Raw genomic sequence first — 144,179 nt, forward strand, 5'->3', positions numbered from 1 at the left:
TAGACATGTTGTGCTCTGCATGTTAGGAAGATAAATTAAATTTGCTTCTCTTTTTCTGAAAGCTCTTTTTCTTGTTGTATGATCTAATATTAGGAAGCAGAAGGAACAACAGGTAACTTTTCTCAAAGCGTTTTGTGGAGATCCATACACCTGCTATGTCATTTTTATACATAGACATTTTCTCAGCTCAAATGTCAGGGGCAGAGGTGTGATAGGGGCCCTGGCTACAATGCAAAACCAGTGGAGCAGAATTTTTAAAACGAAACTGTCCTACTGGTTATGTAAAATGTACTGTATTTTTTAAATTTTAATTATTTTTGCAATGTCAGGATTTGAAATTCTAGTGTTTCTGAAATTTCTCTCTCTCTCTACATGGCTACTGTGTCCTCCTAAATTGCAGTACTGCATTTCAAGGGGCACCATCATGTCTTTAAAAGATTTTCTGAATTGAGAGCACAGCTTTATTCATGACAAGTCGAGATAATGTTTCCTCTGTATGTCCTGGCTAACAAGGTATTTTGAAAAAATATTCTCCTCATGCATAACATCAGAGCCCCTAATGTCCCTAACCTCTGAAACAATTTCTAGAGCAGATAATGAAATTTGGTGCCTGCATGTCATTTGTGCCTTTGAAAACGCCCCCTGAAGCCCAGTGACACAGTGGAGTGCTGTTCTAACACTGAGTGCTTAGAAGAACAGTCAGTTAATGGTTTGACATTTTCTAATCTGGATGCATGAGATAAATCATAAAAGAAAACCCAGCGAGCTCACTATACTGGAAAAAATCAAATAATTTTGTCTTTTATCTAACCAGGTGTTGTACAGAGTTGGATTTGGCACTGCATTGCTTGGGTAGCTTTGGGAAGTGCTGTCTGTTTTCCTGAATTTGTATATGTATATATGAGGTTCTAACTGGGGAATGTCTCTGCTGACTGCACTGTGCTAACTCAATCCCAGTGTTTGAGCATCTGAATTTCCTAATGGTCAGAAAAGCAGGGTACAGCCATTGCCTTGAAAAAACCCTGATGAAATTAGCCTGACCACTTCTGGCTTGCATAAAAAATATATTCTAATTGATAAAAAACACATATCTATCTTTCTGCATGAATTCTTTTCAGGTCTCCTTGGACTTAAGAGTACTAGGGAGAATCTATGATTTGTTCTTGATGTAAAGAATAAAGTGCTGCAGCCCTTCCCCATTCAGCCTGTGGCTGCACAAGTGTGGCAGAGGAAGTTGGAACAAATCCTAACCTGGGAAGTGACAGACAGCTGTGATTGTGTACAAAATTTCATCTTAGCCTCCTCAGTCACTGGCAGGATTCTTGATGACTTTTAATGTGTCAGGCAGAAGCAAGAGCAATCCTGAGCCCAGTTCAGTGGCAAATTTCTCACTGACCACAGTGAGGACAGATTTTCTATCTGGGACCTCCCTCTCAGATATCACCACACAAATCTGCTCTATCTGCTTCCCTTTCAGAAAGGAGGCCAATCATCTCCTCGGGGATCAGCAGCAGCAGAGAAGACCTCTAAGGTTAACTCAGTAATTTTATGGAATTTTATGGAATTTTATGGAACAGTTACTAATTTACCTCTTTCTGTTGGACTCCTGGTATGAGGGCAAACAAGATCCATGCCACTTGTTGGGTGGAAGGCAAGAACTTTTTTGTGCTGTGGCTGTTATTACAGGTAGTTTTTAACTGATATAAACAAGAATGTAATGTATAACAGATAGAAAAGTAACAAACAATACAGCCCTCTAATGGTAAAAGTGAATGTTAACATTTCAAAGAATAAATAACAATTGCAAGAAAGAATTTTTTTTATAAATCATAAAACCAGTACTGCCCATAATCCTTTCTCTGGTACTATGGAGACCAACTGGACTAAAGTAAAGGAGATGCTAAATGCAAAGAGCAGGTGATGGTGAATCCCAAAGCGCAGCAAAAACATGTATCCCTGACCTTGAAAGGCAGCAGAACTGAAAGGGACAGGAGAAACAGGAAGGATGCAATGCTTGCTCTGTGGCTGTTTCCATAACCACAGAGCTCACAAACTTGCGCTGTGCTTTGGGGGTTCCTTTGCCTGGTTTCAAAAATCAGTCACTCCATTGGGGACATTCATCTTTCCTCAGCTAAACCAGGGTGTGACTTCGGCCTGAATCCTACTTTTGAGTGCCTAAAGCTGCTTTTGCTACTGTGACTGTACTTATGGTAATGCCCTACAGTTTCCAAGGCAGTGATCCTGTGGTGCAATTAAAGCAGCAACTGAAACAAATGGATTTTATTCTCTTCATAAATTCGAGAAAACACAGCTGGGTTCGATTAATTAAAACAGGAGATAGTTGGTCACAGGTGCTGCACTGGGAGAGGTTCCTGGCTCTGTTCTTCATCCAGATCTCTGAGCTGTTTGTTCCTAATGCATGCTCAATTTTCCCATTGTGAGTAGTCCAAGGGTGGACAGAAGATGTGTGAGGAACTGGCTGAAGATATTTACTAATAAAGTTGTTTGTGTTGAATTATTTCTGTTGGTATGTGGGGGGAAACCCTCAGGTTTAGGGATATATTTCTCCCTGCAAAGTTTTCTGCTTGTTTTCTATTTTATGCCTTTTGCAAGGGACTATCCCTAAATGAAGGACTGCAGTAACTAGTGAAGCCCTGGCTTGCTGACAATCAAGGTTGAGAGACTCATCACTATCCCAAAAACATTGTTCTGTTGTCATGCCCCTATAGCAGTCTCTACAAGTCTGGAAACACAGAACATTTCCCCTCTTTCCTCACATTAATGAATGAGAAATTAAATGTAATTTCTGTTTAAATCCAGACCTTCTACCAGAAAGCTTACTGCTGTGTTGGAGCTGGCCAACACAGACTCAGTGTATCATATAAAGATTTCTTAAAAACACCTTTTCACCTGGCTGCTATGGCATTCACATCTTACATCATAAAAATAAGGCCTTCTTCTCCCTTGTCTTTGTAGAAGAGAGCACTGACCCCTCACTGATATAATTGGGTGCTACTAAAAAGAAGAATAATATATGAATGATAAATCCATTAATAAAAGGCTAAACTCTGCTCTTACAGCAACCAGTAAGTAGAGACTCGTCCAATTTGGATCCTCTTTTAATACATTCCTACTTTCAGCTGAAGGTATAATTTACTTTCTCAATGATATCAAGTGTTCAAGGCTGATGTATCTTTCAGAATGTTTGTTTAGGCTGCTCTTTGCATGGAGGAATTTAGATAGATATAACCCTGATTACTTTGGATGCTGTTACAATTTGAACTGCACATAGAATCTCTTAAGCATTACAGAAGGTGTATATTTAAAACATGACTTAGCAAGACCTATAGTTTTCCATAAAAGACAATAGGTTTTGACTGGTTTGCACCTTTTCTAAAATGGGAAGAGACAGCAAATACTAGTATCAAAGTTTAATTAGAAGTAACTCCAGGAATAAATCCATTAAAATCGCATCAATGGCAATTCAGTGCATTTTTCTGCTACTCTGAGTTTGAAATAGAAGACAGTCAGGTTTCTACAAACCATTTACTATTATTATAAAATAAAATATTAAAATATATATAATAAATATTATATAATTATAATTATAATATTATAATAAGATAATTACATAATATATACTTATATAATATTTATACAATAATATATAAATATATAAATATCTAGTAACGTATATAAATATATAATTTTATAATCTATAATTATATAAATAAATATATATAATAAGATATTCTTTTTTTCATGTTGTAACTCAAAAGAAATCCAGGCCAAACATATCATATTTATTCAAGTGAGTGATATAGTGACACAGTAGACATGGAATTTGTCAGCTTTCCCACAGTATGTCCCATACCATACATGCATATGGTGACAGGACAAGGGGGAATGCCTTCAAACCTACAGAGAGTAGTTATTTGTGAGAATTTCTTTACTGTGAGGGTGCTGAGGCACTGTAACAGGTTGTCCAGAGCAGCTGTGGCTGCCCCATCCCTGGAAGTGTCCAAGGCCAGGTTGGATGGGGCTCTGAGCAACCTGGTCTGGTGAAAGGTGTCCCTGCCCATGGCAGAGGGTTGATCTTTTAGGTTCCTTCCAGCCAAAACAATTCTATGGTTCTGTGACTCCATATCTTACACTCCTGCTGTTTCCTTTGCTGCAGAGCAAGATGTTGGAAAGTATGAGAGTTTACATGAAATGAAAATAATTTTTCATTTTTCATTCATCATTTTAATGAAAATAATTCCTCAGCTGTTTACCTTTGAACTGCCATATGAGATGAGACAAAATAAAATACCTAAGGAAATAGTAATGCAAGAGATTTAAATTATATGTCCAAGTCCTACCATTGCCAGTCTGAATAAACGTCTTTCTTAGCTTAGTAGGATAAAACTGATTAGTCCTAATTGAGTTTCCAGCAGATACAGTCTCTTTATTTGATCTCCTGTGAAACAAGGTATTTTTCTGAATGAAATTATCTCCCGTGTGTGCAAACATATTTAATAGGAGCAACTGTGCTCACTGAAACTCTTAATGGCTTGAAATTCAGATGGTTTGAAATTTTTAAAGGTTTGAAATTCAGATGGAATTCAGACGCCAATGGAACTTTGAGGGAGTCCTTTTACAAGCATGTGAGGACAGGTGGGTACTACTAGATCTGAACAAAAGATTTCTCATATCCAGCAAAATAATGGATGCTACAAGAGAAAAAAACCTCTATCTAAGGAAGACAACCAAGACCCTAAAATAGTACCTGCAAAAGGGTTCACTAGAATTAATACACAAAAGCAGAGGCCAAATCCCAAACCAGCCCTCTGCTATTTATCACTTTATGCTTCCCTGTCATCAGGATGTCCAAGACTCACTGCTATGAACCCAGGTCCATGGGAATGAGCATTTTTCTCACCATCAGTTCAGGTCTATTGAATGGAGAGTGAGTCTATCCAAACCTAAGAGGGTGGAAAAGAAAAGGAAAGGTGTTTAATTGAGCCTGAGGCATCTATCCTCACTCTGGGAGACAAAACATGCCAGAGGAAAAGCAATAAGGAGAGCCTGGGGAACTAAAGGCTGGTGAATCTAACCTCAGGTTTTGGTAAGATTTTGGAGTAAATTCTTGTGTAAACTATAGACAAGAAGTGTTTGGGAGCAGCAAGGATGGATTTAGCAATAGAAAGCACAGCTGATCAACTTGATTTGTTTTCCATGAGGAGATGGCTTGATCCATGCACAAGCAGACACAGCAACAGATGTTGTTTACCCTGACTCCAGGAAGAGTGTCAGCATGGTATTCCATTATGATAAACTGAAGAACTATATTTTGGATAGATGGAGTATAAAGTGGAAAACTGCTGGAATTTTTTTCTTTTCTGGCCTAAAAGGCTGATAGTCAGAGGTTTAAAGTGGCAGCTGGGTGGCACTTCATTAATGCTGGCAGTATAAAATACTCACCCAATGGGCTGCCAAACAGGAGTATATTGGGGGGGTGGTTGATTTGCTGGATTGTAGGGCTCCATTCTGAGGGCCCTTCATAGCCTGGAGATGTGGGTCAACAGGACTCTGGATAATTTCAGCAAGGACAAATGAAAGTCCTGCAATAACCACACAGACTAGAGTAAACTGGACAGCTAAACAGAAATCATGAAGGAAAGGACTTGGGAGTTCTGGTGAACAACAAACTGAATATTAATCACCAGCATGCTCCTGTGGTGCCAGAAACTACAAACTGGGTTTTAGCACTGGGATCAGAGACAGCAGGTGGAGGAAGAGATTATCCCGTTCCTATAGCACAATTTTGTGCAACATCTTATGCTGGTTAAAAACTGCAAGAGTATTAAAAAAATGTGACTGAGATGAAAAAAAAAAAAAAAAAGAAAAAGAAAAAAGAGTGTTTTTACATTCTGATGACCCATAGAAAAAAGTACTTTTAATTTGAAGTACTTTTCTCATTCATGAGATCTCTTTATTTTGGGGGATCTTGATGTTATAAAGGGAGGAGACTAGTTATGAGAGAGTCTAACAAACAAGGAAAAATGGGATATTGTCACAGAACCTCAGAAAATAGATCATAAGGCTTGTGTGTTCAGGAATTCATGAAATTCAGGAAATTTTGCAAAAGCTTTGGTGCATCTGCTGTTTTGATGGATGTCTGAGCAAGGAAACAAAAGCCTCCTCTGATAGAAAACGTTCTCAGCATGGACATGAAAGGAGACATAAAAGCTACCAAGAAAAAGTCCAGTTTTATATTCTTCATATCTTCCAATGCTATGAGGAAATGGATCATTTCAAAGTTTGAATCTCTCTAAGAAAAGCAGTTGATCTGCACCATGATCAGCTGCTGGATCTCTGGATTGCATTTACTGTTTAGGAAAATGAGTGGCAATGTTCATCAGTACTTCTGCCATGGTGAGATTTCCTCTTACAGTGGGTAACAATAGAATTTTTTCCAATACTATTTTCCCAGAATAGTGTATCAATGGCTGATTTCAGATATGCTTGCTCCCAAGGAAATTCTGCAGCTTTCTTTTATCTGTCTGATTTTTCACTCCCTGACTGGACTGGAAGTCTACATTGGGTGCATGTTGAAATGATTTTTGTTTTTCTACCATAATGTGGACCTTCAGTTCTGAAGCAAAAAAAAAAAATTTACTCTCAACTCTCTCTACTCTGACTGTGCTGCATTTGCCAGAAATGTTTTGGTATTAGACAAGGTACTCAATAGGACAAACAAATGTTGGCCTAGCCTCATGTTATTTTAGAGTTTCAAGCAAAGATTCTGCTCATTAATAGTTCCCTTCAAAGCTGTGCAGAGCTTTATGGTCTTGGTGCACTAAGTCAATGTTTTCAGGTACCTCTCTCTTTGCATTGACTCTAGAGGAGGAATTAAAACTCATGTCTGATGAATTCCAATTTTACCAGAAGAAATATGGGATAGATTATCAGAAAGAAAGAAAGCTGTAAAAACAATTCTAGCATAATAGATGGGCTGAACAGAAATTATTTTTATTAAGCCAGTAGCCTCCAAACAGTTCCACAGATTATTCCTGCCCCCAATGTGTTATTAAGATGATTCTTCTGAAATGAAAATCATTGAAATGGGTATTAGAAAAAACAGCAGCTCAGAATAATAACCAGCAGCTAAGCTACTGGGTTCTGAGTAAGAATTTCTAATTCTCCTTAAGCTCTTCTCAAATTCCTCTTGATATGGCCAAAGACATCCACAAATTGGAAAAGCTTCAGCCTGCAGAATATGGCTTATGTGCTTTGTGTGAGGAAGAGCCAGCACAGCTTCACAGCTCCTCACAGCTCTCCCAGCAGCGTCTGAAGTGACCAAAACCTCAAAACCAAGTGGCTTCTCAGACAATCTTATCTTTAATAGGTAAATCCAATATTATTCATCACCGTGCTCAGAGTGTTTATGGATTTCCTGGCAGCTGTATTGCTCAAAAAGCCCAGGGTTTTTGTTCTAAAGTGAACTTCTAGTGGAACCACATATAAGAAGAGCTGTAACATTTAAAATGAGAAAAGTTATTTTTCTTACATGCACAAAGAACAAACAGTGGTTTCTACAGCCCACTGGGTTTGTGGGTGTCATGGTTGAGCAGAGCAGCACAGGATATGTTGCATTTTGGAGGTTTCTAGCCAAGGACCTTGCAGAGAGTTGTTTCAGTTCAACAACTGTGCAGCTCTATTGCCAAGAGAGCTATTGTGCTGCTATTGTTATACAATTTAATTTTTCTGCCCAGATAAGGAATTATCTAGTAATGAACCCTGTTACACAGATGTGGTCATTTATATTATAAATGGTGACAATAATTTCTGTCTGTGAGGCACTTGTACATCATGCAAGGTATTGCAGTCTCACAGGATTAAACATGCTCTCTGTTCCAAATCACTGGCCAACATAATTTATGACATGGGGCTCCTTTTTGCTCTATTCAGCTCCTTCAAACCCCTTCGTCTCTTCAGAAGACTTTGGCATGTTTCCTTCTGTGCTCTTCCCTCCTAGTTTTTCTAATTTTTACTTTCACTTTGCATCAATTATTTCAATATCATGAAAAAGAGATGATGAAAACCAACTGGTGTGAATAAAACACCTAATGATTTTCATGGAACAGAGCAATTGTTGTTCAGGTTCTTTCTCTGCGGAAATGTTCTGTCATCAGACACCACCCTGAACTGCCACCTACTGCCTGGTGTGTTTGTGCTTTGTTTTAAAGCATTCATTGTGGAAAATGTAATTTTTCACTCAAGGCCTTGATCCTGCTGAGGGTTGTCTTGACAATGAGTTATCCAAAATTCTCCACAGGGCAGGAAGCTAAACCCCTGCGCCAACAAAAGGAAAATGAGGAGAGGTATCATTTGTACTCCCACTGTTTAAAAGGAAAACTCATGTGCTTCAAAGGTAAAGGCAAAATTGAATCAGAGGGGGAAGCACAACTCACTCAGGTCAGCAATTTTAACCACATGTAACCAGTGTGAGATCTTGCACCTGCAGAGGCCCTGAAACAATAGCTCAGGGTGGGATTAACCACGGCACTTATCTCTGCTAAAAGTACATAAACAGAGTACAGACGTGGATTTAGCTGCAACCCTCTCCCCTGAATTCCTCTGACAAGGGATGCAGGTGCCTGTAGCACAAGGCTTAGCTCCAGTGCAGCCCAGGTACAAACTCTGGGGATAAATTTCAGAGCAAGGTTTCATTGTGAGAAAGGGATCTAGGGAAGCCCACAGGGTCACACAAAGTAAAGAAGCTGAAACTATGAACTCACAGCAGCTTGAGGGTCCGAGAGGATAAACACCACCATGGAGACCTGGTGTGTAAACCCATGAAAGAAACACCAGGGAGCCATAGGACACTAAAATAACAATATCAAGGCTTGACCTGCCCACTGCCTGACCTGCACACTCTCAGGGGCTTCTTACTGGGAACTGAGGGCACATGAATTGTTTAGAATAAAACTTTGGTAAGTGTAGCTGTTCCTTGCATGTATTAGCTGGCAAATTACTTTGGTTTTCCAAGTAATCTGTGAAGCACTTGAACAAATGCTAAAGGCTGCCTGAGTAAAATGATCCATGGAGAGTTAAAACAGCAATATTGAAAAGAGCTTTGTCAATTTTACTTTGTTTTTCCATTTGGAAAATCGCTATCAGCTTCTGTTTTCTATACTAAGCTCTGACTGATCAGATGGGAGTATAAACCAACAGAGGAAAAAATATAAATCAACTCTATCAACTAAAATACTTCACTAAAGTAATTTGTTTAGTTTTACTTCCCACACTATGTAAAAGAAACCCCTTAAATTGGCAACTCCTCTTCCACCACATTTGCAGCCTTTTATATTTCTGACATATTCTTTGTTGTTTTTATCTGAACCTAAAACTCTTAAACTTGATATAGAGTTCATGGATAGAAATAAAACGTCTAGCATGGACATTTATATTTGATAGAGAAATAGGAGAAATATAAATGAGATGATACCTACAAAGGTGTTCATCCAACCAGTGGAGAAAAACATGTGAATTGATCTGTCTTTGAAACTAATTGATCTTTGAAAATCTGATGAAATTGTGCAAAAAATAAAATTATTTTCTGATCAATTTCTATCTTTCTTTAACTAAAGGAATTGTGAGTTGAACAAAGCCAAATCTTATTTAATCATTAGAAGCCCTTTAGAAAGATGGCAGCTAAGTTCTGTAGAACTTATTTAACATTCAGACTATTTTTATTACAAAAGTATTTATTTTATTTATCTTTTTGCTTAGATAGAAGAAATATGACAGAGGTAGACAGAGGTGGGAGACAAGACATCTTATTTCAATGAATATTTAGAAAGTTCTTAGGCTGTATTGTGGAAGGCAAGTGAAAATGCTACCCCATAAAATGAATGTGGAGTGTGTAAAATGTAGAATATCAAGTGTCTTCAGCTTACTGTAGTAGAATATAAGATGGAGTGGATGTGTTTTAGGGTAAAATTATGTGCTGCCTGCTCTGAGAGCAAGCAAAGGGAATGGAAATATTGAAATGTAATAATGCCCTCTATTGAAAATCAGATGAGAGGAAAACTGTCCACAGCTGTTCTGTTCTCAGGTCTTTATGTGGCCTGACATTTCTAGCCAGACTAGCAGGCAGCAGCTGCACCACGTTGGGAGCTACACTAACAAAGATTGCTCTCCTGTAGAGCTGAGCCATCAGGACAGACTTCTGAACATTTCTGGCATGAAACTGAGACCTTTGCTAGGATCCTTTTGCAGCCTGGATGGAGAAAAAAGAAGCTGACACCTTGCAGGCTCCTTTCAAACAGGTTTGAAATACTCTGTGCCCTCCTCTGCTGGCCCTCACACTGTAAACAATGCACCTACATCTTTGATTTTTACACCTCTGATACCCCAGGCACTGTTGGAACACACCTAGCTCTGTTCCACACCTCACCTCAACACCTCTTCTTTCCTCTTTCATGCTCTCCCCATGTCTAGGAGTGTCACAGACATTTTTTCATAAAATCTTTTCTTTTAGGATTTGTCCTTTCTGGGAAGCTGAGGCCCCAGAAGAAGAATGTAAACAATAATTATCTGCTGATGTGGAATGTAACAGGTGCATCTGTGATTGGTCTTTGTGAGTGTTTGGATTTGTTGACCACTCACGGGAGAGTTTGTCCTTGCTTCCTGTTGGACACAGAACTTTGTTATTCATTCTTTCCTATTCTATTCTTAGCTTAGCAAGCTTCTGCAACATCTCGCTCTATTCCTTTGAGTATGGTCATAATCTATTATATATCATATATCAATAAATCCAGCCTTCTGATCATGAACCAAGATTCTCGTCCATCTCTCTCACCCTGGGAACCCTCATCCAGTCACTGCAATACAGGAGCCTTTACAATTCTGCCTTAGAACTGTGGTGAAGCCTCTGCAGGTGTGAGAGCTGGGCAGGAGGGCAAATGCATCTTTGTGCCCTCTGTGCTGAAAAGGTACCTAGCAATTCAACTCTCCTGCGATTTCATTCAGCTCCCAGCAAAAGGCACACAAGGGGTGGATGTGGGGTCTGACAAATCCACTTTGACCATGCAATGGATAAAATACAGGCACAGAAACAGGCAGAGACTTCATGGGAGACTCACCTTGCTCAGAAGGCCATGACAGCATGGCTTTGACTGCCTCACCTGTCTGTGTAGGGTCTGACAAGATTTACAGGAGTGTCTTTATCTTTGGCTGATGCCCAGCAGTAATTTCAGTGCATTCCCTCTGTTTCCAGTTAATGTAACTCAACCTTACAGACAGAAGCCAAGAAAACCCTTCAATGATGTTTGTGAATATCCTCTGACTGCTACAACGTGCTTTTCAGTGCCAAAAATCCCACTCTGGTCTTACAAAGACTGCCCTTTGACAGGACTCCAGTGCTTTGTTTTTAAACCAAACATTTCTGAATTAGGAGCCTTCTAGAAGTGCATTTTACTTCTGTTCCTAGGTTTGAGTCTTTCTATTCCTCCACAAAAATAACTGGTGAATTACATGAGCAAACTGTCCCTTGCATCCCAAGAAATCCAGTTCAGGCTGTCTCACAAAGATAAAGGTATCAACACAACAGCTTTCACATATCACTTGCAAATAAGACACAATTATGTAATTTTGAGATTTAAAGTAAACCTGGAATAAGATAATAAGCTTGCTTCCCTTAGAAATGATTTTAGGGATTCTGTAGCAAGAACTGAATATGAAATTATAGCAGTTTTTTCACTAGTATAATATTCTGCATCACTGCTTATTGTCAGATGAATATTTTAAACAAATTTCCTGTCCAGACAGTGTGATATCCTGAGACTGTTTCAAGATTCTTTGTGGTCATATTTTTAAATATATATGTGCAGAGAAAACACTTTTTGAAAACAATATGCTCCAAGTACAAAATCAATGTTTTCCTTGATTGCATGTCTACCCAGAAGAAAAGTTCTAGTTCATTTACAGGCTATTAGATTCAAACCAGAAATGACTGGATGAAATTCACTGAGTCAGATGAAGTGGTAAGTCAGAACAGATAATGCTTATGTCTTAAAATATATTAGGTATTTTAGAAAGAAAAAAAAAAAACCTGGTAATGTAGATGGATTTGTAGCACAATTTTTTGTTTTTCTGAAGGGAAAGAGTGACAGCTCAAATCTAGAAATACACCTTTCCCTCAGAGATCTGTTTGGTTTCTCAGACTAGCAGTACAATTCTACATATTTGCAAAGGGTAAGAACTGGAGCTGAAAATTTGGGCACTGATTAATCAAGATACCTAAGAATGAACTCAGTCTTAAAATTGCTCTAATCAAAGACAAAGTTTTTGGTGCTACTGCCTAGTTTTAGAAAGCAAATTCAGCACTAATGAAAAGGTGCCAGAATTAAACATATGAGAGCTGTCATCTCTCTCTGTGGAGCAAAAAAAAAATTACATAAGAAGAAGAAAAGAAAGTTTTATGGGCCTTTCTTGCCCACCCCATCCTCATCACCCCTACCCCCATGTGTTTAAAATTAATTTAATTCCTGATGCAGTGTTTGAGGTTCTCAGTGGCAATTTTAGCTCACACCAGCAATGGTGGTGCTGTATTGAACAAATTCTGACTAATAATGGAAAAGGCAGCTTGTTGTTCTAGCCAGTCCTCTTGACCAGCCTGTTCCCTGAAGAGTTCAGCATCCTTTTTACCCCTTCTTGTCCCAGATTTATTGCTTGGACTTGTTTTCCAAGGTTCCCACATTAGCAACACCTCAGCACAATGTCTGCTGGGTTTTTCTCTCTCTCAGAACAAGTCAGGACACTTGTCTGACTGACAGGTTTAATTAGGAGTAGCTGGAGCATGATGCAATCAAATGAACAAAGGTGACAAAGAGAAATGAGAGCTGGGGTGGATTATTGGTGCCTTTAGCACCCTCATAAGCTTCCAACGGTGCTAGGCTGTGAAAAAAAGGGTATTTTTGGTAGAAAATGTTCAGAAGGGTCATGGTTTCTTAACAAAGGAACAGTTTTAATAAATAGTAATGAGTAGCTTAACTGAGACCCCAAATTTTATTCTGTAACAATTCCCTGCCTTTGGCGTTGATAAGCTTCTCATCAGTACCAAGTATCAACATGTCTCTAATGCAACACTGAAAACCAAAATTCTTCTGTGTGTTATGATCAGGGAAGGAACTTTGGTAGGGGTTGGTTTGGAATGTTTTTGGTTTTTTTCAGGGTGTGTTTTCCACAGTGTCCTACTACACTGAATAAGAATTCTGCAGCTTCTGCAAGCTCTTACCTGAATTTGATGAAGACGCGCACTGTCATGAGTTATCCTGCTCCCACAGGACAGGACAGGCAATCAGCCCACACTTCCCACATGGGACACAGGGAGAATTGCAGACCCTACCCTGAAAACACTGCAGAATTTCTACAGCCTCCTCAGGAGGCAGGATTCAGCTGGAGATAGAAATGGGAGACACATGCAATTTTCCTCTCCCACATTTCCGTCTCTGACTGTGCCTGGAAGATGCACCTGGCATAAAAGCAAGGAGTGGGTAGTTCTTCCTGAATGCTGGCCTTGTTTGGAGATATGAGTAGTTGCAGGATTTAGATGAATTTGTCTAATGTTTGAATGGGCTAATAATTTCTATACTCATGACATTCTGGAGAAAAAATTCCAGAATTGCCAAATCACCATTGAAAAAATACTTCCCTGTGAATAAGTTTTGAGATTTCATTTATATTATTATGACTAATTTTGTGTTGGCAACCAATTTTATTACCTCACTAATTTCCCCTTCTTTCTGATCATTTATGATTATGAGGAAAAGCACAAGCTCTACAAAGACTCTTGAGTGAAAATATCAATGGCAAGCCATTTATTTACATTTGCAATAGCTTTTCAAAACTTCAATAATTGAATTGAAATTCAATAATGCTATATTAACTAAGGCCCTTTTATTGCTTGCTTGTTAGCTGCTACAAAGAATCTGACAGATCTGTGGTTTGTGACAAAAATGTTGATTTTTCCCCAAAGTTTTACACTTGTATATCAGAAACGATTCCTGTTTTATTATTATAAAGTCTGCCAGTTTTCCTGCTGTGGAAATCAGATTTACTGAGATGTATTTTTGTGAAATCACTCTTAAAAACTGGCATAACTTTCTCTGTTTTTTGATCAAAGCCTTACTGAATCCTTTAATAAACAATTCAAAGATTATTATCAATTATATAAGTTTGTTCTGAATATCTCTTCTGCCAATATTTCCTTTTCTAAAAGGCTCTCAAGATTTTACCTCGATGCAGGACTCTCTTTTAAACCTCTCCATAGTGAAAACTGGGGTACAACCTCAAAATTTTTTTTTCACTTTTTCCTTTTCCCTTTTCCACCTGGATGATTTTCTGTTTTGGCTGATTCTCTGTTTTGCTTTCTGCTTTGATGTATTTTGAAAAATTCCTATTAAGTTTTCCTGCCTTCAGCAGGCTTCTTATCAAGGACATTACTGATGTGCCTCCTTGCCATTCTGTGCTGCTTTCTGTTCTTTTTTTTTTTTTACATTTCTTATTCAGACAAAAGAAGGAATGCAAATGCTTATTTTTCATCTCAATTCACCATTGCCTGGCAGTAGGATGAAGGGAATACACTTCACTGGACTCTTGGAAGAAATCCCTTCATAGCAAAATAGGGAGGTTTGGGAGACAGTTCTTTGAAGAAAAAGAAGCTTTTGGGGGCAACTGCTGCCCTGAAATGGTACAACTCCACTCACAGTGCTTCCACACACTGAGAAATAGAATTGTTTTTAAACTGTAGAGATATAACCTTTGAGTACAGATTTTATATACTGCGCGAAATATGAGCTGCTGAGTGGCATTTGCCTAAAATGTCACCTTCTAAACTCCTGAATTAGAACTGAATCCCTAAAGAAAGCACTTAAAACTCTCCATTAAACAGTCACACTGGTTACTAAGTTTCCTAGGCATTTTTTGTGGATGGATTTTTGCAGATTTTTTGGGGGAAAGTATGAATTAGTCAAGCAGTGGTAGTCACTGAAACAACTTCACCTGGGCACAGCAGCAAGAGAAGGAACAGTCCTACAAGTAGGGGGAAAGGTTTGTTTTGACTCTTCAGGCTTATCACAGCAGTCACTGCATGGCTCCTGTCCAACATGCTCATGGTCTTTTCAGTTTATTTTTCATTGTTAAATCTCCCCTTTTTAGTTTAATTTTTACCTTTTACTTGTACTCATGCACAGTGCTGGACCAAGAACTCAGACCCAAGCCAAGTGAGAAATCCTGTCATCCACCTCCAGGGCTTGGTGAAATTCCACTTCGTTCAGCTTCCAACATCATGTAATCTGTATCTAATAAAACAGCAGCATAGCACTTGGTATTGCTAAAACATTTGTAAGCACTTTACTCAATTTATAAAATATATTCAAACTTAGCTGTATGTGGAATTGATAGAAATTGAAGCAGTTGACATTTTAAATCACTTGGTGCCAATTCTTTCGTTGCACTGGGTTTTTTCCCATTTCAAAACCAGAAAATAATTACGTGCACTTTTTTCTCCCAATTATACAAAACTCTTCAAATGGGTGTTCTCAGGAGTTCACCAGCTGCTATAAGGAAAATTAACCCTACCCCAGCCAAAAATACCCTGTAAAATACCCCCCACCCCATCTTATTTTACGGCATTGGACAGCGTGGGAGCTGATGTCAAGTGATCAAGAAGGTGCAGTTAGAGTTTCAGGGAGTTCACAAAAGCCACCAGATGTTCTTCTGACAACACAGCTGGGCTCTGACTCTTCTACAATATCTGACAAATCAATTTTCAAACAGTAAGCCCCACATTTAAGGAAATATCTGAAAAAGTTTTGCAAAGCAATCTGCAGGGGACTACACCTGCTGACAGCTTCAAAGCCTTTGAAGAACAGTCAGACTCAGATCTCCCTCTGGCACATTTTCATTTTGTAGTCACAGAAGGTTCTTCCTACAGTTGAGCCTGCATGGGATGCAGTAAAACTGTTTTTCTGTTCTACATGGGCCAAATAATTTAATTTCAGCATGAAGGTTGTCTGCAGCAGTACCCCTACCTGGTGAAGTTGCAAGGCCTGAATTTTAAGGCAGTCTGGTTTCATCTCTTTTCTTTACTTACTTACTTTTGTATAATATTGGCTCTTTCATTAATATATTCACATAAACTTAGTTCTTGAATCTTCATCCAAGCTCACAGTGGTAAATCCAGAATGAGTAGTAGGGTTCTGAACACAAAACTGCTGCTTTGGTACTGGCATGACAATGACATCATACACTCTTGGCCCCTAGGGAGGGAAAGTATAAAGAAAAGGGGAAAAATAAAACTCTAATAAAGAAAGGTACTTTCAGTAACCTTATGCATAAGAAGAAGGACCAAGCTTGACCCATGTGATACAGCAACTGTAAAATTTTTAAGAAAATGGAAGAGAAATTAGATTTACCTCTTTCTGGAGGAGAATATGAAGAGCATAAACGCAAGTGATGCTGTAAGCTGAGGTGACTGCTAAATAACATGGGAATTTAAATTATTTTCCCAATAGAACAGAAGCAAACATACATTCAAACAGGTTTATTTTTCAGAAAATAACTCCCGCATAAATTACAATGGCATTCCTAAAAAACACCCCATATACACACAAGAGGATGCATGGTATAATTCCTTTTCTTATTTCCTCATATCCAGTGTATTAATTAAATTTGAATACTAGTTTCAGACTCTTTCTAATGGGGAGATCTGAAGAGACATCTTCAAATTGAAGATTTAAATTTGAAGTAAGTACAAATTTTTAGTTCTGCAAAGCAAAAATTTTCAGGACAAGGGTCCTGAATTTCTTCTTCAGAGTGCTTTGAATATATTGGGACTTGTTTATCTTCTCTAGAGGACGTAATTCTTAAACTGCAAAGGAAAAGCAAATTATAAATATTCATCTTCTCCATTATTCATATAAACATTAGCTGAAACTCTGCATAGTTAATTTTTTTTTAAATAAATCTTCCCAGAAAGGCCAAGGATCTCTTATTCCAAGACACAGGTGCAGAGCTTTAAAACTGTGAGATGCAAGTGCTGACAGAAAAAGAAACTGGTTAAAACTGAGTTCATTACTTGTCTACTATAACACAGCATAAGGCAAATTTTGCAAAAAACAAGCAGAAAAGAATGCCTGGAGAAAGAAAACTGTGTTTACAAAATGAAATATGGGCTCTTGGCTTTCCCTCAAAGTGTTATTTGTGACTGTGGTCACAAGGGTTTTCAGGATGAGAGAGAGATGAGAATGTTGATTCCATGATCAGAAGGCTTGATTTATTATTTTATCATACATATATTACATTATGACTATACTAAAAAGAAATAGAAGGAAAAGTTCTCAGAAGGCTAGCTAAGCTAAGAATAGAGAAGAATGATAACAAAGGACCCCTCTCTGACTCTGTCCCAGAGAGAGCTCAGTCCTTGGTTGGCCATTAATTGTAAATATCCAAGATGGGCCAATCACAGATGTACCTGTTGCATTCCACAGCAGCAGATAACCATTGTTTACATTCTTTTTCTGGGGCCTGAGCTTCCCAGAAGGGAAAACCCTGAATAAAGGATTTTTATGAAAAGATGTCTGTGACAGTTACTAACACTTGCTGCTCTCACTCTTGCCACGCACAAATCCGCACTCGACCTCCCGTAATGCGCCTGTAGCCCGGTGGCTGTCCTGGCAGGCAGCTCCCCCAGAGCCCTCTCAGCATTCTGCTCAGCCTCACGCTTCCCAGCACTGCTGGCAGTGGCCAGCACCACACCAGCTGAGCCCCCAAACTCAGATTTACGTGGCACAGGATGAGCTGGGGCTCCCAGACCCACTCGCAGCATCTGCTCTCCTGAGCCAATGGTGCAAGTGCTTGGTGCCTCCCATCACTGAGCTGCATCTAGCCCTGGATATCCAAATGCTTAATTGCTCCTTTCATTTTCCCCAAAAGGAGACCATTTAGCTTGTCCTTTGGCTTTTCTTAAGTCAGTAACTAGCAGCAATGATTAATTTATTCCAGTATAATACAATTGCAGTTAGGTATCATAGACAACTTTTAAAATACCATCTCTTTTTTTCACAGGAAGTTAATTCAGATACACCGTCAAAATGCTTGCTTTACATCCAAGACTCCTAATAGCAACATCTTGGAACAAACTAAGGAATATGTCAGCAATATAGTCAGGAGGAAAAACAGATTCACCACTGCTAATTTGGCATTAACTTGCAGCTCACTTTACTTGACAGCTTAAAGAGCCACCCAAAGCCATTTTCAAGTTTTTCTCTTTATCTTATCTTTATCCATGTTTAATCTATCTATCTATCTATCTATCTATCTATCTATCTATCTATCTATCTATCTATCTATCTATCTATCTTTACATATTTATTTTCCTCTATCTATTTTTTGGTGCTACTGTAAATTAAGACTATCAGTGTTTCATAGAGTGAATCTGGGGATTTAGGCACTTTTGGATGCCTACAGGGTTAATTGCACATCAGCAAAGTAGGAAATAGCCTAGTAATCCTCTGACACTAATTATACTTTGAAATCCCTCTAGTGACTGGTCCTGTCCTGGTGTCTTATGAACAATAAGGCTTGAAAAAAACCCCTGGAAGGTAGATTTCCTTACAACTTTTAAATAGTGATATGAAGTGGGCTGCAAAGAGATCAAGTTCCTTGCTCAGTGCTGTGAGTCAATGATAAACTCTGAAATGTACCCAAAATGACCCACAGAAGGTTCTCTTCCATTAACTGCCAGGCTGTATTTTCTCAGATATTGAATTAAGAGATTCACAAGTCTTCTCTTTTCCACTGTGGAATACAAAGGATCAGTAATTGGAGGTAGGCAGACTTTTTTATTTTTGTTTTATGAAGCTGTATAATGTTTCATAATTAAGAAATTTCTTGATAGGAAACTTCTGGGTCTTATGGTTTTGCAAAGATTTAGAGCACTATGGAGCATGGACCTATTCTACTGTTTTTGCTCTTATTTTTATGAAAAAAAAACCAAAAAAAAAACAACAAAAAAGAAAGGACACACACAAAAAAGAGAAATTTTTAGCTTGAGCTCATTTGTTTTGCCTCTACTTTAAAGATGTGGACTGGAAGATAAAAAACTGAAATCTTCAGACATGTTGTTTTTCAAAGGTAGCAATTATGAACAAATTGGTTTGAGAAAGGCAGAGAGAATGGCCTTTCATTATGAGGATTTCAGAAGGAGAAACTTCTCCCCAGAAAAATATGAAGCAATTGTTTATTTCTTTCAGTCATTGTTAATAAAATGGAAGTACTGCTTTACAAAACTGCAGAAGTACTGTCAGAAATCTCTCTTCAGTTGAGACATCAATATAATGTATTCAATTTTTCATTCACATCTCATTCTTCTTTTCCATTAACATCAGCACTAACTATATTTAGACCCAGACTGCCATGGTGTGGTGTTTGTGTCTGGGACAGAGTTAATTTTCTTCACAGTAGTTAGTATAGGCTATGTTTTTGCTTTGGGCTGGAAATACTGTTTTTGCTGCAGAAGTTGGAAAGCTGCTGCTCTGCTGGGTAAGGGCCTTTTCTGCCTCTCCCCCCACAGGGAGTGGGCTGGGGGTGCAAGAGAAGCTATGAGGAGGCACAGCCAGGAGAGCTGATCCCCATTGACCAAGGCATATCCCATACTGAGCACTGTCATGCCCACCGGGCAAAGCTAGGGAAGGGAGAAGAGGGGGAATGTTGGGAGGGATGGAGTTTTTCTTCCCAAGTCACCTTCCCCTGGGATGGCACCCTGCCTTCCTGGGGATGGCTGAGCTCCTGCCTGCCCATGGGAAATGGGAAATGAATGCCTTGTTTGGCTTTGCTTGTGTGTGTGGCTTTTGCTTTACCTGTCCACGAGATATTTCACTTCTAGTCTTCTGATTCTCTCTCCCATCGCACCAGGGCAAGTGAGTGAGAAGCGGTGTGGGGGGTAATAGCCAGGTGGGGTAAAGCAAAACACTCAGCAAGCACTTGTGAGGGAAAGAGCTGCTACAAAACGAGGGGCAAAGTCTGGAGTGGTCTCAGCAAAGAACAGCACACTCTAGTGCCATAATGGTGATGAATACCTTTCCCCTCACTCTGATGAAGCAAAATAATGGAAAATGACCTTAGCACTGAAGCTCTTCAGCCTCTTAAGTGTTTATTTCATATCCTTTGATGATATTTGTCAACCAATTTCTGTTACACAATGTAACAAAGAGTGGGAACCTGGTTTTGCATAGCAAACTCAATCTGCCTTGCAGCTCCGGTGACTGTGACCTGGAATTCAAAAGCTCTTCATGTGCCTGCCATCTGATATCTCCTGATATTTCCTAGCAGACTGACAGCTTTTCAGACCTCCAGCACACTGGTGACTTCCAAGCACTACTAAAAGCATGTTCAACACATCTAGAAACAGCATTAGGATGATTCCCAAGTACATTGCTCACTATGCAATACCCTTGACCACAAGTGTTGTCTACTGGTGTTTGCCAGCCCTCCACTGGGCAAGAAGTGTGTTGGATCAATTAATAGAATCCTACATATTTCCCACATACACCCATATTTCCCACATATACACATATACTAAGTGTGAAAGACCCTTTAAGGCAAACTTGTGTTGGTACTAAGGAAGTTTAATACATTAAAATAAACAAAACCCCTGAATTTGAACTGAGAGTTTTAGAAGGAAAAACAAGCTTTTGAGAATTGAATCATTGTTTTTCAAAAGGCTTTAGACACTTAGGAGTTCAAGTCTCCCTGTTTTGCAATGAATATTAAGCTTTCACAGGTTGTGGATGATTGTAAAAATTAAGATAAATGTCCCAAATTACTGGAGTGCTTTTATGATGTTTCCACTAAATCACTGTGCAACCCACTGCTCACAAATCAGAGCAGGATTGTGTTTTACATACTTGCTTCTCACTGACAAGAAAAAGATTTCACCTTTCTTTTCACAACAGTAATCATAATGTGTTAGTATAACTTAAAGGGTCACAGGCTTTTATTTTCATAATCAGCCTATGGTTTACGTGAATTACAAAGCAGAAAAGTGCCATTAATAATTCAGTTCACAGAACTCCCATAGTTATCCTACGTGACATTTTAAATCTAGTATTAAAGCAAATAGTCTAGCCATAATAAAAGAAAGATTATGGATGTTGTAGTGCATGAATTATTGAGAAAACTATTCCAGCCAAGATAAAATGGAGAGTAGTGGAAATCATCCCCTTATTCTACTTCTATCTATAAAGTCAGCTTAGATCAAATGAGGTAATTTTAAGCTTTGATCAAAGATTTGTTTAAGACAAAAAATTTTGCTGAAATATTAAGAAAATCTTATCTAGTGTTTCAAGCTGGATAACACAGAAAACATTACAAACAAAGAGGATTTCACACATTACCCCTGTGCAGCTGTGGGGCAAACAGGGCAGCTCTTCTGATGATCAGCATTTAGCACAGCACTTAAACTTCTCAGTCATGCTGGAACCCCTGGCTGAAATCTCAGTGGGCTGAAACAGGAAACATCAGGCTTGCCAGTGTTGTTAAAGTAGCAAAGCAAAACTTCAGCAAACCAGAACTTTCTGATTTCATAGTTAGGTTACTTATTTGCAGCTAAATCCCAGAAATTTAGTGAATCTTTTCCATGTAATATATAAAATTCACAGTCTTCCTGGGAGAAACTCAGCTACCCAGTAAAGGTAGGAAAGTCTGTACATGGTTAGTAGCTGCTTGTGACTCAGTTTACCCACCTGGAAAATTAATACTAGTAACATCTGCTTTCCAGCTCTGATTTTATATAAGATTTTATAAGCGAGGTCTTGACATACAGAGGTTCAAATGAGCAATAGATATTATTACACATTTTCACTTCTGTCATTTATTTATGTTTTCTAATAGCAGATTCCCAACAAGGACAAGTAGGCAGAGCAAAACAGAACATTCAAGATGAGCCACACAAAGCCATGGAAAAGAGGCTGGTCTGAAATAAAAAATCTCTAACATACCTAAGGAAAAGTCTTTGGCATGGAGTTGCTTCTTGTAAGTCGGAATTTTCCAAGCTCAAATTTTTCCCTGCACTGCAATCCCAAAAGTACAGTCCTGCCTCTTGCCTGGCTAACACAGTAGCAACCCTGTGGCCACATTACTTTCAGTGTTGGCATCTTCCCACAACCTTGTGGCACAGGCAGCACCAGCACCTGCCCCACTGGGTGCCTCAGCTCTGCCAAAAAAGTTCAAGTGACACTGGCTTTTCTCCTCTCAAATTGTGTGAATGCTTGCTGGAAACTGCATAACAGGGAAATGGTTTTGCCAGATGGCAGAGGATGGTTTGGATCTTGCGGGCCATTTTCCATCAGTATTTATATATGTTTGCCTTTCACCTGAATGCCATGCTTTGGCACATCTAAATAAACACTGGCAGCCTGTGCCCTGCCTCATGCCCACACCCAGCAAGGAGATGTTCCCAAGTGCAAGGCATCAGGTTCCTGCCAGCTTAAGGATGCAGATCTCTGTCTGACTGAAATGTCAGATACTATATTAAAAGGTAGCAGATTGTGGTGATAATGAAGTGCTGCAGCCTGTCGCTATGTTACCAACTGCTCTGAACTGACATGTCAGAAGGAACAGCAAGGAAAATGCCCAGAATCCCTGTTTGGATCCCCTTCCCACGCCTACCACCAACTGAACTATATTTAAATATTTACAGATATAGGCAGCATGTTTCTTTATAAACAAAGCCTCAAATGATAAATAGATAAATATGTTACCCCAGCAAGCCTGCTGTCTAAAATCATCCTCTTGCCTCTCCAGTTTGGCTGAGATTGCATCCTTCACTCTTCACAGAGGAGCATTGCTTAGGGAATGGGCATTTCTCTGCCCCTTCTCTGTCCCTTAAAGAGACTAACATCACCCTGCCCCAGCACTGTGTTCAAAAGCAGATTGAAAAAAGTAAAAGAGATGTTTTCCTGCTGACTGGAGATGAGGTGAGAGCTGTGGATGCTCTTTTAAAAGGGAGGGGGACACTCTCTATCCCTCAGCCTGCAGATTTTACCTGTTATTGCCTTATTTATACAGAGTTAGCGTCACCATCCTCTGCAATGAGTGTTGCTGGATAATACAACTGGCTGCAGCTGGCCTGTGGGAGTGAGGGCAGAAGGAAGGAGGGTGATGTACAAGGGCAGAGCCAATGCCTTGCTTTCATCCAGTACAGAGCAGCACAGAGCTCCCAGCAAGCCAAATTCCTCCCCTTTCCTCAGCAAACCCACCTACAGTGCCAAGCAGAAAACACTCCCAACCAAACTGCTTCTGCTCCCACGGCAATTTTCATAGATAAAGAGAACAAAGCAGAGTCCTTATCATGATGCCAGGGATTCACTGTGACTTGCCTGGCAATTTTGATATGAGATGAGTCTTCATCACAGGCATGCTTGCTGAGGAGAGATTGTGTTTGGAAGAGCACCACGTCAGGATGGGTCTCTGTGCTCATTGGCCCCAATGCCATTTTTATAACTCTCTCCTCAGTCAAGAAAACAAACTGCTTGGAGTCATGATTTTTTCTTCCTGCCCACTATGCAGAAATTGAATTCTTGATTATTTTACCAGCTGTAGGTAAATTTTCAGTTCTATAAAATGGTAGGTTCTCCCAACACTATGTAAAGTGATCTGTTCTTTTAAAACCCACAACATTTAAATTAGAAACAGGTTCATTTTCTGCTAAAATATCTAACATATCATTATCCTAATTCAGCAGTAAAATATTTTAAACTGGTTTTGGGTGAAAGTAAATTTGTACTAAAAATACACAGCAGATACATTTTCAAGAGCCATTTTCATTATGCAAGTAATTTTGTTGTTTGTGAAAATTGCACCCAAATAGCAGTGGCTGCCAGGCATTAAACTCCAATAAAGATTTTTTTTCTAAATGATATGAATGTAAGCATCATGAGGAGAGTGTCTGGATTTCTGCAGGGTACAACCCCAAAGCTCCAGGTTCCAGATGAAATGAAGGAAACAATGTGATATTATTTGCTGCTACTTGACATGGTACTCCATAGGTAATGAGAAACAGAATTAAAATAAAAAAAGACAAACCAAAATTACCCAAACCCTACAATTCCAGGTACTCCTGACTGTGTTTGGAAACAAATTGCTCAGGGCATAACTGAAGCTGTGTGCACTTAGGAGAGTCCAGCTACTGTCCCCATCCTTCTGGTGGCAAGGGCACACAGTGGCAACAGCTGTACTAAAAAGGAGAGGGAAACAGGCATTTCACAAAATTTCTGATTAGCAGTGTATGAAAGCTTCGTGGTCTATCACACTTTATCAATCCTATTTACCCTCATGACATATGCCATCAGTTGTTGTTGCTCCTCCCATGCAACTCAGAGGAAAATTGGCAGAACTTCTGCATGCAATGCCAGGGCACACCAATATCTTACAGGTGCTGTATTTGCTCCTCTCTCAGCTTCATTTTCTGTTCCTCCTTCTTGCACCTACACCTGTGAATGGGCAGAATCCAGATAAATATTCTTTATTCTTTAGGCTCTGCTTAGCAACAGCTGCCATCAGGTGTATTTGGATAGAGTAATATTGCATAAAAAGGAAATAAAGAGACTGTCATGGCCAACTTCAGTGGTCTACAGCAGCTTCCAGGGGTACTGTAGAAGGCTGGGTTTGCTAGAACAGGGCTTCAGGGGAATGTGTGTGCTTTCTTACAAGAGATAATTACTAAAGACAAGGTATTGTTAGTCCAAAACAGCTGAGGAATGTCCACTGCTCGAGGTTTTCCAAATGTCAGTCAGGTATATTTTAGGCATGAGGTGCCAATATGAGCCTGATGATTAAGTAAGATCCCTTCCAGCCCTATTTTCTATGACTGTATAATTCTCACATATATTTTAATATATTTTCTGCTCCCTAAGACAGAGGAAATGCTGCTGTACAGTTCTTTAACAATATTTCATGGTATATTTTTATTGACAGCAAGATCTCTGGAGTGTAAGATGTCAGGTACTCTCACTCAAATATAAATAATAAAATAGGGTTTTTTCTCCTCTATTAATTCCACTTAGTCCTTTCTTCCCTTCCTGCAGACATGTTCCTGATTTACATAATTGGAGCAGAGAGTTTTGTTTTCCCCTTTCCAGCAGAAAGTTTTGTTGTTTTTTTTTCCCCCACAGGAATTCAGTGCATGAGTTTAACAACATCAGCCTGGTAGATAGAAATGTGCCTTTTAACTTTGTCTTAAGAGAAAACCTAGAGGAAAAACGTGAAAGAAAAACAACTCTAAATGAAAAGTGCAAGGTAACTGCTACTCCACAGTGGATCATTGGCAGAATATTGTTAAGGTCTGTCTGCATCAGCAAGGCTTGTAATGAAACAAATTGTCAGGGCCTTCAGATAGTTTGTTGTAATGAGGAGAAGTCTTCTGTGGTCAAGTCTCTTGACTCTACTTGTTTTTCTCCATTTACTGGCAGGGTGTGTTCTGTAGATGAACCAGTATGTGCACTCAGCTGGACACCCAGGAGCCTCAGCAAATTGTGAGATATCCATAAGACCAAAGGAAGCATTGTCTAGGTAAATTTTGGCCATAGGGAAATCTGGTAAAACAACAGTCTCTGACATCCAAAGGCTTGACAAATGCTGTGTACATGGGAGCTGATACCTTTATGTTCTCTGTTTTTCTGAGCCTGAGATGTCCTTTGCATTGTTAAAATTCCTAGGGGCATTCTGAGTTACCAGCAAAAGAAAAGAAGCTCACGGATGTATCTACATTTCTCTTTATGCTGGGAAAGCAACAGAATTAATTTTCCAGCTTATAATCAATAACTCCAATACTACAGTGGGAGAAGGAGCATTTAAATGATTATAGAAATGTAATTTCATAAATGCAATTTGTCTTAGATATCAACTTACACCGTGTGCTTTAATTTCACAAAGTCAGTGCAGTAGGACAGAGGCATCTGTGAATCTTTCCCACTGTGCCCAGGCTCTGTACAGAGACTTTGTTCTTTTTCAGTTTTCAAAAGTGCAGCTCTTACTCTATGCAAGAAAGAGAAGAATATTCCTTGGTGTTTTCAGCTTCTATAGTGCTTCCTTGACTTGGCTTGATGCTCTTATAGTAAGAGAAAAAAATAAATTATTTGGTTAAAAAGTTGTCCATCTCTTCCCTCTGCTTTTGAAGCATCCAAAACATGTGCCAGGGAGGAATATTACAGGGAGTTACAGAAAGATAAAATGGATATGTAATCAAACAGATCCAAAGATGGCATGGAAGAGTGAGAAAAAGCTGCTCTCTCTCTGCAGCCAGAACTTTTCTCCTGGGTTTTCTCAGTTGAAAACACACTTAGATGCAAATTCTTTTGTGTTGGACAGTGGATGATAATAAGATTGTTGAGATAGATTGCAGACTGAAAGTGAGCATGAAAGTTATTGGTTCAGAATGGAAATGAAGAGGGGTTTTTTTTTTTTTTTGTCTTGAGAGTACAGATGGGCAAAGTGCAATGAATTGATTTGGAATTGAGCAGATCTCTAAGGAAAACAGCCTGCAAAAGAGGGCAAACTGAGTGGCTTCCAGCAGGCTCAGCCCCTTACTGCCAAGCTCGCATCCATATCCAAACCAGAGTCAGCCATCTGCTGCAGAATGAAGATCACCTCCACCACCAGGAACATCCAGACTTAAATGGTTGAAAGACCCCATTTTTCATCTGACAGCACAATGGTGGCTTTAGAAATCAGAGTTTCTGATTGAAACAGATTGGTGATCTAACTTAATAGTATCCCCAGTAGTTATTAGGATCAAATTTACCCTCTGAGCATTTCATTTCAGTGCACTGGAAGGTTGCCCAGAGAAGCTGTGGATGCCCCATCTCTGGAAGTGTTTAAGGACAGGTAGGAAGGAATAGCGGAATAGTGAAAGGTGTCCTTGCCCATGGCAAGGGAGGGTTGGAACTAGATGACCTTTAGGGTCTTTTCCAACCCAAATCATTCCCTGATTTTATGATCTTTTTATAATATTTCATCTAGAAAATTTCTTAAAGATTAACAGTGGTCTCAAGGAAAAAGAAGTTTCTGAGAAGTTACACTAATACCCACAGTAATATGGAACCACTATCCTACCATTCCTTGTAAAAACATAAACAAATATCCCAAAAAAGTGTATAAAAAGGGGATTTCTAGTAGAAGTACTGCAAGCAAATTTCTAATCAGTTCTAATTCCTAAAATAACAGAGGATCAGAACAGCATCACAACAAATTAAGTACATGACAAATATAAAAGGGGAAATAAGACAAATCTGGCTTATTTTTCTTAATGGCTTGCATTCCATACTTGCTAAGTTATTATTTTTTATAATAGCCAATATTACTTTAATTTTCAGGGTCTGTGATAATGCAAATGTACTTTTTAAAAAATAAAAAAGTTGATCCCATTGTTCCCTTGGGACAATTTTAGGCAGGATAACTTCAGCATGCTTAAATGGGTTCACTGAAATGATAAATTGCAGCATTTATAAAAGTAGCCATTGTACCCAAAGGCAGGCGCTGTCCTTTACTACACTGAAGTATTTTGTAAAAACATGATGAACAGTAATCAAACATTATTATAAAAATGATGTAAGTTGCATGTTTGTTTATCAAAAAGAGTCTGTTTCACATTCTGCCAGAATCCTGGCAGAAACACTGCTAGAGCCATTTAGGAGCATATAAACAAATTAGTAATTTGGAAGACAAGCTCAGATCAATACATGTTAGATCAGTTGGGTCTCTCAAAAAAAAAAAAAATGGATGGAAGGCACAACACAGATGGGCCTCTTAATGGATTGAAAAGGTGAAAGTGATTAGAGGTAAGATTATTCTGCACTCTGATAAGATGTGCTCAATTCCTTCCTGACAGGTGATTACTAGTATGGCATAGAAGAGAATTATACTTCCAGTTATTTCTAGAATATCTGCTGGTATAAGAGTTTGTGCAAAGATGTGTGAGTATCTACATGCCAAATATCACCCCAGACACACTTTCAACAAGATAATGTTGCAGAAAATGTTGGATTCAGTCTACAGATTCCTGGATTGTATTCACTGTGGTATTGTCAGAGAGATGGGTGACCTTGCATCAAACGCTGTTACTTCTCTACACCTCAATTTCTTCATTTCCAATATTATGACAATCACACTGACTTTGTCATGGACTGTATTGAGATCTGATGATGAAAAATATTTCATGTTAATGGACTGAAAATCACTTACAGCTATTTCTCACTAGTGTGAGTTGGTTAAAGTAAGAGCCATGGGTTTGATTTGTGTCAGTGCCAGGGTTTTTACGTCCTTCTTAGCACACTGCTTTTCACTGAACTTTTCTTTCCTATGGCATTGTGTTACAATTTAGGAGCCTTATCAGATCACAGCACTTGCACAGAGAACACAGAAAGGTTTCATTACCCCAAAGAACTCAGAGATCCATAATGTCAGTTTTCAGTGCATTTTTGTCAGATATATTTGTACCTTTAGCATTGCTTTCTCCACAACATTTCCAATATTCCAAGCTTTCATGTTTTTCCCTGTGAGTCTCAGAAACACAAGGGGAAGGAAGAAAGAAGAGAAACTCTCTCTCTTGGCTGTTCACTGATTCCTTTTCACACTCCCAGTCTAGCAGGCCCTGAACAGCTACCTGCCTGACTGGCCTCAGGTTCTTCATGCTCATCAAAAGCTTTATTGTTGAATGGTTATTTGGTACCTTTTTAAATTTTTCCATATGCAAAAAAGAATCTGAATAACACCTGACAGCCACCATATGCACAGTCTGTAGACACAAAAACATTTTCAAATTCTGCTACTAACAACACAACATTGATCAATAACTTTTCTTATTAGCAAAATATGAAATAGAAAAAGAGTGAGATGAGAATATATGCATAAAGTGGACCTTCTTTCCAATACTCAAATTTTTACTCTTTCCAATACTCAATTCAGGATGAGATGTGTGAGTTCCTCAAGTTTTTCCTTATCCTCTCTAAGTGCCATGTTGCATGGGTTTAATGGAAGAAAAAAGGGTCACAAAAAGAGCAAATTACATGGCAGCATTACTGTCACCTGTGTAAGGAAAGTATTGCAGTGGCACCTTGCAATGTTGTATCTAGTTTATTGTTTTTCTTTGAAGAACCATATTCAAATACTAGGGAAGAACATGCTTATTTTACCTAGTCTGCAGTCTGGGTTTTGCAGCAAAGGCTCTTCTCAAGAGTTTCTGAGCTTTAGGCTTTAACCTGTACCACAGAGTAAAGGAGGTGAAAACAGAGGTAGAAATGTCAGGACAAACTTTCTGGGACCATTGGGCAGAGGACATGGAGATAATGCTGGGGAAAAGATGCTTAACTGGTATTAAAGTCAAGGATAATTTATGAACAGCACCAAAATTATTTTTTTCCAAATAAAACTTGCAGACGGACAGTGAGCTTGCATAATTCAATTATTTTTCTTCTTTTTCTATAGGCCATTTTATTTGAGGTGGGATGGGATTTTGAAAATAATGTATCTTGTCCTGAGGCAATTACCTCATAAATAATATACTGCATGCAAAATATTTATACAGTACACAAAAAAAAAAAAAAAAAATTAGGGAGTACTAGGACTGAGAAGACCTTTTCAGTTGTGCATCTTCCCTTTGTGCAGTTCTGCTCCTACATAGTCCCTTAAGCTTTCATTTCATGCTTACAACTGTTTTTCTCAGCAGGAACCTTTCCTCAAACAAAGAAGTCTCAAGCCTCTCTGGAGAGTGTGTTTAAGCACTCCTGCCTGAGGTCCAGGCCATCAGCTCAATAGACCATTCCAAATGATCTCGTTTTATGTGTTGCTGCACATCAAGAGCCTTGCCAGGGCCATGTGGCACGACACAGCTGTGCTTTTCCGACTGTTTTAGACAGAAGGAAAATGAAACTTTTGAAACAGCAAAATAAAATATTGAAATGAAGAAAAAACAAAAGACACACATCTGGTAAAATCTAAACAAAAGGAGAGTGTCTAGTGAGGCCTCATTGACTCCAGGGTATACTGATGCAAAGGGCTCTGATTGTTACAGCTCAGAAGATGCATTTCATGTAGTGCACCCTGCTCCACATTGAAGTGTGTTTTTCTTTCTATAACTGCTTCTTACCAAGCTTTCTCAGCCAGCACATTGCTGCTGCTCAGGGATCACACTTCCTCGTGTCCCTGAGCAACGCCAGCACAAATTTTTACTGTAGGAGCTCATCAGATATCAGGCCTTTTAGGGGCCAGTTCAAGAAGACACAAAGGAAGAACAGTTTGATTCCCTTTCTCCTTTTATCTCTTTAAGATATGACAGTACACTGTGCAAAACTCCCTGAGTACAGAACCAGCTCCAACTATAGCTTAACACTTCAGTTCTTTGGCTTTTTTTTTACCTTAAGCTTTGACATAATTCTTTTCATGCCTTAGCAGATGTAACTACAATAATTAGAGGCAGCTCCTGGAATGAGCTTCAAGGATAATTGCCTGGGTACTTGCAAAATAAGGGACAAAAAGGGGAAAAGAATATTATCTTCTTGGCTTTGCTAAACAGAATCAGTAACTTCAACACTATATTTGTTTACCTGTGCACTTCCACATAAAGTCATCCTCAGATGTACAGTGATTTTTTATGAGGCTTTTGACTCTTATGTGCATATTAAACAAAAAGGGTGCAGGAAACTGTCCTGTACTTAGGTTATGTAACAGGTGAACAGGGAACTGAGCCAAAGATTTACTATAAAGTTACAAATTAGCCTCTGTTTCTTCCTGCAATTTCATTCAGCATCTAGGAAATGTTTCCCTTTACTATAACTGGGAAATATCCTGGGTTAAATTTACATTGCATAGAGGGTTAACTTAAATTCTCAGTGGGGAAGGAATGGTTACTAAGGCAACAGGAGCATGCATTTGATACCTGTTATTCAAGTCTGCAACCTCATGCTCATTACCTATCACATTGTTTTTTTCATAGTCACTCTAAAATGGATGTTGCCAGAACCACCTTACTTTGACCTAAGTAGCAAGACATGAACTAATGTGAAAAGAACTTGCACCTACTATCAGTATATTAAAATACTTCTTGAGAAGTAGAGATCTTTTTATCTGAAGAACAACTTTTACTTCCACGGAATAAAAAAATATCCAAAAAGCATTTGTAAACACAGTTCTGAAGGAGTTCTGAGCTAGAAAACAGCAGATCATATTGTGATTTCCTGAAAAAAAACTGTGAAATTAGCAAAACTGAAATACCCACTACCCCTTAGCAGGTACTGAGCACCGACAGGTCAGAACTGCCTGCAGGAGAAGGTTAAGAGCATCTGGCTGTACACATTGTTGAAGACCATGAGCAATATTAAATGTTTGAGATTAAAGTGGAGCACTTATGTCTCTCTATGTTTTTCTCCCATGTTAGATGATAATAATAATACATTTATTATGAGAATATATTATCAGAATGAGAATGTATATGCTAGTTTTGTTTTGTAGCAGTTAATAGAGGTCAGGAATGTTATGACAAGAACTTGCAAGAAGCAGTACACATTGTACAACACAATAGCACTTCACAAAGCTCTTAAGACACCCTTGTGTAGCCTCCCATAAGATCACAGAATCAAATACACATAGCAATTCATCTCTAAGCTTATTCAAAACTCTCTCATTCAGAAATTAAATGTCAACATAAATGGATGCTTTAACTTGAACAAAAAAATATATATACTTTGAAAATGCTTCCTTGAGAGTGAATTTCTTTTCCCTTTATAATCATCAGATTGTGTTATTTAATTTAATTTAGACTTTTAAACTATTCTAATATAAGTATGGAATATTATCCAAAATGTACATGACACACATGAACACAGTGTTTTATTTTAATAGCATATAAATTTGACAGTGCAATTAACAAGGTCTGTTCATGGAAAGTGTGAGCTTGCCTCACTGTTTTTTAACACACTACCAGAAAAAAGTAAGGATCAGCTGGATAATCTCAGTTTTCTACTTCAGTAACCTTTCAGAAGGCAAGACATCAAGTTAGTCCTTTTGTAAATTAGGCCTTAAATGCCCAATGCTTTCCATAATTTGGAGTCAGGCCTCTAAGTCTGTCACATTTCCTCATCCATGGAATTTACACCTTTGCAGTTTCAGTGTTCCCAAGTATAACAGAGACATATCTATCATCCATCTAAAAGAATTGTGCTATTGAAGTAAAGGATCTCATTGTCTGCATCTAAATGAGCCTATGAAAGAAGGAGCACTCAGTTATTGAAACAGAAGGAAATTTCGTGTTCTGAATTACATATTACAGACAAGTACAAAGCACAGATTTGATCTTACATTCATCAATCTGCTTTAAAAAAATCAATACATATTTTGCTTAAGCTAAAATCGCACATCTTATAATATCCTTGACTTTAGATGTATGAAATCACAGTGATTTGAATGCTCCCTGTAACACCACATTGGCCTAAACAGAAGAATCATTCAATCAGTTCAAAAAGTCATTGCAGGAAAAATTAAGGACTTAGCATGGGTTCCAGACTTTTTCTTTTGCTTTTATTAAATTCTTGTAAATATTCCATTCTTTAAAAGCAGCTGTCACATGAAGCATGGGTTTTAGTAGCATTTGAAACTCTAAGTCCTTGTTGAGGTCTTCAAATTATTTAGCCCAAACCCCAAAGCCTGCAAAGGGGGCAAACTGAGTGGGCCTCCTTGACCCTCAAGGAGAAGGCTTGAGATGCTCTGGAGCTGTAATTTCTCAATAGAAATCTCACAGGAGTCAGGGGCAGGGCTAAAAAGAGCATTCATAGAAGTTGTGCTACCCAGATTTACTTTATTGGCTTGTCTTGTATGGCACTGGAAACTTGGGAAGTGGCAGCACAAAATTTCTTGGGAGCTTGGTAACTGGGAGCATTTGAACTCTGGTTGCTTGCCAGTGAGTACGACAGTCGTCAAAGACAAACAGAAAGTGAGTGAATACCAAATAACTGTAATCAAGTAAGTGGGGTTCCTCAATTCTGTGATGTGTGCAGGTTGTTATTTGCACTGAAGACTAAAAAGAAATGTGGACAGGGCTCAGCAGAAAGCAATAAGTGTAGATTTTCCTGTGTCAGAGATTAATTGAATATTTAGAGCCACAGTCCTGCAAAGGCATGACATCTGTGACTTGTCACCTGAACTTCTCACTGCATAACTGGAATTTGCTTCAAAGCAAGAGCTCTGGGCATTTTTTTTTTTTTTTATAATTTCTTTTTGACATTACTACTGTAAGGAGAACAGGTCACTCTTTAGTTGTTCTCTACATTAATTCAGATTATTTTAATTAACTGAAGAAATTATGTCTAAGAAAATACCAACAAGTAGAGTTCAAGGGGCTTGGGATTTTACGGATGACAGGTTGGTTTTGTTTTGTTTTGTTTTCATAAAAAGCAGAGCAAACAATCTCATGGTAGAAAGAGGAGAGCTAACTAAAATCTGGACAGATAATCTTATTCTTTTTGAAGGGTTGCTTTTTAAAGTGTAGCACCACAATTAGATTATTCCACCAAGTTTAATGAAGTGGGTCAGTTAAACCAGTGCCTCTCTGTCTCTTATCTAGTGAAAATCTGGAGTGACTTTTGGAAGGAAAAAAGTGTCTGAAACAACTTTTAATAGATATTACCTAATTCTGGAATAAAAAAATTGAAAGATGTTGATAATGTTTTTGATAATTTGAAAATATTTCTTGCATTCTTGCTTGGCAAAAGAGCACCATCTACTGGTCATGACTCTGAAATTCCTGTATGATGTTTCCTTTGCATGTGTTTTATTTGTGTGCAACATCATGAACTTAACTCCAGAAGTTCTGGATGACTCTTGAACACATGTGAAAGAAAGCACACATGTGTACCTTCAGCCATCAGCTAATGCCACTGTAATGTTTGATTATTTTAGCAGCCAGCAGCACCTTAGCAGCAGGCAGCAAGCTCAGCTTCAGATCCAAGGCACAGAGGGCCCCAGGGAGGATTCTCCCAGCCTTGTCTCACAACTCAGGGGTGGTAGCCAAGGCTGGAGAGCCTGCGTGTGCACTCAGGGCCTTAACTGCAGCAAGAAAGCTTAGCTATAAATAGGTTTTCTTTGCTCGTTTTTCTGTACTTTTGATAGGGTTTGAGTTCTTAAAAAGCTCTAGTGGTGTTCTGAGAAACAATTTCAGAAAACTGGTGTGCTGGTGATTGCTGTCATCCTATGAGTGATGGGACTATTTTCCCAGTGTCTCACACCTGATGTGATTGTGATGATTGTCTCTAAACCAGAATGTGAGGAGCTGAACCAAGAGCTCCCACAGCTGCCTGCACAGCTAGAGCTTGAAATGCCAGCTAGATCTGCATGACTGGCACCCTTGCCCTCTGTGGGTCTGGCACAGAGTGGAATTCATTTCATATCTATTATGTGCTCACGCAATTATGCCTCTCTGTGAGTCACTGGAGAATTATATATTCCTCATACATCATCTATTTCTCATGTATTGTCCTTGTCAGGCCACAGCACAGCAGCTAGAGCTGAAAGGTATCATTACTCAATAATTTCTTGCTTGACTCAGCCTCCAATTTTTGAATTTCTAGACCCAGGGACATGTGTTCATGGGAACATCTCAATTGGCCGGGGGAGGAGTTGTTTAAAGAACATTTCTAGATGTTGTAGCTCCGGGGTAAAAACTTAAAGTCATGACTCATTTGCATTCAAGATACTCCACTACCCTGCCTATAAATAAAATCATCAGTCTTTTGAGTTTGAGGGTTTTTTTAATTATACACTGGAACTTTTATTGAACAGGTTTCCATTTCTTCCGGCAGGGTAGATGATTGTTTCTTTATTCCTGTATGCAAAGACTGAAAAATCTCTTTCCTCCATTAAAAGAAAAACGAAAACCTGAAATATGGATTATGGCACAGCCTCTCTGACCTGCACCATCATCTGACTGACCTCATGATGAAACAGTTGAAAGCTGAGTCCAAGTCAAATATAAGTTGCCTGTATATATAAATATACTGAAGGAGTGGAGAAAAAAGAATAAAGCAGAGCCATTTACATGGGTAAAACCAGAGGCTCTAAGGTGTGTGGTCAGATATTAAGCAGATAAATTACAGCCATATGTAGGCTTATATATATCACTGTGTGAGATAATTCCAATGTATATGATAAATGCATAGACAGGGCTTGCAGATCACCTTTTGTTGAAATGCAGGATAAGGTTGCAATGCTAGGATGGAATGAATGGCTAAATGGGTCAGGAAATGCAGTTTCATGCATCTACAAGTAAAAGAAAGTGTGGTTGAATTATCTTTTTATTTTTTAATTCAAAGTATTTCAAATTTCCATGGTTGGTTTGTTGGAGGAGCATCTCATTGTTATTTTGCACATAAAGAAAATTTTGCTTTTATTTTCTGTTTTCTAGCTAGCCCTCAATGTCTCTGATTCCCTCCCCTTGTGCCAAGGGTCTTGTGGAGTTACTCTAGAGAGGAACAAGCCATAGATGTTTAGATTCATATATTAAATTAGAACATCCATCATCAGACCATGCCATGAAAGTAAGGACCACTTTCTCATTTTATTGGAAATGCAGAAACAATCTTCACTGAGGTGGGGACAGGGTCCTGCATTGTTGTGTCACCCTGGGAGGGTGACAGATCCCTCAACTCCAACCTGTGATTCATTCTGCCCTTCAGCCCTGCTGCTCAGAGGCCTTTTGTAGGTTTATCTCTTCTGGTTCTCCTGGGGCTCGCCTTCCTCATGCTTTAAAGTTTCCCTCATTCTGCTGAGGAGCACTGTTAGGAGAAGGGGGTGCCCTGGAGTGCACTCTGGAGTTCACTCTGAGCCCAGTAGTGCCTGACATCTCCCCGATCCAGCTGCTGTTGCAATATGGGGTCAATATGAACCACTATAAGCCAACCACTTCTTCTAGTCATAGCTACATTTGAAAATTTGGCCTTAAACAATCTGACTTACACGGTGAGTCAGGGATGCTTTCTGTTTTTCTGTCAAAAATGTAGTAGGCTATAGATCTGAGAAGTCCAGAGGGCTTTGGGATACAGCCATTAAGAGGAGACAGAAGACACTGGAAGTTATTATGGAAAAGATGTTTTCAACAACTTTATTTAACAATAAACTGCACCTCCACCAGGAAAGATTTGAGATGAAAGGCTACCTATTTTTTTTTTTTTGAGGTATGCAATTACACTTGAAAGATCATAAGTTTACTAAATTTTTGGCAAGCTTACTGCCCTGCAGTTCTGATTTCTTATTACATATTGTTCAATACATGTCAAGTGCAGAATACATTGTGTATCTATTTTGTGCTATAATAGTGCAGCTCTCCATGGCAAGACAAAAGAGTCCTGGATAATTACAGCTTCTCAGAAACCTTGAAACCACATCACAGATTATAAAAGATATTTTACTAAAATAAAGCAAAGAAAATGGGCAGAACTAAAATCAAAATGTACAGATCAAACACAATAACATTTTAACAGAAGTTTTAGTAGATGGTTTTCTGGCTCCATCTGGTGTTTATTTTACAAAATTTCTACCTCAAGGCAGTAGGATTTCCCTTTCCAGCTGGACACGGGAAATGAAGAGTGGTATTAAAAAGACAGTTAAACATACATATTCTGAGGACTTACATTCAAAGTTGTATATTATTATTGTGGAAGTAAAAAGAGAATAATTTTTAAAATTAGTTTTTTGTTGTGGTGTGCTGTGATGTCCCATTTTGGCCTTCCAGGTCACTTTTCCAGGTGTGCCTGTACGTCTATCCCTTCCCCCTTGCCCCCATGCTGAGTGAGTCCTGTCAATCAGGCTAAACGTTCCAGCAAGGCGTCGTGTGGTTGGTCAAGTTCAAAGGATGCCCCTCAGGCCCAGGGGTCATTGGCCTGTCTGGGTGTCATCTTCCCCTGAGACCCTGCCCCTCTCACCTGGTTGGTGCTCACCTGTACCTCCCCTCCCCCTGTCCCTGAGCTTAAAAAGGTGATCAGACCATGCCGTCTTGATTCTGTTGGAGCAGTTGCTCACGTTCAGACCTTTGTAACCATGGAATAAACCTCTGGACATTAAACCCTCCAGCAGAATCCATCTCCTTTTTCTCTTCACCATCGCCTGAAGCTATCCTCCTGAGGTAACGGGGTTCCTTACAAGCCTGGACTTGTTCAGTGCCCAGCTGCAACCACCAGCAAGCCAAGGTATCTCTGGGGTGACACACCGCAGTTGCCGCCTTTGGCCCGGCAGCGAGGGTCAGACTGGCCCAGGCACAATCTAACTGGTAATATTGGGAGCTTTTTTTCCAATAGTTTTTATATCCTGTGACTTAAATAATTTTCATGTCTGAGAAAGGTCTTCTATAGCAAACTTATGATTTCTCCTTAGGATACCAGTTAGAATGCCAAAATACTATTCCTCCCTACCAACCTTGCTTTGCTTGCATCCTCATGATGGCTAAATCAATACTACTCCTTTACTCAAATAAACTCTCAGATATTTGCAACACAATTATCATAAGTTTTCACATCAAACATTTTATTGGTGCTGCTTTCAGATCTGACAATCACATATTTACTGCCTGTACAGAAAAATCAGCTGCTTCACTTGGTCTGTAATAGTTTCTAGGAGGAGTTGATCCACCCTTGTCCCAGGGGTTGAAGCCACACTAATGAGTCTTTAGTTTCCTGGGCATTCTTTTGGGCTCTTCTTGGAGATGTGTCTGACATTTGCTCTCTTCCAGTCATTAAAGATATCCTCTGATCTCCATAACTTTTAATTATAAATTTTAATATTATAGATACTGGCTCTGCAGCAATGTCAGCCACTTCCTCTCACATGGGGGCAAATTTTGTCCAGGCACATAGACTCATGGGGATATCAGAATATAAACTCTTCTTTGTTAGTAATTTTCACAATATTATGACAGAACATCCTTCTTTTCCACTGAGTCTAACATATAAACATCCTTGTCCTAATATGTTCATAACCCAGCAAACTCATTGTAAAAGTAGGGTAAATGAAATGTTACCCTTCAAAAAAGATATTCTCACTTTCTATAGAGTGGAGTACATATATACTGCACATGTTCTATAAAAACAATATTAAATCAACATGAATGCATCTTCAAATATGATTTAGCAATCGAGAATAATGCTGAGTAGCCAGTACTTCCTGACAAACAAGCTTTCTGCATGCCTCAGGGACTTGATTGTACTTGCAGAATACCAGAGTATAGTAGATAACATTGAGAAAGTCTACCCTAGCAGCAAAAAAAGTAGGTTTAGGTTGGTTTTTTGGGATTTTTGGTTTAGCTTCTCCCCACAAGGCCCCATTTATAAAAGCATAATTGTTGCATTTATAGCTACCAGGCTGAGCTCTTCCTTCCACTAAGTTATGCCATCCGCAGCACCACCCTCTACACTCTCTGACCCAAAATGATTCAGCATTGGCTGATGCAAATGGAATAGTTTTACTTTAAAGGAAAAAAAATAAAATTGGCAGTCCTCTAAATGTCACAGAGGAAATTTATGGCATGTAGGAAAATAACCATGTAGAGTAATGTTGAGCCAAGACTCAACACATGTTGTATTCATTATAGCCCAAGCATAATAACAACATTTTTAATGAACCTTATCTCCCTGTGATGATTCTGTGGAGGCATTCTAATTACTAAAAGCCTTGTTTGCCCCATCTGGTTTCTGACATGTGCTCAGGCTGGTGTCTAATATAATCTCAGTGCTCTGATCCTGCAGGCATGGAGAAGGCTTCAGTATTAGGAAAATAGTTTTTAGCAGCTCATTTGTTCTTCTTTCCAGAACGAAGCTCATTTATGAGACCCCTGGAAGAGTCAGTCATTCCAGAGGACAAGGAAGCCCAGCCCTGGCTCTTGTGCCTCATCCATTCAAATCTTTGTGTCACTTCCAGCTGACAGCTCTCTCTCAGGGAGGGAAGAACACAACAGCTTTGGGACACCCTGAAATTCAGGAGAAAGTGGTCTCAAGTCATACCAGAACAACAACAACAAAAAAAGGGTGTTACTTAGTATCTTTCTGTGCTTTTTTTCCTGAAGTGGGCAGGAGATACTTTACTTCACCACGGTACTTCCGTCAGAAAGGAAGATGCTACATATTTTCTGTTAGATGGAGCATTGGAGCTTTCTGGGAACTGAGATGTGAGTTAACTTGCTTTCAGAGTAGTTTCCCAAGAGCTAAAAAATATATTTCATGAGGGAGTTTTGTTTAGTTTTGTTTTTTTGTTTGTGGTGTTTTTTTTTGTTTTGTTTGAGATGAGGATTAGTGGGATTCCTAAGAGGGATGGGCTTGAAAATTGGTCAAAGAAGCTTCGGGGTTTTGTTTGTTTGTTTTTGGGGGGGGGTGTCTGTTTGTTTTGTTTTTTTCTTGTTTCGTTGGTTTTTTTTTTGTTTTTTTTTTTTTTTTTTTTTTTTTTTGTGTGTGTGGTTTTTTTAGAGTTTTTTATTAGTTTTTTTTTTTTGTTTGGGTGTTTTTATTTTTGGGGTGGGGGTTTTGAAATAAATTGCGATAAAGCCTGCAATCCCTTAATGACTCGCAGCTAGAGAACTCTTCCTAACTGATATTTACTGCCCAAAACTCAATGAATTAAGTGTAGCCATTAAAAGAAGCTGAACCCTAAGTGATTCACAAAGAACAACTACTCATGCAACCTAAAAAAAAGAAACACAACAAATTAAAACCAACCAACAACCACCGCTCGGCACCCCCGCGCAGCCCCTCAGGAGGGGCCGGAATGGCGCGGCCTCGGCTCCCCCTCACGCCGGGGCGCGGCGGGGCCGGGCCGGAGGCTGGGCCGGAGCCTTCCCCCGGCCATGGCGGCGAGGGCGGGCCCGGAAGGGGAGCAGCCGCCGCCCGCCTCACTTCCCCGGCTGTCGGGCGGGGCGGCAGCGCGGGCAGCGGGCGGGCACCATGCTGCAGTTCTTGGTAAGGCTCTGGGCTCCGAGGCGCGGCTCCGCGCCGCCGCCATGGCACGGCACGGCGGGGTCGCTGCCCGGCTGAGGGGAAAGGGCGCGGTGTCCGGCCACCCCGGGGCCCCTTGTTCGGTCACAGCACCCCGGGCCCCTGTCACCGGGGCGGCTGCGCTCGATGTTGGCTCCCCGGCGGCGCCCCATCCTTGGGAGGCTTCCCTTCTCTTCCTCCTTCCCACCCGTCCCCCTTGTTCTCGCAGAACGGTGGCGTAAAGCTGCTCTGAAAATGGAGTTCCACGGGTTGTTTTTCCTCCAAGCCGTGCTCTCAGTTTGCCTTGGAGATTGTGCTTGCTCACGGTGATGCTCCCCCTTGCTGCTCAAATTTCTTTGTGTAAGCAGAAATGCCTCTCTCCTTTAGAGTGAGAGCAGCCCATGCCGTTTTGTACACCCTTGAAAGCGTACCGCCGGAGATGTGGGGTTTTATATATGGAAATTAAAGCAAGGAATCGCGTTTCATTACTGCCCCGAAGAACAGCAGAATTATTAGATTGAATATTAGACTTCATCTTGCTTTGGGGTGAGGTAATGCAGCAGGCCAGTGAGTTTCATAGCAGGTGGAGATACAGAGCAAGAAATGATGGCCTGTTGTAAATTGGGATAGTCTTGCCTGGTTTTATATAATAAATAAATAAAAGAGGCCTATTTCTCATCCCAGCTTCATAATAACAAGTATGAAAGGCTCAGTCATTTCTGTAGCTGTTTATAATCCCCTGTGCACCCAATTTAAACCTTCAGTAAGGCTAAATGTGGTTAGCCTCTCAAAGTTTATGTTTATCAGCTCTACTGCTTTCTGCTAATGGGGATTTTGTTTTGTTTTGTTTTTTTTTTTTTTTTTTTTTTTTTTCTAGATGAAAATACTTTACAATTACAGCTTCTTATTACTGCATAACCATTACACAAAAGTTGTACTAATTCTGGGTTTGTTCCCTGCTTGGGTGTAGATTGGATGTTTGACTCTTGCTCTCCCTGGTTAGGGCTGTAGCAGAGAGATAAAGGAATAATCTCACAAACCTTGTGTTTTTGCAGGCCACAGTTAAGCTTTAAATAAGCCATTTGTTTACAAAGCACCTTGAAATGCTGGGTGGAAACTGGAAGAGCCTGAACTCTCATCAGTCCTGTTGTTTTTAGCTAATGTGCACATTTTCATTGGCTATGTGTTTTGCTTTCCATATAATTGAAGTCTTAAGTAGTGATTTTTTTTTCCTCACTGCTGGAATTGTTAGCTCTAAAAATAAATGTAGCTGGTTGGATGCAGTGCTGGACTTTCCAATAAAGGAGTGCAGTTTAAGGGAGCACTGATCTTAGTATTATCTCAACTGAGTAAGGGTTGTCTCTCAACAGAATATGACATATACTGGAGAGGTTTTAGGGTAAAAGCCTAGAACACTGCTAATAAACAAGGATCTGGTTTGTGCTTCCAAGTGGCTTCCCTGACCCTGCTAAAGATACAGGAAATTCTCCTCTTTTAGAGTGATACTCTGAATTAAAAGGAGTCACAGGTCTGGTTTTCATCAGTGCATTATTTGTTAGTATCTCCCACAGTACCTACTTAGCTGATAAGTGAAAGTATAAGAGCATATGATAACAGGACAGTACACACAGGACTAATTCTTCTTAAATTGTTAAAGCTAAGTTTAAAAAGGTAATTATAGGAATATAAGGATATAATAAATATAAGGAATAAGACCAAAAATGGGTTTAAGAAAATACTGAAGTAATTTGCAGTCAGAGTTCATTTGACAGCTCTCAGCCACTTTTAGTTTTCTATAGATAGATTTTCACCAGTGCTGCTTATGGAATGTGGATCACAGAAAGGATGAGCTGTGCTGCTTTTGGCCTGGAAAAGATGTCTGGTCATTAAGTGCTGGCAAAGTTGTTTTATAGACTATGGTTTTATTTTCCTTAAATAGTCTTATTTTGATAGCAGTGACCATGAACAATAACAGTTTTTTAAGATAGAACTATCCTCAGCTGTTACAAAGAGTGGTTTGTCTGCTGACAATGAAGAAAAGCACAATATTAGCAGTGTCTCCTTTTTGAAATAGTCAAATGAGCTTTCATGGTATAGGGCAGATTTATTTTGAAGTGTAAAAACAAAAATAAAATGTAGGATACTCAGCAGGTGCTGAATGGAAATCTCATCACCTGCCTTTGAAGAGAGGAACTTTATTCACTCTAGAAGTGTTCTTATGCTTGAGGATTTTCCTCAGCTAGCAGACAGGGTCTGGGCCAGAAGCTGTGCTTGTGTTTTACTCTTGCTCTGCTTCCAGAGTGCATTTTTATGGACACTTTTCATCAATTATAAGTTTGCACAATTGTCAGAAGAGGTTGTGCCCAGCTTCCAGCCAACTGTACTGCCTGGGAGGAGCCCCTAGGTCAGAGTGGATTTGGCTGAGAATTAATCTCTTGGGGTCAGAAGGGTTTGTCTGAAGATGCCCAGCTGTTGCTGCAGAAGAGAAGAAGCAGGTTTACATCAGTTTAAGTTCATGTTGTGAAGTTTTGGTTTTCCTTTTACTTCAAACTAAGACAAGTGTGTCCCTTTCCAACACTGAGCACTGTTCTAGTTGGGTGTTGCTTTAGGCTTTCCCATCGTGGACCAAGAGCTCTGGGATGTGTAGGTCCCTGCTGCTGTCTCCCCTATTTTTTTAGGAGTTACTGCCTTTGTGGGTGTACAGAGAACCTTACAAGGATGAACACAGCTTGATCCATATAGTCCTTGGGGATGTGGATTGAAAAACAAAACTGTGTGGTGTTTTGGAAATGATATCAATGTGTTTCTGGTGAGGAAGATGGGGAAAATTGCACCTCTCTGGATGAAAGATGAGAAATTTCGTAGAAGTAGAGTTGCAACTCACTAAATAACTTGCAATATCCCTTTTTTTTATTTTAGCCAATAAGCTTTTGATGCAAGGATGTTAACTCTTCTCCCTTTCTTCCTTTTTAGCTTGGTTTTACTCTTGGCAACGTGGTTGGGATGTATCTGGCTCAGAACTATGATGTGAGTATCTTGCTATTCTCAGAGGTAGACCTGTCCTGAACTGAAAATAAATGACTGTTTACCCTCAATTAGAATTGAATCAGTCTTTATTTTGATGGTTTATCAAACAGAACAGAACGCAGATCATGCTGACTTGAGTTACAGGAGAACTGAGACTTCTTCAGGAAGAATTATCTCACTGAAAGAGTGGTCAGCCATTGGAACAGGCTGCACAGGGAAGTGATGGAGTCACCATCCCTGGAGGTGTTCAAGGAATGACTGGACATGGCACTTAATGCTCTGATCTAGTTAACAAAATGCTGATTGTTCAAAGGTTGGACTCTGTGATCTTGTAGGACTTTTCCAACCTGAATTGCAAAAAACCAAAAAAGTGTAACAAAAAAATCATCTGTGGTAGTGTAGTGCTTAAAACCTAAACTTCTGTTCAGTCCTAGAGCCCAGCCTTCTACAGGCAAAGACAGGAGAAACAGAAAAGGTTGATCAATTGCTCATGGATTTTATCAGCACTAAATACTGGTTTCCTGTCTCAGATACCCTGTCTTCTTAAAGTGTTCTCCACTTAGTATAACTGTTAATAAAAATCCTCAAGGTGTGTGAAATGTCTTTCTTTTGGACTCATAATGAAAATAAGTTTTGCCAGCTTTTTTTTGTAAATGTGATACTTTCTCCTACTTCAAAAGTGTATTGACCTGCAATTTTTATTTCCTTCTTTTCTCACAGTGAGAAAAGAAAGAGAACTTTGTTTTCTCAGTTCTCAGTTAACAGTCTTCAAGGTGAGAGGGCAGAGGAAAAATATTTCAAGCTGAGCCTTCAAAACATGCTTTTACTTTCTGCCAAGTCAGCAGAATCCCTTGTAAGAGCAGTGCCACTTTACTTACTGGCTAGAGGAGTTCATAACATTTAACATATAAATATTTTTAAATTCTTAGGCAATCTGTATTAGCCTTAATAAAAGAAACAAAGTTTTTGAGGCATCATTGGTGTTTATGTTTTGCTTTCTTCTCATCTTCAGTATTGAGGTAATCTTGCTTAAGAAAAAGAATCTCATATTTTGCTTTGTTTATGCACAAACTTTGGTGATTTTTTCTGTCAGTCAGTCCAGCAAAAGGACTAATGAAAGGCTGTTTCTGTTCAATACATGTTTTACAGTGTTTCAAAAATGTAGTCCTAAGAATATATTTGGATGTATCAATATGTATCACAAGCGTTGCTTTTCTGGCAGCACTGATGAAGTATTGCCACAAGAGGGGGACTCAGGCTTTTGATTTGCTAGAAGTAGTTACCTGGAAATGCAACACTGATTTGAAACATGAACTTGGAAATTTTACTGCTGGTGTTGAAGGTGATTGGTTTGAGGTGACATTTAATATAAGCTTGTCATAATGAGGTCCTAATTCTGCAGCTGTACACACAATGTGCTTGGCAATAAGTACATGGAGGGTTCTGCTGGCAGTGGTGTTCTCTTGGTTTAGTTTAAATGTCAGGCATGTTACAGGCTGGGCTCTTAATTTCATTTGCTCAAACAGATTCATTCTGAAAAGGCAGATAGGAGGAACTTGTTACCAATTCTGTGAGCCTCAGACCATTTAATAAGAGAACTGCATTCTGTTTGGATTAACTTCTGCTCTGTGGTCAGGTTACATATGAAGTAAAAACCCAGGATTTTTTTTTTTCACAGCTAAGAGTGGAAAATTTGCTTTAATTTTGTTTTAATCATACTTTATCACTTCCCAGTTTTAGCTAGTCATAATCTTTTCTTTGCTATTAAGAGCTTCAGCTTTTTTTCCCTTTCAAGTGATGAAAATTTACTGTTGGATTATTTTATCAAAATTATTTTATTTGTAAGAGAAAGCTGAAGATTTGGAGCTCACAAACAGTAAACTGAATTTTCCTTCAAGTGTGAAACTGCAAAAAGGTGCCAATTTGCAATGCAGTAGAATTCCCCAGTGAGGAATTTGGTTTCCCACAAGATGAACCAGAAGAAATATTTCTTAATAAATTTCTTGAGAACATATTTGATGCTCTTGAACATCTCTTTTCTCTTGGGATATGACCAGTATAGTACAATCTAATTTCCCCTTTGAAATCCTGTGCATCAGTGTTTAAATCTGCTTATTCTTGGCAGTTTGTCTTCTTTCAGTCAGGAAGCCAAACTGGTCATGCTAAATTTCCTGTAAGGTAATCCTTTTTCCTTCCTCCTGCTCCCATCACTGACTTATAGCCTTAATAATCTAAGTATTTCCTGAAACCTCATTGAGGTGCTCTCGTCTGCTGTTTGCCTGGTACTGCTTAGATTTAATCTCTGTGCAAGGCAAAAGATACTGGAAATATCTCTTAAAAAACAGTTTAAACTTTATGGAGTTTCTTGCTATGTATATGGTATTGTCTTTCCTGATGAAACTCATGTAGCCACAGATTTTTTTATAGTGTGGGGTTTGATTGTTTTGTTTTCTCTTTAAAGATTCCTAACATTGCAAAGAAGCTGGAAGATTTTAAGAAGGATGTGGAAGCCAAGAAGAAACCTCCTAATGACAAGTCCTGAAAGAGAAATGTTCCCCAGGTCAACTCTGTGTGTGCAGCAAGGATGCAATTTTTACCTTTCAGGCAGCAAAGGTCAAGTAGAGGGTTGGCATGGGAGGTTGCTCCACTCTTAGTCTCCTAGAACTGGAATATCCTTTTGAAAGGGTGGCTGTGAACTTTTCCTGGGACTGATTTTCAAGGGTTTCAGAATTTGGATTTGCAACTGATGCGTGACTGGATGGTATCATTTGTATTTTTCAGTATTTCTTTTCCTAATATTTTGTAACCTGTTTTTACCTGATCCAACTGGAGTGCTTTTGGTCCTGTTACAATTGTAACCTCACACTTGATAATACCCTAGCTCTTAGAACAGCACAAAGGAAATTAAATGCATCAAGGAGTAACTTTCAGAGTTTCTTGTCTTTTGTTGTGAGCAGTGGTACTTCACTGTCCTTAAGTCACACACACAAGCAAAGCAACAAAAGCAGCCATTAAAACCCCTGGTGTGTAAGAACTCATCCATTGTAGAGCTCTTGTCTTCTGCTTGAAACCATAATTCTGCAAAAAATCCTGTTGTAAATCCTGAAAGAAAAATTGCAATGATTTGAATAGATGTCAATTTTATTAATTCAAGAATCTATCAAATAATTTTTTTCCCTTAAAATGGAAGAGGTCTATCAACTTTATAACATGGTTTAAATGACTGAGTGCCCTTGACAATTTTTTGCAGGACATGAAGAACACAGAAAAGTGCCAGGAAGATATTCTTGCTCTTATGGAGAATGCCTGATGATGAAGTGCAGACAAGCACAGAGAATGACCTCCATTTGTTCAGGCTCTAGATTAAAGCATACCTAGAGTGCTTCTCCATTAATGTTTTAATTAGGATGAGGATTGTGGCTTCAAAGTTGTTTGTCCTTTCACTATGTTTTCATTCTCATCATGGGAAACCCACATGGAGCACATGGTCTGCATTCCTCTCAGAAGAGACTAAATCAGAAGATGTGCTTTGATCTCTAATGGGTGTTTAGTCCATTAGACAGGTCTAGGGGCACTCAGAAGGAGAAGAACCCAAGCTCTGGGCACTAATTGTCTTGCTTTGTCAGTGAAATGTGCTGTTTGATATAAACATAGCATCAAAGCTTTAAAGTACAGAACTCTGTGTACCCATTGTAATTTTCACTCTCTACCCCAAAGCCTTTAATTTTTGTTATATCTGAGTGGCTCCCAAGTTCAGGAGTTCTCACTGGATCAGTAAAGACACATTTACAGAGTACCATACACCAAACAGTTGCATCCTTTGCCAAAGTTTGGTGGTGACAGAGTTCTTCCACAATGCATTCCTGAAACAGAGTAAAGTATTCCTCATGCAAAGATTCTCCTCCTTAAGCAATATAAATATGTATAAGGAATATTTCACCTGTAATTTTAAATCCTTCCTTTCACCTCTGCCCTGAAATGTGTAGCTGACATAAAAGCTTTCAGTCTTTGCAGAGAATTACTTGGGAAGTTTAAAAGCCAACTCAAGTCAGACAATCTTAGTAGTGATGCAACCAATTTTCTCCACAGGAAACACTCTAAGAAACTCTGACAGGGAGAAATGGTTGTACCACCTGAACCCAGCTATCAGAAGCCCTGTGGTAGCAGCATGTGTGGAAGATACCCAGAGAGATTTCCATTACCTTCAGACCTGACTGAAGGAATTTTCTTCCATGCCCAAAAGTGTTTCCCTAGAGTGCTAGTGCTGCACAGCTGTTTTGATGTTTTCATGAACATGATGAACTTAAGTTTGCCCCAACTTCCTCTCCCTCCCCTCCCTTTCCTATTCTTGAGCATTGAAAAATACTGTCTCTAACCCATTCATTTTTCTTTGCTTGTCATGTAAAATTATATTAGTGTTTAAAATTGGATTATTTCTTTGCTCAAACATATTTTATGTTCTTCCCTTTCTTTACATGAGGATGAGAAGTGGATGGTGTTCAAAATCTCTGTGTTTATTGCCAAACAGGCTAGTTATTCTAAAAGTGTTTTTGGAGCTGACTCTTCAGCTAAGCATTCCAAGCAGATGTTAGAATTCTTTTTTTTTCCTATCATATTAGGAAGTGAAAAGCTGCAGCTGTAATGCTGTGGAAAAAATATGTGCTCATTAATATTAAAGATGAGATTTTTGAGGTGTTTCACACTATTGGCAACACTTTCCATTTTAGCTCAAGCTGGGTTTTTTCCTCCCACATAGTACACTGTAAATCTGGATAACTTAACACAGCTGATGTGGACTTTGCAAATTCTGTATAACACGTTTTACCTAGCCTGAGGTTGTCCTAGGTGATACTAAAATTTCACCTTACCTTTCAGAGGGTGAGCACAGATAATGAGTGCTTGATGCAGGACTTGCATCTGGTGGCTCAGAATGCTTTGGATGCACTGGTGTCATAGCAGGGCACAGAAGATGGATGCTCCATGAAGTTATTTATGAGCAAGTTTCCCATTTAACATGGACTCTGAATGTCCATTTCAAATGCCTATGTGGATAGCTAAAGTTGCCAGCTAATATATGCAGGCTTCCTTCCTTTCCTGGAAACAGTTTTGTTCATGTATTGATTCTTTTGAGACATATTCTGGAGCTGAAGGTTCAAGGCAAAATGGGAGGAAAGGAACATATGAGCTACTGACAGACTTGTAAAACATTTACTATGGGTTGAGAGTGTTATCCTGTGTTGGAAAATGCTGCCCTAAGGCCCTTCTGCCATTAAACAGTCAAGGGTTAAAAACCAAAATAAACAAAAAGCCAGACAGCAAAGCTACTTATTAGCTTGTTGGGTGCCAGAACCAAATAAAGTTGGTGGATGCACCTCAGAGAACTTCACTAACATGAATATTCATTGGTTTTACATCCCAAAACCACAGCCCATTGCCTCGTGCACCTACCTGGTGGGACATGGCAGTGACAAGTGCCAGCAGCGGTGAATGTGGAAGTGTGCCAAGAGCACCAAAACAGGAGAAACAGTCTGTTGGGGAAAGTCCTTGCCTGAGTCCACTCCAAATGCCTCTGTACCAATCTTGTGAGACACAAGCTATGCCAGAGCCAGAAACATTTCTGAAGAAATATTGTTTGAGATGTGCAAGAGCTATTTCATTTGCCTCCTGCTATTGCTGTTCTTACTGAAGAGCATTGCTGGGCACCCTGTTTGATTTGTGAGTAATCCCAGGTCTCCCTAAGGCTGGCTGGAATGCCAGCTGCTGGTCTCTCACAAATGAGAATATCCCATGTTTGTATCCCCTGGGAAATCTCTGGGATAGCAAGGTGTGGTGGGAGCTGAGCAGAGCTGAGAAATCAACATTAGGAGGGCAGAGAGTGATTTGTTGCTGAACAGCAAAGCAATTGGAAGATGCTGGTGGATGAAGCATGAAGTGAAAAGGATTAGAAAATGAGTGCAAGTGAAAGGTGCAGAGCAGCTAAAGCCCTGGGAAGAAATCAAACCAGAAAATTTATTGGCAGGGGGAGAATGATCAAAAGTAACTTTAGGCACTGTGAACAAAGAGAAGTTCTGCTTGCTGTGTGTAGGGACAACACTGTTGGCATTGCAGACATGCCCACCCACTGTAGTGCTTGTCCTGGAGGAAGTTGCCTCCAGGTACCAAATGTTGGTGAACAGACATTGCATTTGCTCTCCTGCTCCTGGGGCTTCAGGATGGAGCTCCTGTCAGGGGAGCCCAGAGTGCCTCTGCTTTGAGAACCATTTTGGGGTCTGTGTTCAGAGCAGCCTCCTGCTGGGGAGCAGGGAGACACCCAGAGCAGGGAGGGGAGCAGAAAGGATGAGGGGGCTCTGCATGGCAGAGGCTGCCCTGAGCTTTGTGTGCTGGAGTGCAGCAGAGCAGCAGGATCAGGGTGAGGGGAACACAGGAATAGGTGAGCTGGGAGGAGAGTTGGAAAAGTGAGGCCAAGGTCTTGTTTTATGCATCGGGGATGGTTAAAGTGACTGATGCACAGAAACACTTTGCTATTCAAAACGAAATTTACAGAAACTACCAGGAATAGCAATTGTTTTGCTAAAAGATGCAGCTTCCTGCTTTTGGAACCAGGGTTAAGACATGCTTTTTGTTTTTTTCCCCGTATTTCTTTCTCACTTCTGCCAGCCTATGACCTTTTATTGTACCTGTTTACTTTCAATATGAGTCTGTGGGATCCCTCTGTTTTGACAGAAGCAGTAAACCAAAACCTCCTGCTGTCTCAACCCTGCTTCTCTAAAGTTTTGGTGGGTTATGGGTGAAATATATCCAATTTGTATGCTCATGGAGCACCAGGATGTGCAGTAGTGAATAATTTATTTTATTGACATTTTATTTTTACAGAATACATTCACTTTTAGAGAGCCTAGATTAAAAATGGAAAGCATAAAAATTCATTAAAGTGTATGTGTGATTACATGAGATTCAATCATTCTAATATACAGCTTAAATGTATTGACATTAAAGAAATTATTAAAAACTGAACATAATACATGAGAAGACTTAATGAGTGTCACTTAAGAGACACTTAAGACTTAATGAGAGATCCAGTGAGGAAAGCAGGGCATTCACTTTATTGATAAGACATAAAGAGGTTGGCCTTTTGGCTTGGTGGTTATTTCCTTCATGCCACAGTTTCCTACATTTGAAGTTCCTGCTCTCTGGGCTGCTAGAGAGCAGGGTGTGTGAGATTCAAGTGAATACACAGGAAGGGGAGATACACCAGCACCACTCCACTTCAGCCCTCTCCCTTCTTACTCATGGAGCAGCACTGAGTGCCATCAGGAGTGGGACTTGCTCAGTCAGGGGAATCATAAGTGCATAATTAAACAGCAGCTAAAGAGACAGGAGAGTGACAGGGGCTGTTGGCCTGATATGGTTTTGCTGATCACAGCTTCCCCTGCTGAAAGAGCTCCCACTGCAGTAATAATGAAGAAGGTCTTGAACAAAACTTTCTGTTCCTGAAACTCTTCCTTCCAAAGCTGAGACTGCAAGTACTGCAATATTAGAAATTTATACTAGTGCTGTGTGGGAAAAAAACCCCATATTCTCCTTCCAAGGAGATTTCTCCTTCCTCTCTGGAGGTTTCTGTTATCCCTTTGAAGCGCTGTAGCTGGTAGTTGGTAGCTGGATTTCTGTCCAGGTCATATGAATTAGGCGGAAAAATGGTTTTTGCAAAACAGTGATAAGTCATCGCAAAAAAACAAGAATAATTTGCCTTCAAAAGAAGTAGGCTCATAAAACTCCTCTGGATTTGGGAATAAGGCTCAGCCTACATTCAGTGTAGGAGTCAAGAGTAGGACTGAATGTGCTGCTGCTGAGTACAGCAGTGTGTGTGTACTTGTCTTCTGCCACTGGAGTCCTGCATACAAGTCCTATGTAACTGCTCTAAGGCATGAAAAAGCTATAGGGAAATAACTTGGAGGAGTGGATTTTTTCTGACTTATGGTATCCCAGAGAAAGCAACAATAGAGCAAAGCTAATCTCTCCTTTTAACTCACACTGATTTTCAGAACTGAAAAGCTGTTGCAAAAGACCTCCCAGTGGATTTTCTTCATAGTTTTACAATGGATCCTGCTTCAAGCTTCCTTCTTTCTTTCATATGTGAAATGTAGGTTCAATATTTTGTCCCAACTTGCTTTGGTCTTGCACTTTTGCTCTTTTTTTCATTGGAGATTACGTTTGGCTTGTGATGTTGCCGACTGCTGCCCATTCTGGAAAGGTGTTCAGCTGGAAGAGCCTAATTCCCCACGTGTTGATGGCCACCATGACAACAGCCAAGCCAATCAGATTTACACCCAGGCCAGCTTTCACCTGCAAAAGCAAAGAGAAAAACAGAGCAACTGAATGAAAAAAATGGTTTATTTTAACATAGGGAAAAAAAAAAAAGTGTTTGTACAATTTATACTGACTCATATATAGTGTGATAATTTATGTGTAGTGATTTCTAGAGCAAAAAGAAAAAGCATAAATGAGAGCATATGTGTCAGGGTATATGTTGGAGTATTCAGGAATGAATATTCAGGTTAGATACTGATGCAGTTCATTGTGAACTGCTGAGTTTGTCACTTGGACTTCTCAATCAGATAATCAGAATGGGGAGTTAAACCACACATAATAGAGTGATACACGACTTGCTGTGGAGCTATGTGATAAATCTAATTTCTTATGCTCTCTTGTGCTTGTCTTAGTAGGCCAGTGCAAAAAAGATTCCATACTCCTAAAGCTCTTTAGACCATTACATTCATAAAAAAAAATACAAATAAGAAATGTGTGCATCCTACACAAGATCTGTGTTCTTAACCTGACAGCTCTATTGTGTAAGAGCAGTTCAGATATCACTACTTAATATTAGCAGCAATATTATTTTTATTATTATTGTTGGTCTTGGTTTTTTCTACTACTACTACTACTATTATTATTATTATTATTATTATTGTTATTATTATTATTACTATCTGCTTGATGTGGGAGGATACAGCCAGTGCCAAGACTCACCATATCTTTGATCTGGCAGTGCCCGTAGCTGAAGACAATGGCATTTGGAGGGTTACCCACGGGCAGCATCACCGCAAATGAGATGCACATGGTGACAGGAATCAGGGTGTATAAAGGGTTGATAAGCAGGGTTTCTGACTGGAAGAACAGAGGGAGAGAAGTGTTTCACCTGATCAATAAAAGTCACAGCTGATAATGGCTATGAAAGGACCCTCTCTGCTGTGAATCACATCTGCCTAATTTCTAAACTTAAGCGGGAAAGTATTTTTTGGTTGGTTGGGTTTTTTAGAGCAATGCCATAATTTTGAGCTGGTCATGCTCCAGGAATCTCTCTTGAGACATTTCATGCTGAGGGAGGGTGGAGTTTGCTACTATTAGGACACTTTTGCTCTTTCTCCCACTTGTTCTCTGTGTCATTTTGTTTAACACTGACTACAGCTTCAGTCTTCATCTACAAGAAGTCACAACAGGTTAACACAAAGAACTTGTTTCTTGTAGTTGCTGAATATGCTGAGACCATTATGTGATGTCCTCCTGAATACTGGTTAGGAGAACAAGCTGTTCATGATCCAAATTTGCATGGTGAGAAGGCAGAGATGATGGAATATATTTTACAGTGGGCCAAAGAATGAAGTTTTCAGTGGTGGTAAAATTTTCCATTTTAATTTGCATTGCTTTGGCCCAGTTTTATATGAGAGGGAAAGGGAAGGATAAACAAGGCTACAATCATTTGGGGGAGGGAAGTGTCTCCAGGTTACTTTTGCAATCTGAAAAGAGAGTCTGCCTTAAGATGGCAGTTCACACTGCAAGTAGATTACTGGTCTAAATATTTTTTCAGGAGAATCTCTTTCTGCAAGGAGCAGAAGCAAATTTGAACTCCTAAGCCACAGAAACACAATTACATATTGTGATTTGACCCTACTTAATATTAACTCAGAACTGTTCACATAATATGCTTTGGGACAATCCCATAAAATAGTTATAATAGGGAAAGATGATTAATGACCTCCATTCTTAGACAGAAAAGTTTCACATTATATTAAAAAGAAAAGGAAATTTTCTGTAACTGCTATTCCAATATAAAATTAATTTACTCTCTCTTTCTTCTACCTTTGTCAATAGCATCCTGATTTTTTTCTGCCCTTACAAACATCTCTGCTTTCCGCGGTAGAAGACAGTATGCTTTACCAGATCAACCCCTTGAACACTTCTAAATCTGAAATAAAATTCAGCACTCCATTCTTTTCTCACAAGTAGGGAGCAGGTGACTTCTAAGTAATGAACAACACATTTAAAATAACATTAACAAAAGCATCTCGAGTTTCATGTGAAATTCACCTAACTTGTTAATTCCATAATCACCTTTTCTTGTACCTGGCATATGAATTCCTTAGTGCACTTTTTCTGAGAAGTATTATAAATTCCATGATTCTAAAACATTCTTTTGGCTGCTCAATTATGTTTTTTTCCTAGTTTCAAGACTACAGAGCAGTAGCTTGGGAACTGAGGCTGGGTTGCATGTGGACAGAGTGCCAAGACCCTGACATCCTGAAAATTCCCACAAGCCTGTAAAGAAACAACAGACTAAAAATGTCACTGTTTTGACTCACCATGCTGCATAAAATAGGCAGAAAGATGGTTATGGTTGCTGGATTACTAACAAATTCTGTTACCATGGACACCAAAATGCAAGCCAGCAGAGTTACAGCCCAGGAGGGAAGGCTGCTCAGGGAGAGCATCTGACGTCCAATCCATGTAGAGAGGCCAGAGGTCTGGGGAAAGGACAGAAGCGCAAGAATTACTAAATATTTGGTGTGTTTGTCAAACAGATTCTTCTTTCTGTGGCAGTTTACGTCAGAGAATCCCACCAGCAAATAAACAAAGTTCAGGTCAATGCTTTCTGCATTTCCTTTTGCTCAGTAAACTAGATTTCACTGCAGTGAAAGACATATATTGAGCGCAGGGAGTGCTGCCTACTGCATTATGTACAAACTTTAAAGTATCCACATCATAAATCCAAATTGGGAAGCATGCAAAGGAATAAAAGAGCAAGCTGATAATATGTTTAGGAAGGAGCATTTAAAAAAATCTACACCATTACCTTGCATCCAGCTGCTAATGCATAACCTCCTCCAACCAACACTACAATCTCCCAGGGCATGGTCTTCTGAAAGTCCTTCCAGGTAATGATTGGCTCCAGTGGGTTAATTTCTGCTGACTTTTCACCATCTCCTATATCAAATAAAGTGTGTGACCAGTATTATACTGCCCTTTTAGCAAAGACCTTCACGTTTTTCACAAGAATAGAATGACTGAAGATGCATGGGACTACCTAAAAGAGAGGCAAACAGGCAGTGCAAGCCTGTTTCTCTGAATAATCTGGCCTCACAAAATGCAGCATATCAATTCCAAACATTTTGACTTTCTCTTGGCTGCTCTGTTAATGTAAACAGTTGTAAATCCCTGTGTCCTCATGTTACAGGTTTTTGAGGGACTGTGTGCTGTGTTGTGATATGCATGTGCATATATCTGTAGACCACAGAGATGGTGTTACAGTGGGATTATAATATCAAAGAAGGCCATGATGCTTGATAAAGTGCATTTAGGCCCCTAGATTTTATCTGAGGACATTGGGGTTTTTTCAGTGCTTGAGTATTTTCTTAAAGGAGGAGTTATAGAGTGTCATATTTTCCTAAAACCTGTACAATATATGACAGCATAAAAATATGTGTTTCTATACATTTATAATCTTTACATAAGACTGTGCAGGCAATTCTGCTTTCATACAGCCCTGCTGAAAGACTGGTGCAGCAAACTGATCAAACCACTGAGTGCTACCCAAACAGAAACGTGAAATAATCTCATTATCAAGAAGACTGTGAGAGAAGAATTGCACAAAATTGAAATGTTGTCTGGCACTCTATGACCTGTTTTATGTTTATCTTAAGACATTACAGTGATTTCCACTGTATAAGTGATGAGTAATTTTTTTGCTGGGGTTTATCTTGAGCTGATTTTGCATTCGAAAATAGAGAACTCCATCTAAACCTTTCCCAAAGCTCAGTCCTGAAGTCTAATAACTGCTAGCACAGAAGAGATGTCAGTCTCAGATTGAAGTTTGTCACCTTCTGGAGGAGACAATTTGAATTACAGCAAAGGAAAAGGGGGTCTAATGTAGGTAGGGCTGGTATCCTTGACTTACCAGCATAAAAGTATCTTCTTGGAACTTTTTACAGACAAAAAATAACAAAAAATCATTAGACATTGAAAAATGCACCCATTCTCTTTCTTAGTGCATTCTCCTCACCTTTTTTCCTTTTTCCAAAACATGGCTTTTTTGCTGGAATCAGGAAAAGGAGAAACCCAAGAAATACAGAGACAGTAGCATCAGTCCGGTAACCTTTCCTAAGGAAAAAATAGCAACTTATTCATAAAAAAACCCATTTCCAAACATTAACAGAAACATTTCCAAACCAGGTACATAGCTCCAAGCACATTTCTGCAGGTGCAGTTGTCTTCCCACATCTGAAGTCACACTAACAGCCTGCTAGAAAAATATGCCTGCATATCAAGGGTACAAATTGGATTTTTTCCCATTTATTAAACTGAATCTGGTACGCAACTTCAATCACACCTCAACAATTTTCAATATTCTGGTTGAAAAACAAATAATCCCTTTTGGTTTACAAATCTATTAACTTGGAGGTACAAAAAAATACTGTGTTTACTGTAGTGTAAGAAACAGTAAACAAATTCTGGGGAAAAGCCAAACCCAGGTGATCCTTTAGAAATGAACTGTAGATTGATTTTAAATTAAATGTTTAAAAGGCTTTCTGTAAAAGTATTCTGAGGAGCGCCAAACTCCAGTGATCATCAGAAAATCACAGTATTAGAAATGGTTTTTCTGTCAAAATTGGAATGAAAAATTAAAGTAATTTTATACAGTAGCAATATAAAGAAAACTTACATTCAAATCACTTATTCTTTGATGTGCAAAGTGTGTTTTAGTAAGCTTTAATATAATTTGTTTCAAATTATTTAAAATAAAAGAAAAATTATTTTATTTAGTCACCATTCTCAGCAATATTTAATTGAATGGACATTTTCTTGATAAAACACTTTTTGTCAAAAATTTAATTTCAATTATAGTTGCAATATATTATAGTGAAAACTTCTTTATGAATGCACTAAAATGTTTTAACCTCAAAATCTGACCCTCCTATTCTTTTACATTTGAAATGGTTTAATTTACTTTCTCTACTTAACTCACTTTGAATACTGAGAAAGAATGGAATTTTTCACTATAGAAAAATATATAATTTAAGAAAAAAAATCCTAATTTTTGAAAAAAGACTCAATTTTTCATTGCTTCATTAAATGTGTCTGATGATGTCTTAGGGGGAAAAAATTGTAGAAAGTCATAAGAAGCAAAGTTGTATTCCTGTGCAGTAGTTATGGGGATTTTACTCACTTCTCAAAAAAAGATGACCATCCTGGCACAAAGCCAGGCTCACGAGTGAACCAGAGCAAGGTCATCAGGATGAAGAAGAATCCGGTCACCATCTCGGGGTAGCTAGAAATAAAAACCAGAGGAAGAAAGCAAGGAAGTAATTCCAAGGTCTGTCTGAAAACTCAAGAGCAACTTCCAGGAGAAGTAAGAAAGTAGAAACTGGCTTTAAAAAAGGATAAAAATTGTATTAAAAATAGCAAGGGAGATTATTTTGAATTAAAGAATTCTAGATTTGGGTCCCAGCTGGGAACCATCTAAACCCTGTAAGAAATAGGCTAAAAATATCCATCTGTATTTGCAATGCTATCATTCATGGGCAAGACCTGAAGGAAAATATTTCTAAATGCTCGTTGTGTATTTGCATTATTATCTGATTAAATGTGTTAACAAGGTGAAGCTCATATTAGCATTCCACTGTAAACACATTCTCCTGCATTTTTTAGAAGGATAGAAAGCCTAAGAGCAAATGACAATGTAAATTAGCGCAGATGGTGCACACAAGGTGACTTGAGGATACCTGAGGTGGCTTGAGGATTTTTAATTTAGCATAGATTTAAATTAAGAGTGATTTCATATTTAGGCACAGCCTGAACAACAGTTTAGTTTCAGAGTTTATCATATTCAGGCAGTTGATCTGTCAATATTTCAGTTAAACAACACAAAAATACTTTGTGAAGAAGGAATTCTGTGCCATATCAGCCCTTTTGGAAAAGAAAATGTTGCCAAATAATCTTTTCAAGAGACATTTCTTGCCATTGTGCATAAATATTATAGGCAACTGGGAAAGCTGGACGACCCATGGCATGGGAAAAAGCCTTTTTTGAACTTATATCCACTAAAATAAGTATGTGCATGAATTAGGAGAAGGGGTCCTTTAGGGTTCAAAGACAAACCTGGACTCAGATGACCTTTGAACCCTGGAATAAACTCAAATATTTCCTTTCTTTTCCCTTTTTCCTCACAAATAAATGAGTTGCATGTTAGCACGCATGCTTGTAACAAAGCCTTTGATTTTAGCTCATTTTTGCATTTAGTTCTATTTCTATACTGGAGGGGAGAAAAAAGAGGTGAGAATTTTAGAATAAGCTACATGAGCCCAAGGCAACATGGAGGGCAGTAGGAGACAATGAGAGACAAATTCCCAAGGAAGGCAGGTCTGGTTTACCTAACATTTCCCAGTTTCTTGTATTCCTGTTGAATTCTTCTCTCTGACATTTCTTCCCGTTTGGTCTTCTTCTTCTTGCTCACAGAACAAGTCTCTTTAAAACTGAGATAGCATGATAAAATTAGGCAAGAGCATAAAGACGAAGGGAAAAAGTAATTAAAAAGAGCTTCAGCAATGGGGTAGACTGAAAATTCTGGTATCAGGGACTGTTGGGAGAAGATGTGACAGAAGCAAGGCCTCATGGCAATGCAAAAGGAAATTACTGTGCATGCTATTTGATTAATCTGATTTCAAGTTCTTTTAAGATTCAACTCTAGACATAGTTGGAAGGTTCCCAGGGTGCTCTGACTAGTGCTGATTGGTATCACTGAGCCATCTTGAGCCATGGCTGGGCTCCCTCTGCGTAGGCTTCCTCAAGGAGCTGCCAGAAACCTCCCAAAGCTACAGCTAGAGTCTCTCATCACGTGGAGAGGTTGTGACAGAGGTCAGCTATCAATAGAAATTTTTCATGGGCTAACTATGCTTTCCTGGGTTATCCAACATATTTGGGGTCTGCTCTGGCTTTTGAGACCATATTTGCCTTGAGTGTTCAGGATTCATAATGAGGGAAAGCTGTGCTTGGGATCCCATTAGCTGCCACGACCTGTCTGCTTCTGCTTATACTGTCATAGTAACATTTGTTTATAAATCAGGCACAGCCAGAAAAGCACCACAGAGGCCAGGGGAGTCACCCTGGTGTTTTGCCCAGGTGAAAAATGCCTGTACTTCTGCCAGGGACAAGAAAACACATTTCCTAGCTGGATATATTGAGCCTCCTATACCCTTGTATGGATGTTAAGTGAATCCCTTAGTTTATTCAGTTTTCCTTCATTCTGTAAGAAAGCATGGACATTCTTAATTGAAATTAAGATGCTTTCAAGCTCACTTTAACCCTCTCCTTTTCTTCTTTCCAGAAGTGTTACCTAGCTGTGCTTTGAGCCACAGATCCCTCCTTTTTCCCTCCAGCTGTACCCTCTGTCACACAGAGGTGTAACAGGATCTAAGCCAGTCTAAAAGAGGCAGCAGCAGTGACTCAGGTACCATGGAAGCACAACTTTTATGGCTCTTTAAGGTGATAATAGATGCTTTTATGGTCCTTGCTATTTTAATATCTCATTGGGTACCTCATTAGGCACCAAGCTGCAGCCCTGGCCAAACCATAGACTGCAATCTCCCTCAATGTATCTGCTTAAGGCCAGATTCTCAAATTCCTTTGCATTGCTCAAGATCCAGACAGGCCCTGTCTGGTCAAGAGAAGGGCTTACCCAGGGGTTGCATTGCGCATGTAATGTGAAATATGGAACACAATTTTTTAGTTCACTTAGCATTGCTCTTCATCTATAAGCATTTCAAATTTCCTTGCAAATCTTGCTGTTAGACTTTAGTAAAATCTACCAGCAGGGAGAGACAAGGCTGGAAGAGCCCTCCAGGCTAGAAGAGAAGAGCTCTATGGTTTATAAAGGACAGTTCTGTGGTAACTTCCACCCTTAGCACTTCTCTGCTGGCAATGATCCTTTGATGAGTCCATTCTCTTTCACCTTTGACCTGGTCTAGGGCCTTAAAGTCTGGAATGCTGTTCCAGCTAAGCCAGGCAATAACAGATTGATAGCACAGGGCTTCCTAGGAAAATAACATTATGGGGATTCATTAAACATTTATGCAAAAGCATTAGGCAGCTGTTTCAACAGGTTCCAAGTGTTTCCAGGCTCAGGAGGATGTGAAGGCAGAGAATTGAAGCCCAGCTCCCAACATAATATATTCTTTAATGAAGTGCAGTGAATAAAGTCAGAGATTAAGGAGCCTTGGAACTACTTCTCAAGAAGTCAATAATGCTTCAGTCTCTGGTATTATTTAGAAAAACATTAATCAGCATGAAGTCTTGGATGCAATGTGGAATTTCAATTTTTGTTTTAAAACCAAATTAATTGAGGGTCATGTTAGGACCTGTTTCTCCTCAAGATTAAAAGAAAAAAGTGGCAGAGGGAATTTATATTAGCCTTTTAATTTGGAGCTATAAGACTCAGAGACTGACTAAGAGAGGCATGGAGCCATTCACCTCTAAATTACTTCTTCAAATCTAGTCAAGGTCAGCAGCAAGCAGAACTCATTATCAATTTATTCATTGTCCTGGGTGAAATAGTGATGTCAATTCAGTTTACTTTTAAGAGTGAACTAAATCAAATTAAGGGAAATTTAATTCAGAGCAAATGTGTCTGCATCACATTTCAATGCAGATTAACAAATCCATTCTAAATGCGCACATTTGGCAGTTTTCATTAACTTTGTAAAGACAATATGTGGTACAAATGACCTAGAAGACTGAAACTTTTTCTTATTTTGGGGCTTAAGGACTAGTATTAAATGTATTTGTCTCTTAGGCTGTGAGTCCCTTCCACTTTAAAGAGAAATATATATGGAGTCTATTTACCTTTAATTTTAATTGGGTTTATGTTAATTTCATTGAGCTGGAGGCAGATCTGAAAAGTAACTTTTTCACTTGCAGGTTTTTTCTATTAATCTTTTAAATTGTGCTTTTCCAAAAAGACTTATAACAATATATTTCAGCCATGAGGGAATCGTGGCTCAAAATTGTCATAAGAGTGAAAAAAATCCCAAATCAGTTGAATGCTTAGTATGGATTTCTGTCAGCAATACCTGGGCACTTCAATCTCAAGTAGCAACACTCTGCACTGCTGTCTGTGCAGGGCAGTTAAGTGAGATTTCCTCTGGTAATTTATCTGGCAACAAGAAGGAAATTGTGCCTTAAATTCTGTCATTTACCAGTCAAAACTTCTTTATGAGACACATTTGAGAGGAGCTGCAGATGCCCTGCTTTTGTAATCTGTATATCTTGAACAACTTTCACTCACTTGCAGCCCAAGAACAGCCAGTGCAGCCAGAACCAAGTCAGCACCAACATGATGAGGGAGATGGGGAAACTGAACAGAAACCAGGTTCCAAAATTCACCACTTCAGCTTTTGGGTACTGGCTGTAAATTAAAAAAGAGAATGCATGAGAAGTTAGAACAGTACAGGGAGAGGAACCTCCAACAGACATAGCTGCAAACACATCTACGGGCATGTTTTTCTGTCATGGGATGAGAGAAAAGTTCCATCAGTTTGCTTTTGCAAACAGCTGCATTACCTGTGCAGAGTGAAACCAACAGAAAAATAGTGCAGCTCTCCAAACTTTTAATACCAGATGGTCTGGATTGTTTGGTCAGCTTCAAAAACACTTGGAGATACCTGAAGTGAAACTCCATCCCGGCTTGTGGTTTATATTAAAGCTTCTTTTAGGTTGGCAGTCTTCAGAATGATTTCACCCAGAACCTCTTTCTATGTTTTCTCATGGGCCACACAAATGTTGACTGCATTCTGCTGTGCTCTGATAAAGATGTTGGATGTGTGCATTTGATGCAACTCTCATAAAACCAAAATCTTGGAAAATTCTGTAAAGTCCAAATCTTTGGATTAAGAATGACTTTTGAACTCAGTCTTCTCTGCTACCACCATTTAAGAGAGAGAAATGAGAGATATCAAGGCACTAGTGGTAGCAGTAGATAGTCAGAATCAGATTTGAGCTTGGATGTGTTTCTCTGCATGATAAGTGCCACCATGTCCTGACAGAAAAACATTCCTGTTTCTGACATTGAAACATTCGTGTCTTTGGGAGCCCTGGGCCTATGATAAAGGAGATATTTAGGTGATCACAGAGCTGCTTCTCATCTTCTCTGAAGCAAATGCATAAGGCCACATATCTAAGTTGGTTGTTTGAGGTTTTTTGCACTACATGTTGAGCGGCTGTTTTTATGACATCTCTTCTTTTGTATTTCTTTGTATTTGTTCTATCTTCACAGCTTTAGTGTTTACTTTTCTAGAGTGCCTGCTGCCTTTCATGATGACCACTCTGTCAAATCAAAAGAAGTTCCTGGAGAAACTTCAATGTTACCACACTGAGAAGTTTTTACTTTGCGTGAAGGAAAGACACGGGTATGCAGTAACCTTCAAACATTAACCATTGGTAATAACATTAGAGGAAGAAGCAAATTTTCCTTCAGGGACAGTGTTCTTTCTAGGGTTTCTTGAGGTAGGAAATGACCCACAAGGATGATGATGATCTCACCCTGAGTAGTTTTTTGCATGAGAGAAAGACATGGGTATGTAGCAACCTTCAAACATTAACCACTGGTAATAAGATTAGAGTAGAGGAAGAAGCAAATTTTCCTTCAGGGAGAGTGTTCTTCCTAGGGTTCCTTGAGGTAGGAAATGACCCACAAGGATGACAATGACTCTCACCAAACTCCAGTGCCACTTACTTGTTGAAGTGCTCGAGGAAGATGAGGCTGGTGGAGGTGCCAATGATGGTGGTCAGCCCGCCGATGGTGGCTGCGTAGGAGATGCTCAGCGAGAGGCATTTGCACACCATGTGGTCGTGCCTGCTCTGGTACCTGCTGCTCAGCTCCGAGGGCTCGGGGGGCAGCACCAGGATCTGAGCCTGTGGGGGGACACAGTCACGAGCAGAGCAGGTGATCAGAACAGCAGCCCAGCTTGCTCTAATGCCAGAGTGATACGGTGTCGCCACATTTCACAGAGAAAAGCGAGGCACAATTTTTCCCAAGGATCTCTGAGATTCACATTATCTGAACCTCAGAGAATTAAAACACAATTCTTAGCACTTGCTGCGCCTGTGTTGTGCCAAAGTAGAACGCAACATGGAGATTGTTTAGCCAAAGTGAGGATGTTTTGTTTCCTTGTGTGTCGGGACTGTTGGGTGACAGTCACGAGATTCTGGGCAGTGTGAGCAGTTGTGTGCAGAGTTGAGTGCTTGGCAGATTCAGTTTAGATGTAATATATATAGTATAGTATAATAAAGTAATTAATTAGCCTTCTGATATCCATGGAGTCAGATACATTCTCTCTCCCCTTTGTTGGAGGCGCCTTTGATTTGCTATGATACGGGTCCCAGCAAAGCAACAGGTTTGTGTAAGAGAGGCCAGGTTTTTCTTCACAGGGATTAACTGGGATCAGTCCTGGAAACTTGTCCCAGGGCCTAAAATGGCCTGGTGTGTGACAAAAATGTAGGACAAGCAGTAATCAGGCTTCTGGCTAAGGTTTGGGCCAGCTCCAGGTCTGACTGGAATATCAGTGGGATACCAAAATCCTTTGAGGGCTGCAGGGATGGGATTCCAGCAGATTATGGGAATCCATAATCCTTGAGGTTTAGGAGCAGCCACCACACAAAGGCTCGGTGAACTTTTCACACTTAGACGAGCTCAGGGCCTCTAATTAGGGATGGAGTGCTGGGGATCTTAAAACAGAATGGAAAAGGCTGAGCTATGGGAATATGGAAGGAAAAGATGCCAGAAAATTTTACTCCAAAAGAAGCTTTCATATTAGTGACAGGAAAATGTCTATGTTGGTAGATCAAGTCCTTATACTGGGAAAAAAGGTAGAATGACGAAAAAGATAGCAAGTGGTTCAGAAAAGCTTGTTACATTTACTAATTTTTGTTTTGATTTATTTTTGAACTGTGAACGCAAATTCAGGTGTTGATTTCAGCCTATTTTTTCATGCCCACAAACTTATGCCATTAAGGCATTACAAAATTGTCATCCAAACAGCAATCTCTTCTTGGATCCACTCAAGAGAAGTAGAAATACTGCAATGAATTGATTTAATGGAGGATTTTGAGGCTGGATATTTTGGAAGACAAAATGGACATGGATAGTAAGAGTACCCAACAAAGTGGCTGAACATATTAATGGTCTGCTTTTTTCATTCTGAGTAAGGGGTTTTTTTGTGCCAGGGGTTGTTATTTTTGAGTTGGGCTATTTTCCAAGGAGGATTTGCAGAAACAAAGTGGCTATTACAGTCAAATAATAAAGGAAACTTGTGATCACATCCCTGGACGTAAAGCTAAATGAATTGTCCCAGCCACTGGGGAAAGGTCTTGTGAAGAAATCTGTGATGGGTGCATCTAAACGGGAGCAAGAACTGGCAAAGGGCCAAGCTGGGGCTGTGCTGAGGTGATGGAGAATGATTCCTTTCAAGGAAACAGTAGGGAGCAGGTGATGTTCACACCTGATTTTTGCCTCACCCCCAGGTCTAACATTTCCTTACCTGAGGCAGGTGCTGCCCATTGCTGGTAGAATTCATTGTTCCAATAGGGTTGGCTATCATGTGCACACCATTCATACCCTGCAAGGTGGAAAATGCCTTTGGATTAGCCTTTCTTGTGCTCCATGGGGCACTTGTGAATTTGTGATGCTTTGTAAAGGTGACTGAGTGGCAGGCTTTTGGGGCAAAAAAAGAAAAAAAAAAAAAGGTTCCAAAACTACAAGAAAATCCAATGCACTAAAATCAACTGTTAATTTTAAATTGGAGGAAAAAAATTAAACTCCCTGTTTTTTTTTTATTTTATTTTATTTTTAAGTGATTTTAAAGTCAAATTATAATGAGATTAGGTCTTCCTCTGACCTGTCTGAGACTCTAACAGGTCCCTTGAGCCTGTGACTTTGTGATGTGTACAGGCTGCTGCAGCAGCTTGATAGTTCTCAGCTTCAGAATCCAGCAATACTGGAACAACAAAAAATCATATCTGGATTTGCTGGAAACCATATGGAATTGTTGGTTCTCTGACTGGATCTCAGGATCTCCAGCAAGGAGTACAGCAGGCTTCTATTGTTTTGTAATTCTCTTTTTGCTGCTTTGGAGCTAATGTTCCCCAATTGATTTGTGCTACCAGGCTGACAGGTTAAATACAAAGCAGGACATTCTGCAATACCTAATTTCTGCCCACAACCACCACACATTTGAAATAAGGGCACCAGCAGTTTTTTTTCAGAGCAGTGTGCATTTTGCTCTGCTGGTTCCTGCACTAGAAGACAGGGTAGCACAGAAGATACCACCTATGACAATACCTTTGAGTGCACCAAGGAGCTCAAGTCAGTAGTAGAAGCACTAAAAACAAAGAAAGGAAAATGTGCTTTAAAAATGCCTGTTCATCCAGCTTCTGCAAGAGAGACATATCATGGGGAGGAGGGGAGAACTAGTGCCTACTGAAATGCTGAATAACACTTATTAGAACCTCTTATGTGGGCTCTTGGCCAAAAAGTAAGTCATTATTATATTTCACAGCTCAATCTCTAGCTGAGTGGAATTCCACCTCCATGCAACAAAAAAATTGTTCCTTGGTAGTATTTACCCCATTCTAGGAGAGGACCCCATTCTCTGTGGAGTGGAGGGGATCACCAGGCAATCCAGCATCACTACTGCCTGTTCAAGTTCTTCCTCTGCCAACTTTTCCAAGGCTGTTTCTGACTCCCCACCTGTACCACATTAAAGCCTTTCCTAAAACCTGCCCTGTGTGGCATGTGGATCATGCAAACAATCCACTGAACTTACTTCCAGATTATGTGCTACTTTTCCTGGCAATTTCAAAGCTCTTTTTCAAGTAATCCCATTTTAATAATAGTTCTGTTTGAAATATCGCACATACACTCTTCAATAGGGGTTAAAGGGAATAATGGCACAATGCCAATCTGAAGATTTGATTCTATATAGAAAGTATGGCTGGATAAAAAGAGATAAGAGAGGGAATATTGGAGAACCCAAATAGTCTCTAGACTAATGAGAAAACTATTTAGATCTTGTCAGTTAACTTAAAGCCATCAACCTTTACTATTTGAATTATAATATTTGTTTTAAAGCATATTAAAATTTAAAGTAAAAGAAACTTGTTTCTCTTTTGTTTTGAGCAGTTGCAAATACAGAAGGAGCTCAAAAAGGGACTGTGCAATTTTGTTCTCACACTTCATAAGATGCTCCTCAGAATTGGCCTATAATAAATTTTTAGAACATTAGCTTTGTATACTGTCTTGTATATCTTGAACTGATGCTTATTTAGATCGTTTGACAAAGAAATTATTCCTGTGCTTGATTTACCCTTTCCCCTTACTAGATTCTTCCCCAAACAGAAACTGCTGGTGTTTCAAAACTGTGAAGAAATTAGTCTATATTTAAAGAGATCTTCTATAAATTTTGTAGGGGAGGAGGGGTGGTTTTTTGTGGGTTCTCCCTCCTCCATATCCCCCTGCCCTCCACTCTCATCTCTCTTTAGGCAGGCAGTTCAGATTTTCTCCAGGAATGCTCTGTAAGTGATGTCCCTCTGGATATGTCCTGTGGGCAGTCTGCGCTGTACTTGGATCCTCTTCATCACTGTTCCTTCAGGGGAACAGAATAAAAACCTGTGGACAGCCCTTTCTTACACAGCACAAACTCAGATTTCAAAAGAACTTTTAAACCCCTAGAAATATTTTCCTTCTCCCTAAAATATCCATAGTGTTAAAAAATAAATGAATGCTGCAGATTTTAGTGAGATCCAGAGCAGTGCATTAATCCCATTTATCATGTAAGCCTTCCTTGTCAGTCACATGAGACACATTCACTTGAAAGGTTCTGCTTGCCCTTCCTGGCTCTACTCCTGGGTTCATCTCATTGCAACCTGTGCAGGGCTCAAATGTCCAGTCCTGGTGTACAGGGGTCATTCTTACTCCTCATTGATGAAGATAAGCTCCAGGGAAGGCTGGCCGTGCTTTTCACCGAGACCTGCAACAGAGGAACAGAGAGAGCCCTTGGGGGAACAACTGAGCTCAGCCCCTGGCTCACACCGCTGCACCTGGAGGGGCTGCTGTAAAAACAAAAGCTTTGCCCAAACACTCTCAGGTGCTCCCTTGTTGTGGCATTTTATTATTTTGTATTGTACTGATCATGTGCATCTGGCAATTAAAAGACTGTGATACCTACGTGTAATAGACAAGGTTGGACGAAATAATTTTCAGCCTGGAAACTGTAAAGTGAGAGAAAAGAGAGATTCTTTTCTTCCTAAGCCTTCTTCTTCTGGGAAGGAATGAATAAAGTGAACCTTACAGCTCTTATCAATTTTTTATTATGGGATTGTCAAGAGAAAACTTCTGAGCCTCTTCTAAATTTCCTTGACTTTATTCCCAAAGGTTTTCTTCCAACCCTGTGAAATGCTATGACCAAGAGTTTATGACACACAGCTACAGCAGCTGCCCTGATTCAGTATAAATAATTTCCCAACTCCAAATTTACCATCACTTATAAAATTTCCTTTGAAAGGAATATCATAGTACAAAAAGGAATATCAGAATACAAAAAGGAATATCAGAGTACAAGGAGTACATATCAGTGGTTTTGGCAGTATAAGCAAGAGAGATCTGACCTGCATAGAATTTCAGTAAAATGTATCAACAAGTGAGGTCACTGACAAACAAATGAGCAGAGAGTGAATGCCAATACTGACAAATACCTATGGGCTTGTTTTCCTCAGCAGCGGTGCTGCCTGCAGCCGTGATGGCCTCGCACTCCTCCTCAGCATTCACCAGCTCCTGGAGCACTGCCTCCACGATGGGCATCACCATGGCTGTGCTGGAGGTGTTGGAGAGCCACATGGAGAGCACCGTGGTGCAGCACATAAAGCAGAGCAGCAACCTGGAGTGCGGGGCAGGGAAACACGGGGAGTCGGAGGCAGCAGAAAAAGGAGTGAAAATGTGTAAGCTGTCAAACTCTGAAAGGAAAGATGAGTATGAAAAATGCCCCAAACCAAGGTAGATTTAAACCAAGGTAGATTTTGGCCATGGATGGGAAGATCAGAGTGGATTCAAGCTGCTGCTCCCAGCCTCAGCCTGCCCAAAGCCAAGGGTTCACTCACATGCCTGGCTTGGCTCCAGCCATCATCACCATGCGCAGGGCGATTCGCTTGTGGAGATTCCACTTTTCTACAGAAGCTGCCACACAAATCACACCCATGAGGAGAAGGGTTGTGTTCTTGAAATATTCAGCAGCCACCTGCATTAAGGGCCAGGGGGGAAGCAGACAGTTAAAAAAGCAGTAAATACATAGAAATCATCCTGAATGAGAAGAAATATAGCATAGTGCATTTTTGGTCCCTCAAATAAGAATGACAGGGAAGCTGAAGAAAATGAAGAATTCATAAATCAAAATATTCTCTTTAATATTTTTCTTGTTGTGTTTACAAATAAGGCTCTGTCCCCTGTTGTTTATAGGCCTCTGAGTTTTGGAAAGATCAAGAGAAATGTTATATTTGTAAGCAGGATGTTCAGTGCCTGCAGTGAGTCAGTCATACTCAGCTAGGCTCAGATGGGAACAAGCACAGACAAAAGTGCACTGAAGGCAGCTTACTCATGTGCTTCCTCTGCTTTTTTTCCTTCTGGAGGTGTTGTTTATCTTGCCTATCTTTATTCTGTCTTGTTCAGCTTTTGGGAAAAATATGGCATCCCTAGAACCTACTGCATCAGAGTAAAAGTCCTTTGGGACTTGCTCTTTGAATGCAATAAAAAAGGATTGGTATATTTCTGCAGTGATCCACAAATCCTGTGTCAAAACTTGTCACATTGGAAATCCATTTCCATTTTATCAGGAAAAGAGGGAAAAGTTTCAAGACTAAGAACTTTTATTTAAAGACAATGAGCAAAACCCATCACTGCCTCAGGAAAATATTAAAAAATATTTAAAATATCCAAAGCAGGAATTGTGGATGTAGGTCTTACTATAATATGAGAAGATATTCTGTGAAGCAACTGCAAAAATGACAAATTAAGCAAACCATAAAATTCTTACTGAAACATACACACATAATTCTGTAAAAACAAACAAAATGGGAGAAAATAAGAGTTACAAAGAGATGCTTGGGGTCTATCAAAATTTTTCATTTCATTTTTATAAAAACCTTCCTAAGCTGTTGCTGGAATATTTTTCAAAAAATGTAATTTCTTCAGTGTAAAACTAGTTCTCTAATGAAATGTAGATGCCAGCATTTTAAAACAATTAAAATCAAAGGAAGCAATAATTTTTTTCCATTGTCCTCAGTTATACTGATAGTCCTCCATAAAATGCAAGAATGACAAAAATGTTATTTTATGAAATTTGCTGCAAGTTATGTATTCAATGACACTTATTCAATAAATCCCTATGGTGACTAAATAGAACTTTTAAATATCACCTTTTTGACTTTCTTCTACTGGTTTCTTTCTCATTAACTTTCTTTATTTTCCTGCTACCTTTTCGAAAAATAATGAGGTGAAGGAAGGAAATCCATCAATCCAGCAGCATGAAGAATCTGGGTTTTTTTCTCCTTTATTCCTTTCACAGCCATTTTGGAGAAATAAGTGAATGCTAACAGTCTCATTAATACCAGCATACATATATGGTTCATGCTCTTAAGCCCCTGTGAGTAATTTGTAGCTTAAATAGTAGTAATTTTCTAGGCAAGAGTCAATCCAGAACAGCAGATTGGAAATAATGCTCCAGAGTTGTTTACTTTTGCATGCAGGGATTTATTTCAGCTCCTAAAACAAATAATACATTCTTTGCTGTAGTCTTACTGTCACTTTATTTGCTATTGCGTTGAATGTCTCTCAGGCTGACATTAAATTTCCTTCTCCAATGTGCTGCCAAATTTTTAATGAAAATGCCCGACTACTTTACCTTTATGTTAGGAAAAAAGGATTGTGAAAATACTGAATTGTGTTGGTATGAAAATGCATCTCATTTTATTACAAAACTTGGGGGAATAAGCAGTCATTAAACTCCCAGCTCATGCTTGTTTCTATCCATTTATGGGTATTCCCAGTGCTAGATTGTGAGAGAAATCCAACAATTTTATGTTTGCTACATATTCCTCTGCATTCTTATCTGTATTACTCATCCTTAAATCAAATGTGCTGTCCCCTCACTCCCCCAAAAGGGATAGAAAAAGGCAGGGGAAAAAAAGTTGCAGAGAAAATAAAATAAATTCTTGGCATATAATGAAAGAAATTAACATTCAAAAAAACCTCAAGTAAGCAAATTCAGGACTGATCACAGAAACTTTTCTGTACAGCTACTTCTTTGCCTAAAAACTTTTGGCTACAGTGCAGCAGTAGGTTACAGCTTTGAAAAAAGGCTAGGCATTCATCTGGATAACAAAATTATCCAGCCTTTTCCAATAAATGGTAACTTGTTTTAGCATATATAGCCTCTTGCCTTATACGGCATCCACAATAAATAAAATTGCAAGGAAACTTGACAGTGAATCCTTTGGCTGCTGCTCACATGGATTTGAGGAGGGCAGATGTGACGGTGTTCACAGGGGTCTGAGGATGAGGGACAAGATGAGAATGTGACTCCATGTTTCAGAAGGCTTGATTTATTATTTTATTATAGATATTATATTAAAACTATACTAAAAGAATAGAAGAAAGGATTTCATCAGAAGGCTAGCTAAGACTAGAAAAGGAATGAATAACAAAGGCTTGTGTCTCGGACAGAGAGTCCGAGCCAGCTGGACTGTGACTGGCCATTAATTAGAAACAACCACATGAGACCAATCACAGATCCACCTGTTGCATTCCACAGCAGCAGATAACCATTGCTTAAATTTTGTTCCTGAGGCCTCTCAGCTTGTCAGGAGAAAAAATCCTAAGGAAAGGATTTTTCATAAAAATGTGTCTGTGACAGGCAGGGGTGGGATCCTGTGGTGCAATAGGTATTGGTCATTGTTGGTGATGCAGGAGCTGAAAGGATGGACACCTCTCCTGGCTCTTGTAGCCTGTCTCATATCCTACATCTATCATCAGATGAAGAAAGGGCTGGTGGGACCCTGTTGCATCTTACAGGATGAACACTTCTGCCTCCCATGCCTCCAAGTCTTGCTGCTGCACTAAGATCAGCCTCGTTCACATAATCAGCTGAGAGCAAGAACATAACATGATAAAAACACACAATGGTCTGACCTCGCTGGACTTCATGACCCCAAAGAGAGGATACAGGAAGGCAGGAACCAAGGCTGCTGCCCCAAGGGGCACTGCTTCAGAGACCCAGTACACAGCTGTCACCACGAGCACGTAGGCACACGAGGCTTCCTGCAGGGACAAGCACAGAGGATGAGTGTTACTGCCCCACCCCATGCTGTGGAGAGCACTGGGAACTCACCCTTAGGATTCTTCAGATTGTGGGTGCCCTGGTTTAAAAAAAAAAACCAAAAAGGAGTGCATTGGGACCTCCAAAGGTGCAGCTGTTTGGGTGTGAAATCTTGGCTACTTTCTGAAAGGAGAGAGTCAGAAGATGAGGTGAATGAAAGTTTTCACATATAATCCAAAGCAAAGCATTGGGATAAGCCCATTTATCAGCAAAACAATGGCATAAAGTGCATTTGCAAATTTGTTTGTTTTCCATAATCCAATATTTACCAGGCACTTAATCACGACTCCTCAAATTAGACCTGTTGACCTGTTATCTCAGCATATTTGTCTCTCCAGTCCTGGAGAAAGACAGGAACTGGTAGTTTTCAGGACTATGATGGTGTTCACAGGGGTTCTTGGATGAGGGAAGAGATGAGGATCTGACTCCATGTTTCAGACGGCTTGGTTTATTATTTTATGATATATATTACATTAAAACTATACTAAAAGAATAGAAGAAAGGATTTCATCAGAAGGCTAGCTAAGAATAGAATAGGAAAGAAGAATGATAACAAAGGCTCATGGCTTGGGCTCTGTCTGAGCCAGCTGACTGTGATTGGCCATTAATTAGAAACAACCACATGAGACCAATCACAGATGCACCTGCTGCATTCCACAGCAGCAGATAATCATTGTTTACATTTTGTTCCTGAGGCCTCCAGCTTCTCAGGAGGAAAAATCCTAAAGAAATGATTTCCCATAAAGGATGTCTGCGACACAGGACCAGATGAGAGCATTCATATTTGCCATAAAACTGCCTTCTAGTTATTTTGGGAAATACTCTGGAAACTTAGGCTTGGGGGTTTTTCGTTGTTTTTTTAGTTTGTTGGGTTTTTTTTTAAGCAATGTGAAAACACTTTTTTCAGCTGATTTTATTTGCTCAGATAATTCCTACAGACCTTTGGAAGAAGACCACAGGACTGAGGGGTTGGAGGCAATGGAGTTAATCAAACAAATTTGCTGCTGTCCAAGGTTCTGGTTGAAAAAGGCATGAGAGCATCATGGTGAGCAGTCATGGGGAGCTGGGGTATGACAGAAAAAAGTGCTATCTGCTGAATATTCTTACAGGAAAACACAGCTAGTGAATGGAAGTCTTCTGGTCCATTTCTTTAGAAACATCTTTATTTATGGCTCTCATTGGAGCTCTCCTTAAGCTCAGTTTCTTATACTTAGCAGTAGTTTCTGTACTTGGAGACCTGGGGATGTCTGCTGGTAATAACTACAGAAACTATCCTCAAGAAAAGGTTTTTCCTTTTCTTTCCCTTTCTCAAATTTGAAGCCAAGTCCTGTACTTGCCTTAACGTGCTGTTCTATGGCAGTTAATAGGTCTGCACTGATTTATTCCACCTATAAATTTATCTGTTCCTCATTTTGCACCAGATGCTCCATGTGAACCTATCAAGCCGTATGGAGTCACAGATCACAAATGGCTATTGTTTAGAAAATTCACTGTTCACATATGCTATTTGAGTCTCTTAAAATATAATTTTACATATTATACATCCATCCTGGCTGGATGACTTCTAAATAAAGCACTTTTCAAGAGGCCTCACAAGCAATTCTCACAGATCTTGTGCAAATCAAAGAGGATGTTTTACATTTCACTGTTTTCCATCAGTTTGGTGAACAAGGTGGTAAAGCCTAGTGAAATTATACAGGGATGTGGGTTCAATGGAATTAATCAATAGCTTGTATTTAAGTTCATCTTTATAGATGTCATTTTTTCATTACCTCCAAAAAAGAGTCACAATCAGATGTTCATCTTTTTTTTTGAAGTACAGCTTACAGTAACAACAGGCACAACACAGCCCAGAGAGGAAGTTAAGATAGATTGATATGTACAATTTCCTTTACTTGTGCAAGAATTGTAGCCAAAGTTACTCAGAAGCTTGGATTTAAATTAGCTGCCAGTTCTTGCTCTGATTCCTGCTTCAGAAAAGTGTAACATTAAACAATTATAATTCAACAAAGCTAGGGTGGGTTTATATTGGATATTGGGGAAAATGTCTTCAGTTGTAGGGTGAAACTTAGCTCTGAATTAGCCAACTTGCTGCTCAGTCACGTTTAACTAAATTATACCTCAAGGTTAATATTCCACAGAGAGCAGAGCATGGGGCCTTTTTTGTGACCTCGTGACTCCAACACATTTTTAATTTTTAACTCATTAGCTTCTGTTAATGTTTTCATGGGTTCTGCATCAGATTCAGCAGTTGCCTGAGGAGAAAAATAACTTCTAATTAAAGAAGAATCAATGATTTTTTAATTTTAGAGCAGTCCAGATGTAAGATCCAAGGGGTATCCAAACCATTTTCTCACTCCAAAAATATACTTCTCTCTAATTTCTTTGAGGAACTATGTCATTTTCTATTACTCCTCTGTGTGTGGCAAAAAAAGTGGGCTGGTAGTGAAAATGGGACAGGACAGAGGGAATTTGCATCTCTACCAAAACCCTACTGGGATGGGCACTAAGTCTTTGTGTTTCCTATACACAAGGCTGTACCCATTTTCCAAAAGAAAAAACCCAAATAAATTACATTTTTAAATGGTACAAAACTGTAACCAAGTACTGGGAAAGCCAAGCTTGCTAATCTCCACTAAAAACTTAATCGGCTTGTCTGGCAACTTTATTTATTTTCTCTGCTGGTTTCCAAGAGAAACCATATTAATCTTTTCTATTTAATTAAACTGAGTTTATATATTTAATTAATGGTTACCAGAGCTACTAAGTATTGCACTGAAGCAGTGGCAGTGTAATTTTAACTGTTTCACCCTCTTCACTTGTTGTTTCACAGCTGAAAAATTCTGTTAAACCCACCTCAGAGCTTGAAGCAGGAAAAGGGAAACGTGATGGTTGGAGGGACTATCATCTAATTATCTCTTCAGTCAGCCCCTTGGGTTAAAAGAGTTGAAAGGAATCCATGGGTAAAAACTCCACACTAAGGGTCATGCATAAAACTTCTGTAACTAAAATATCCAAGGATCTCAGAATGATTAAGAGGAAGAATAAATTCTATATGTTGGAAATTTGCCCACTTATTTGCCCATTTTATATCTTTCATGCAGACATGTGGTTAAGCTTTTCAAAGAGGTAGTCCAGCCTCTGGGATAACATCTTTGATTTTATGGGATCATGCTGAAATTCCATCCTTCAGCTTGCATAAATAAAACCAAAGGTGAAAGAAAATGAGTCAACTGTGGCTCTCCAGAGCATGTTCTGTGCTTTAGGGTCCATTCTGCTGATTTGGCACATCAAGGTGCCACCATCCCCTGATAATACATTCTCACAGCTCTGCCAGCAGGTGACTTTCAGGAGTCGTCCAAATGTCCTTGACTGGATGCAGGGTGGCCACAACAACATTGGTTACAGAAAGCCTGTCCCCAACTGACTGAAATCATGTGGCATGCCTTGTGGTATCTCTGGTGGCTTCATGGCCAAAAAAAAAGAAAAAAAAAAAGTGGATAAAGTTTACAAAAAAGAAGAAAAAATGCTCACATATCATTGTAAACAATGAAGGAAAAAAGGACAGAATGAAAAAGACCCTCAGGTTGTAAAGCACACACTTTTTTTTACCTTAAAGGCATTCATATATGTCCAAACATGTGGGACAAGTTCAGTCATAACTCCAGAAGGGGAAAAAGAATTTGAGCAAATTTTCTCAAATGTATTCTTCACTCAACCATTTCTTTTCACAAATTAATATGAAAGAAGCTGTGGACTTTATTCCCATTAGCAGCATCTACCAACAATTCCTACTCCTTGTGCTCTCTCTGATCTCTCTGTACATGCCACTACACATGTAATGCTCCTTTAACATTTCCAGAGAGGTGCTGGTATCATCAAAGAAACTGCAAGCTGATTCCCTGCTGAAATGCAACTATAAATGACCTGGTAATTTCAATCTCTATAAAAAAGACAAAAACCCTAATATAATTGCAAAAACACAAGCATCTGGGCAGGCATCAAATTAAATCCTCATATTTAAAAAATAATCATAGTCAGTGGGTTGTAACAAAATAAAATCTACACAAAAGCACTTGGATAGTGTACTGCTGGCTGAGTTTAAACAGTGTAGATGTTTTCTTAATAGCACTATAAATATTTGTCCAGCTCTTGGTAAGGTTGCCAGCTGTGCTTTACCCTCTGTGGTCACTCACGTATCTACAAAGTGGATGTAAATCTCCCCTGGACGGATTATCACATCACTTTGCAGCAAAGCAGCACCACGAGGTGCAGAGTAACAGTGCAGACTGGCTTGTACTGTCCAACAGCAATTCCTGCAGCAATGCTGTCAGTGAACTCCTGCTGCAGCAGCCACAAGGTGCTTTACAATCCCCTGGCTGAGCATGCCAGGGAGCATCTCTTCCCATGTCACCCTTCCAGTGGCATCAGGGGAGATTAAACCCCTCTGCAGAACAAGCCTGTGTGACAGGGTGAGCCTTTCTGTTCCCTGAAGAGCACAATTGTCTGTTATTCATCCCCTCTCTCGAGATAAAAGAGATGAAAAAGCACTCTAAGAGAACAGCCAAGACACGTGGAAGTTCAAAGCAGGAAAACTCAAAGTGCAACACACACAGTTCAGTGGTGCAGGAATGTTTCCTTGTTATGAATTCTGGTTTATTTTCCAAATGAAATGTTACTGTTTTGTTTTTGAAATCAGCTATGCAATTTCCAATCCTTTGCATTTCTATTCGGTAAAGTACCAGCATTCATAAATCCCCTGATACTTTAAGGAAGAATGAATCTTTAGCAGGGTAGAGGGTGGAATTGGATATTGCTGCACTTTTTGGACAGATTTATATCTAGGTCTATGGGGAAGGACAAGCTGCAGATTTTTAATACATTGCAGATTTTGATAAATTAAACATCACCACCTCTCTAAGACAGAAAATGTTGCTATGGGACACAAAATAAAACAATATGGACACTGGAGCTTCCAAGGTAAAAAGAAGGGAAGTTTAATATCTGACTCCAACATTTATAGATTTTCAAAAGTGACAGTGGATTGGAGGATGGCAGTGTCACCTCTCCAATGACACTGGACAAACCAAGAGTCCATCAAATTTCTCCTCCTCCAGAAAAGAATGTAAACCAATAACTATTTACATAAAACTGCGTGAGAAAGTTCGTTACAAGAATGTAAACATCAGAAGGCTTAGAAGGACTGAGAAGAACAGGGCAACCGAAAAACATTGCTATTTTTATGAGTTAGAAAGAGATCCAACATTTCTGCTTCAAAACAGTGCTTTTCTAGTTTCACCTGGCTCTGCTTGTGACACAACTCAAGGCAGCTCTAGCTCTTAGTGATGGTTTCTCAGTGACCCTCACAGTCCTTCAAAGATGAGTCTTTGATTTTTCTAAGATCTGTGCTTCTTGACATCTTTGTCTTTCCTTCTGCACTCCGCAAACTTAATCAGCAGGACTGCCTGCTGCACTCAGAGGCTTTGTTAAAAAGAAAATGAAAATGTACTTACACTGCTGGGGTATATGAGTGGCAGAGGAAGCAGCAGAAGTGGAATGAGAACAACGAGCAGGAGATTTCTGGATCGGAGAACCTCCTTCATCACTGCCATGCTCCTTCTGGTGCCTTTCTTCTCCTTCATGTTCTTCTCTGGTTCCTCAGATATTCCAATTTTCATGCCACGTTTTTCTTCACCTGTGCCTGGATTTCCCTCAAAAAACTCTCACAACCTCATCTCCTATCCCCACAGCCACCTAAAATATCTTTCTTGCTTTATTTATTCTTCAATCTGTTGTTTTGAAAAGGTTTTTCAATTAAAAATACATTCAGTTTAGGTAGGGCTCACCAGCCCATCTGAACTATTATCACACCATAACATGCAGAGGTTTGCAAGTTGGAGCATAGTGATCTTTTGACAAATTTTCTTTTCAATTCAGACTCACAGTTGTAGATATGTTGTATCCTTATTCCCATGTCTTATAAAGATTTTTTCTTCCATCATCTAGTGGTGTTACTTCCTTTTTCATAAACCAGGCAAGATATGTTTTGAGCTGCTGCTTTTCCTCTTGTTTGATAGTCTGAAAATCTCAAACACAGTTTCTTTCCTTCTGGACGATTACTGAACCAAACAATTTATTTTCCAATGCATAGAAGTAAATTTTCAGGTACTTCTTCTTTAAAGAAAAGACCAAACCCCCCCTCCATTTGCAGGTCCTTCAGATTTTATTTCCTTGCTTCTATTTTGTATCTACCTTTACCCTACTTTTGCCCTGAGCTTGGAATTCACAGGGCAGTAATTCCAACATGGATTATACTTGATCTCAAGACAAACATTTGTTAAAAAGCTACAGGCAACTCTAATTCACCAATGAGGACTGCAGAAGGTAGAAGTTGCTCCACCCATTGTCCCAAACCCAGTCAGAACATTTGAGAAAATCAACAGCCTTCTGACATTCCTACAAATGTATAAAAAGACCCTTTTTTAGCCTGCAGAACAGTTTGTTATTGTTGCAAGGTCCCTTTACTGATGATAAATAAATAGTTGTTGTTTTCTGAACAGTATCTTTTGTCTTTGTGTTTCTTCCATCACAACCCTTGAATGTCACTAATTCAGAAGGCAGGGGCTGATCTCTGTACTGACTCCAGTGCCTTGAGTAACCACAGGGTTCCAAATCAAAATGACAATTTTTAGACTTTCTACTCTTGTCTTCTAGGGGGAAAAAACCATTTCTCCAACTCATATGTGATTAATGCTTTTTTTGTGGGGCAGAAAGCACTGGAGATTTAGGTTACATGCACCATCTGTAGACAGACAAATGTATATTTGCCCTGTATCTCATAGGAAGAACACATCTAGGATTTTCCATGCCCCCCAAACTTGCTTGCCTGTCTTCTGCCAGAAGTCTAAGATACAACTATTAATTTCAGGAAGAATTCACCATGCACATGAGAGGTGAATTGAGAGACCTCTTAGGTAAATTTAACAACTAGATCTGGAAAAAAAGGTATAGTTAATGTGAAGATTTTGGGTTGGCTGATACAGCTCAGGATCTCTTTTTTCAACAGTTTCAGAGAAACTAAGTAAACAACCAAAAAAGGGCTCTAAAATGTTAATAAAATGAAAATTTGTTTTATTTTAAATGGAAAAAATATAATCTTATTTCATATTTTTATGATCCATAAGGTCAAAGGGTGGATAAAATGTGCTATTTAGGGGCAATGATTTTCTAACCTGTGAGATAAGAACTGCCCATAAAGAAGATTCAGCCCAATGTGATAAGACAAAAACTGAGATAGGAGAATACAACCTACATCTTAAGCAATACTGAGAAGTGCCTTAAGCCCAGGGAACTTTCCTGAAGGCCAAGTGCTCCATCTCACCTGAAGCCTGGACAAAGGAGGCACCCTCATTTCTGTTTGTTATCTCCTTCAGAGGGAAGGGCTGTTCCCTCTTCTCTCCAGTACCACTGTCCTCATGTAGAGTTTCACAGTCTGAGAGAAGCAATTACTCAAGCTGAAGTTGCAAAATAGTAAATCTACTGCTGGAATCAATACGATGCAAAGGCAAGGAGTTTTATGTAGAATGTTTTTATTATTACATTGAGAGTTCTCTGTTAAATTAACCTGGGCAGTCCAAGCACTTTCCCAAGGAATAAATCTTTTTCTTACATTACACACAGTAAAAGAAGGAGGGAAAAAAACTCATAAAACCTTTATTTTCTGTTGAGGACATAAATGTTTCAGTTACCAATTTGTAAGTATGGTAAGGGATGTATGCCATAGGGAATTATAAAATATTTAAAAATATCTGTAATTCTTTTTTATGGGATATTTTTTGATTAGTAAACTGTGCTGAGCAGTCCTGTTGTGGGGTGAGGAGCATGGCTGGGAGGCATTTCTCTGATTGGGGAGATAGCAATTAATATTTGCTCTAGTTGTCTGATAGCAATTACTATTTGCTCTAGTTCTCTTTCTTGTGATTTTTGCAGATGGGGAGTAGCTGGCTATGAGGCATTTCTGAATTGCCCTGGTTCCACCACTGCTCTTCCAGCAAGTGGTGTTTCAGGGAGCCCAGAAGCAGAAAGCTGGAAAGGCGATGTTGCACTCGGTGGCATTTTCCCTTCATGTGTTTACAAAGCATGGAAGGGGGGAATAAATCACAAGCAGATCATCAGGGGTAAAGCTGAGGGCTCAGAGGGCACGTGGGCGGCAAAGCAAGGCTGCTCTGGGGCTGCTGAGCTGTGTGTGTGCAAGCAGAGGAGACACAAAGGTTTGTGGCACACAACTTTGTGCCTGAGGTTTGCAGTTTCCTTTGCCATCTGCCAGACAGGCTTTGGAGATGGCCAACAAAATTCTTCAGGTATAAAAGTGCACTTACACATTTTTGTGTCTAAATGAACGTGCACTCTCATATACACAAACCCAGAAACTCCTGGGGGAAACAAGACTGAGTCTGTCTTTTGTAAGCCCTTTGTCCAGCTGCTAATGCCATGGCCAGACTGCCCCAAGGCTGCTGTGCCTCCCCAAACCCACAAACTGGGTTTGTTTGCCAAACCCAGGGCTCTGACTGCTTGCACTGTGCTCTGGGTGGATTTTTTCAGCTCCAATCCTTGTGAAACCCCTCTTAAGGGACACAGAAAAATTAATTCCTTTTGCTCAAGTGATGCAAAAGCAGCTAAACATGATTCAGAACTTGGGCTGGAATCCTTAGGTATGTTTTAGTCTCGGGGATTTGTGATTTGGACCTGCATCCTTAATATATTATGCACTAGAAAAACAGAGAATGATGATATGAAAGGATGAAATAAATGTTCAGCTATTTTCCCATGGTCTGGAAGCAGAAGCACCTCTAATATCAATAGAAAAACAGAGTTTGTATCTCCTGTGCACAAACATTCAGAGGTTTGATTTAGAAGAGTTTGGATTCTTGATAGCTAGTCACTCTTCTGACAAAATAGATCTCCTTTTTCTGTGCATTTTCCTTTCATGACTTTTTGGGAGTTCATTATAATTGGTTGCAGTATTGCTACAGTTTTTCCTTTGCTGGTCCCAAACTCATAATTTGCACCACTGAATTGGTAAATAGCCTTTTCTGCCAAGTGGTCAGATGCAATTGTTCACTGACTGAACAATTTGGGATTTTTCTACGTCCTGAGCACTCATGTGCACACACATGCATGAACACAGACACACACACACACAAACACAAGGATACTGAAATGAATATACATTTTACTGTTATAAAAAGAGAGCCACAGTGCCAAATTTAGCACCAGGTATGTTTTAATGCACCTTCCTCCCTTGCCTCAGTGGGATTCTGGAGCATAGGTTTAGATGACCTATGTTCAAGTGATAGAACCAGAAAAAATGTGTCATTATTAAATTAAATAGGGCTTTTGTCTTGCCTTGGATTCCAGTGAGGACAAATACATGTTCCTTTCAAAAAAACAAAAAAAAACCAAACCAAACCAAAACAAAACAAAACCAAAAAAAAAAAAAAAACCAAACAAAAAACAAGCAGCAGAAGCAAAGTCATGTGCAAATAATGAAAGAATCATTGCAGACTGTTTGGGACGACAGCTCCAGGAAGCAGGGAATACGTTCACAGGCATTGTTTGCTGCTGGTCTTCACAATGCCCTTTGTCTTCTGAAAATGTTATTGCAATTAAACACTAGCTCAGCCAAATAAAGTGAATCAGTGTGCTTATTTATGAGAACATTTGGAATGGATAATATGTGGCATAATTTCTGAAGGCTGAAGGTTATGAAACCTCTTCCTTTTACAGCAGGCCCTCATCTCTGTGTCATATTCTTTTACTGACCAGCCAAAACATTAACTTCTTTACCCAGCCAGAAAAGCATCACTCTCCAGCATGTGAGCTCAAGCACAGTATATTTATGTATTGCTTATAGGAAACCCAAAGGATGAATCAAGGGTTTGCCTGATCTGTCTGGGTGTGCACCAAACTGCCTCCTTTTCCTGTCACAGAAGGCGCCTCCAAGCCAGCACAAAAATCGAATTCTCAGGGCTGAAGACGTTTTTCACCATTCAGCATGGAACTAGAAAGAGGACTCCACAAGAGGGAGCCAGAAAACGAACAATCTTTCACGAAGCAGGCTATGAAACTCTTTAGAGAATAAAGTGGTGGGCGTGCTACGAGGTGTCCTTCGCCAGCCAGGGCAGGTGGCTGAGCTGCTGCTCCCCTTCCACTACGAGGGCTGCTTGCTGTAGGACAGCATCAAGTCGTTCTTCAGGGCTTTGTAGAGGTTGACAAAGGACTCAGCCCAGGTGTCCTTCTGGTGCCCCTGGGACTGGGCAGCTCTGTAGGCCGTGTAGACCATGGTCAGCACTGTCCTCTCAAAGTCCTCCTTCTTGAGGACCCTGGGGTAGGAGGACAGCCTGCTGCTCAGCCTGCGGATCTCCGGGATGCTCTTGGGGATGATCTCGTTGCAGATGGTGTCAAACTCAGCAGCCTTCCTCAGGGAAGCCAGCTCCTCATCCTTGATGGAGATCCTCTGACCTTTGTCGATGTCGAGCTCAGCTAAAAGAAACTGGTACAAAATCAGAACACAGAAAGCTATTTATTTTCTCCAAGAGACTCTAGACAGAGTACATGTCAATTAACAACATGTCCTTGGGTCTTTAATTTTTGTCAAATGAGGACAGCTGCACTGTCTGGAGGTGGGAGAGATCAGAAAGTTGCTGTGTGCTCCCATCTTTCTGGTGAACTATCACACAGCCTTGGGTTTACTGCTGGGATGAATAAAAGTGACACAAAGCCAGATAATGGATAACCCAATTATGGGCAGTACCTCCAGTCCTGGTTAAGGTTTAAGGAACCATATACTGAACCTCATAAAGCAGGACCACATCCTCCAGGGAGTTCTGTAACACTGGGTTCAGGAAGGCAGCTGACGACCTCTTGAATCTCTGAGAAGCTGGGAAAAGCACAGCTGGAAAACAGCAATGGGAAAAGAGAGGTTCCATAAGGTGTGCCAGACACTGACAAAAAGCAGCACTTTTCAACAGCAGAATCAAATAAAAAAAATGCCTCTTGCAAAATCTTGCTGTACAGAACAGCCTTTGGCTGTAAATGAAATGTCTGGCAAGGATTGCTTTGGCCTTGACTGACAAAGGATGGAGGTTAGCTGGATCCACAGGGTGCCTGACACAGGGTGCTTTGTTATCCAAGCCTGGGACTCTGAGCTGCACCATCAGAGGGGAAAGGAGTAATGAAAATGGCAGCATTAACATTGTCTGAAATACAGGCCCTTTTCCTGGATTCTGAAAGGGGAAATCAGTACTGATACTCAACAAAAATTACTTTATTTGGTCCATTCTTGTGACGGTGTTCACAGGGGTCTTAGGATGAGGGAAGAGACATAGATCTGACTCCATGTTTCAGAAGGCTTGATTTATTATTTTATGATATATATTACATTAAAACTATACTAAAAGTATAGAAGAAAAGGTTTCATCAGAAGGTTAGCTAAGCTAAGAATAGAAAGGAATGATAACAAAGGCAGCTGTCTTGGACTCTTTGTCTGGGCTGTGATTGGCCATTAATTAGAAACAACCACATGAGACCAATCACAGATGCACCTGTTGCATTCCACAGCAGCAGATAATCAATGTTTACATTTTGTTCCTGAGGCCTCTCAGCTTCTCAGGAGGAAAAATCCTAAGGAAAGGATTTTTCATGAAAAGAAGTCTGTGACACATTCTTCTACTGCCATTCTTCGGAGAGTCTACATTTCTCCTGGTTTCAATTGCCTAAAAGTTGATCTCTCCTTACTTATTAGATCTACCAGAGAGTAACCAGCTCATCTGTCCTGGGCATTTGCACTTGGAAGGAGTGACTCACCCAGATGTCTGTGTCACTTCACTGAGCCTGTTACCAGCTTAGACACAGCAGCTACATCCAGTGAGGTAATCCCAGCTTAGTGTGGCTCTAATACTCTGCAGTGTAATAACTGGAAAAAAACAGAGCCTGCTACCGTCAGGTATCTGTTCAGCACTGTGAAGTGCACTGCACTGTCACAGGGAAATGAGACAGGAAACAGATGGACAGTCCCTGAACTCAGCATCCCAGTGAAATACAGCATGTGTGGAAGCAGTGACCTGGACAGTCCAGGGTACAGAAAACATCTGATGCTGCTTTAGAGAAGACCTAAATGCTTTGAGTTATTAACTAGGTTACAAACCATCCATGTACTGTTAAAAAGTCTAAATTACTTTCAGAGCAGAAGGGAAAAAACTCTGTTTAATATTTTATTTGTATATTATTATTTGTATATTATTTAGATTTTGATGTTTGGGTAATCATAATTTGAATTTGTTGGATTTTTTTTCTAATATTCAGGAATAGGAAGGGTTTGGTTTTTTAACTTGCGCTTATGTGACTGTTGGTATGTTTCCCATAAACTTCATTTCTCAACTTTAACTCTGTTTGCCAATAGATAAATTTGGAAACCAGTCTAAGAAAAAAAGGAAACAAATTCCCCAAATTCTGATAGGCATTATTCCCCTGTCAAAATTCAGATTTTTTAGAGTTATGAGTAACACGTAATGTAACATGCAGCTTACTTTGAATTTTTGGAAGGTTTTAACCCGCCCTTCCTCTACCAGATTTTTTTCCATGAAACATTTTTACTGAATCAATTTTGCCTGGTTTTGCCAAAGTTCTTGTGATGGATTTTGCACGCTGACTGTAAAAAAACCTGAATATCATTTAAAGCTCTCTCTTCTATGCATGAAAAGAAAGGAAAAGGAAAAGGAAAAGGAAAAGGAAAAGGAAAAGGAAAAGGAAAAGGAAAAGGAAAAGGAAAAGGAAAAGGAAAAGGAAAAGGAAAAGGAAAAAGAAAAAAAGGCTGGAGCAAATGAAATTATTTTATGGAAAAGCTGTCCCAACTCTCTGACTACATGGTTCATCAGACAATTTGCCTCTTTGGGGTTACCCAAGAAGATCATATATATGAATTTGAATTCCTCTTAATGCAGCCCTGCTTCCTGCACCATTGGCAATTGCTGACTTTGTTATAGTTTGGCTTGTTAATGATATTTAAATTCTAGTAGAGCAAGAAGAGAGAAACCAGAGCCTCAGGACCTTTATTATCCTGCATATGGAAAATGAATCATGATAATGCTAGGTATGAAACAATTCCTACTTGATGATACAAAGGGTATTTTGGCCTTAAATTAGCTGGGAAAAAGTATTTTGTTGAATTTCAATGAACATTCTGTAGTTAGATAGAGTAGTTAGGATGGGTTTCAGCCATAGCTGCTCCATCCCTGGTGTTTCCCTCTCTTGCTCAGAGCTTTGCTCAGGCACACTGGAGCTGCTCCATTTTTTACTCTTGACAATTCAAGGATGCAACTGAGTGCGTGTGAAGCACTTGAAACTTCAAGCACTAATTGCTGAGTAATTAAAAACTTTTATTACTGGGCAATTAAAACTCTAATTACTTAGCAGCTGGCAGAAATCCAGTCCATAATGATGACAATTCATTTTTATCCCTTTTAGCTTTTAGATGCCCTTTTGGTGAAAAACAGCCTCAGAGCATGGAGTACCTCTACATCTGCAGATGATTTACATCTCAAATATCCCCTGAGCCATGGGAGAAGTGTCTGTGGCATCTTGCTTCAGTGCTGCCATGCTTCTTGTCATCACACTGATTGCTTTTAAGCTTCAATCCAAGCAGAGATTCCCACCATGGGGCTGAGCTGGGGGACACCAGCTTCAGCCCATCACCACTCACCCTGAAAACCTCAGCAAAGGAACTCTCACAAAAATGAATGCCAGGCTATTGACTTGCTGAGTCACAAGTAACACCTCAGGAAGAAGAAGGGTTTGTTAGGAGATTCAAAGGGACAAGGGCTTGGGGTACTCTGTGATGAGAGGGGATTTTAATGTGTATCAGAAGCACGCCAGCCTCTGTAGCATTGACTCCCTCGTCTCATTATCTCATTCCCAAAACACATTAAAGTATGTTACAGTTCTTAGAGACTCTACTCAGAAAGTCTTTCAGAGCTCGTTTGTATTTGTCATGGTTATCTGATTTTCCTGATCTGCATTTTATTCAGTCCTTCCCTCTCTCTTCCTACCTGCTCAGTAGTCAAATCCTTCCACCCTCACTCCCTCCACAGTCCTCTCCATGAATTCAGGAGTTCCTCCAAGTCTGTATGAACACTTGGAGCAAGCAGTCTGATTTTCATTGTACTGACTTGACATGTGTCAGCTAAGTACAAAAGCTGAGATACAGAAAGATTTTTCAGTCAGTTTCTGCATTTAATGATTGCAAATTCCACTTGAAGCTTTTTTACTGACTTTTACTTCTTCCTGCATTTACTTCCATCTCTGACATGAGTTGTCTGGGGACATCAAAAAACAGTAGCAGAGTTTATAACCCTTTACTAATTTCTTTTTCAAGGCACTTCTCTATAAAGCTCTTAAGCAACTGGAGATGCAGAATTTATGTTGTTGCATGATTTTATGTTCCTATTGCAGCCAATTCATTTCAATGGAATGAACATCTAAGGAGCAGAGATTCCCAATTAGTATTGACAGAGAAAGCCAGTGAAGTCAGTGGAGAGTCTCCAACTGATTTATTGTTTTTATTTCTCTTACAAATGTGTTAAGACATCTCCAATGTAGATATGGGCACTTCTGTCTCAAGGGATGATCTGTCATGTAACAAAAAACTTACGATTTACAGAGACAAGTTAGGAAAAATAAGCCTTTCATTGTGCTTACTGAAAACATTTCTATTGTATATCTATATATAACTGCTCATCCTCTTCCAAATCCCTTCTGCAGAGGGGCCCTGGGAGTTCTTCCTTGCTGTCTGCTCAGGGCTTAGGGCTGGATCAGAGAGAGCAGCATATCTGAGCACAGGCACCCCCTCCAGGCCCCCCTGGCTGGCCCTGCTTGGCCTGGAGTGCATCACCACTGCCTCTCCTGGGGACTGCAGGCAGCCCACACCTCTCCTGATAAGGATGGTTAAAAGTGCCCTTCAAAACTGGCACAGAAATCTCCATTTTCTCCTGGCTGCAGGAGCCCATCCAGCCTCCTACTGCTCTGTTGACTCAATTCCACAATTCCACTCTCTGACTCAATTCCACTCTCCTTCCAGACTACCCAAGCTCTTAAAAAAATAAAAAAAAAGCCATGTTTGCCAACTCATTGACCTGCTTCTAACCACTTAGGTAAAGCATCTTCATGGCTTAAACAAAACATCGCATTTGAGGCTGACAATAGCCTCATTTTAAAGATGTTTTCATCTCTCTTAAGAGATTCTGCCAGAATCTCCTGCACTTCATTAGCTGTGTGGTAAATATTTGTGATCCTCTCCCAGGTTTTCCCTGCAGTTTGATTGGTGAGGGTACAGATGTTTAGTTTTGCTTCCCAGTCCGTGCATCTGTTCATTATTTCCCAGTTGCTTCCTGTGCTGTGTTTGCTCAATAAGCACAGAGCATAGCTGCAGGAGTTCTCAGTTATTTGTGCATCATCAATGCCCTTTCCTTCCCCTATGAAAAGGTGTGAAACACAATTTGGGACCAGTACAGACCATTGCTCCAAAGCAAGTACAACTCCCCAGGGCTCTATGGCCTGAACAGTTTAATTGGGGCTAAGACTCAGAAGGAATGATTCTAATTGCTTTATCTCATTGCTTTAGAAGGACACCTTTCATGAAGGACAGGAGGAGCACAGGAGCAAGAAGGACTTCATTCTTCAAGATGGATTCAAGTTTTTGCCAAAGAAAAAAAACAAAACTCAGCGTTGTCCATAAAGAGATTGTATAGGCAGATACATCAGCCATTATAATTAATGCCATGCAAAAAATGATGAGTGGTCCAGGCTGCCTGAATCCATTTTATTGCAGAGACTGCTGGGCAGTTCCTAGAAGCTGTTGTTTTAGATTTTAGGGCAAATGCCTGAAATGCTCACAAGAGGATTCTTTACTGTGTGGGTGACTGCACACTGGAGCGGATTGTCCAGAGGGGTTGTGGAATCTCCTGCACTGGAGATATTTAAAATTGTCTGAACACAATCCCGTGCCATGTGCCAGAGAGGTGGCACCAGGTGACCCACTGGCCCTCCCAACCTGGCCCTGGATCTTTCTGGAATCATCTTTCTGGATGATTCCATAACTGTGTGGAAGCAAAGGTTTGAACGCTCCTTGACCAGGCTGTGCAGAAGAGAAGAGGACATGAGTGTCAAAGTTTGCATACACTTGAAAAAAGATTTTGTTTCATGTTTCTCTTTGATAACCTTGCTTCTGAGGGCTTGCACACAGACCAGAAGTATCTTTTATACATGAAGAATTTTATTTCTGTCTAATGACACTTTGGTGAGTCCATGCTGAGTTACTTCATTTGAATTGTTACTCCAGAGGGAGTAACAACTCACTATTCCCTATTTGCTGCCTCAGGCTAACAGGAAAATACCCTTGAAGATACCTTGAAAATGGTACCTTTACCATTCTGCAGTGGTGTCAAAAGCTGCACTTACACCAGGGTGAGGGGATGTTAACCTGTGACAGGTGTGCCAGGCAGTGAAAGTGGTAATGTAAATCACAAAAAGGGCAGGATTATTAAAGGATTAATGTGTTTTATGCATTTTATTCCTTGTCCTGTGCTTGGCTCATCCCCAGAACATAAGCTTTGGCTGCACTCCCTCTCTTGTTTTGCCTTTCTGTATCAAAACTGCTATATCAGAAATCATTGAACACTTTGTCCCAGTCCAGGAGAAATTGGCAGACTGGGGATTTGGAGGAAGAATAAGGGGAATAAAATAGGAGGAATCACATACAAAATCCTAGAGAGACAAGGAACAAAAATTCTGCAGTGCTACAGTTAAGCATCTGAAATTTGTGTCTGGATTTGCAGTTATTGACATAAGTAGCTTCTATGACAACAAGTGCAATGCAAGGACTTTTATCCAATTTTGATACATTTAAATCTCCATCATTGGGGGATTAATTCCCAATGCCCCTTCGGAGAACACAGCAGTGGGATGGAGAAAACATTTTAATTACAAAACAACATGAATTAGCACATGTTTAAAAGCAGCTACCAAGAGAATATCCTCTTTTTGCCCTCAGTTCATATCCTTGCTATCTTAGCTCCTAAGGCTAAACTTAATTCATTGCTGTTGACTAAAAGTGGGAATAGACATTAGCATCATATTTAGTTATTAAGAAAAAAGATACGGTTAAATGAAAGGCTTTGACTTGAAGAGTTTTGTTAATAAGGATGTAGGAAGTAGATCTCCCTACAAAAGTTGGCAACAGGCAATACTGTTCTTAGGAAAAAAAAAACCAAACCAAACTTTAAAACACTTAAAATTAATAGCAGATTGTATTTAATTCCATAGTGCAACATATTATCAGTTTTTTTCAAAGTAAGCTAGATTTTACTAGTTTATCTCCTTTTAAAGAAACAAACACATTCTGAAAGGGTGTCTCAGTTGCATAAAACAGAACCCATTCCTACCTAAAATTTCTGCCCTTCATAAATGACCTGAGATATGTGAGATTAGATTAATGTGCAACAGAATTCCCATTAAAAAAAATAGAGTGGTAATAGCCTGTCTAGCTATTTGGCACAAGTAAGAAATGCAAAAGTGCATTAGAAAGACAAAAAAACCCATTATGCTTGTAGAAATGGATATTGCTAGAGAAGAAAATGGTTTGCCTGAGCCTGTGTTTGTGAGAGGTGGAGGATATTTACATTCATGGCTTAAGTGAAATGGTTTCAAAGATATCACGAGCACCAACCAACTAAAATGGTCTGAGAATTTATTCCCTCATATGGAATTTCCATTATGCAGCATTTTCACCTGTTCCCAGGCTGAAACAATGTATGCTGTGTTATTTATTCTTCCCTTGGTGTGATAAGGAGGGGTGCCCACCTGGAATTATTTATGCTCATAAGAAAACACTCCAGTCAGCCAGGAGAGGCCTTTAATATGTTGGAGCAAAGTCACTGCAGAAGGTGTGAAGAGAAAAAATGCACCCAGAGAAACTGAAGGAAAGAAGAAGTGAAATAGATAATTTTCTTATCCTCCAGTTTGCTGCTATATTAGCACAAACTGGGACTAGACAATGGCAAAAACTGTGTGAGTGAAGGGCAGCAATAAAGGAAAGAAATATCAACCCTGCTCCACATGTTTAACTCACAGGCAATAAATAATTGTGGTAACACAGTTAATTTCAGGCAGAGTCAGGAAATGGGCAAATACTTTTTCTTCCTGTCTTCATTGCAGAGCCACTTCTCCTTCCTGTACGTGTTGCTCACAATGGTTCACATCCAAAGGAAAGACACCAAGCAGTCTTAATTAAACCCATTTGAAAAAGTTTCCTATTTCACATTTCCTAGTTTCCTACAAATCAAGAGGCAAAGGGATACAAAGCTGTTCCAATCTGCTCCTATTTCTCCCAGGAGGCAGCAGAGAAGGGAGTGAGGGAAGGAAGGAACAAATACAAGAAATGCAGCAGGGTGTTTGTGCTTGGCGCTGAGCTGTGGGGAAACACCGCAGGAGCAGAATGAAGCAATGGAGAGAGAACAAAGGAAACCAGAGCTCTGCTTCATGGGAAAAGACAGAACTGCAGCAGCTCCAAGAGACGGATAATGAGATGATTGGCTCTCACAATTAAGGGATAACTATTGTGTGAATATTAAGAAAAGCTTCAGTGCTGTACAGTTATGTTATTGTAGTTCAGATGCCCTCTGTTCTCCCCACAGTTCCCTTTCCCCCCTGTGTTGCTGCCATCACACAGCCTGGGCTGTCCAGGACAGGTACAAAGAAGCTGCACAGGTGTCCCTGGCATGGGGCAGGGGGGAATGGAAAAGCTTGGGGGTGCTCAGGGGGGCAGCATGGCAACACCTGACCTCCAATCCAGTTACAAGAAAGCATCTCCACTGATAAATGGCAAAGAAGAGCTGACTGACAGGCTTTGGGAGGGGCCAGGGCTGGCTAATGCAACCCCAGGGGTATAAAAGACTGAGCATCCATCTTGAAGATGAACCAGCCATGTGGTATCTACGAGAGCAGTTCTCAACACTGCAACTTATTCCTTATGTAGTCCTTTTGTTGTATTTTTGTCAAGGTTTAATAAACCTATTTAAATTTTCAAAGTGAGCAGTTGTTTCTCACAGCACCAAATCACTCTCACCAGTTCTCTGCCCTTTTTATATCAACACCTCAGAGCCCAAAGGGGTGGGCTTAATCCTTGCACCACCTCCCAGGTGTGTATTTCCTCAGAGCTGAGTCACTAGGCAGGCAGAAAAGGTATTCACTCAGGAGTTAAGAATGGCTGGGTTTCCTTTGTGTCTTGGCAGGCAGAGGTGACAGCTTGGCAAGGGTTTTTCTGAGCCTGACCTAAGGGAGCTGTGGCTGCAAAGGGCAGCTCCTTCCCTCGGTGCTGACAATGCTTTGTGTGGCCACACAGGCACCTAAGCCAGGAATCTGCCCGGTTGTGAATGAAGGGAAAAAGCAAACAACAACAAAAAAAACAGTGCTAGTTTTCAGCTGTCTCACTTCACAACACATCTGCTACGCCAGCAGCGTTTCCACGTGTGAGAAACTCCCGGTGAGTGCAGTTGTGCTGTGTGCTTGCTGTAGCTGGTGATGATTCGAGTCCTCAGATGACCTAAGAACGGAAATCAGCCCTGGGAGGAAAAGCAGAAGCCCTTCCTCATGCCTGCACACCCTTGATCTAACCACCAGATGGATAAGATCCTTTTTTTTGTTGTTGATGGCCACCTCAACCTGCTAGAGGAGAGGGCTGGCTGCAGGACCATCAGCTGCCAAACACTTCATCCCCTTCTATGCTTACACCCCACTGAGATTTTAACAGAGGAAATTCAACTGGCAGAACGAATACGTAAATTTTTTTTCCCAGACTGGATGAAGAGAAAAGAATCAAAGGTCCAGTTTGAACCACAGACATAGCAGGGAGTAATATGAATTTTTTTCATGATCACATGACAGCTCAGAAATGCCAGGGACCCTGGAATTATTCACTTAAGCCATCTGTGAATGGTTTCACTAGCAAATAAATTCAAGTGTCTGACAGTGGCTCTAGGAGCAGTCTCTCTATTTTTATTTAATTAATGTATGAACTGCTTACACATATGAAACAACAAGGTACTCCTCATCCTCACTAAGTATGAGTATGACAGCTCAGAACTGAGGAGAAATAAACATTAGATTGACCATATCTTCTCACCCCAATTGGAAACAACCAGAAATGTCTTCCCTTTTTCTTCAGATTCCCATCCAAATTGAAACAAATGGTTAGGAAGTGAGTACATAAATACCAGTTTTCTGCTTCCTCAGCTCTGGGATTTCACTTGCTCTTCAAAAGCAGGGAAACCCCAGCTGCCTTTCCAGCTGTTCATTGAGCTCCAAATGTCAGTGCACCTGCTGGGTTTTCTTAATGACATGAATATGTGCTGGATGAGAGAGAGAATAGATCAGCCTTGCCAAGAAAACAACAAAAAAAGGGGTACTGGTTCCTTTTTGTACAAAAATGTATTATTTTTTGGAGGCAATGCCCTTTCAAATCATTGTATGATTTCTAGTAGTGTCAATAAAGGTAAGAAGTCTGAGAAAGGGATTCAAGACCTGAAGATGGATTTAGGTTTGTCTCTGAACTGGACTGCTACAGCTGCTTTGTTACATAAGCAGAGCATGAAGGATGGAAAGCTGGGCTGTATCCCTGCTGAGAGTCAGGGCAAACACATGTTTCTGCTGGAGAGGTGAGTGAGGATCAGCATGGGAAGACATCTATTCTGTCAAGTGCACACCTGTGTGCATGTCTGGGCCCCTTATGCTAATGTCTGCATCTCTGTGGGAATAATACTGAAATATTAGTGAAGCTCAAATATAATCCTCCACTAAACCTGATCAGGGGATTTCAATGTGTGCAGATATGATGTTGTGCCAAGACAGTCTTTGTGATATTGCCATAAACATAGCATGGAAATGTAAAGGATGAATGTAAAACAGGTTGGGTTTAGAGCTGCATCCCCCATTGCACAAATACACACATGGGATTTCCATTTTACAAAGCTGACATTTTTCCAATCTTGTTACTCCAGACTCTCCTAAAACCTGTCTATTTTGAGATCTTTCAGGTTTCAATATCTGCTGAAATAAAGCTGAGACTGACAGAAAACTGGATTCGCCATTAAATACAGAAAGCCTTGCTAAAACCTGGAATGTTGCAAATTGTTTGAGGCTGCTGGACACTGGGTGAGATCCTCAGATTACCTGAGCTTGCACCAGCAGCCTGTGATGCTGCTCTGCTGGCAGCCAGGCCACAGAGAGCCCTGTGCTGTGAGAGACACAGAGGGATGTGGGATCACAGAGGAGACAAGAACAGTAGAGTCAGGGTTACAGAAATCTTACAGCCAACAGAATAACCCAAATATCCTGTTTCCTGAGGAGAGAGACCGCAAAGGCACAAAATGCTGACAGCTGTGCCTGAAGTTGATGGAAATTCAAAACCTTTCTCAGTCCCTGCCCCTACAGGTGCCATCTCCCAGTGGCTCCCTGCCAATTTTTATTTGTATTTGATGTATTTGATTCAGTGCTCTTCTTCCTTAATGTACACCCTCCTCTGGAGCCATTTGATCTGAACTTGTAAAATAGATTTTGGCTTATGGGAAAATAATGTAAGTAAACGTTTAAGGAAAAAATGACCTCATCTTCTAAATTTAGGATGAATAAATTTAGAGAAAGGGAGGAAGGCCTGATTTCCACAAAACTCTTTAGCATGCTGCTGACTGGAACCAGCTGGGAGTCAGTTCCTTGGTTTAACTCTTCTGTGTGTGAGGACTGTGTGTGAAGGCATTGTTAATGTGGAGAAGCACTTAAAGATGCTGTGATACTCATTGTAAATCTCATCCTGTTGTTTTCTGCATTTGGGCTTTCCCCTTGCTAGCTCAGAGACTCTGAGGCTTGCATAATGAAATGAGCTTGCTTAGCAAGGTTTTGTTGGTCTGTGGGTTACATCCTGCTGGGGTAAAATCTTCTGGTCCATCTTGCTTTGGCCTACAGAATCACTCCTTGCCAAAGCTGGACTTCAGCATGTGATCTACCTGCATGACAGATCTTCCTCAGCTTTTTAGTGATGGTGACCTCCCAGCTAAGCTTACAGACAGCACCTGGTTATGAATATGTGATTGATACCCATCTTACATCATCTTTACATGGTTTCCTTTTGTCAAGTTTGGGTAATCATTGTCAGAGATGCTGGAGGTCATTTGTAGGGGTAGACTGACATTTAGTATGGCCACAAAATAAGGCAGGGACTACTTGTCTCCTTATTTATAATTCCAAATGCTAGCCCCATTAATCTTCAAGTTCGGCTTTGACCTCTGAGTGCCAAGGATTAAGGATGGATGAAGGAGAACGAAAACTAACTTGTCATGGCTGAGCTCCCTGGATTAGTAGCTGTTAACCACTTTGGTGGGTCACAGAGACAGGCTGCCATGAGCCACTGGTTTGTTGTGAAAGGAACGCTCAGAAGGTGATTTATAACTTTGCCTGAATAATACATGTGTTAATTTGTCAGCAAAAGCACCCAGAGGGAAATGCACTGGGCTCAGTAAGGCACAGTTTGCTCCCAGCTGGAACTGCAGTGGGAAGGACTGGCACCCTTTTCCACCTCAACAGGCAGACATCCAGGGGCTGATGAGCTCCAGCCTCAGGTCCAGCAGAGGATATATCATATATATCCTCTGGTAGCACGAATTCAGCCAGGAGGGAAAAGCTCCTGGGGGAACATCACAAGAGGGTGTGAAAAGCCAGCTGGGCATGTGTTCCAGATTGCAATGCAAGATGTATTCCACTACCATCTGTATGGCAGATTATCTTTTGTCAAGTGGGCAGTTTGCCTTATCTCTCTCTCTCTGAGTGACCACAATTGCTCCTCCCTTGGGAGGGGACATCTGCTGATAACAGACTATTGAATGTCACTGCATGGCTGATAAGAACTATAACACCCCATTGGGAGATGCTCCGCCCAGAGGGAGGAGCCAAGCATTGCTACCCAGATATAATCCAGAGGTTTTTGAGACACCAGCACGGCTTTCTCCACTGGATTCCCCAGAGGAACAGCTGCCTCTCCTTCCACTGGATCTTCAGAGATACATCCTTCTCTACAGAATCCCCTTGCTCCAGCAGAACCACCCCTGACACTCCAGGAGGGCTGCAGCCACAATTCCAATTGTACTGCTACCAACACCCTGACCCACAGGGTGTCAGGTTGCGTTCTGACTCTGTCAGTGTTGTTCTAGTGTACTGCATTGTTTATCCTTTTATTTTTTTTTTTCTTCCCTATTAAAGAACTGTTATTTACTGCTCCCATATTTTTTGCCTGAGAGCCCCCTAATTTAAAATCTATAGCAATTTGGAGGGGTGGGGAGGGTTTACATTCTCCATTTCACGGGAGGCTCCTGCCTTCCTTAGCAGACTCCTGTCTTTCCAAACCAAGACAGCATGACACACATTTCCATCTTTGATCATTAAAACAGAAAGGGACTATTTAAGACACGTGACAAGTTGGTTACACTGCTGAATTTGTGCATGTAGAAACTGAGCTCTTTGCCTTGATGGTGATATTTTACTTCAGAGTCCCTCTGTGTTCCTTTGGAGGATCTGTGCAGATGTTTTTTGGCTCTGGCATTCCCTTTGGCTGGAGCACACTGGCTGTGAGCAGCACACACAGGGAGTGGGGCTGACAGAACTGGGTGGTGATGGATTGATGGGCTATGGCACATGCAGTTAGTCATTCAGGGCTTGAAGGGCATCCAGAAATTCCCAGCAAGTGTCCAGCAGCCTGCTCCCAAAATACAGCTTCTGGCTGGGAAAGGAGCATCTTTCTAGGGAAACACAATTTGTTATGGTATCCCTAACACTTAGGTATTTACCAGGCACATTCTTCAAAACAAGACTTCATCAGCTGAAGCCCACAGCACTTCCCTGCTGTGAACATGGAAAATACAGCACCATGGCAGCTCTACTGCCCAGCCTGTGTCACTGCCCCATCTCTCTCAGTCCCTCTGCTAAACATCTCCATCCTGCTCTCTGCCTTCCTGCAGGATTCCCTCCATCCCTACAATGCAGCAGCGCCCAGGCCTCAGCCAAGTGGCTGCTGGCTTCCCTCAGAACAGCAGGATGGTTTTAGGGAGAGATCAGATGCTGTGATGCCAATTCATTTAACCCTGGCTTTTCCCAGACGTTCTGTGTGTCAACAGAGCCACATCATCATCACCATCATCATCACCATCACCTTCTCCTGCTGGAGAGCCCAAAGGGCAGGCACACAGTGTCCCCTGCCACTTGGGCCTAACTGGGGCTGGTAGATCTGACTTTTGCTGATTGCATCTGATTCCTGATATGGGATAGCCCAGTGTGGAAAAATCTTTGGATACTTTTCTGTCCTTGTTCCTTTGTGAGGACCCAGCTGAGCTTTATGTTTGCTAAGTACTGGTCAAGGTAGGGCAGCCCCTCTGAGTTCTGTTTATTAAAAACCTGGCAGTAGAAAGCAGCAGAACAAGTAGTGTATACATTTTTTATCATTAGACTATTACCTTCCAAAACTTTCTGCCAAATTGGCATGGTAATCTAGGAAAACAGAAGTTGCTGCAACTATGAAAAATACATGGTTTCACTCAACACATGCTGTACTATATTAGGAGGTCCACAAATAGTGTTTAACTGGAAATGGAGTTCGTTCGGTGCCAAGGCATGAATAATTACATAAATAAAAAATGAAGCATGTTTTAAATGTCTTTTATTTTAAAAGAGGGCTTTAAACATGAACACTTCTCTGAGACATAAAATCTGTGCTTAATAAATAAATTCAATAAACACTTTGTGTTTCTTCAGAGTCAAGCATAAACAAAACAGTAATGTCAATGCTGCGAGCATTATGAAAACCAGGGAGAAAACTGAGGGCTTTCAAAACTTGATCCATCCCTCCAGGGACTGATAGGGAGCTACAAGGACTTGTGCAGTTGTGGTGCTGTTTTTATGACTGATGTTAATGGGAAATGCTGTAAAACTGCAAGATTCCTGCAGCTTCTGTGGAATAAAACTAGGCTGTTTCTTGGGCTGTGGCAAGAGTCTTTTTGCCTACATAGTGTGGAAGATCAAAGGGAGGGGTTAAAAAAAGTGAAGAAATCCTGCACGCTGATGATTCAGTAGCAGTAACTTTAATTTTCATACTGTGACTAGAGGTCAATTGCCCAGACTGGAAGCTCTCAGTATCCTGGTAGGATGAGAGCCTGTTGGGGACTAGAAGTAAACTTGAGTCCTGCTTACATGAGAAAAAGGCAGAGCCCCAAAGGAAAGTAGCCATTCCAAGAGGCTGAGAGGCAGATGGGTAAGATGGAGACCAGCTGTGGCACATGGGCATCTGCTGAAGTGTGGGTTCAAGTGAGGATGCATGCCATGCTGACAAAGGAGACAATGCTACTCTAATCTTGATGTGGTGCACTTTAGTATTTCCCATCCATATTCATACATTTTCTCTCTCTTTGCACCTTTCCTTTATCTTCATTTTTCCTCTCCTTTCCACCATTTTCATTTTTACCTCCACCCTTTTCTTTCTCAGCATATCTGTCCTTTGCCTTTGCCTCTGTTTCCCTCTCTGTGGCTCAAACAATCTCTGCCAGATTGGAAAGCCTCTGCTCTTCCCAAGACAGAGATCAGAAGCATCAAGGTCATTTTTGTGGCACACCACCACCTGCCAAATGGATGGAGATGATTAAATCCCAATGTTCTGGCTTGCAGCAGATATCCACATCCACTTCTTGCTCTCTTTACAATTAGGCAGAACCAGTCTGAAGTGTTTTGCTTCTCCTGTGTCAGGCAGGTGCCACAGAAGCTCCCATGAGTTTGGGTCACCAAGGTGAGACTGAATCACAGCATTGTTCTTCCACTGTTCCATTTCCTCCCAAATAACCTCTGAGCACTCAACAACTTATTTTTCCCTTTCTCAGCATCTTTTTTTCAGCTACCCACCTGGCTCCTCCTGAGCAGAGGGACACTCAGTGGTTTGGAGCCTGGCTCCTGGCTGCTGACCTGGATTCCCTGTGGCCAGGGAGGAATTTCCAGAGGCCCAGTGGTATGCAGGCTGCTCTCAGGGGAACTGGGGGGCTGCCAAACCCAACCAGCAAACTGGGCCAGGAAAGGCCTCACATATGCTTTCACCAGAGGAAAGGAATGCTTGTGGAAACTGGGAGTAGTGGAGCTTTTTTAACTTTGCTTCTCTCCTCCTCCCACTCTCAGCCTCCAGCCCGGCTCTGAGCCTGTGCTGTAACAAGCCCTGGGACAGGAGAGAAGGGCACGCAGGTTATTGCTGCAGCCTGAGCACCTCAGGGAGGGTGAAGGGGGTTACTGGCTGAGGACTGGGCCTGGCAACAGCACAGTCTGTGCTGCAGATTGGGGCTGGTTTAATGTATCTGGATGAGCAAGCATGCTGTAGGGGATATATCGTAAAGCTGCCATCGCAACTCTCAAATTAAACAGAATTTGGGTCTAATGAGAGAGAGGCACAACAGAGACATATAGGATCCCTGCACTGACTTTCTTCCCTTCCAGTTAGAGGGAAAACCCCAGAGATAACAGTGCCCTTAGGGGTTTTTGGTTTGTGTTAAATAACAAGAATAACAAGTGTCATTTGCTGCTTATTCTCAAGCTGCCTTTTTTTTTTTTTTTTTTTTTTTTTTATTTTAATGATGCTCTGTGGCATTCACATTCTCTGAAAAATCCCTTCGCCGAGGATTTTTCTCCTGGGAAGCTGCGAAGCCTCAGAGAAAAACGAAAACAATAATTATCTCATTTGCTTCTCCTGTGTTGTGCTCATGTGGAACTTGTTTGGAAATTGTTTATCCAACAGGTGGTTGTTTCATTGGTTGCTGATGTGGGTTGTTTTCACTGATTGGCTAATCAGTGCCAAGCTGTGTCAGGATTCTGGAGAGAGTCACGAGGTTTCATTATTATTTTTTAGCATTCTCTAAGTATCCTTTCTGTATCCTTTAGTATACTTTAATATTGTGACCTTTAATATAATATAGTATCACAAAATAATAAATTAGCCTTCTGAGAACATGGAGTCAGATTCATCGTTCCTTCCTTCATCAGGGCACCCCATAAATGCAATAATGCTTTGATACATTTCCCCCTCTGCTTCCCAGCACCTGCTCTCTGTACAGCTGACCCTGCATCACCTTCACCCATGCCAGTGCCATTTTGCTGATAAACCCTTTAAATAACAAATGCCTGCTTTGGGTTGGAAAATTTTTAAAAAGCAAGGAGACAAAATTTCAAATAATGAATTGTGACCTCACTCCTGAGAGCAGAAAAACTATTGTTGACTTTGTCATGCTGGTTTGCACGCTGAAGTGCTTTTGAAGTTAATACAAGGGCCAGGTTTGTGCCCTTCAAGCCACGACACTCTCAGAGCTCCCTGTTTTGCTGCTGCCAGGTCCATGTACCCAGCTAGCTTCTCTGCATCCTGGATGGACTCAGCTCCCCTCAGCAGAGCCCTGGGCTGCAGGACATTCACAGAGCCCTGTGCCTGTGGGCAATCACCAGTTCCTCCTCCTGGGCTTGCCCCCTGGGTCCTGCCCTGCCTTGAACCCGGGCACAGGCACTGCTGCAGAGTTAATTGCTGCCCCACTCACTTCTTTAGCTCAGCAATTTACATCTTGCCTGTCACCAGCTGAATAATCAGAGCCTCTGCAGCCTGGTGATGTTCATTAAGGCCTGCTGGCTTCCCTTTCAATTAGATTGTACCATTCAGTGCGTCTGACAGGATTCCTTTCTGCCTGAGAAGTCATTACACTCCTGCTGGATTTGGCATGATCCACCCCAGGAAAACAAGAAAAAGCACTTTGTGCTTCAGAAACAGAATTAAAAAATAAAATAACCACAGCTATTAACAATACACACGACTAAACACACACGCAGCCATCCTGAAGAGATCTGGGGCAAGGCATTTAATGACTCTGTGCCTCGCAACAAAAAAGGATGCTAATATTTCCTCTCCTTAATTACACTGAAAGTTCTCTGGAGAAGGACTCAGATTGTTTACTCAGATTCTTTTTTATTCTGTGTGTTTGCATAATGCCAGGTGTAGGAGTGTGTTTTTTGCTGATGGAGTGACAAATCTATTCTTTGTCCCCCTAAAAGGAAAGAAGCCTAAAAGTTTCTTTCCTTGATTAAGCGAAAACCCTTTATAAGACTCAGAAGATTTTACCCCAAACTTAAGGATAGCTAATTAGACAAAAGCCCAAAAGCCTCACCTAGGCAATTCAATAGAAAAAGAAGAGAACAAAGAAATAAATTGCTTTTGTAAAGTGTTTTACGAAAAACCTCTTACACCTAACTCAGTTTTTCTGCATGTTATTTTGCCTTTTATTTAACCTTTTTGTTTCCAGCACTGCAACAGAAGTCATCCTGCTGATTTTTACGCCCCCAAAAGTAGCTAAGCTATCTTAGGTGTGTTATAGACCTCCAAAAGCTTATTAAGCTCAAAGAATTTACTAAAACAGCCAGGTACCATTGAGGGGTGTGAGCCCAGCATTTAAGGTAACCAGGAGAGCTCTCACAGTATTTTACACTCTTTTTATGAGCTGTTTCATTCACCACAGAGCTGCCTCTCCTCTGGAAGAGAACGCTGGCTGGCCCAGAGGCACTAAGGGCAGTGAGATGGTTGTTAGGGGTGAGGTGGAGGGAGATATTTCCAGGTGAAAGTGGGAGGATGAGCTTAAAGGGCAGGAGGTGTTTCCCAGATGGGCTTTGCTGGGGCAGGAGGAATTTGTGCAAACTCAGATCCCAGGACAGCTCCACCCCTGGAAATGGGGCACACAGATGTGACACTACAGCATGCAGGAATTCTGAGAAAGATGACCAAAGTGGCAGCAAATGTATGATTTACCAGCCCTCAGTCCTGGGATGGAACTGGGATCACCAAGAAGATTCTACAGGTGCCACTTTCAGCAAACTGATCTCATTAGGTCTAGGACATATCAAAGAGAAAACAGCTTTACTTCTTGTGTCTTCCTCTTGTTGTTTACTCAGGTTTCCTCAAAATTGTCTAGTTCCTGTCTCTTTTTAACTTTTACTGTGTGAGCAGTAAGCTTTAGCCATTTTTGGCTGCTTCCTGTGGTGAATAAAGTCTCAGAATCACTTAGATCCTTCCTTCCTAACAGCATGACTGCTTTTAAAGAGTACAAAATCCTTCTGTGATCTAAACTAAAATGTGAAAACTTCCATAATCTATCTTCCCTCTGATCTCATCAGAGCATCTTTCCCCCAGAAGAGCTTGGAAACTTTAATTTATTTTTTTTAGGCATCCTTTGCATGTCTTTCAGGTTCAGGTATCCACTGTGAATTCTGATTCAGGGATGATCCTCCATGCAGCTTAAATTAATTAAGTCTGGCCCTAAAGGAGCATTTGGGAAATCAGGGCCTGCTAGAATGGATTTTGATTACAGTCACAGCCCTGCCTAACTGGATATTTATCCTACCATGGTTAAAATCCATTCAGAGACTGTGATAGTCCAGCTACCTTTGCCACACCTAGCAGCTTTACTAAGAACTAGTGCAAAAAACTGAAAAACTTAAAACTAGTTAAAAAAAAGTAAAAACTAAAGCAAAAAGTAAAACCTGAAAGTAAAAACTAGTAAAAATCCTCCCCAGACCTTCTTTAGGAGATGACTTCGTTTCCTCACAGACAGAGTTGCAATATTTGGTGCAGAAATAATTTTCATCAGGGGACTCCAGCCCACAAACATGCATTCCCAGGAACTGATCAGACTCATGGAATGGACTCAGGGTAGGTGGGGAAAACCCCTGCAGGAGATCAATCACCTTTTGCAGCTCCAATGAGGTTGTTGGCATGGACCCAACAAGCAGGGAAACTGGGGCAATTGAGGCAGTTTTCCAAATGATCACGAGAGCCAAAGGAAAGGGAAATATTGCATTTTCTTCATAAGAAATAACATACTTTTCACAGCTAGGATTAGACAGAGTTGGTGCTGTTCCTTAGCATTTCATCTCTTTCATTTGCACCGCACATTTTAAGAATTGGATAACAAAGTCTTTATAGAAATTTATAGAAATTAAAAGAAGTTGGATAGACATTACAATCTAAAAATTTCTGGTAGCTGGACTGGCTGATGTAACCTTGTCACATATCCAATAACACTGACCATAACTTGGTTTACTGAAGGACCACTGGGTACCTAAATGTGTATGTGTTTGACCATTTTTGTTGCAATTACAGGCTGTGTTTGGGCCACATTCCCCTTGCTCATGCTCTCCAAGCCAAAAAAGTCACCCAAGAGTTGCTGTCAGTGGTGGGATCCCAGAAGCTGCTCAAGCAGGGAGTGCCTGGCTGTAGGGATGCAATATGAGATGCAGCAGGGAAGAGAGGGAAATAGGAAGAAAAGGAGTGGGGATAAAGGGCATGCTCTAATTTCTGAGGCACTCAATCTTTGCACACACACAAGAGATCACCAGCAACGAAATCACCACAGAGATTAGAAAATATCAAGCAGTGCTTCCTTACAAAAGTATTGGCTGGATTTCTAGCAACTGTGGCATTCACATTGTCTGGAAAATCCCTGCATCCAGGATTTTTCTCCTGGGAAGCTAAAAAGCCTTAGAGAAAAAGGAAAAAAATAATTATCTCATTTTTTTCTCCTCTGTTTTGCTTGACTGGAATGTGTTTGGAGATTGTTTACCCACAGGTGATTGTTTCATTGGATTCTGGTGTGAGTTGTTTTCACTTAATGGCCAATTGGGGCCAAGCTGTGTCAGGACTCTGGAAGAGGTGACAAGTTTTCATTATTATCTTGTTAGCCTTCTCTAAGTATCCTTTCTGTATTCTCTAGTATAGTTTAGTATAGTATACTTTTATATAATATAGTACCATAAAATAATAAATTATCCTTCTGAGAACATGGAGTCAGATTCATCATTCCTTCCTTCATCTGGGGGGAACACAAATACAATAAGCATCAGCCAGTCTCTTCTACACTTCTACACAGTCTCCCCTCTCGTTTCCCTGCAGAGCTGCCAGCCTGCTCAGGCTAAGCCCACGAGCAGAAGTACCAGGCCAAAGTTGCTCAGGCAGCAGCTGCTCCATCACCAAACCCAAAAACAGCTCCCACCACACCAAATACTGAGAGTCTGCAATGTTGCAGGGAAATTGAAGAGGACGGACTTTCTGCTCTTTCAAGCAATTCCTTCTGCAAAAAAAGCTTTAAGGAGAGCAGACTGTTCCCCTGGTGCTCTCCAACAGCCATTTCACTCACACCAGCCACTAGAGACTGGGTAGAAAATAATGCACATGGACCAGAGAGATCTGATGGGACTGTAGTGATGCTTTTGAGGTCTGGAAGGAGCAGCACAAAAACTCCCCAAAAGCATGAGACCTCTGTGGTGCTGATATATCCTTTTGACAGTGATTGGTGAAAAGCATTCTACCTTCTTATTTTATGTTTTATTTTAACATTTCCTTTTCCAGCCTCCACTGAGGGGTGAACTCACCCTTGCTGCTGCTCCTGCACTGTCCAAAAGCCACAACCATAGTAAATCTGCATCTTCCCACCCTGAGCAAACACACAGCAAGGATGCTACTGTTGTGTGTCCCATTTATTAGAATCAGGCAGCCTTTACAGCAAATAAACTCCTGCCAGCTGAGATGTGCCAGTAAGGATTGCCTTAGGGTTTCTCCTCAGGGAACAGACAACTCTTGTAAGGCTCATAAGGCTGGCTTCTGCTCTCCAGTGGATTGGTACTTCTCAAAGTTTGATGGAAGCAACCAGCAAGCAGTGACACAGGTTGCCATGGCTTCATGGAAGGGTTTTTTTTTTGCTTATTTTTGTTGTTAAAACCCAGGATTTGTTCCTTGGTTTCTTCAGAAGAAACATATCTTTAAATCTGGAATTCTTATTTGGAACCTGAAGAATTTATATAATCTCACCTATTTTTTATAATTTAGAATTTATATAATCTCAACCTCTGCCATTGCATAGGGAATAATACTTAGTCAGTAGAGACTTGTAATTAACTTTTTTCTTTACCTTTTTTCCCTAGACAGAAGGTCCACAAAATCTGAGAGGATACTTCCATGCAGCTGAGCCCACAGAAGGCTCAAGGAAACTTGAGGTGATGACAAGAAAATTATTTCATCATCATTCAGTATCTTTTCTTTGTTATTTTAAACACACCCATCCTAGGGAGTAAGTTTTGCCTATGACTTCTGGACCTGTATCCACAGCTCAGTTGAGGCAGGCTCAATTGAGAAGTGTGTGTGAGATTTTCAATGCAAAAGGCTGAGGCAGTTTAAAAAGAAAAAGGAATGAATAAAGCCCTCTGTTTTCCTGCCAGAAATGTTTTTCTTTTTTTCTTTTTATTTTTTTTCCCCACTCATTGATGCTTCCAATCAAAGGGAAAAAGGAGTTCGCAGTCAGCACAAGTGTGTTCATCTTTTCTCATGCCTGAGTTCTTCTTGAGCCAAAGCTTGAATGATTGGTTACAAGGGCTGGGGATCCCAGGCTGCCCCAGTGCTTCCCATGGAAAAATGGCCAGAGCCAGACATTGCTGTATACAATATTGACTGCTCATTTCTGCTGCAGACCACAGCTGCTGGCAATTAAAGCAAGGCCTTTGCCCCGCTGTTTGTAAACAATATGGATGACAAGTCAACATGGAGATGACACACAGATCTGTCTTTCATTTCCCTCACACCAGATGCTGATCTGTCTTTGGGTTTTCACTGCAAAACTCAAATCAGGACTCGGATAAGGCTTAAATGACTGAAGTTTAACCTAAACAAGGCTCAGTTGTCATTTGCGGAGGGAGGGAAGAGCTCTGAGTAGGCAGAAGAATGTGTCATTGCTCAGTACTCAAATTTTATCCTAGGTTTCTAAGCAATTCAAAAATTAAGACAGTGCTTGGACCCTCTCAAGGTACTGCAGATTTGGTTGGGTTGACACACAGTTCAAGGGAGTGAAGGTTCAGTTACTGCTGAAGGAGTTGTGCCTCTAATACACCTTTAGAGCAGAATAGTCCCAGCAGATGTGGAAAAGAAACCTGGTTTCCTCCTCAGAAAATGCCTGCACACACTATTTGTGACAACTGAACTCCTTATCACAACAGGGAATGAATCTTCTCTTCCCTCTGAAGCCTCCAAAAATAAGTGCTAGAGCTTCCAGCTTGAAAAAAAAAAAAAAAAAATCTGCTTTCCCAAAAGGCACAATATAGAGTTCTGATGTTTTTCTTTAAATATTCATGGTGATTAAAACTGAACTTTAATAGTTGCATGAATTCCTTTTAGGGTTGTGATGTTGTTTAATTAAAATGAGTGTGTTAGCAAAAGTGAAGGATATCCTTAAACTGAATAGTGATTATTACATGAAATTGAACTCCTTTTTCTTAATTTTTTTTCCATTTCTTAGGCAATGTGACATCATTCTTCCAAAGGGTGGGGCTGTGGGGTTTTTTTATTAATATATACAGATCTAGTTCTGATTTTCTCACATTTTTGTGTCACCCCTGGAACAACAAATTCTTACCTACAGAATTACAGGATCTTATGACAAATATTGGTGCTATTTCCAGTCTTATACCAGAAGAGAAAAGTGAGGTACATGCAGGTACAATGACTCATGCAATATCAGCCAAGAGTCTGATGAAAAAGTTGTGGAAAGAACTTTTACCATGGTGAGCCCCAGGCCAAAGCCCTGCCAGTCAGCTCCCACTAACAGGGATTTTTGAAAGGAATAATTAAGCACTGTAAGGAAAAATTAAGCAGCCTGAGCTGGATTGTTTAGCTCTTCATTCATTCCCTCAACCATTCCCTCTACTACAAAATCAAAACCAAACCCAAATGTCAGACTGGACTGGTACCAGCTATAATGAGGAGACTGGAATAGGGAGGAAGGCATTTAAATGCTCTTTTTTTTTTTTTTTAGCAGGCTCTGGTTCCTTTAAATGTCTGTGAATCTCAATATCAGAACCAAAGAAATCTTTTGGGAGGTGTTTCCTTTCTCCACTTCCAGCAGCTCCTGAACCAGTGCCAAATACCAGAGGAGAGAATAAAACCAAAAAAGGGAAAGGACATCATCACCAGCTTTGAAGCAAGCATCTCCTGTGCCATCCAGCAGTCCCCAAACATTCCATAGGCTGCTGCCACACTTTAAAAAAATTACAAATATGTCACAGCTGTGTATTGTCACACTGGCAGCTGAAGCCTGATAAGACACCAGGTCACCTCCTCTGTGTCACCTGTGCTCCCCTGCCAGGGTAGGGCAGCAGCATTCCCAGGCACCTTGCACAATCCAGGCATTCTTTGCTTTACTATTGCCAGGTATCTTCCTGCCAGAGCAGATTATGCCACCTGGGACTGCACAGGATTTCACTTTAAGGTTTCATAAGCTATATTTTTTTTTTGTTAATGCAGGAGAAAAATGAGAAAGAAGAAGGGGAAAAGTGCAAGAATGTAATTCTGGTTCTTGGGCTATTTTATATAATTTTTTTAATAACAGAATACATATATAATTTTACCTTTTTGCACTTTTCATGTGTATTTTTTATTTATCTATATATTTTTAGCTGACCTGTTTAGCAGAGAAAAAAAAATCCAGAGTTGGAGGGAAAAATTATGATTGTATATATACAGATATATATATATATATATATAATATATATCTATCTACATAGATGTATAATGCAACATAATTTGAGACCAAATCTACAACTGAAATTTTTCCCTTAAATAGTTTTTCAGGTTGAAATCTTACCTCTGCTCCATCTGTGGGTGACAGTGGCATAAGCACTGCAATAGAACAGCAGCAGCACCAGAGTCTTCCAAAGCATCCTTCTCTTTAAAATACGTATGTCTAGCTGTACAGTAGCTTTTTTTTTATTTTCCCAGCTCCTTTCTTTTCAGGAATAAGTGATGGCTTTTCCTCTCCCCCTCCCCCTTTGCAGAAGAACCTGCCTCTTCTTCTGAGTGGAGCTGAAGTCAGCGCACAGCTCCTCTCCCAAACCAAGTCTCCTCGGGATCAGGAAACTTACTTTCACAGACAGACTTTGTTTTTATCCACATCTGGAATGACTCATAGTGCATGTGAGTTTGCTGGCAGCTGGGTGAATAAATATCATTACATTTTTGCAGTTGAGTTTCATTTGTTATATGGGCCAGTTGGAATTTATTTTCGTCCAATAAACAGCCACAAAAAGCTTCATTAAAAGGGACTCTGGAATTGTAGCTACTCCTCTGTGACACAGGGGGCTGCACACTCACTCACCCCTGTCCCAGGCCAATCCCTCCCCTGGAATGATGGACAGCTGCCCTCAGACACTGCAGTCAGGGAGTGGGGCATGAGCTCTGCAAGAACATTTTGCTACTGTGATTCATATAATCACTCCTTTATTAAGAACATACCACGCTGCCTTTAGATTTCAGTTCTAGGCAAGACAGCTCCTGGCATTTTCCTCCATTTGGCCACTATGGATGACAGGAAGGTCCAAATCTTTAACTGGCTCTCCTCAATGGAACTTTGAGGAACACTGAACAACCCTAAGGACAGGCTACATCAGCCAGGCTGAATGCCTCCACATTCAGCTGAGAAAAATAAAGGCTGAAGCTGAGAAAAATAAAAGGCTACTGATAGACATCTCCTGGCTGACGTTGGTGCCAAGGAACACAACTCTGGGAGGGTCTATCCCAGGCTGAGTCAGCATTGAGGAAGCTGCAGGTATTTGCTGTCCCTGACACAGCTTCGGAATCATGGGGTGCATTTTGGGAATACAGCACCAAAATAACAGCAGGCTGATATGTTGGAACATACTGATAAAAAATAGGAATACAAGGAGTATTTACAAAACCAAGGGGTAGGGGATACTCCATTTAGTACCTAGAAGTGATGGGTCTAATTCTCTGTTTTTTATGGGTGAGAGTAAGCCAGTAACAAATCCACAGGCATCCATGAATTACGCTGGCACATAAGAAAGGAGACTGCAGCTCAGAAGGTATAAATAGAAGGATTAAGGCAAAGGATCAAGAGCTGGAATGACAGAGGGCACTGTGGCTCAGGGTTAATGTGCACTGGCAGGAAGGCATGGAGAAAACCTGTTAAACTCCTGTGTGCCTGATGCCAACATCTGGCCTTAGCCTCAGTCCCTCATTCCTGCCTGTCCCAGCTGAAACACCAACTGTAAAGGAAGGAGGAGGGTCAAATGAGGTTGTCTTGCTCAAGGCAGTTCCACTTCTTTTCCTACATGCACAGATTTTCCTATGCTCAGACTGCCCCAGGTTACTCCCACATGAACAGCACATGAATGCAGGACAGTATTTTACATGGCAGGGAGATGACAAAAGGGGCAATTCAAGTGGAGGGTGGCTCAGCAGCTCTCTCTATGAACACTACTGTTACCATGGCATATGAGGGGTGGGTCTGAATGCAGGCTTAAATTTAGGTGTGGGCTCACTCCTGTGACTGTCCAGAAATTACAGAGCTGGAGGAAACTGAGCTCTGTCTTCCCTAGAGAGGGGGAGAGAGAAAGAGAAAGGCTTATTTGTACTTTATTCAGGTCATTTAGGATAGGATGAGTTGTTCTTTAAGGAGGTAGATTCAGCCATCAGCTTCCCCAGCTCTGAGGTGATGTGTATCATCTTTTCATAGAAGATGTCACAGACATCTTTTATGAAAAATCCTTTCCTTAGGATTTTTTCTCCTGAGAAGCTGTGAGGCCTCAGGAACAAAATGTAAGCAATGGTTATCTGCTGCTGTGGAATGCAACAGGTGGATCTGTGATTGGTCTCATGTGGTTGTTTCTAATTAATGGCCAATCACAGTGAGCTGGCTCAGACAGAGAGTCCGAGCCACAAGCCTTTGTTATCATTCTTTCTTTTGCTATTCTTAGCTAGCCTTCTGATGAAATCCTCTCTTCTATTCTTTTAGTAGAGTTTTAATATATATAATAAAATAATAAATCAGCTTTCTGAAACATGGAGTCAGATCCTCGTCTCTTCCCTCATCCTCGGACCCCTGGAATATTTGGTCACAGGATGATCTTAATGTCAGCATGGGAACAAGGTGTTTCAAAGTCAGGTAACCAAGGGAGGCACACTACAGGCTTGAGAAAAGGAAGAAAATTGTGACAGAACCTAAAATCCTGTGGGGTGACAAAGGAACATCTTTACAGTGTTATTTGGAGTGTGGATGGAAACTTCTGAGGTGCTGTATAATGTAATTTCTTACATTTAAGGTAACAACAGCTGATAAGAGAGGATTAAGGAGGTCAGACAGGCTGTATCTCCCCTAAACCAGAATCAGAGCCATGTTCTAGAGAGACCCCTTTGGAATGGCTCTCTCTTCTGGCTGGCAGCAATGGGACACTTCCTCTGTTTTTTAATTGTCATTGATTTATGTATGCAGCTTAGAAAGGCTGTGGAGAAGAGTCCCAGGAATTTCCTTGCCTGATTTCCCCCTACTTCCAGCCCTGGAGCAAGGACCCTGGGAGCAATGGAGGAGTTGCAGCTGAGACAGAAGAGGTGTGTGGTAAAACAGACATATAGATCAAAGGGACATGAGAGTATGAAATTATTACTGAGCTCTCCTTTTCCAGGCCCTGGAGAAGTTGCTCTGAAGTTACATAATATATTTTTTAAATTGTTATTTATTTCTCCCTAATCTGAGTCTGACTACAGAATCCTCCTCTCCAGCAGCCTCTTCCTCATCTGAGCTCAAACAATCTCTACCCACATCCCACACAGCAGTGCAGTCTTCAGGCACTACAGCTTTGAGTGCCTCCCTCCATGTACCCCAAATTTCCCTGTAAGACTGTGAATGATGCACTCACATCTGTTTTATTACAGGAAATTCAGCAGCTGTAAATACAGGAGGCCCACAGAAAATAAAGAATGCTTTCTCTGTAGCACCTCCTCAAGAACTGAAAATGTCCCTTCCTCCCCTCCTTAAAACTTTAAAATATTTTTCTCTCTTATATGGATATATACACACACACACACAGAGTCCAAGCCTCCCTACTAAAAAACCCTCCAGAGGAAGCCAGGAAATAAATCTTTCAAGCATCCTCAAGGCACTTCAACTGTATAACTCCTATTCATCTCATGACTATATTTTATTAGATACTTGCTCAATTTCAGCTCAAGGCAGTTCCTGTCTATGCTGGAGGTTTGAATCACTGCAACTATAATGAATGCTGAAGTAGGGTAGAAATCCTTGCTATTTATAAATATTAACCATGGCTACATTGCTTTGGAAGTATGAACAGGGGAGGTTTAGAGTGCAGAATTCATCCTGAAGATGCACCCAGAAGGAGAGGGTGCCATGCTGCTGCAGCCAGGAGGCTCAGGGCTGGTGCCTGGACAATATTTGGGTTTTAAATCAGTGTAGTGCTAGACTTCAGTGTCACAGTTATGTAAGGTGAATATTTGTGTTTTACCAAGTCTCACAAATTCAGGTGTTGGGGCTGCAGGTCCTCTGGTGCTCCCAGTACCTGTGAGACCTCTCAGGCCCAGGGAAGGTGTGACTGCTGCCCCTGGCAGGCTTTTTGAGGTGAAAATGGACATTTCTGTAACTGCAATGACCAGATACTAACTAGCAAATATTCCATTTGAGTCCTGCATCCTGATGCTGTCAGTGACTGTCTGTCGCTGCTGTTCCCACACAGTCCTTTGGAAAAACCTTGAAATAGGGCAGGGTGGAAAGGAGTGCATGAGGAGCCAACAGGGAGCTGTCAGCTGCACTTTGCAGCACAGGAAGGGTGAGAGCAGGGCTTGTAGTGGTACTCCAAAGCTTTCTTCCCATCACAGATGCCATCATGGTGGAAAAACAATTTCAGCCAGCTGGATACACAGAAATCCTGAATTTCCCAGGAGATGCTCTGGAGTGACCAGTGTATCAAGTGGGGTGTCCCTGGTGATCTTTTTAGTAGCTCGTGGTGGGAAATAACATAATCTAAAAAGTGACTGGAAGGAGAAGCAAGGCAATGGGTGATCAGGAGCCTGTGGGTCTCCCAAGGAAAATAATCTCTGTTTCACTGGAGAATACCAGCTCATGCTACCAGCTCTAGCTCTGGTGGGAAGGCAGGATTGCAGTCTGCCCTGACTCCCCAGTCACTGTGAGTGTCCCTTGCAAATCTTCTGTCAAACAGACAGATTATTTTTTTAAAGATGTTTCAATAGGAAAACAGAGTGCGTATGGAAAGTTCCTCTGAGCAAGAGTCTCTGCTCTGCAGCCAGAGCCCTGCCCTGTGCCACGGGCACTGCAGATCTGCCTGCCAACAGGGTGGAACAACGTGCCTGACACAGACACTGCTGTCCTGCCCACCACAGGGATGGAAAATGGAGACAGGCACCCAGAGTGACTCACACCCTGAAGGAACTGATGGTGGAGCTGGGGGCAGACACTGAGAACAGATCCATTCCTCTGCCCAAATTATAAAGGGCTGCTCTGACACTCCAGGAGCTCACACAGCATCACTGCCATCTGCCAAAGAGAGAAAGAGGAAAAGAAATACCCTCTTAACAAGGAGAACAAAGAGAGGGGAAAAAACAGCAGTGCACAAGCTCCTAGCAAAAGAAAATATCTTTTTAAATTAGGCTACTGGCATTTGAGCCCCATAGTCCATAATGACTACTGCTGGCCCTTCAGCTGAGTTTGCAGCTTCCTGCAGCAACAATTTGGATGTCAGAATCCCATCAAGCCTCAGAGAAGCCAGGATGGACCTTGTATGACAACACAGTGCCATGAGTTGGAACTGGAAGGAACTTTAGGGCACCTTTCAGTTGTCCTTGTGGCCCAGAGCTCCCTTGTTGCCTTCATCCATCTGCCTGAGCTCCCATTCACAGGAGCACTTGGATGCTGAGCAAATCCTTCACAGATTTACATTTAAATGGCTGAAATTTAAATTCTGCACATGCAGCTTTGCAGATATCTGAATTCCTTGTGTGCCTGAGCTTCCCCTGTGAGGCTTCTTAAATGCTTGTATCACTGTATCTACCTTAAAAAACAGAGCTTCTTACTTCCTAGTTCATATTTCAAACAAAATGTTGAGGCTTGTCTTACTACTCACAAAACCATATGAGTGCAAAGGCCCCTCTCAAGCCCCATGTTGCACATTTCAGTTTTTTCCACATATTCAGGAAGCAGATGGGGAACATATTTTGCTCTGTGACTTGTGTTTGAGAAGCTGTCTGCTTTATAAGGTGTCCTGGCTCAGCCCATTCTCTGCCTGAGGAGATGTGGATGCACACCACAAAAAACTCCCCTAAGACCCAAATTACAGGATCTTCTGGGCTGGAGCTTTTCAGCTCTGCTGCTGAATCTCTTACTATCTGTGGGAGGTAATGAAATATTTATTGTGGCAGGGAGAAGGAAAAGGAGGGGGGTGCTTTTTGCCATGATCACAGCACTCACAAGGAAGATGCAGGTTTTACTGCCCAGCCATCTTTTGTATTTGGAAGCAGGATACATTCCATCAGTACTGCATTACTCACCAAGCTCATATAAAAGATGAAAGTTTAAGTTGCTTCAAGTAGAAGAGATATTTGAATCCAGGTTCTTGGTTCTTACTTGAATATGTTAAGTATCTAAGAAAAGCTCTCCTGCTTTAGACAAAAATTAGGGAGAGGACTCATGTTTGCAATGAACATTTGAGCAGAGAAATAACTCTACTAGCTTTAAGCTCCAAAGAGACACAAAATTTAATACTCCCCTCTCTTCTTGGTATTTCCTCTTGACTAGCTTAAAGAGTCTCTGTGTTTCAGCCTGGATTATGTGAAACATTCTCAGAAATCAGGCTTTCTCCCCAGGCACTGCGCAGATAGCCCAGATACTGAAACTGGAGCTGTGAATACAGCTCAGAGTGATGTTCAGAGTTTCAGCTCAGAGTTTCACCCCAGCAACAGTGAGCCAGAGTCTTCCCTGAACCAAAACTTCATAAAAAATGGTGTTTCAGCAAAGCAGCTCTGGTCAAATGTGTGTTAGACTACGTGGAAATTAATGATGCCACCTCATGTGCAGATGCTTTTTGTGTTCAGTGCCTCAAGCATCAGTCAGGGTGCTGCTGCTGGCAGCAATCTGCAGTGGCAGGAGCATGGAGACAGGAGAATGAGTCGGCAATCAGCAGGATCCAGCACAGAAATCAAATGGGATGCTGATTTCCTTCTCTTGCTGCACCTTATAAAGTGCAGACTGCTATCTTTCCTTGTGGCTGCTTGGGCATTGCTGCTGTAAATCACTACAGCTACACCTCAGAGGTGCAGCTACGCCTCTCTGAGGATTAATACCAGCTTATAAGCATGCAAGCCTTGCTGGCTAAAGCAGAATGAGCCTTTTGGGTTGTTTAACTTTCCACAGATCCCATCAGCTCTGCTTTGTTGCAACCTGTTGGCTGCCAGTGTAAGCTCCAGTGGCACGAAGCCAATGGAAACTCCAGGGCCATGACTTACAGAAAGTGCTGTTAGCAGTGCTACTGTAAAACAGGGTCTGAAATGCAGCAGACAAGAAATATCTGCCACAAATCACTGCTAATATCATAAAGGAAGGTCAGCTATGCAGAGCATTTCCTGCTTTTCAGCCTGCAAAGCCAGTAATGACAGCAGTGAACGTTCACGATTAAATCCTCAGAACTGCAGGGGAAAAAAGTCTCCTCAGTAAATGTTATGAAATGTTAAATCCAAAGCAAAATAAAAACAGAGCTTTACAATGCAAACTCAGGAATAGCTGGTGCTATCTCAGGAGCAGAGTGAAACACCAAATGCTGAATACAATCTCGTTTCCACTCATTATCAAGAATAGCCAGACCAGAGCATTCTAGAGATTTTACATTTTAGTTCAGAGTCTACGATTCAGCAGCTTATCGAAATTGCGGATAAAATTGTTCTGGGGTAAGGACAGAAACAAAGACTCTGGCTAATAATTATAAAATTGAGAGATTAGAGACACAAAAAGAATGGATTAGGTGGTGATAGTATTAGAGGTGGGGAGCAATGAAGTAGCATTGCATGAAGGCTCAGACTGGAGTGGGATGAGATTGGATCATGCAAAGGGGATGACAGAAGAGGGGAAGGGTGAGGAGTGGGTGCCAGATGCAGGTGAGGTTTTGGCACCAGCAAACAGACACAGGAGCTGGACAGAGTCAAAAGGGAAGTGCAGTGTGAAAGTTTGGTTCATGATCTGAAAACTTTCATCTGCTTCTTCTGCCTTTCAACACACTGATATTGCCACTTGTTTACTCCAGGGGAGCACCGGTGGGGTATTGTATTTGTGTTTCCCCCAGACCAAGGAAGGAATGATGCATCTGACTCCATGTCCTCAGAAGGCTAATTTATTATTTTACGATACTATAATATATTAAGGAATACTAAAGTGAGCTATACTAAAGAATACAGAAAGGATACTTACAGAAGGCTAAAAAGATAATAATGAAAACTTGTGACTCTCTCCAGAGTCCCAACACAGCTTGGCCCCAATTGGCCAATGATTTAAACAACCTGCAGCAGAATCCAATGAAACAATCACCTGTTGGATTTACAATCGCCAAACACATTCCAGAAGAGCGAAACACAGGAGAAGCAAATGAGTTAATTATTGTTTTCATTTTTTTCTGAGGCTTCTCAGCTTCCCAGAAGAAAAATCCTGGGTGAAGGGATTTTTCAGAGAATGTGAATGCAACACTGGGGCTCTTCAGGGAAGGATGGGGGACTAAATACAGGAGAGATGAGAGCACAACTCAAACTATTTCCTTCAGGCTGAAGCAGAAGTGGGGTTCAGCTCTTCCCTTCTTCCTGTGAACAAAGCAAGGAGAGATGCACCAGGTGATCTGCAAAGCAATGCCTGACCCTCCAGACACCAAACACTTCTCTCTGGAAAATGGCATTCCCTACCACACCAGGCCTTTTTACACTGAGAAATCACAAACCAATTGCATTTTCCCTACAGAACGAAAACTGACAGCTTCTAGTCTCCCAAATAAGACCCTTAAACCAGTTTGCAGTTAGGTGGGATGCAGGAAGTCAAAACATCCTCAAAAAATGGGAGGCCTGAGGTGTATGTGGCACCTCAGATCCACTGAGAATGTGCAGATCTTTAGAGAGGCAAGAGTTACTTTTCTTTGCTACCAGTAGACCTGGCTGTCACACCTCCAGGGAAACAATCCATCATTTCCTGAAGCAGCAAAGTTTTCAAATACGAGAACAACTTTGTGGCAAAGGTCTTCAAGAGTAATTCAGGGATACTTCCATTTCTTTCTTTGTGTGATGGAGGCAAACATTTGCTTCAGGTAAAAGGCAAACTTTGAGTAAAACACTGACATTTTTTCTGCCTTGTTTACCTGTGAGCAGTAAAGGAAGGACAACAGTGCCCTTGTTCCTTGTCTGTTTATCTCTTTAGACTCTAAAATCCCTCAGCCACAGCCTGTCTGTGCCATCCTAAGCACAGAAATCACCTCTGCTGATGCCCTGGGGTGCTTTAGATGTCTGACCAACCCCCCATTCTGTGCCTATGACTGCAATGAGCCACCATGAGGAAGGAAGGGAGAGAGGAATTTTCACTTTATTTTATTCAAACAGGTCCCACCATGAAGCATTCCAAGCTGACATGACCAACAGCAATATTGAGCACACAGATTTGTTGAGAAGCCTTAGGAGATGAAAAAAGTGACCAGATTCTTCAGGTTAAAAATCAAGACACCTGCTTCACATGTAGAGAGGACACATTAGAGAGACTGCAGATCTACTCACCTCTCCAGGACTTCTTTGGCTGCCTTTAGTGAAACAGCAACTACATCATAGTGATAAGAGCTGAGACACAGCTTTACTGACAGCACAGAAAATAACATGCAGGTTGGAGAGGAAAAGGAGGTCAGAACCCATTAAGTTTCCTAGGTTGCACAGACTCAAGTAAAAATCAATAACTTGAAGCCATTAAGTGCTGGATTTTTGTTCAAAACACATTTTTTTCAGACCTGTGAACCACAATTTTTCTTGATAAACAACTGTAAAGTGAATAGCATCTTAAAGCCCTAGACTGTATGTCGGGCTTCAAGAGAGGACTGAACTCATTGATCTAACAACTCAGGCTTATAGCTAAAATCTGTCCAGGATGAAAGATTTGATCAAGGATGAAGAAGCAAAGGTGAGTAAGCACTGGTAAAGTGAGGTGAGAAAGCACAGGTAATGCCCTGGCTTTAAAAGGGCCCCCATAACTTTGTACTTTAAATCACTACAACTTTCAAGAGACTCTTCCCAGCTCTTCCCTGGCTCTCTGCTGGGGCTCACAGGGCATCCCCTCAGCCTGTGTGCACACAGGTGGTGGGGCAGGGGTGGATTCAACATTCCAGCCATCCTCCCAGGCTCCTGGAGCTGCCTCTGCCCGTCCCCATCCCCAGCAGCTGCAGCCACCCAGTGCCACATTGCATGACAGCATAAAACACTGCACTGTGGTGACACAACTGCCTCCGGGCCTTTATAAAACTGTTTCTAACAGTGCCAGCTTCCCAAAAAAAATCCCAGAATAAACCAAAACAAACAGATTGTGGGAGTGAATAACAGGCACGAAACAGAGTTCTTTCTCTTCCAGAAAAATAATGGATGCATACAGCAGGCAATTCCCTTGCTGGAGAGGTCTGAAACCTCTGAAGTTAATGTATATTCCAGCTAATGGGAGTTGTAATCATTGGCACCAGGCCCACGTTTAGCTCAGTACCAGCCCTAGCACAAGGGAGGCATTCAGAGGCAGCTCACATCCCAGGGCAAGAGAAATGAGCTGCCAATTGTGTCAGACTGCTGCCTCAGGAGGGGGGGAAACCGAGCTTGTGCTGCTGCTGCCTGCCTCGTTTCTCTGATCCCTCCCAGAACAGGCTGCCCCTGCTGTGCTAGCACCCACAAACCACTCAAATTTATAGCACAGCATTCTTATTATCTGCAAGGATTCCTCGGTCAGTGTAGGGGTGACAACACAACCAAATGCCTCTCTTGCTGCTGAGGAGGGTGTGGGCTGGTTCCTCTCTGAGGTGCTCTCACTTTCTTCTTCAGCTTGGCACAAAAGCTTGAGGGCAAATGAATGGAAAAAGCAGGAAATTCTCACCTCCTCAGTTTTTCTTGAGGAGCTATAGGTGGAGGCATGTACACATGTCTGTCTGTGATCATACTGCAGGACACTGCTGACAGCAGCTTCCTCAGCCAGGGGACAAGACAAGCTGTCTTCCATGCCTATGAATCCCAGCAGTGCAGAATCTACTGCAACCTTCCCTCTCTGATGGGGGTCACTCACCAGAGGCTGTATCAGCTACTCCTTTGCACCCTGGGCTGTTTCGGACTGTCTGGTCAGTCACAAGATTTTATTATCATTCCTTTCCATTCCTTTCAAGCCTTCTGATGAAACACTTTCTTCTATTCTTTTAGTATAGTTTTAATATATCATTATCTTTTAGTATAATTTTGATCATAAAATAATAGATCAGCCTTCTGACACATGGAGTCAAGATTCTCATCTCTTCCCTCAGGACCCCTGTGAACACCACCACACAGAGATCTGAGTTGAACTGCAGAGCATGGCTGGAGATGAGGAAAAAAGTACAGAAAATCCATTTTAGCACAATGCTCTGAGGATTTAGCCACAACATGACTCTGGAGCTTTACAGCCTCAGGATGCTGGTCATTTCCAGCTTGCTGTTTCCACAAAAGCTCATTCACCAAGGTTCTTACTGCACCATGAATACCCCTACTCCTCCCTCCTGGACACCAGGACAAGCCTGTGCTTCATGTTGGGGGATGAGGACAGGCTCATTGGCCAGCAGGGCTTCATTCACTCCTGAGCCTCATTACAGCCCTGGGGCCCCTCTTGGCCAATTTGCTGCTCAGGATGGGGCAACTGGGAACTGCTTGGCCTGGAGCTGCTCCTCCAGGTCAGATCTTGTGCCCTGTGCTAGCAAAGGGGTGCCAGGCTGGCTGGGTACAGGAAACACACGTGGCAAATTTTATCTGAGCACAGGTGGGCTCGAGTGCAGTGACAAAACCAGCTCTGTGCACAGGGTGTGCTAGCAGGTTGTAAAGGAACCAGAGAAGGCTTTAAAATAGAGTAGGAAAAGTTGTTCAGATAACAATCCTCTTGGGACCACTCCTACATCCCAGTGACCTCTAATTGTAGATCTATGTCACTATTAAAGTCAGTATCAGATCACCTCCTTCTGTGACCTGTGAAATTTCTCAATTATTAAATTCCAACAAAGTGTCCAGATGAATGGAGAGTTCCAAAAATTATGTACATTTCACTTCCAACAGGTCCCTCGGTGTCCTCACATGATGCTGGCTGTTGGCAGCAGAAATGAGGGGAAGCAAAATTAACCCTGTACTCTTAAGGGCTGGATCGAATGGTTATGCCACGTTTGAGTTAAAATAGGAGAATAAGGCAAGGAGACAGATTGGGCAGAAACAGATTCTGGGGAGTAACAAAAACAGATTAAATGTAAATGTTAATAAACTGGGGAAGCAGGAAAAAAAATTAACATAATCCTTTATGAAATTATAAAAAGATGGCTGATCCCTTCTCTTTTCCTTCTCTCTTTCAGCCACTGTCTTTTTTATTTTTATTTTGACAGTAAGCCTAATAGAAAACCAACAGCTGAGCTAAGTTGCTGAAACATTGGACAGCAAAGGGAAAAAATGAAGGCAGCTTTGCAGATTTTACAGGTTACTGCCTCTGTGACAATAACCTCTTTTATTCCCTCCACCCCCTCCCTCTGGGGATGTGCATGGCCTGCTGTCTTTAGCTGGAGAGGAGAAAGACACTGAGCAGATAACTGGTTTCAAGCATGTGTCCCAGGGTGATAATAGTGCTGACGTCATTCTAATTTTTCCTAATAAACCAGGGCTTGGTCCTGAAACACCCTCTTGGGCAAGAGGCCCAAACTTATTTCAGGAGCCCTATTTTAATCCCAAAATATTATTTGCAACAGAGCTGTTAGGTCTTCGTGAATAGCTGAATGGGGCAGAACTTTGTGTTTGGTGGTTGCCAGGCAGAAAGGAGAAAGGACATTGTGAAAAATGTGTATTTTATGATTGGCTTTTTTGCAAATATTAAAATGAATATTATATGTGTTGTGTTAGAAAGTTATGCTGTGTTAATTCTCTTAGGTAGTATGCTAAATATAGTTTTAGGTTATAAAAAATGTTAAAATAGAAACTATGCTATGTAGGATACTTTTTTTAAAGAAAGGACTCGCACTGAGATAGCAGCCACAGGACACCTAAATCTTTCAGAGAAAGAGGATTTATCGCCCTCTTATCAGAAGAAATGAACTTCTTCCCGCCTCGCTCGGGCTTGAAGACGCTGTTAGAATTATGAGGAAGAAGTTGAGGATGACCAGACAGAATCCTGTGTTTGAATGTAATTTATGCATCATGTATGAGGTGTATGAATATTCAACAGGCTGTTGTTTTTAAGGGTTAATCCTTTGTTAACGTGGGTCCTTTTTCGGGCTTATTTTGCCCAGAAAAAGGTACCCAGACCATCTGTAACTCTTTGTTATCATTGTCTCATATTGTCCTCATTCAAACTGTCCAAATTATTATTACTCTGATTGCATTGCTATTTTTATAACCATTTTATTACTATTAAGCTTTTAAAATTTTAAAACCAAGTGACTGGCGTTTTTCACAACATTCAAAGGTGGTGCAGAGCGTCTCCCACCGTAACCCACAGCTGCAAATTAGGGAGGATTCACATTCTCTCCAGCAGCTGTCCTTGCCTCTGCCTGCCCCCTGTCCCACAGTCTCCTCCAGCAGTGCCTTGCTTCCTCCTGGCATCCAGCCCTGGGGCTGAAGGAATGGCAGCAGCAGAGGTGGGCTGGGAGCCAAGCACTGCACGCCAGGTTTGTGGCTTTGCAGTTTACCTGTGGTGGTTTACTCTGCCTCCCCCTTTGCCCAAATGCTCTTCTTAGTTTACTCCTAATTATAACCAATGCCATCTCTCTGTGGTTCCCTGTGGCTTGTTAATTAGCCTGTGAGGAATTACTGAATTCCAGGAGAGCAGAGAAGACCTTTGTGCCAAAACCTTCCCCATGTTGTCTCTCTGTCCCATGTGGACACCACCAGAGGAGAAGCAGCTGACCCCGTTGGCACAAAAGGCAACAAAAACGTCCAGGACCCCACCCAAGGCTATTGAAGTAATTAGAAGGACGCCCCAAGGGCTATTAGTCAGTCTCATAAAGAGCACATAGTTTTAAAATTAGTTGTCACCACCTTGGCAGGGGAAGGAAAAATGAGTATTATATAGCTGGTGGCTGTGTCAGCCTGAATCTTGTCTGCACAGTTAAAGCAAGATCCTATGTAGAGCAGCCTCTGACCTGGATTAGCAATTTCCTCACCTGGCTGTTGCTCCCTGTTATAAATGATCAAATCGGTAGCCAAATTTATAAAAAGAAAAATTAACAAAGATTTATTAGATTGTTAATAAAATAGAATTTCAAGAAAAAAAACACCACAGCCTCGGGCAGCGTTGAACCTGGGTTTTGGCGCTGGGTGAACCTGGATCCAACAGACAAAGTGACAGCATTTCCCCAGTGGCTCACCCCAAATGCTTCAAGCAGCTAGGTTATATACAGTTTATTCTGCCTGAGGCAGGGATGACCACATTCCTTTGTGTCTCTTCACATGTAGAACTGGATCCATACATGTGCAGGAACAGACAAAGGTAGGTCCAGGAATCCAGATGAATGTCTGAGCATCTAGGCAGAGTCTGTATTCATATGTAGCAGAGTGACACCAGTTCTTGAGCAAGGTAGATGTAATCTTCCCATAAGACATAACTTTGGACTTTTACAATATTTTATACATATCTAGCATGAATTATCTCTACCATATACTATACTCCCTGGGATCTGCTTGGGATTCAGCTGGCATCCTCTCTCCTTGCTTTGAGGAGACAGACCAACCTGTACAAGTGCAGAAGGACATCTCCAGCCCTCAGGCCCTTTCCCAACAGCTCCTGTGCCACTCCCAGCCCCACAAAGGGCGGAATAATTTCCCTGAATTCAGGTGGGAAAGCTCTGTAAGAGACCTGGGGCTGGGACCACGGACGGTGCTGGGGCGTGCTGACACCTGGAGCAGGCTAACCCGGAATTGCACACCCTGGAGCCAAAGCTGCTCAGTGCCTGCTGGGTCCCGGCACTCCATGTCCCAGCTGGTGCCACTGGGATATACAAGGTGGGAGGAGAGGTGGAAGCCTCCTGCAGTGGCAGGAGCAGGCTGGGCAGAGGAACAGAAGCTTTCTGTTATAGATGGATAATGAGATGATTGGCTCTCACAGTTAAGGGATAACTATCATGTGAATATTAAGAAAAGCTTTAGTGCTGTACAGTTATGCTATTGCAGTTTAGATGCCCTCTGCTCTCCCCACAGTTCCCTTTCCCCCCTGTGTTGTTGCCATCAGACAGCCTGGGCTGTCCAGGACAGGTACAAAGAAGCTGCACAGGTGTCCCTGGCATGGGGCAGGGGGGAATGGAAAAGCTTGGGGGTGCTCAGGGGGGCAGCATGGCAACACCTGAGCTCCAATCCAGTGACAAGAAAGCATCTCCACTGATAAATGGCAAAGAAGAGCTGACTGACAGGCTTTGGGATGGGCCAGCGTTGGTTGATATCTTTTATACACCCCAGGGGTATCAAAGCCTGAGCATCCATCTAAGACAAACTGGCCACATGGTATCCACAAAGGGCAGTTCTCAACACTGCAGTTTTTTCCTTATTTAGTCCTTTGCAGTATTTTTGTTAAGGTTTAATAAACCTTTTAAAATGTTCCAAGTAAGCAGTTGTCTCTCACATCTCTGTGCACAGGTGCTCTGCAGCCTCAGTGACACCTGGAAAGGGACATGGAACGTGCTCCTGCTGTCACCGTGGCAGGTCAATGCAGGAAGGAGTTCCACTGTGGTTTGGAGGGCCCTTTTTTAAAATGAGGAAAGTTGTGTTTAGTCAAGGAAAAAAGCACACTTCTTCCACCCACACAGAGACTCATTTTCCAGGTTTTCCAGCTTGGCACGAAAGTTATGAATCCCATTTAAATGAACTGTTTGTTCTTTACAAGGAAGCATAACATAGACTTTTAATTTTTTTTAAAAGCTGTTTGTGGTGAGAAAATGACACCATATTTGGTGTCTGTGCTAGCTAGGAAGGTATGTTGTTTGTTGCATGCTTGTTGCATTTGGTTTTAATTGGAGAAAATTCATGTCATATTCTTTACAGCTTTTATGACCACTTGCCTGGGCCTGGAGCTGTTTTTGTATTTAAGATCTTTTTTCCCACAATTCCATGAAATTCCCTTTTTCCTGAAAGGGAGATTTCAATATATGACTGATTGCAAGAATAAAATTCTGCCTACAGGATAAAAACCCTTCTAACAGTATCTGTAACTATGTGAGGGCTACATATTGTCAAAAGAAAGAAAATATCTCTGAAGTACAGATCAGTATTTGCACATCCATTGGAAAATGTTGAGAAATAAGACAATGTGCAGTGTGAAAACAAATCTCAAATTGTGAGGTGGGAAGAAAATATTGTAGCTCAAATGAGCAAGCTCTGTGCTGGGACTGGATCTGTTGTGAGCTCACTACGATGGGTGGCTGCTGCCGAAAGAGGGTGAAGGAGGGACACAGGGCAGGGGACTGGGCCCCAATCCTGATGAAATTCAATAAATAAATTGGACTTCAAATTCAGAGGGTCTCATTTAATTTGAAAGATGCATTTTCCACTTTCTGATAGCTCCAGACTTTCAGATCTCCTTAAACTTTTTTTCAGGTTTTGGACGAAGATTTTTGTTACTTCTTCTTGAAATAGGCGGCACAAGTTAGTTTCTCCTCTTTCAAAGTTTAGGTAAGATTAAAGGCTTGAGTTTGAATCCATAAGGAAAAAAAATTAGAAATGCTATTTAAATCATTATTTTGAGGACCACCATAAATGTACTTTCCCAAAATACAATAAAGCTTTTTAAAAAGCATTTCTAAAATATACCACAATTAAAATGTGAAATTACTTAGTAGCAAGTATTTTCTCTATCATGAAACATGATCCATATGCTGTATACTTTAACCACAAGAAGTCTGTTCTGCTGAATTTGCAGATTTGTACAATTTATTTTATAAATATTTAAAGGAAACAAGAAATTGCATTCCTTGTGGCTGGGTGAATACAGAAAGAAAAATGTAGATTTGGATATAGATGCAATTTGTTAAGGCTTTTGAAGCCTAAATCTGTCTGAAATAAAAGGAAATAATAATAATAATAATAATAAATAGCTAAAAAAATAATTAGAAAGACTGAACTTTAAATAATACTAAAGTGCTTCCATTCTGAATTGGCTAATATTGCATTTCCAACTGGCTCATGGTGCTCTGCAGCTGGATCACACATACTTTTTCTTGGAAAATTCCATATTTTAGGATGCCCTCCACACTGCCATGCAAGCAGGTATTAGATGTACAAAATACCAGTGTGTGAGCACTGCTGGAGCAGGCACACAACATCCCTGCTCCCCATTGCTCCTGGAACCTCTCCACACATCCCAACAATCTACTGGGTGGCAGGAGAAGGCACTTTTAGGGCAGGCCATCTTCATGCTTGGAATTTAACCATCCTTGGAATTTACCCCATCCTGTCAAACATCAAAAGGAACTTTGAAAGTCCTACAAGGCGATCTATGGTAAAGCATCAGTCAGAAATTTGGGTCCAATCAATTCTATATTTGCTCCAGTGAGCCTCTAATGATGTGGTCGACACTTACACATTTGGGAAGCTGTCCCATCTTGGTAAATGATGCAAATTTATGGTGAATTTGACAAGACTTTTCTAAATTTGTTCCAAAATTCATTTTCCTCATTGTTACAGCTGCTCTACACATCTTCCAGGTAACCTGAAGCTCCTGACAGAATGAAACAGCATTAAAGCATTTCTTCATTGTGAGGGTGGTGAGAGACACTGGCACAGATTGCTCAGAGAAGCTGTGGATGCCCCATCCCTGGAAGTGCTGAATGAGAAACATGATCTAGTGGGAAGTGTACATTCCCATGGAGGGAACTGGATGATATTTAAGGTCCCTTCCAAATCAAACCAGTCCTTGTTCTATGATTCTGAAGATAACAGGAACATATCAGCTACCTCAAAATCTCTGATCATACCTGTAGCCATGATATTTTCTGAAAAATCTCTTTGCTAGGATTTTTCTCCTGAGAAGCTGAGAGGCCTCAGGAACAAAATGCAAACAATGGTTATCTGCTGCTGTGGAATGCAACAGGTGGATCTGGGATTGGTCTCATGTGGTTTTTTCCAATTAATGGCCAATCACAGTCCAGCTGTCTCGGACGCTCGGTCAGACACAAGATTTTGTTATTCTTTCCATTTTTTTTCTATTCCTTGCTAGCCTTCTGATGAAATCCTTTCTAATATTCTTTTAGTATAGTTTTAATATAACATATATAATAAAATAATAAATCAGCCTTCTGAAACATGGAGTCAGATCCTCGTCTCTTCCCTCTGCCTGGGACCCCTGTGAACACCACCACACATACCTAAACTCATACATGGCAAATATGTGCCACCATCATAAGCCTTTCTGGAAATGAGGAAAATCTCAGCAGAAATGGAACCTTTATAGCCCTGTGGGTTTTAGAAATGAAAATATAAAGAGATCTCCAAGACTCGGGGCACAGTTATGTGAGCAGATGGGCACAGGTAAGATGGGCACAGATGGGCACCCTTCACAGCAGTGTGGTGGAAAAATGTACTCAGTACCACAAAACCTGCTGAGTTCACAGGAATTCATACTCTGTGCCTTTGGCTCTGCCACTACATTTGTATAATACCTCACACCAGCTTTGTTTTTATGGCTGTGCAAAGCAGGCATGAAAACATAAAGCCACTTTAACCACAGTGGCTGCACTTTCAGAAGGTGCAGCTGATATTAATGTATCTCATAAAACAGTGTCTCATTATCAAGACATCAGTAGTTCAATCTGAAGCCGCACAGGAAAGAAGAAAATGATAAAATATTGCACTCTTTAAAAAAAACCAAAAAACCCCCCAAAAAAACAGTAGTCTCACTTTTCCCCCTTATCTTTAACACAGGGCTGCCAAGGGTTTCTAGTAAAAAAAAAGTCTAAATGAAAACTTCTAGGACTGTTCCAGGAAGAAGCTGTTATGGGTTTGTCTGAAAGACAAGCTTCTGTAGGCAAGCAAAAGGCTGAGTTTGTGTTGATTTATTAGATAATTTAGCTCTCAGGTGTTTTAATGTTTGCTTTGATTGCTGACTCAAACACAGGCAAGTTAAGCTTAGAAATGGTTCAGCAGAGAAATGGCAGCAAGAATTGCACTTGATGCCTTTCTGCTTTCTATGTTCATTTGTAAATGTCTTATGTTTTAAGACTCTCAGGTTCATTAACTCATTTTGTAATTGAGCAGTATACACACAAAGAGCCTGCATTTTCTTTTTACTTACAGCTTTGAAATTACAAACACCATTGAAGCACACAGATAATTGATCATGTATTCCTGGCAAAGTAAGACTGGTAATTTAGTTCTTTATGCCTCAAGATGCTTCATGTCTATATAAGAATCGTGATGAAGCTGTGTTATTACTGCCTTCAAAGCTCCAAAAACTTTTGCAAGGAGCAGTAAACCCATCTGTGTATGGCTCACTTCTGAGCTAGGAAAAAGGGACATTATATTGATGAGAAAATCTTTTGCCATGCTGGGCTGAAGACCCAGTCTCATGTACCTCTTTCCACTGTTAGTTCATTCTTCTGGGTGAGTACTGGTAGTCTGACACAGCTCCCAGTGTAGGGAACATAATTTTTGGGACAGAGAATGGGTGAAGAGAAATTTTGACATCTAGGGACCCTGGTTTAACAGCAAGGGAGTTTGTGCCGGGATCCAGAGGCCCACATGGAACACTTGACTGGCATCCCAGTGGAAAATCCTGGTTTGAATAAATGGCACACCCAATGGCTGGTCAAACCACCAGGTAACTTCACTTTCCTCTCAAGATGCTTTTTTTGGTTTTCCTTTTTATGAGACCTGCAGGAGCAGATGTTTCTGGGTTCCAGCTCCAGTAGTTACACCTGAGATGTTTAATGCTTCCTGCATTCCTTGGACTTAACTTTGAAAGTATCCCTGGGCTGAGGAAGAGAATTGACTAGGTGATTCCCCAGAGTCCCTTCTGGACTGAATTTTTCTATGATTCTGTGGCCTCATAGAATGGTGTGAACAGACCCAGCTTAGAGTGTTTAAACTGTCAGGTTGCACGCCCATTTTTTTGGTTTTTTTACTTTTTAGTTGTTGATGTAGTGGGTAAAGTTGTTGATTGTACAAATACACTGCAGTATGACAGAGGAATTGCACGAGCATGAAGAAGAACAAAGACATTTCCTAGATAAATATTCCCTGCATGGGAAATGGCCTTTTATCATTACACACCTCAAATAGCTGATGAATCCCATCTATGTTTCTGGGAAGGATCCTTCTGAAATATGGGAAGCATGGATTCTGGAAATAGCCCTGACACAGGAAATGCCATGAGCTATTTAAAGGCATTTTTCTCATGACAGTGCATGACAGCATTCATAGGACCAACAGCAAGAATGAAATACTTTAATAATTTTCAGCAGGGTAAATCAGTTGCTTTTGATGACAGTCATTTCTAGGCTGACTGCACTGAGTGGAACTATTCCATGACAGCAAGTCTGCACTGTCCTTCCCAGCCACTCAGCAGATGTGCTGTTTTATGGCACTAAATGGCCTTGGGTGTTACATTGCTTTTATGGCAATATCAATAATTGCTGAACTCGGGGCTGAAGAGCATTTTCAGAGCTCTCAGACTGTAATAGAGCTAGGTTGTGATAATGCTTTAAGTATGGACCTTCTTAAGAGGTGTCTCAGATGCTGAAGATTTGGATGGAAATCTGGGATGTAATAGCCAGTTTCATGTGAGGCCGTTTTTTCCCTATAATTCTTCTGCGTTCCAACATTATTGTAACTCTCATGTTGATAGCTGAACATCTCTTTATAGAAAGATTGTAAAAGAAACATCATGAATGCAGAAACAAGGAGAGAACATTCCCATCACTGCCATAGTTGATAACCTGAGATTGAAGTGGTTTATTTCCTTTTAAATCAGAGGGCTTGCTTGCTTTCATATGAACCTTGAATCACAGCAGGCTTAAGTATTTCCTGCATTGTAACCCCAAGCATAAATTACACAGTATAAAAAGCTATTTGTCTTTCACTAGTGCAGTGCCTTCTCTAGTTCTCCCTGTTCTCTGTCATTTAGTAGAAACCATATTTGATGGGGTAGAATGAAAAAAAATAAATTCTTTTTTCTTTTTGGCTGCTTTGTTTTGTAAAATACTTGTCTTTTAAGACTCATCTGCATTCTGGTCTGTTTCTGCTCCCAGATGGTGCATTTCACAGGCATGGTTCCTGATAATTTTAAAAAGCCTTTTATTAAGCCAAAATAATTATGGGGGGGAAAAAGATTAAGCTATAAAGAGAATAAATAAAAGATTCATTTTTACTTAAACAGATGCTGTTGAAAGAAAGACTGATGGTGAATATGGTGGTAAATATTTTCAGCAGGAAAGGTCAGTGACAACAATACCAAATTCTCATAAAACTCTTGCTTCAGTAAATGCAGCAATGAAATGAAAGAAGATATTAATATCTGCTATGTGCTTTTAAGACCCATTGCAATAATAATATTGGGCACCTCTTGTGAGCTTGGAGTGGCTATCAGAATGTTTATTGTTGTACTTGTCCTCCTCAAACAGCACTGAAAATAAAAGTGGTATAAATCTGGAAATAAATGTGTTCTTTACATGTCCTTGATTTCAAGTAATTATCCAAACATACCCACAGTGCTACTCTCCAGTTACCTTTGGACTTTTATACTGGGAAGTTGAATGTGAATCTTTCATGTGAAACCAAATATAACAGCTCTATTCTTTGCATGAAAGAGCTGAAGTATTAAGTAATTGATTTTATATGTAAATATAAATGTATCTATATGCATAGAAAAAATTCACTGAATTAATTGTTACATAAATTGCTATACTGCTGTATCAGAATCATTACTGGTTGGGGCTGAAGGGACATCTAGAGATCATCTAGTCCAGCCCTCTTGTTAAAGCAGGTTCACCTAGCACATTGCAGCATTGCTGATCTACATGCTGGTAATTAAGTTACAAACCTCATAAAGCAGTGAACCTAGGCCCTCTCTTAATTGAAGCACTGTTATTTCACTTGCTGCATGTTCGTTGGTGATCATCCCAACTCAAACTAAGTAATTCCATGGGAAGGTAACTAGAGAACACTGACTCCACCTGTTACAGAGTAAACAAACCCTAAAAGCCCAGTGTCTGGATAAAAAATGCTGGAAGAGAAAAATATTCTTCTTTCATATCCAGAAAAGAATACTAATAAGCTTCATATGGAAATGGTACTTGATGTTTTATATAATAGTTTCTGGGACACCATGAGTGATAGAAACTCTTCCTTAAGCATAGCTACTCTCTAAACAGGATAATAGTGGTAGGCAACAGAGTGATGTGTTTTAATTATTAAAGGAAATATATCAACTTTTACCATAATAAACATGGAATAACCTGAGTGTGACAATTTTTAATACTCTGTGTCACAGACATCTTTTATGAAAAATCCTTTCCTTAGGATTTTTCCTCCTGAGAAGCTGAGAGTCCTCAGGAACAAAATGTAAACAATGGTTATCTGCTGCTGTGGAATGCAACAGGTGGATCTGTGATTAGTCCATGTTGGTTGTTTCTAATGAATGGCCAATCACAGTCAGCTGGCTCAGACAGAGAGTCCAAGTCACAAGCCTTTGTTATCATTCTTTCCTATTCTATTCTTAGCTAGACTTCAGATGAAATCCTTTCTTCTATTCTTTAGTATAGTTTTAATATAATATATGTCATAAAATAATAAATCAGCCTTCTGAAACATGGAGTCACATCCTCATCTCTTCCCTCAACCAAAAACCCCTGTGAACACTGTCACAACTCTGAATCAATTTTGGTTGATAAAGTTATAAAAGACTGAAAGTGAGAAGTGAGAATGTGCCTTAATGTGGGATGAGAAAGGAATAAACTAGAAAAATGTGGTGCTATGGAAAAGTTCCCTTTTAAAGGAAGCAACCTGGCTGTGTCAATGTGTGTGGATAATTGCAGGATGGGTCTGTTTTCAGATACCAAACTCCAGCTACACGTCTGCTCTGCCAGTCCTGAGATCAGCCCTCAAAGAAGCCCTGAAGCAGGAGAATCTTGTTGAGAGGGCATGGAGGGCACAGTTTATGTATGCAGTGATTGTTGTGACTCAGGAGGAATCACAACTGAAGGAGCTGTGCTCTCCAAAAAGCAGCAAATTGGAAAGCCTGGAGAATCAGCCAAGGATAGAGACTGGGGACTCATTTGCCTACTGAAAATCTCAGAAATACACTGTTCAGCCTGCTCTGGACCTGCTGAGATAGCCTGAGGTACAAGTTATTTGTCCTGATAGTGCAAGGACTGCAATGCACAGATCTGTCAGAGACCAAAATCATCTGTGGCGTCTCCCCTCCACACAGGGTCCTTTAAGCGAGGTGATGGCTGGGAAGGGTGACCAGGCAGGCCACAGTTAGCCTGCCCAGTGTGCAGGTTGCATGGCACTAATGGCACTAATCCCTTTAAATCCCGAAACAATGGCCTTGTATTTAAATTGCAAGCTCCTTAGCAGAGGATTATTCTTTGTCACATTTTCCCTTCCTACCCCTGGGACTTCACATGATCGCAAAGCATCCTTCCCAGTTGCAGCGCAAAAGTGCTGCTCTTAACTCAGGTGAGATCTGAGCTCACTCTGCTCCTCAGGAAGCAGTGTTAACAGGATTTAATGTGCCACCTCCAAGGATTGCTGTCCCAAGAATTCCTTGTTCTGGAGGTGTCACACTCGGTGCCACCCTGCCAGGGATGCACATAGGGTGACTCTCCCTCCTTCTCCCAGGAACAGAAAGGTCTCACTGGGCAGGGCAATACAGCAGGCAAGGAGCCTGGAACCTCCTCTCTGCCAGGCACAGATTAGGCTGGAAATTAATATTTGAACTTTACATCTGCTTCCTCTTGAAAACAAAGAACGAAAAAATCCCCAGCCTGCATGCACTTCTCAGCAGCTTGCCCTGTGAATGCTCACTGAACACAAGCCCTTGCTCCTTTCTTACCCAAAATCAGCCCAGCTTCCCCTTGCTGCTACAGCTGCTCATTGGCAAGTCTGTGTTAGTCTGCAAATAATGTGGAAGAAAGATCTGAGTTCTCTGAGGTGAGTGTTTCTCACTCTTCTTACCTGCTGAGATCAGGACACCAGAGAATGGACACTAAATATGAATTACTAACCTGGCCACAGTTCAAAAAGCAACAATAAAAAGCAGCCCTTAGCAGTAGGTATTAACTGCTCCGATACTATTGTTATAAATAAAGGCAGAAAGAATGAAATGAATATATGAAAATACCTTTAATAAGATTTTCAACAACAGCAGCTGCTCAGTGACACTAAGCCATGATCAAATAAAAAATTTCAGCCCCTCAGGAACTAAATGGAAAACCAATAAATAATTAATTGTAAACCCAATAAAAATACACTTGCTAATGTGTCATAAATAAACCCTCAAGGTAAGGACTTCTTGATGATTTACTGAATGCATGTCAAGGAGCAACACTTGGAGTCAGGTTTATTGCATTTACTGTGGGTCTGGGTGCAAAATCCCATCATGTCCCAGGCAGTGCAGTGACACAGGCAGGTGGTGGCATGTGCCCTTCCTCTCAGGCAGGAAGAAAAACCTTGTTCTGGCTCAGCCAAATACCAAAGGATGGGAATCATGATTTGAATCTGCTAAAAAGACCCAATCCTGGAGTTAGGAACTGGAGACTTGTCTCTTCTAAGTGAAAGCTTATATTTTCACAAAAGGTGGTAAAGCAAATTTGATGAGATAGTTATTCTTTTATAAAGTAACCTGTCGCAGACAACTTTTATGAAAAATCCTTTCCTTAGGATTTTTTCTCCTGAGAAGCTGAGAGGCCTCAGGAACAAAATGCAAACAATGATTATCTGCTGCTGTGGAATGCAACAGGTGTATCTGTGATTGGCTCATCTTGGATGTTTGCAATTAATGGCCAATCACAGTCAGCTGGCTCATACAGAGAGCCCGAGCCACAAACCTTTGTTATCATTCCTTCCTATTCTATTCTTAGCTTGCCTTCTGATGAAATCCTTTCTTCTATACTTTTAGTATAGTTTTGATGTAATATATATCATAAAATAATAAATCAAGCCTTCTGAAACATGGAGTCAGATCACTATTTCTTCCCTCAATCCAAGAATCCTTGTGAACACCATCACAGCAACCCAAAGTATTCAGCCAAGAAATCCTTTTTTTTCCTCAGTTGATTCACTTTGCCCCCTTTAACTCAATGGAGGAATACTGTTTTCTACTTTTCTCTAGTCCTGGCATAGTTCAGTGAGTCCAAGCAAAATCACACTTACATCAGAAAACTGACTAATCCTACTGTGGATGGACCTTAACAACTCTGTGTTGGGAAATTCTGCTGTAATTTCTTCAGACCAGCAGCAGATTATCAGGCCATATGATTGGTACTTACATAAATTCTATGTCCTTTTGCAGTCTGGGACCTTTAAAATCTTGTGGTTTTGCTCCTAAACAAGAGAAGGCCTTTCAAAAATTATTTTTAGTCTTTCCCTGCATGTTTACATATCTAAATAACTTAAAAGTTCATTCTGTTGTAGTGTAAACAGTTTTGACACTTTGTCATTTGTCACACAACTCGTGACTGTCCCAGTCTTTGATCCCGTGGACTGAACACCCAGGGCACTGGCACTGCAACTGAAACTGGGGAATTGCACATGTGAAAACATTAAGGAACATTTGTGAGTTCAGGAGACTTGCTTTAGGGTCAGGAGATATAATGTCATCTCTGTGCAAACAAAATTTTTTTTTTCATGGCTTGTGAGGGGAACAAAGGCCATGGAAAGAGAAAAGTGAAACTTGGGGGCATCTGTTTTCACTGAGTGCTGAGACAAAGAGGTACAGTGCTCTATCATCAGTGCAATCACCCTAGGGCCTTGTAGGGGAACAATTGCAGCACTGCTGTGCAGCCTTTTTTCTTTCCTCTACTCATCTCTAGATGAATTTGTCTAAAGAACAAACATGTGGAAGAAAGGTGGATACAAATTTTAAAAAAGTGTAATCAAACTACTAGAAAATTGATATGGAGTGTATCTCTTGATGGGAGAACATCAAGGAAATAATATAATCTTTGGTGTTTGCAGGTGTCTGGGGAGCAGCACAAAGGTCTAAATGTGCATCTGTGGAATCATGAAGGTGTTAATATGACACATAAATCAAGCACATATTTGTCAGCAAAAAATCCTGCATAACATTCAGCCTTTGGAAATATTGGAAATACACCGGCCTGAGCTTGCTTGCTTTGCAGAGGGAAATGAGAGCAGTGCAAAGTTTCACTGATCAGGATAACAATATCTGGCAAGACTGAATTCTCAAGACAGTCTGGGAAACTCCAGCCAAGAAAAATTCTGTGGTCTGCTTCTCAAGAACGATGTGGTTTAAAGGACACAGACTGAAAAGTGCCTGTGCAATTCATCCATAGCACAACCTAGCACCAACTGGATCCAGCCTCACAAAGCAGATGCCAGCACCAGTGCAGAAAAGGGAGAAGCTCTCTTAAACAACGTGCTGGGGCTGGTGGAAACTACTATGAGCTGAAATAAGGTCACCTACTTTTCCTTTCTGGAAGATAGTGAAAATTAGAAAAAATTGCCAGTCAGGGTAGTTGGAGTTTGGATTTAAAGCCTCAATGAACTGGTTTTAAACCATATGATAATATCTTTCCTTCATCTGCTGGTGGCTATTGGATAAGGTGATCAGTCCCATACCTTTACCCACTTTTGGGACCTTCGTTGGCTCCCCCATGTTGTGACCATGGGCTGTGAGGCTGTGCAAGGGGGAAAACAGCCCATCCCGTGTCAAATTGCTGCAGCCGGTTTTTTGTTTGTTTGTTTGTTTTCTTTTGTTTGGTTGGGTTTTTTAAACAACCTGGTATTCAAGCAGAACTTGTCACTAGGAAGAGTAGAGGGCAGTTTTCCTAGAGAGTTGGGGCAGGAGAAGAGATGGTGTGCCTTAGAAGTGAGCCTGTTAAAACTCCTGTGGCTGGGAGGTTGCCAGGACTCTGGAAGAAATGAATAAATCCAGCTGAAAGTCAGAAGAGACAAGTATCAGTGGACTTATATGTCATTTCTTCATGGGCTAGACTGAAAAACTAAAGGAAGACAATAGAAATAATGCAATGTGTGGATTTGACAGCAACAATTTGTATATTCTGAATATTTGAAAGGAGCAATTTTGTTATGAGAAGCAATATTATAACAAGAGATGAGAGTAAAACCCTATCCCAAGATTTGGGAGATTAAAATTGGATCAAATTTGGTGGTTTGGCACTGTCTTAAGTTGAATAGCTTGGACTGGGAAAGGGGCCAGTAGAATGTCTATTGCCAGGAGAAACAAAGAATGAGAGGTACAGGATGTAGCCAGTGAACATCAACTGGTGGCCCATGACAGCTTATGATGAACTGGGAGCTCTGAAACTGTAAATATTCTCTTTCCTCCAAAGACCTTTCTGTCTGTTCCCCAGCACTTGTCATGGGCTCCCCAAGCTCAGTGAATGATCTCAAGGTCCTGTTTTAGTCAGAGACTATAGGAATTAAAAATGTTTCTTGGTCAAAACTCACATGTAGTTATATTTTCAGAAAGGTCAAAACCAACAGGGAGGAATTTAAATCAAATATGGAGGAATGTTATTGCAATTTTTTTTAATCACAGTAGTTAGGCTGTGCATGAAAAGGAAGCCAAGCAAGCAGGATACAATCAAACATCTGTGCTGAATTGACAAAGAGGCCATTCAGCAGTGGGAATATGTAGTTGCTACTGGCCTGATTAGGTCTTTATTCAAATACATTCCCATTTCCTTCAGCAGAGTTGATGCTGTCATCAGAGGAAGCCCCAATTAATATTGCTAAAAGCCTGAGCCTCCCTAAGTGAAGCTCACCAATGCATGATGTGCTCAGGATAGGTTTACATAATCCATCTTCCCATGCTAAAAAGCCTATTGCAGTATGGTGCTGGAGCTGACTCCTTACTAATTCCTTGTCTCAGTATCCAGATCCCAACTTAGTGGCTCATCTTCTGTTCTGTCTGTTTTAACAAACCCCTGCTGCACTTTGCTGCAAAGGGCTTGGTGCTGGTACAGGCTGACACCCTCCTGCACCAGCAGCACCAGCGCCTTCATGGCTGCCCTGAGTATGAAGGCTGCAGGTGCCAAGAGCCTTGTTGCCAAGGCTGGCTCTGCTTTTCCTGCATGCCACTGTGTGCCACAAGGCAGCTTTGGTTGAGAGGATGGTGTGTGATTGATGTTTGTCATCCTCTGCCCTTCCTGGCAACCCCAGGCAAAGGAGATGCTCTGCCAAAAACCCCAAACCTTCAGAGCTCTCCCTGCCTGAGTCAGCCTGGGAACAACATTAGTGTGGCTGCTCAGCATTCTGCCCAGGCTCACCTCAGCAAACACATGAGCAACAGTTTGGCAAAATCAGGACAAATCAATGGAGTGAAGAATACATTGCTGAGGGCACAAATACACCACGTGCTGTGGCATTCACATTCTCTGAAAAAATCCCTTCGCCCAGGATTTTTCTCCTGGGAAGCTGAGAGGCCTCAGAGAAAAGGAAAACAATTCTTATCTCATTTGCTTCTCCTGTGTTGTGCTCATGTGAAATGTGTTTGGAGATTGTTTACCCACAGGTAATTGTTTCATTGGATTCTGGTGTGAGTAGTTTTCATTCATTGGTCAATTAGGGCCAAGCTGTGTCAGGACTCTTTACAGGGTAATGAATTTTCATTATTGTCTTTTAGCATTCAGTAAGTATCCTTTCTGTACTCTTTAGTATAGTATAGTAGTCCTTAATATAATATAGTATCATAAAGTAATAAATTAACTTTCTGAGAACATGGAGTCAGATGCATCATTTCCTGCCTTCCTCGGGGTGCCTGCAAATACAATAATGTGCAGTTTTACTTTGGACTAGACATAATGTCAAGGTTTAACCACACAACTGCTCGTTCCCCCTGGGTGGGCTGGGAGAGAATTGGAAGAGTAGAAATGAATGCCCCTCCTCTTCCTTCTGCTTCCCCTAGTTTATGTGCCCAGCATGGCAACATTTGGTCTGAGGTATCCCTCTGACCAATTCCAGCTGTGTCTCCTCCCAGCTCTTTGTGCACTCCTACCCTAGTTGGTGGTGGGGTGATGAGAGTAGCAAGAAGGTCTTTTCTCTGTGTAAATTCTGTTCAGCAATTACCAAAACATCCCTGTGTTATCAACACTGTTTCCAGCACAAATCCAAAGCATGGCCCCATATCAGTGAAGAACATTTAACTCTTATCTCAGCCCAAACCAGCACATGCCAGTCTGGGGTCCTAAACCAAACATCCCCAATGTCAGTGTGGCCATAGCCAAATGCTGATTCAATCTTCAAACATTGCAGAGAAATCCTTTACTTTGCTCTCTGGAGCCCATTTCTCTGTATTGACTTCAGGGAACAGAATGCCCTGAATCTCCATCTTAGCTGAAAGTTCAGTGCCTTGATTCTTGCCCTACTCCCTGGACCTACTCTCACTTAAAGTAGGTTCTGTCAACATTTTGGGCATATCACATGAACTTTCTTTTTGTTTTGATGCTTGACCTTCTTATTTTGTGCTGTCCTTATTCTTGATGTAAAAATAACAAACCAGACTAAAAATTTTCTCCCTGCCATTGGACCCTCCCTTATATCTCAAGGGACTGTTAATAAAAAAGGGAAGCTTTCCAAGCAGCAAAAAACATAAGTTTTCAGACTTCCTTTTTTGTTGCTTATTAAGACTTCCGACAGTCTCTTATTTTTATTTTTTTTAATATCCTTTTTCCTTCCACTGTTTAGCATCTCTCAGTTGCTTTTATATTTAAAGCACATGTGTCCCACATATGATTTTAGGGCACTGCATCTTGTCCTGACCCAAGTTCTTGTTTGTTTTCTTCTTTTGCATTCAAGAATTTTCTTCCATACTTTGCCTTATTTAAGTGGCTGTGGGAAAGCAGTGCAGCTAATCAGACACATCTGATGCTTTTTCCTGTCAAAGGGTGAGCCCAGCTGTGAAGCTTGAGCAGCTTGGGCTGTCCAGAGCTCCTTAATCTCACCCTTTAGAAGCAGTGTACTGCAATTATTGAAGTACTGTTGATAGAGGGGCTAAGAGGGGACTTTGGGCTCCCTCCCCAACACCAGGGCCAGGCTGGAGTAGTGGGAAAGCACTGCAGGCACTGAAGAAGGAAGGACCCAGCACAGACTGGTACCACCTATTCTTTTCTAGGACACTGGGCTGCTTTCCCACTGTTTTTTCTCTGCCCCACAAATTCAAGTCCCTTTTCTCTCATCTTTCCTGCCTCATGGAGCCTCTTGCAGCAGGATTCCTGAGCAACAGCAGCCCAGCAATACTCATGTCCAAACGTCTGTTTGAAAAGCACCACTGTTCCAAGCTATATAAATAATCCAAGGATTTGCTGCAGAGCGTTTGAACTCTGACCAAGACGTTTGTTGCTATTATCTAGGTTTTATTTTTTACTGCTAATACAACAGGATTCTTGTGGATACAAAGTCTTGTGGGCTTGCTATGAGCCAAGAATCACAGAGACTGATGCTTTGATGATACAAGTTTTCTTCTGCCAGTTCTGAGAGTCTTCTTTTCCCTTAATTTTCATTTATGTCTCTTCTGATTCTGATCAATCTGCATATTCTTTTCTTATAAAGGTTCCAAATCAGGATGGTACAAGTTAGCTGGCCTATGCTGCTTTATTTTGGGTAAGAATTAGCCCACTGTGGAAGTTGGTAGTGAAAAATCTGCCAGGCTGGCACTTTTCAGTAATAAATCACCTGGCTGAGTTTGTCTTCTTAGTCTCGGAACTACAAAGCCCACATAAGTGTTTAGGTCAGGAAGCTGAACTTGTCTTTTGAAGGTTTTGGTCCTTCACTACTCAGGCTGGGGACTTCCCTTTACTGAATATTCCCTCAAATATCTGATCATGGAAGCACCTGCCTTTCAGTTTGCATAATGTATGGGAAGGTATGGTTTGATATTTTCTACATTTTCCCACAAGATGGCACAATTTTCTTATGAACAGTGCATGTTAAAGCATGGAATGCTTTCTGCTCTGACAGTAATACAAGGAACTGACATACTCTGCACAGGTCAGGTGCTTTATTTTGCTCAGAATTAGTTGATTTGCCCTGACTAGGTGTCTTGGAGAATTTTGCTTTCTCCCTCAGCTTCTTGTTCTCCTCTCATTGGTTCTTCTCCAAGTCCTAAGAGGACCTGTGTCCATGGCATGACAAGGTGGGCTTCCCACAGCATTGTGTAAGTGGCATGAAAACATCTACAAGAAATCTCAGATGCTGGTTTTTTGGTTTTTGTGGTTTGTTTGTTTTTTTTTTTTTTTAATGGGAGAAAAATATAATATTTCATAGAATACTAGGTCTTGAACACTGTTTTGGACAAGTTATTAGCCAAAGTCACAACACTGAGTAGCCCTGTCACAGAAAGCAGAGAACCCCACAGTAGCATCAGTATTCAAGAGAGTGAGCTGTTACATCCCCCTACTCCCCTACTCACATTAATAGTTTATTCCCCTTTTCCCCTCCTTTAGTCTCAATAAAGAAGAATTTTGCCTGGAAAAAGAGTCAATCACATCAAGTGTGAAGGAATTATTTTAGGGAGAAGGAGAAAGAGGGAGTTCATTTTTCAGTACCCTACCCAGTGCCTGAGTGTGTTGAGTCAATTTGTGCAGGGGCTGGAGGAGAAGGACCTGGGAGAAGCTGGCAGCTGATCAGCTGCTCTCCTCTTCTCTGCAAGTTGTTTTTTTCCCCTCAGACCTACTAACAGGCACTGAAAAGTAGGCTCAGGATTGGTGGTTTTCTTTTTTCTTGCGCACTATTAACTTGTATGCTCTTCCTTAAAGTTTGCTGTGGATTGTTTTTGGAATAAAACACATGCTGACCTGCCGCAACAGGTTTCAGTGTCTAAGACTCAGAATTGCTCCTCTCTGGGTAGGAATGTCCTGTTCCTGTGCTTCTTCCATGCCAGTACATCCCTTCTCCCAGACAGAATGACTGCAGGACACAATCATCTCTTCAGAAATATGTTCTACTTGAACCCTTCAAATCCTATTATGTCAGAATTCACATGACTTCTTTCTCATGCTCCATTACAGGCCAGACTCCTTTATCCCACCCTGAACTTCCCCTAGGTCACTGCAGCTTCATGCCAAAGCAAGTGGCAAGCCAGGACCCTGCAGCACCCCTGGCAGAGATATATGCTCATTTTGAATTTACTTCAACTAAAACTCCAACTGAGTTCAGCAAGACAAACATTCTAATTTGGGAACATCAACATTGTTCTTTTCAGTCAAGAATGTTAAAAGAAAATATGTCAGCTTTACAACATGTTATTTTAAAAAATGGTGAAGTACCAGCATGTGACAGTGTTCACAGGGGTCCGAGGATGAGGGAAGAGATGAGGATCTCACTCCATGTTTCAGAAGGCTTGATTTATTATTTTATGATATGTATTACATTAAAACTATACTAAAAGAATAGAAGAGAGGATTTCATCAGAAGGCTAGCTAATAGTAGAATAGAAAAGAATGATAACAAAGGCTTGTGTCTCGGACAGAGTCTGAGCCAGCTGACTGTGATTGGCCATTAATTAGAAACAACCACATGAGACCAATCACAGATGCACCTGTTGCATTCCACAGCAGCAGATAACCAATGTTTACATTTTGTTCCTGAGGACTCTCAGCTTCTCAGGAGGAAAAATCCTAAGGAAAGGATTTTCCATAAAAGATGTCTGGGACACCAGCACAGTTCCTCTGGGATGGAAATTGTGATTCACACTTAGCCTGTCCATAGGCAGAGAGAACCAGTGTGTGAGGGATCCAGAAAAGGACTTTTTGAGCCAAAGCAAGGGAAGGAATGTTAAAGGGCTTTGCTGTTCAAGGCCTTTGCTGCTGAAGGACTCATCTGGAAGACAGCATCCAAGGAACCAAGTGATTTTGCACGATGCCACATGATGAGATGATGGGGGCAGTTCAGATTTTCATAGTCTCTGGCACTTATAATGCCACCACTGTACAGTCCCCTAAATACTTGTTTGAGGTGAATGATAATGACTGAGTAGCCTAAGAGTGATGCAACATTCCTTCCATCAATCCCCCTCCATTCCCAAGTCTTCCAGTGAGGCAGGAGCCAATGGAACAGGGAAATTTTGTCCTTGATTGCTCCACAGAACACTCTAACCCTTGCTCTTGCTAAATTGTCAACTTCTATCTAACTACTTGTATTTTCTCAGGGGTTTATAGAATTTTATTGTTATTATTTTAGTCTTAAGTATTTGGATAACTAAAACTGAGTAATTCCACATCTCTCTTCATTCCAGTCTCCTGTTTCAAGGCTTTAGTTACATTTCTGCTGCAACATGATCTTTGCCAGCAAGCTCTGCAGAAGAAGAGTGGCTGTAGAGAGGATAAGATGCCATTTCTAAGACAGACTTTAAGAGATGCTGTTGGGGATTGATAATTTTTCAGTCACCTTAAACAATCTTTCCTTCCTGCTCTTCTTCATTCTCAGCACTTGGGATTTAAATGTATTCAAGTCATGGAGAGATAAAGGAATGAATGTGATTGCAAGATTTTGTCTCCTGCGTCTCAAGCACAAGCGAGCTTCCTCCTGAGCAAGGTTATTCTTTTCAGGGTGGGGAAGGACAAGGAGATTCTGTTTTGTTTTGTTTTGTTTTGTTTTGTTTTGTTTTGTTTTGTTTTGTTTTGTTTTACTCAGGATCCAAATGCCAAATAAGGAACTTCATACGATATCAACTCAGGGATCCCAAGCACAGAATTATAGGGTTTCAGCCAATGGTGTAGTTGGATGAAAGGGATGAAAACCCTTGCAGCCATCACTTAGATGTGTGACATCGGACCTGGTAATTTCCCTGCAGCTGGTGGGAGCCAACCTCCAGATCTCCTTGCTGCTTTTAACAACAGAATGAGGAAATCTCTTTGTAGCTAGAACTTTAGAGACAAAATGCTTAAACACAAGGAACAGTGATCAGCTTCTTGACCTCAGGCCAGTTTGCAGGGTGGAGAATTAGGTCCATGCTGAGATCTGAAAGTCACTTAATGAAGCAAATAGAAAGGCACTTAGTGAAACAACCAGACTTTGCCAAGCTGGGGAAATAAAGCAGTCCCAAGTGAAGCTCGTGGAGCATGAATGATGCATTGGCATTGTCAACTTGGTAGAGCATCCAGCATACTAAATTAAATACCTTTGAAACAGAAGATGGTAAGAAACTTGAATTCAGGGAGTACAAAACATCATCTCGTGGTGACTAAATTAATGACTTCATTTTACAACTGGGAAGACGTCACTGGATAACCTCATTTTATCTGATTTTTCAAGAGCAGGCACCATTCACTCTGACAAATTATGTGTAGGCACACTTGGGCAGGGCTGTAGCAGAAGATGAATGGATGTAGTGGATGGGTGGCCATGTGACAGCTCAGAAACCCTGGGAAGAGCTCTGGTTCCACCTCAGAGGCAAACCCAAAATCTCTGCAGCACTGAAATTTTGACCCACATTTAGAGCACTCTGTTGTATCACTGATAGTTACTAGTCATTATTAACATTATGTTTAATTGCAAGGAAGATGTGTTGATATGAAGCTTCGGTAACTTTCAGTGGCATTCATATTCTCTGAAAAAATCCCTTCACCCAGGATTTTTCTCCTGGGAAGCTGAGAAGCCTCAGAGAAAAGGGAAACAATCCTTATCTCATTTGCTTCTCCTGTGTTGTGCTTGTCTGGAATGTGTTTGGAGATTGTTTATCCAACAGGTGATTGTTTCATTAGTTTCTGGTGTGAGTTGTTTTCACTCTTTGGCCAACTGGGGCCAAGCTGTGTCGGGACTCTGGAAAGAGTCGCAAGTTTTAATTATTATTTTTTTAGCCTTCTGTAAGTATCCTTTCTGTATTCTTTACTTTAGTATAGCATAGTATTCTCTAATATAATATAGTATCATAAAGTAATAAATTAGCCTTCTGAGAACATGGAGTCAGATGCATCATTTCCTCCCTGCCATGGGAGTCCCTGCAAATACAATAAATAACCTTTTGCAAAATCCTGTTGTGCTCAGTTGAGCTGCCTAAACTTGATATCACACAAAGTTTACTATTTGGCCTTTGGATACTGAGTAAAACAAACCACATCCAGGTGCCATCTCAATTTTTCCAGTGTGACTCCCAACTTTGACAGGAAGAAGACTAAAACTGTGTGTAATAATAACAGTGCCATCCCTTTTTGATATTGTTGTGAATATTAATAACTAAACAAAGCTGTATTGGGCATACAGAACAGCACTTTCCAACCTGCAGAGAGAATAGATTGCCTAAAGATGGTAATTCAGGAAGATAAATTTGGATCTCAACTAAAGGGCACCTCAGTAATGTAAATGGTAACGCTTCTCTCTGTGGATTTTACCTTTAAAGAGTACACATTTCCAATTTCTCTGTCCCTCTATAGACTGAGGAATATGCATTAACATATAGCTTCTTATTGTTCCCATCAGATGCTCACTCTCAAAGCTGCTCTGACCAGGATTGTAGTGAAACTAAATTAAATTTACATATTTCAGAATATATTCCAGCTGTTGGTTTTTGTTTGGTGGAGTTTTAATTCAAGTTAACTTTCTAGAACCAAGTCAGTCAAAAAGAAAGAAAATAAAAAAGGGGTCAGTGTAGCAGCAAATCCTTTGCATTTAAACATCCCTAATGTAATAATCTAGACCTCAGCCAAAATGCTAATCCAGGCTTGTACTGCCCCAGTGGGGAAACTTTAGCAATATTACAGAAACCATGGTGAAAATCTTATGAAAGGTAGAATATCTCATGTGCTGAAAAAGGCAGAGTTGCTCCAGGCTTAGAAATGATTGCTCTTTCTGCTTTTTAATATTAGAAATATCCAGGACAATGCAGCAATTTATTTCTTTCTGCTGCTGTAAGGTGGAATATGAAAATCTATCAATGTCCTGCCTGCAAATTTCTCATTTGTGAAACTCATGTCAGTTCTGTATCCAATGAACATCTTTAAGTTTCATTCCTAACAATGATAAAAAAATACATATTTCTCTTTCATGGTAATTGTGAGCATACAAAACTGCATATAAAAAGAAATACATTCTTGTATTTCCTATAGTGAAGGAAATGTCATTTAAATTCCAGAGAAATAACAGTATTTTTTTTGTGTGTGTTTTGAAATGGAGTTCAAGTCAGGCATTGTGCCTTCAGTAGAGGAAAGACAGCAGCTACTGCAGTTTGCCTTTGACATCCTTCTCAAAAAGTCGAGGTTTAACCTCCAGGATTTTATTTTTTGTCTTCTGGTCCCTTGATGGGGGTTTTTATCATTTACTTTCCGCTGCCAATATGGTCAAAGATTATTAATGGTGATGTTAGCAAGAGATAACATGCAGTGTTCGAGTTTGGGTGGGGTTTTCTTGCCTTGGTAAGGATTTTTGCTTCCGATAATTGTTTTAAATTTGATAATTGTGCATTTCCTGATTCACTTGAAAACATAATAGAAGAGCCAGAAGAGCCTTTTATTTTCTTTTATTTTCTTTTATTCTTTTATTTTCTTTTAATGTACATGAATGTGTAGCCCTAGACACTGCTTTAAAATCAATAAGCTGAAAGAAGGACAAGTAAGGCAGAAAAGGAAATAATTAAATAATCCAGAGAGATGGATAGCAAGGCATAGTGAAGGCCTTATGTTATAAAGTTGCATTTATTTTGGGCAGTTATGACTAACCCTGTGCTGAGTAATAGGATAGGAGGGAAAACAGGATTTCTCCTGGCTCTGTAGTGTTGACAGGCAGCACTTGCACTTCTTGGAGGTGTATAACCTGGAACTGAATGTCAGGATTTTCAAGGATATTCTTAGAACTGAGCACTTAGTCCCAAGGGAAATTCCTGACTCCTCATTGCTTATTACATGCTTGTTCAGCTCCCATTTTTCCCTGTGCCAAATCAGAGTCTAATTGCAATATATCCTTGATCTAATCAGCAATCATATGGATTACACAAGGGCAATAACAATGATGATGAAGATGATCAGTATTTTGGTCTTGATCTGCCAAAAGCATTAAGAGGAGTCTTATTTTCAGCATGGACACAGTTTCCATGAAACAAGCCTGTTGTTCCCTGCACACATTTGCTCTTTTGGAGGCATCACCAGCAGGCTCCAGGGCAGGAAAAGCAAGGGGAAGAGAGCAGGGAGCAAGAACAGTGCCTGGGAGCACCATATAAAGCAGCAGTCACTGTGGGTTCAGGAATTTGGGGGCCCATCTGCCACCAGGCAATGACCTGATTCCTCTCTAGCATACACAACTTGCTGTATGATTTTGAAAAGCATGGGTTATTTTGGCACTTTGTGACCTGCTTCCCAGAAAGCTTTTTGCAGATCCAGGCACTGAGAACAGGAGGGTGCTCTGCTGAGACTAGAGCCACTCCTACAGCAAAACTTGCTAGGTAGTCTACTTTTGGAAAACCAAAAAAAGTTTATCAAGGTTTGAAATGATTTTTCATCATGAAATTGTTGAAGAGTGCTGTGAGATGATTGCCCATCTTGGCCTGACTGTAAGGTGCAGCTCTGTGCTGGTGGAGACAAACCTGGGAGCTGCCAAGGTGGTACCAGCAGAGGAGCAAGCTGGGCCAAGGGCCTGCAGCAAATAACAGTGCCAAGATCAAATGTGAATTACGTGACCTGGTGCTACTCACAGAGACAAGGGTTTCTGACTCTGAGAGTGATTTCTGACTCTGTCTCTGCAAAGCCACAGGTGAGAATGAATAGCTTCACTGAGGTCTTGGTGTAGATGAAGAGCTTCCCATGTCATGGAGCTGAGATTTTGTGGGTATCAATTTAGGCTATTAATCTGTTGGAAAGAGAGAAGAAATCACACAAAAGGACTGAAAAGAAAACTTTATCTATGTGTTTCTGGAGTATTTAATTGTATAACCTTTGTGCTTCTACTTCCAAAAGGAGATAGGATACAGCCTGGCTCTGTCACTGAGCTTTAAAAATAATTTGATTTTAATCTCTATACTGTCCTACCTAAAAAATAGACTGACTGACAGAAAAGAAAGAGTCAAACTGCAGGACTTTGAACTGCAGCAATCATTACTGTATCAATATAACAAAAGATGAAGCTAGCAGCACTGAGAAACACAGAGACAATTGTGAATAGGCTGATGTAGGTATGAATTGTGCCACAGATTCCTGTAAGGCTCCTAACAAAGGTACAAGAGCTGAGCCACAGACCAAGGCACTGTTACTTAAAGGCACTAGAATTGAGAACAATTAGGAAATGAAGCCCAGCATATCCAAGGCATTATGGTATTTTCACAAAATGGGCTTAAATGAGAAGGGAAGGATACAAACCCACAAGTTTTCTTTCTCTTCTTCTTACTTTTGGGAGGTGAAAGAGCACTGCCTTATTGCAATTGTCCTTTCCAAGCCTGGTTAAGTAAACTCCCTGTAGCACAAAGGGTGAAGACCATGAAGACTAAAGTGATATTTCATTGTTAGCCACAACAACTGCTCCTTGCAGACCAATAGTCAGGAGATGCTAATTCATATCTCAGTCACACATTTCACTCCAGCAATCTGTCCATCCTGCTCTGCAGCAAACAAACCCAGAGTCTGCAGAAGAATCCAGCCAGCTGTGTGCATGCAGTGAGGCTCTGTGCTGCTCTGTGCTGGAATGCTCTGGGTGGTTCTCCAGGGATGAAGCCTCTGGATTTCTGCAGAATTTGTCCTGTGAGTTAGATACAAACGGGAGGCCTCTGCGTCTCAAAAGGGTTTAAAAAGGAGTTCAAAGCTCTGTTATTGTAATGCTTCTTTTATTGATTTTTTTTTTTTTAATTATCACCTCAAGTTTGCAGTAGGACTCAGGGTCCAACAAAATCCAACATGTCAGAGCAGTGGCACAGCAGAAAGGCAGCAAAAACCTTTCATATGGACACTGATGGAGGCAAATCTGGAGGGAGAGTCTTGGGAATAG

General features: G+C 40.7%; 3 protein-coding genes across 3 annotated transcripts; 1 reads left to right on the forward strand and 2 right to left on the reverse strand.

Annotated features, from left to right (window-relative positions):
• Positions 1-39,951: 39,951 nt before the first annotated feature.
• STMP1 (short transmembrane mitochondrial protein 1) lies at positions 39,952-45,997 on the forward strand. The gene is made up of 3 exons (XM_058022692.1): positions 39,952-40,031; positions 43,020-43,073; positions 45,535-45,997. Exons 1-3 carry the CDS (start codon positions 40,017-40,019, stop codon positions 45,613-45,615), a joined length of 150 nt encoding a protein of 49 aa, XP_057878675.1. The 5' UTR covers positions 39,952-40,016; the 3' UTR covers positions 45,616-45,997.
• A 4,152-nt stretch (positions 45,998-50,149) lies between these two features.
• SLC13A4 (solute carrier family 13 member 4) lies at positions 50,150-77,104 on the reverse strand. The gene is made up of 16 exons (XM_058022432.1): positions 76,330-77,104; positions 70,630-70,758; positions 67,548-67,684; positions 67,146-67,327; positions 66,367-66,421; positions 64,735-64,774; positions 63,935-64,012; positions 62,131-62,309; positions 60,685-60,804; positions 57,776-57,877; positions 56,572-56,673; positions 55,408-55,505; positions 54,202-54,332; positions 53,711-53,872; positions 52,101-52,238; positions 50,150-51,416 (listed from the first exon to the last, which is right to left on the reverse strand). The coding sequence occupies exons 1-16, from the start codon at positions 76,492-76,494 to the stop codon at positions 51,279-51,281; spliced, it is 1,956 nt and encodes a 651-aa protein (XP_057878415.1). The 5' UTR covers positions 76,495-77,104; the 3' UTR covers positions 50,150-51,278.
• A 3,922-nt stretch (positions 77,105-81,026) lies between these two features.
• FAM180A (family with sequence similarity 180 member A) lies at positions 81,027-105,727 on the reverse strand. The gene is made up of 3 exons (XM_058023616.1): positions 105,652-105,727; positions 81,670-81,770; positions 81,027-81,368 (listed from the first exon to the last, which is right to left on the reverse strand). Exons 1-3 carry the CDS (start codon positions 105,725-105,727, stop codon positions 81,027-81,029), a joined length of 519 nt encoding a protein of 172 aa, XP_057879599.1.
• Between the last annotated feature and the right edge of the window lie 38,452 nt (positions 105,728-144,179).

The sequence above is a fragment of the Melospiza georgiana genome, chromosome 4 (assembly GCF_028018845.1).
Source record: "Melospiza georgiana isolate bMelGeo1 chromosome 4, bMelGeo1.pri, whole genome shotgun sequence".
Taxonomy (NCBI): domain Eukaryota; kingdom Metazoa; phylum Chordata; class Aves; order Passeriformes; family Passerellidae; genus Melospiza; species Melospiza georgiana.

Excerpts from the sequence above, each read along its gene's own strand:
- FAM180A (XM_058023616.1), bottom strand. The coding sequence starts at position 105,727 with ATGCTTTGGAAGACTCTGGTGCTGCTGCTGTTCTATTGCAGTGCTTAT. Across the intron at positions 81,771-105,651 it reads CACCCACAGATGGAGCAGAG|CTGTGCTTTTCCCAGCTTCT; the intron begins GTAAGATTTCAA and ends GCTGTTTTCCAG. Across the intron at positions 81,369-81,669 it reads ATGTGGTCCTGCTTTATGAG|TTTCTTTTAGCTGAGCTCGA; the intron begins GTTCAGTATATG and ends ATTTTGTACCAG.
- STMP1 (XM_058022692.1), top strand. Across the intron at positions 43,074-45,534 it reads ATCTGGCTCAGAACTATGAT|ATTCCTAACATTGCAAAGAA; the intron begins GTGAGTATCTTG and ends TTCTCTTTAAAG.
- SLC13A4 (XM_058022432.1), bottom strand. The coding sequence starts at position 76,494 with ATGAAAATTGGAATATCTGAGGAACCAGAGAAGAACATGAAGGAGAAG. Across the intron at positions 64,013-64,734 it reads GCTCCTTGGTGCACTCAAAG|GGTATGAATGGTGTGCACAT; the intron begins GTATTGTCATAG and ends TCCACCTTGCAG. Across the intron at positions 55,506-56,571 it reads TGGTCATCTTTTTTTGAGAA|GAAAGGTTACCGGACTGATG; the intron begins GTGAGTAAAATC and ends TTTTTTCCTTAG.